The 121,896-nt window shown below is 36.9% G+C and overlaps 1 protein-coding gene across 1 annotated transcript; it reads right to left on the minus strand.

Annotated features, from left to right (window-relative positions):
- Nucleotides 1–69,927: 69,927 nt before the first annotated feature.
- On the minus strand, nucleotides 69,928–109,918 carry LOC121313803 (growth hormone-releasing hormone receptor-like). The gene is made up of 13 exons (XM_041246597.1): nucleotides 109,898–109,918; nucleotides 106,851–106,956; nucleotides 100,799–100,906; nucleotides 99,292–99,389; nucleotides 95,634–95,731; nucleotides 83,536–83,668; nucleotides 81,519–81,672; nucleotides 80,904–80,964; nucleotides 79,330–79,399; nucleotides 75,079–75,170; nucleotides 73,582–73,711; nucleotides 72,661–72,702; nucleotides 69,928–70,555 (listed from the first exon to the last, which is right to left on the minus strand). Exons 1-13 carry the CDS (start codon nucleotides 109,916–109,918, stop codon nucleotides 70,454–70,456), a joined length of 1,215 nt encoding a protein of 404 aa, XP_041102531.1. The 3' UTR covers nucleotides 69,928–70,453.
- Between the last annotated feature and the right edge of the window lie 11,978 nt (nucleotides 109,919–121,896).

Here is a 121,896-nt window from a genome sequence, read left to right on the forward strand (position 1 = left end):
AAATTCATAGAATGCAAATATTTACAAATGCTCACAGTAGATTTTTTTTTAATGATAACGTTGTTAAATGGTAGAATTTTGTATTCATTGTTATTCTTATATACAAAACAGATTTGCAAGCTACATGCATCTGATTGCCTTTTAGAATCAGCTACTGGAAAAATTGTGCATGTTACACGGGCATTGGCTGCTACAAAAAAAGTGAATACTTCACCCTACCAACATGCAAATCAATGTTTTTTATTAAAATGTTCATTATGTATCTGCTGTTATTGAAACTGTCTGTGCTTTCCTAAACCTCAACCCTCAGTTTTAATGGTAATTATTAAATTTTTTTTTTTTTTATTTATGGGAAGCCCAAGTCTGGATCCACAGAAAAATACAAGTGTTTAATATGGTTTTCTGTAGCTACTTTTACAATGTACCTTTGAGCGTTACTTAAACTTGATTGACTGTTTGTTACACTTCAGAATACATTTGAACATTACACAAGGTTACAGACAAATGCTGAAATGCCCTGCACTATTCTTTCTTGGTATTATAAAATTTTATTTATCTAATTTTTTTTTTTCAGACCAGCCTCCAAATACCAGTAAAATTAGATGTAGTTTAAGCCAGTTCTATTTCATGAGTATCAAAATACGACTTTAAAAACTTTTAATCTTACAGTTTTGACATATAAATGAAAATCTATTTTTTTTTTTTTTTTTTTTTTTTTTTTTTTTTAAGATGGAGTTTTACTTTAATTTTTTCTTTAAATCTACAGGTATAGTTGTTGCAGCCCTTGGACAATTTTTTTTTTTAAATTTATGATGTATCTTGCTCTGGGTTTGAAAGAAAGAGACGAACCATCACTTTAACATCCACCCATTTACAGTAATCTTGACAATTAACACCTGGACCAACTTTCTGTACATGCTGTTAGGTTCAGTCAGCATATGGATATCTCCAGAAGAAGTAAAAGCCAATTTAAGAAATGTATTCATAAAGTATCCAGACACTTAAATTATCATCAACTGCTCTGAAATAAGATGTCAAACACCTTCTTCTCTTATTCTCCAATGTGAGATGTACTTAAACTCCCACAGTACTATGAAAGGTATGCTGGGTATGGCTCCACATGGTGCAGTGACATTTGTGTCCTCTTTGTATGCTGGTTCTGCTAGTGACAAGGAGAGCTTTAAACAATCAGACATCATTCCACTACTAACAAAGTAAATGGCCATAATGGTAATTAAGTTTCTTGTGGGTGATTTGGTTCCTTGCACAATCTACACACCAGATTTTTTATATAAAAAGACCCAAATGCCAGGAGACCCAGTCAATTGCCTGATTTGAGGATTCTCATTGAGCGCCTGAACAGAAGGATGAAAGAACACAAATTGTTTGACACCATCATTCCTCTTTCCATAGCTGGAAGCATCAACCAGATATTCACTGTAGCATGCTTATTGTCAAACTACCAGTGTAAGCCCCTGGTCAAGGCTTGGATTAAATAAGTAAAAAGGACACTTTCAGTCTCATGTTGTAAATTAATAAATATAGAATGTTTTCTTAGTAATATATAAACATTGTTCAGTTAAAATAAAAAAAAGGTAAAACATGTAGTTTTGTTAAATTCTGCTAGGGTTTACATTTGGAAATTATATAACAAATATTCCATTTTTAACTTTCAATCTTTTGTCTGGTTTGAACTGGTTCATGCTGTGCGTACCTAGTAATAAATTCTCCATGTGCCACACCTTTATAAGTTCCATGCATCACATTACATATAAAAAAGGAATACAGACAATTTATATAGACATTGATAGATATGTTGGCATGTACACATGAAAGTAAAAGTAGTCAGTTTGAACTTTGATCTCAAACAACAAAGTCACACCACTCCAACCCTGTGATAAGTAACTGACCTTGTACCTGCCAATAGTAAGCATGGCTGTGTTTTAAAATTAAAACACCAGGCTGCATTTTTAAGTATTTGCAGTCACTATAGCTCTTAAGATTAGGGCATTTGATTTCAACAAGTCCGAAAGATGGCCTCTCTAGTGGATCATAAACCGCACCATCTGCCAAGGAGCATCAGGGTGAATGCACTATGAAGAATTAACATTTTGAGCGCAGGTGTGTTCCTTAACTACTCCCAACTCCATTTCCAAACCCCATCTCAATACAACTGTCTGCCGTGTTCCCCTGATGATTCTTTCTACAATATTTTCTGCTGAGATTTGACCTCTAACATGGCAGACTTCCCTAAAATGTGAAGAGGTAAGTCTAGGATTGCGAAGTGTATGCCAATTCAAATTTGAGCTCTGTTCCCTGGTGCTTTCTTCTATCTTGTGGGCCATATCGAATGTAATTTGAAGTGACTTTAAATTAACTGTTCATACTCAAAAGTGCAACCAAGTGGTTGCATAAGGCAGTACCTGGTGTACAAGAACAGCGGCTGTTTACTAAGACCACTGGATTAGAATCTCTTAATGTGACCTGTGATAAATGCATATAAAAATATATACTTATATACCCATACAAAACTAATTTCAGACAACCATGAACATTACTATTTACTCTGACTAAATTGTGAAATATAAGTAGTCTTAGTAGTGTTTTTAGAGATGTTAGTAGTCTTAGTGTTAGTATTAGTCGTGCTAGCAGTAGTGTTAGAGATTAAACAATTATAACGCAACGGTAAAAAGAAAAAAAAATAACTGGAATTCTGAACTGGAACTTTGAACTGGAACTCTGAACTTTACACCCTAATATTAAACTGTTTGGCTTCACATTCGTCTTCAAGGATTTAAAACAGTGAGCCTTATCCTGATTTCTGCTGTCACCTTGCCTTTGTTTGACAGTAACAGAAAAAGGAATTCAATGAGTTTAGAGAGTACTCTTAATAATAATAATAATAATAATAATAATAATAATAATAATAATAATATAAAATAATAATAAAGTTCAACAAATGCATAACTAAAGTCAGCTGGAATACCAATTTAAAAAAAAAAAAAATGTTTTTGATCGCCTGTGGGAGAGTGTTCAATGTCCTGCAGATTGCCAACTTGGATTGCCAACATTATGTCTTTGCAGGGGTGATGTCAGACCAGAAATAGACTCCAAACACTGATAAATGGCGGTGAGTTTTTGCAAATAATAATACCAAACAAAAACATCTAAACAAAGCACACAAAACAGGACAAGGCACTTGCGGCCAAAATAAAAAGGTAAACAAAATGGACAACACTAAACAAGACAGTGGACGAACAGACAAACAAGTACCGTGCTGGCACTTCCAGCACGCTGTAGCAATTGTTATTTCAACTCCAAAAACTCCTCTCTCTCACCCGTTCTCCACTCACGAACACACAACCCCGAGTGAGTGAAAACATGCAGCTTTTACGCAGCTGTACCAAGACTCGATTGCTAATCAATCATTCAATGCATGTGAATTAATACAAGTGCAATTCCCCGTGCTCACATATTATGTTACTTGCACATGAAATTAAAAATGATTTAAATTATTTCAACTCAGCTCAGGGTTTTGTACTTTTTGTGACTGTGGAAGGTACACAAACCTGTGCCCTTCTTGACTTAGGGTGTAGTCAGTCTTTAATTCAGGAGGGAGGAAGTATTTGGTGATATCTTCCCTTTATGCAACCCGGCTTGGTTTTGTCATAAATTCAGACCCTGTAATACAAAACAGGAATGCCAGGCTGCTAAGAATGAGGGGCAGTAGTGGAGGCAATCTGGTTCAGTTCAACTGAGGGCAGTTGGTGAAGGTCCTGGGATGGAAGCAGGGGAGCCAGTGGTCGCAGCTGGTCACTCAAGTCCATGCGGGACCCTAGCGATCCTGACCCCAGAGCCATGGGGGGTGATTTTTTTTGTTTGCTCCCGTGACTTCAGGCTCGAGCAAAGGAGCAACAGAGCGCTGGGATGGCTCTTAAACCAGACAGTTGTCATTAATGGTTGGGTGGTTAATTCCAGACTCACCACCACATACACCCATATTGAACTGGACAAAGATCTGCTATAGCAGGTCGATAAATTGCCCCAGACCCGGGAAGTGCGTCGCCAGTTACTTGTCCTACCGCCCTTTAGGGACAATTTGCCAGAGCTGGCTGCCACACTCTATTCCCCAGGCTGCACACCTGGGCAGAGATAAAACTAAGGCGAGGCTCAAGTCACCATTATATTGGCCTGGAATAGATGATGAGGTGCGCCATCTTTGTGCGGAATGCTCCGGATGTCAGATGACCAGCCCTAGAGTAGTGCCACGGGCTCCACTGGTGCCATTAACACTCGTGGAGACTCTGTTTGAGTGCATTGGGGTAGATATAGTGGGACCATTGAAGAAGAGTGTTTCGGGGTACACACACTTATTGGTCATCGTCGATTATGCTACATTTTATCCTGAGGCCATCCCACTCCACTCCATCTCTGCCAAATCTGTCATCGACAAGATTGTCAGGGTTTTCTCCTGGGTAGATAGTCCATGTGAAATTTTAACTGACCAAGGCACCAATTTTATGTTACGGCTGGTAAGCGAGATGTGCAAGGTTTTGGGAATTAAGACCATCAAGACCTTGGTTTATCACCCTGTGACGAGGGTGCAAAGGGTCGGAGCTGTGGTCGATCATCCCGATCGCTGGTGGCGTTGCGCAAAACGGGATGAGACCGGCGGAAAGGCAAAGGTCGAGCCGTCCAGGAACTCCAGAAAGTTCACCCGCCCCATCCGAACACGGAAGTCCGCAGCCGCCACGCCACGTACCCCAGTCAGGGTTACTATGTACGCCGATTGGGTACAACAGCGCCCAGGCCGAGGCCAAGGGCGGGGTCGGGCAGTATTTAAGGGACAGTACGACATGCGCTCGCTCTCTCAGTCCTGGGGTAACAGTAAAAGGAGATGCACTGTGTAATTTATTTTCTTGTGAAAGGTGTAGTGTTTACAGAGACCAGAGGCGGCGATCCAGTCTATTACCCGGAAGAACAACCGGAAGCATGGCACTAAAACCTGCCCAGGAACGGGAGCCCCCTAGAGGCCAGCACAGGAGTGCCAGTGGAAATATTGTTCTTTAGTTATAGTTATTGTTTAAGTGTGTGTGCGGGACTTTTGTTAATTTTTACCTTTTTATTTTCGTCTCCTCCTTTATCATTGTTGATACTGGTGAGGACTTATTTTGACTATTTTTTTTTGTTGTTCAATTTTGGTTGGTGGCCACCTTCGGACAGTCAAATAAAAACCCTGCTGCGGGGAAACCATACAAGCCTTTTTGCCTGTCCCACCACCACCACCACCTGACTCAGCCCACCAACCTCTCACACCCCCCCAGAGCTATACCTTGGTGGAGTGCTTTAATAAGACCCTTAAGAGCATATTGCATCAGTTTATCTCTAGTGATGTGGGTAATTGGGACAACCTGATTCCTCCACTTCTATTTGCCGTTAGAGAAGTACCCCAGGCTTCGACTGGGTTCTCCCCATTTGAGATTGTAGAGTAGGGGCATCATTTTAAAAAAAAAATTCTCGGAGCAGGGGGGCAAGTTGTGTCAACATTCAGCATTCTTTGTCCCAAATAGCATAATGAATGAGAAGAAACACAGTCAGTTTTTTGAGATAAAGTACGACACTTTGTCAACATCGTTCTTTTTTATAAAATAAAATATACTTATTTTTTTCAAAGGAAAACAGTTTTTCTCTTTGACTCATCATGATATCAATAAAATTATATTATTATAGAAATAAATAAATAATCCGGTCGATACAATCACTGGACAATGATGAACTAGCAATCAAAAAATAAATGAATGTACACTGACTTCCGACATCCAAAGAAATAGTAGATTCGAAAAGAGTGTTTTATTAATATGGGATGAAAATTTCGATCATCATATATGTGATTATATTATATCCTGAAGTGTCGGGCGGGTGACAGGGAGAGAATGAATCTGAGCTACAAATCTCCCTCCCGATCTGAGATGGCACTAGGCAAGACTAGAAGTATCCCCAACAGAAGATGCACAGGCTCAAAGGTTATTGTAGGAGCTGAAGTTAGACTGGAAGTCAGCCATCTTGCTGCCGGGCAAATCTGTCAAGAACCCAGATTTCTTTACTTTTCTTCACAGCTGTGTACTTTGCAGCAACTGGACTGGAGGTGACAACACGCTGATCACAGAGAGGAGTCTGGTAGTATTTAAAGAACAGTTTTGCTGAATACTTATCCTTGTTTTTGGTTTTTGTTACGTAACAAGCTGGAAGCTGTTTGTTTACTTCCTTGTTCACAGACGGCGGCGGAAGCATTTGGAGACGGAACTCAAAATAACCTGACAACCACTGCGCCCAACCCTACTGTACCACCCCGTCATGCACCACATATCCTCACTGCAACCAACCTTACCGCACCACCCGTCATGCATCACGTCTTCTCACTGCACCCAACCCTGTCGCACCACCCCGTCATGCACCACCTATTCTCACTGCAACCAACCCTACCGCACCATCCGTCATGCACCACGTCTTCTCCTTCCGGACCAGCCCATCATGCACCACGTCTTCTCCTACCGCACCAGCCCGTCATGCACCACGTTTTCTCCTACCACACCAGCCCGTCGTGCACCATGTCTTCTCACTGCACCTAACCCTACTGCACTACCCGTCATGCACCATGTCTTCTCACTGCACCCAACCCTACCACACCACCCATCATGCACAGCGTCTTCTCCTACCGCACCACCCCATCATACACCATGTCATCTCACTGCACCCAACCCTACAACACCACCCCATCATGCATCACGTCTTCTCCTACCGCACCACCCCATCATGGACCATGTTTTCTGGACATGCAACTTATTATTTGTTGGCATGGACTCTGATTTCCATATACATTGTTGTATAAATTATTTGGCTGAAATATTAGAAGGCCCTGTGGGTAAAGACGGCATTATGAGACTCTTACTATTTTGTTTAAACTGCACCTACACCACACCCTCTTCATCGTGACACTGGGTCCTAAAGTGGATACACCTAAGAAAAGTCTGGGGGTGGGGGCAAATAAAGATATGAGGAGGCCCCATATGAAATAACACCCCTGTTGTCGAGGGCATCACACAAAAATATTTTACTGGTTTGAGGTTTCAATGTAGATTTCATTGATTTTGTAAGGAACAATCTGAGTGTGCGTATATCCGACTATATACTGTGTTTTCAATTTGTACTTACAGTGTAAATACATGTACCGACAGAGTAAACTGTTTTGAGTGTGATGTCACTCTGTCCCCTTTTCCTGGTTGTGATAGATTTTCTTTTTACATTTTTTTTAAAACCAAGTTTCATTGGCCCTTGATTTATTTGTTTTGATGTTGTGTGGCAACAATTCTTAACACAAGATTTGCAATAGGATTAACTCAATTTACTTTTGTCCCAGTAAGATGATGATTCTATAATTTGTCCCTGAATTTTGATGCATTTTGACAAAAGGCACTAGACTAACCACTAGGCATTCCACGCTTTGAATGTCCATTTCCAAAATCTAGGAAAGTATAGTACAATAATGGTATAATGGCATCACAATTCTAGAAGAGCATTATGAGTTCTGAATGTCAACAAAAAATTAAGCATAAAGAACACTTTGGTGTACATTACATGTGATTTGTGGGATGAGACTACAGGTCAAATTACACACAATGTACACCCAATGTCATCTATTGCTTTTTAATTATGTGCACCAAGCAGTTAAACTCAAATCCAAGAGACACTGATTCTAAAAAAAAACAATACAATGTAGAGCCCATCCAACAAGTACAGAATATAGTACCTCACAAGTGCACTGTTTCAACATCTTAAATTACATTTTTTCTGTGGAATTAAATGCTGTCTGCAATCATTTATACAATCAGAAAAGACGTCAGAAAACCCTGCAACTCCATCTGGCAGATACGACACAGTACAAATTAAAATACAGAGCACATTTTGATGCACGTGAAGCAGAAAATTTACTTCCTGAAATGGAGAATAGATACAATCCTTGTACAACAGCAGGCAGGTGGTTAATTTTAATACAGTGTACCATTCAAGTCTTGAAAAGCCTCAAGTTCCAATTGTTTGTCCTGGAGTGGATTATATGAAGACTATGGGAGAGAAGGGAGTCTATGTTATTTAATTAGATCCCCAACCGTTAATCTTATCTTTTCTCATTTAAGGAGATGCATAAGTTCACTAATCAGATAAACAGCAAAGAGAGTTCTAATATATTATTTTTAAATCCTTTCATTATTTTCTGAAATAAATTTAAAAAAGGAATTGTCTCAGCCAATTTTTGTGTCATTATGCTGAATCATTATAAATAATGTTTTAAGACCTATGAAAAGTCCAGTAATAGCACAAATACAGAGTTAATTATTTTGCCTTTTTATATATTTATATATTCTTCCAAGATAACATGATTTGAATTAAAACTGAGAACTATTATTCCAGCTGATGACATCGTAATAGCTTATTGCACATCTCTTCTTTCCTTTGTCACTTTGTTTAATGCCAGATTATAATAATTAAAAAGAAAAAAAGTTAAACACCAGAAGAGGCTTAGTTAATATGAATCACTTCATTCAAAACAAGAGCAGTTTTTACTGCTTGTGAAATTATTTATGGGGGAGCAATTAAGACGAGAAGCAAGAAAGCCACAATGCGGAAATGTAGGAGCTGCCTGTTTCTTGTAATAATGTTCGTGACCAGCCTATCAACCATCCTTCAGTCAAGGCTTTGTTATCAACCCTAGGATGAATCATAGCCAAGCAGAGAAGAGTTTTATCCCTTCAGTATAAAAAAAAAATACAAAAAACATTTGCACATTTTTTTTTTTTTCAGGATAGCAGAGAAATCAATTAGTTGGCAATCTCAGAGGGGGCAGTCACAGATCTTTGCTTCAGATGTTTCTACATCTACCTGTTGAAAAGTTGTAATGATGCACTGAATAATTTATCCTGAATGGTGTTTTGGGAGTGAAGATGAGGAAGCTATAGGCAATGTCAGGCAATTTGCACTAATGATATCATTTCTATAGTAATCAGTACCAGTGGGATTGTCAGTCTAAAACAGATTAACCCACAGGGCAGCTGACACATCTTAAAGATGTAATACCCTGTGCACTTTATTTATTTATTTTTTATATTATTTTAATTTTTGTACACAGTATATAGCACTCAATTCATAAAGCTTTAACACATTAGTTATTTAAGGGGTCTATTTACTAAGAACAATTTTTATGAGATACAGAATTCATAAAACACTCTTCAAATCTCAACTGAGATTTTTAAGTTTGTACTCCTGTTTCAAATCATTTGGTAACCTTAAGATTTACAAACATCCTTTTAAAACAAGCAGTTTTTTAAGGTTTTTGAAGTTAAAGCATGATCATTTGCATGTCATTACTTGAAACAGTTGTTTTTCCAGTAGCATTCATCAAAGCTTTTTATGTTTGTATCAGGACTGAGGCCCTGCACATGTATATAGCCGGACGCTCCACCTGAGTTGCGCTGGCAGCCAGGTTTGTTTCAGGTGCCGTCCAATCCACGAATGCTGTTCCTTGACTGACTGGTGGGCGATTGCATCTTATTATAAAAGGGAGCTACTGATACACTTCCAGGCCGTGACCAAGGTCAGGATTGTCCATGTTCCCCTGGACAACAAACCTGTCACAACAGAATTAAAGAAACGAAAACCTTCGACCACCGTGTGAGGAACTGATGTCTGGGGTTTTAAACCAGTGATGATGCACTAATCCTCTCTTTACCACTTCATGTTGTATTTGAAGAAATTAAAAATCAAGTTGAGCTGCCTGTGGATTAAACCTCTAAATGATGGAGAGCGGTATGTAATGCACATCATGTGGTGATTGCATCAGAATGCAGTGCTTTGTGACATATCTATAAGCGTCATGTTATAGAGTGTATGTCTTCTGTACATTATGCCCATATGGCTCACACCCCAAATTGCTTCTTATAGTCTAAACCCACATACCTCTACTGTCCTTTACATCATGTACTGGCTTCTTCGCCATTTCATATGAGAACATAAGAAAATTGAGGTCATTTGGCCAAATAACGCTTGTCTGGTTCCTATAGCTGGTTGATCTCAAAACCTTGTAAGTCAGGATTTAAAGGATCCCAGTGATTTAGTGCCAACAATGTAGCTAACCCACACTCTCACCACTTTCTGTGTACACAATTGCTTCTTTTTGCTGAGAATGCCAACAACCGAGGGGCCATGTTAAGCTAGTGAAGTTAACCTGTTTCTCTACTACTCTGCATCAGCTGCAGAGTCACAACAATGTCTAACCTGAAAGACGGAGCACAAGGAAGTGAAGTGACTTGCTCAAGGTCACACAGTGAGTCTGTGAGTGAGCGAGGATTTGGACCTCCTAGTTTCAAGCCCTTTTCTTTAGCAACCAGAGCACAGAAGTATACTGTATAATTAAAGTATGGTACCAAACAATAACTAGAATAGCAAGATGATCAGTAGTGACTCTAAACAAATTCAATGGTATTTCCATGTGATAATCCTGTCCAGTGAACAGTAGGAATTCAATTTGGGAGAACTGAATTAGCCCTCAAAAGCCCTGGCTGTGCATTCTATGTTATTATTTTACACTCATCTTTTTATTATACCGAAAATGTCATCTTTTGAAGGTTGTCTTTTCTTTTAAGCAAGCCTCCCCTTTCATGTCTTGAAGCTGAAGCCATCATCTTCTGTGTTTGGTATGCCACTCATTCTTAGTCCCATGGGGAGCTTATTCTATCATCCCCTATCAATTTAAACAAGCAGCTCATCCTCATGCTTCTCACAAACCTTATCGCTTTTCTATCTCACAAATTAACTGCGTGCTACCCTGCTTGAATTCTTAACTACAAGCCACTAAGACCAAATACATCAGTGTCATTATTCATTATTAGTTAATGTAAGTATAAATAAGTATTGTTGAATATTGCTTACACAATATAGCTCTTTGTATCTTAAAACAAAAGAAAAAGGCAATATGTGAGCAGTTACCAGTAATTATGATTTTGAAAAGATGGTACCAAGTCATTTTGTATTTAATCTTATTACCTACACCTTAGCCCAGTCACAAACTTATTCATACTTTATAGTTATCCTGGGAATGACAGACAATTACAATTACTGTAATTCCTGTTAATTATTGCTCCTTAATAGAAAGCTGTTTTTTCCATGCGAAATTTCATTTCATAGATAACTCATCTAAAGGTTATAATAATTGCACAAGACATACTGTACACACACATAACATGTCACCATACATCTTACTCCCATGTTAATCATTCTATTAAAACAAACAAATGTGTTCTTGAACACAGGCATGCACAAAACACCCACACTATAGTATTGTTTTTGTTTTGTTTGGAAGAGATAAGAGAACTGTAATACTTGAAGCGATTGTAGCTAACAAAATAGTTACATAAATGATCCCTGCTATGCACGCCCATTTACTAAGGCCTCAAGCATGTAGTTTTAGAAACAAAAACACATTTTAGCAAAGATATATTTTCATGATATCTGGTTTGACACTAAGTGCAAGAAATCTCTGATTGCAAGACATGAGCACTGATTTTCTTGCACTTAGACAGTAAAATTGCCCCCTGAAGGACTTCTTTCCTGACATAACTACCCAGCTGCTTCGCCTAACGATTGACTTTTCCTGCTCATCTCTGTTGTATAGGTTTGTGAATGACCTATTTTAATGCCTTCATGTCATGTCATGACACATATAATAGAAACAATGACAACTTCTTTAAGTAAATCAAATCGAATTACAGTTTATTTAATAGCACTCATTCCATCATTGCATGATTACAGACAACATATATTTATTGCAAATATTAGTCAGAGTAAGTATATATGATAACATCATTCGACTTATAAGATCTACTGTACACTGGGACGGGTCTCTCAGGAGGTTATCTTCATGAGCTGTATTCCCTGAGTTATTCTCCCTTTTTGTACCCCTGTACAAACAACTTCACCGGCATTGCCTGATTGGCTGTCTAATCTATCCCAAACTGTGTTCTCTTTATTTGGGTAAGACAGCTGTTGCTATTCTCTCATTTTGATAAATGTTATCAGTTCTACTTTTATTATTCTTATCTTAACCATATAGTTTAGTGATTAAGCTATTGTGGTCTAACCCAAAGTGCATGAGCTTCATGACCCATATCTCAGCATAACCTGAAATACTTTATTTTTTAAACCTCGACTGTACAGCTATGCTCGTAATTCCTACAGCTAACACTTCAATGTACTCCTTTTTATGTCAACATTCTGTGACAAAGCCTTTTTAATCAGTCCTGGTTAAACTCCTTCAGAGATATATTTATTATGGAGTGGACCACAGTGAAGATCAATCAGTCTTGTCTTGCCATCATAACAACCTGAGTTCTGACTACATTGGGTGAAATGAAATTTAGTAACACAATCTATTTTGTGTTATTTTGAGCTTCACCAGTACTTTAAGTGTATGTGTTCATGAGTTTAGAATGCTTTATTCAGTGTTATTGATTAATGTGCTGTTTAAAGTTGATTTTATTGTCAAGTAATTATCTAAAAAAAAAAAAAAAAAAAAAAACTGTATCAAGTAACTGTACATACTATTTGGGTAATGTAAAAACTCTCATACAGTATATTTTCAGGAGATTTTTTAATTTATTTTTTTCCTGAAAATCACTGAAAATAGTTGCCTGTTTATTTCTTCTTCAGATTATTAGGTTTAATAATTGTGGCCAGTGATTATGATATGAAGTACATTTACAGGAATTGGCTGTACAGAGCAAATCAAATGTGATAATTTTATTTTAATACATTTTCAGTAATTGAAGGCTATATCCTGGAAACCACTTGTCTGGTATTCATAAAACATTATATTATAAATGCTAATGATGTTTATCTCCTTTATGAACCTTAAGTCGTGGAGAGATCAATTGCATCCACTAACAAAAAAAAATCTGTCTAGTCCTAGTTTCTTTTAAATAGTACACAGATGCAGGGGAAATGGGCTGCATTCAGTGACAGTAATATTGAGCTCTCTGCTGGTTTTTGGAACAAAAATGCATTTAGAAAAAACACAAGATTTGGGGATAGTTATTCAAAGAATTAGTAAATGTATACAACTTTTATGCAACACAGCTTGCATTATGAATATCTTGCATATATTGCAGGAAAATTGCTAATATCATAAGGCTACAGAAATTAATACATTCCAAATGAACCTGAACAGGAAATGAATCACAACTCAGATGACACCCAACTGATGCAGGTGTATTTGCATATGAGGTGAGACAATGGCTCAGGGCAACTTTACTGAAGAGGAGAGATTACAATAATTGCTGAAAAAGGGGCACTAAATCAACGAGAAGCATCTAATTATATCACACAATTAAACAAGTAAATTAAACTCATATGATTATACTGTACAGAGGTTAAGTAATCATCTGATAGTTTTCAAATATTTCAAACTGGTTTATTGGGTTTTTTTGCCCAGTTTTCACCCACTTCCCACTTAAGGTAAATGCTGTTTCATCTGTTCCATGGGATATAGATGATAGTAAAAATATATATTATAATTTTAAATTTGAGTTAACAAAGCTAAAAAATCTCCCAAATCTGCTGTGGAGGATCTGCCTCAGAGCCGATCACTTTAGTAGAGAAAGGATATCCTAAACAATTTGCATAGAGGTTGGGAGGGCACCGGGCACAGCCAAACCATCAGTGCCACCAATATCAGTTTTTCCTCTCTCAGTGTCTGAAAATTGAATTATAAACTTATATTACCTGGGACATCCGCATACTTTGTTGACACTGTTGGAGCTGTAACCATCTTAGATGGATGTGTCTAGACACAGGTATGTATTTTTTTATATATATTGAATAATGATTATAATACAGTTTTTATATATGTAGCAACAGTATTCATAATTGTTTTCAGTTCTCGTACTGCTCTGAACAACTAGAACTAAATTTAAACAAAGACATGCAAGCTCTAAGCTCCCACTTGATAGAAGTAAAACAAATATTAAAATAATATTTTAGCTTGTTTGTGAATTAATTAAGAGAAATCAGACACATGCAACACATTATTTCCCAACATTGTGATTTGTGGGAAAAAATATTTGTGAATTTTGTACTTGTAGGTGGACGATTATTCATGACTCCCCCTCCTGTTTTACATTTCCTTCGCAGGCACAACTTTTTTCTCTGGTCCTTGGTCCATATATATAAGATCAGTTGGAATTCCACATCTGGCTTTTTCTTGCAATGCTAAATGACCTAATTAGCAATGTGCCAGCAACCTTTTTTTTTTTTTTTTTTTTTTTTTAATTGTAGAAAAGGGGCTCAGGGAACATTATTATATTACCCAGTCTGAATTTAGACCCACATCCTGAGCTGTGATACATATTCCTATCAACCCATTTTAACAATTTAATCTTTTTCAGGAAACTCCCATGAGGATCTGCAGGAGAACAATACTACATGTTGTCCAAACCACATCCAGCAAGCACTAATTTATCACTGGACCATATAAAAAGCTTGATGGTCCAGTTGTTGGAGAAAGGGATGTGTTATCAAGGAGGTTCCCAGTTCAATCCCAGCTCAGCCACTGACTGCACTGTGTGTGACCCTGAGCAAGTAACTTAACCTCCTTGTGCTCCGTCCTTTGGATGGGACGTAAAACAAACGTGATCCTATTGGAAGTGACTCTGCAACAGTTGTTGATGCATAGCTCACCCCTTAGTCTCTGTAAGTCACTTTGGTTAAAAGTGTTTGCTAACTGACTAACAATAATCATGTTACAATCAGATATATATATATATATATATATATATATATATATATATATATATATATATATATATATATCTCAACCTCGAATCTCAAACGTTACGAAACAAATTTAAATTCTAGTTCTAGTGTTCTTCAGACGCTTGACTTCTGCTAGTTTAAAGCCAGCATGAGTAGCAATTATTATTGTTATCTCTAACTTATGTTCCTCCTCTGAACAAAACCCTTTTATATATCTGTGCCTGAGCTCGAAAGCTTGTTAATTACTCAATCGGCTCAGGCATCTGCAGATGAAGTGATTTGGCATAATTAACCCTTCCTTGACAAATTTAAACACATGTGCCCAAATACATACATTTAAACAATAATAACACCACACAAACACAAAATAAAACTAAATTACGCACAGAGAGGGTTACTAACACTAACGCCACCATAGCCACTTTTTAAACAGATTTTACAATTCAAATTTAAATATCTCTACGTATGTGAATATGTGTTAGTGTTACTAAATATTTGAATTAAATACCCATACAGTGTTTCAGCTGCAGAATTGTAAAATTGAATAAGTTATAATCATTTGCTTCTGCAACTGCCACACCCGCAGTTTATGCGGCATATTGAAACCAATACAATATAGCTGACAATTTAGTCAGGGCTTTGTAATAAAATCAAAGTCATTGTGAAAGAATGTATTATAATCCTGTTGAGTGCTTGAAACACTGATGAAAGTCATTCTGCACACAATATATCATTATTATTTACACTGCATTTCTCAGGCAGAATGACTATGCCACCCTGAGTGTGACAGGTTTTTTTTTTTTTTAAATGTGCGTACTCTAAGCTCTCTGCACAGATCAGTGACCATCAGGACTGAAACCCAGCGACTGTTGCATTTTACAATGCAATGAAGTACAGTGTGGATATACTGGATCAAATGGCATGGCTGTATTCTGTCAAAGGTGGTACTCACAGGTGGCCTGTGGACATTTTTTATATTGTTTTGGACCTGGCAGCCATCAACACTTTGGTTTTGTACAAGGAGTGCACCGGCAACACAATCACTCGGAGGGACTTAATTTTTCAGCTAGCCCTGAAGCTAAGTCAGAAACATTTTGACATGAAAGCCGGCTGGCAAAAGCCCCTCAACCTGCAACCAGTGCTGCACCCACTGGCACACAGAATAAAAGACAATGCCTGTTGCTAAATGCAATAAAAACAAAACTTTTGATGTCTGCACCTGCTGTGAAAAGGCAGTCTGTGGCAAATGCACTGGTACAGTTGAAAAGTGTGTTTTCTGCGTAGATTGTGCTTAGAAAGTTGTAACTTAACTCTATTATGTTGAAGGTTATTAAATTACTGAAGCTACTTGAAAATGTAAAAAATGCAATACACCAAAGCCCTTTTGCAAATCACTTATTTATTTAGTTTCATTCTTTTCACTTTTGTTATCTTTGTGTTTGTTCATCGGATAGCTGATTGCTTTATAGCCCAGACTTTGCTGTCCCTTAGCAATAAGATGCAATGAGTTGTATATATATATATATATATATATATATATATATATATATATATATATATATATATATACAGTACCAGTCAAAAGTTTGAGTACACCTGCTTGAAACCAGGTTTTTCATGATTATCTATGCTTTTAACTGTATAAACGCATCTATAAACACTTAATATTTCATTATATGATATGTGTACTTATATAAGCTGATAATCATAAGTAAGTAATACATCGCATTACATAAGTTAACAGCATAACAATAGCCAGATCTACAGCTTTGTTAGATGTTCTCTGAGTTAACTAGCATGTTACCTAATTAACCTTTTGTCACCAAGTATTGTTAACAGGTGAGGGTTCATGATTACTATAAATATAGGTAGCATAAGCACACATTTTTCATTCTTGAATGTAAGGGAGCAGAAAATGGCAAAATACGCTCAGTTAAGCAAAGAAAAAAGACAATCTGTAATTTCTTTAAGAAATGAAGGTCAGTCTTTAAGACAAATCACAAGAACTTTGCAAGTGTCTGTAAGTGCTGTGGCCAAGACCATCAAACGATTTGAAGAAACTGGCACTCATGAGGACCGAACAAGGTCAGGCAGGCCAAGGGTGACCTCAGAATCAGAGAACAAGTTCTTTTGAGTCACAAGTCTGTGAAACTGGCGATTAACTGCCCCTGAAATACAAGCTCAGCTAAATGCTACTAGAAGTACAGATGTTTCAACATCAACTGTTCAGAGGAGATTGCATGAAGCTGGCCTAACTGGAAGAATTGCTGCAAAGAAACCATTGTTAAGAGTGCAGAATAAGAGGAAGAGACTTGCCTGGGACAAAAAACATAGAAACTGGACGTGTGTGGAGTGGAAGTCAGTCTTATGGACCGATGAGTCAACATTTGAAATATTTGGGTCCAACCACTGAGTATTTGTAAGATGCAGAGAGGGTGAGCGCATGAGTTCTGCATATGTGGTTCCCACTGTCAAGCATGGAGGAGGCAGTGTCATAGTCTGGGGTTGCTTTGCTGGTGACAGAGTTGGTGATCTTTACCAAGTCCATGGCAAGCTCAACCAGCATGGCTATCATAGCAAACTTCAGAGGCATGCCATTCCATCAGGATTACGGCTAGTTGGGCAGTCCTTCATTCTTCAGCAAGATAATGACCCGAAACACACCTCAAAGTTGTGCAAGAACTGTCTGGCGAGGAAGGATAGTGAAGGACAACTCAGTCTAATGACCTGACCTGCCCAGTCTCCAGACCTCAATCCCATAGAACTTGTATGGGACAAACTGGACAGAAGAGTCAAAGCAAAGCTACCCACAAGTGCCCTACATCTCTGGAGAAGAGCTGGGAAGACATGTCGGGTGATTTCCTGTTGAAACTTGTTAACCGAATGCCTTGTGTTTGTGAGGCTATTATTAAGGGAAAGGGTGGCTATTTTGAGGAATCCAAGATTTAAAGACAATTTTCAATTTTCATGAACATTGCTTTGATACTCCTTATGTTTTGTTTTGTATATTGTAACATGTGTTTTCATTTCATTTTCAAGTATTTACAGAAATGTATACAACGTAAAACATTGGAAAAAAAAACAAATTTCCAGCAAGTGTACTCAAACTTTTGACTGATACTGTATGTGTGTGTGTATATATATATATATATATATACACACACACACACACATACACACACACACACACACACACACACACACACACACACACACACACACATACTGATGCACAAAAGAAATACAACACTCAGGCCTAATGGATTTAATCAAATATTTTGAATCTAGATATCAAAGAAAATCACAGTAATGTGAACAAAAATACAAAAATAAGAATGATAAGTTTTCCGTATGAAACGTGACAAAATGAAAACATTACAAAGTTAGCATTGATCCCCTTGAGCATTAACACGATCCTAGCACCATTGATGCAAAGACCTGATCAGCCTCTGGATAGACAGCTGTGAGATGTTCCACCACTCTTCCTGCGCAGCCAGCTGGCGAAGGTTGGCTGGTCAAGGTTGTCTCCTGTGGATGGCACTGGCGATTTGGGCCCACATATGTTTACTGGACTAAAAAAGCTTTTGAAATCACATGACTTGAGCTCATTATTTTGTAATCCCAAAGAGCAATACTACTCAAACAATCAACAAACCTATTTGCTCACTATTTAAAATGTAAATAACATTATGTATATGCACAATGAGTTATTGACATAAAACTTAAGAGTGTTGTGTTCTCATTGTGTATCAGTATATATTTATTTATCGTGCATCACCACTGAACTCCATCTGGGCATGAAGAGACTGAATTAGCCTCTAGAATATATATATCAAAATGATAGCCTGCTTCTTTCATTTTTGTCATCACTGTTGACTCCAAATTAATGCCAGAAGTGTGATAAAGAATACAAATCATTAAATACCTTCAAGTCAAATTGCTTTTTGTGAAATAATACTGCAGGAATCATATTTGATACAGGTTCTTACATTTTTAATCTCAGCAAATTGACAGCAAAACGTATGGTTAAACACCTGATTGGTTTGATTTAAGTAATAATAAATATGTTCTATCCCTGGTAGGCAATGAGGTCTTTGTTGGTAAATGTAATAAGATCAAGTTGAGTAACATTAACATTTGACAAAAATGTAATGGAATTTGCTGGGAATCTCACTAATAAAAAGGCACACCTTTACCATGTCATTTTGATTATCACACTTAGGGCCTCATTCACTAAACCTTCAGATAGACAAATTTTCTTAAAGTTACTTACACCAAAATATGGAAGCCTCAATATTGTACTGAAATAAAGCAATAACAGAATTCTGTATGATCAACCACTGATGTTTTGGTAAATATTGCCTATGATGAAACTGACATGGTTTAGCATTTAAAATTATTAAATAAAAAATAATTACCCAGTGTTATACTAAATTAAATAGAAATTACCTATAAAAAGTCTGCACAGGTTTTAACCATCCTGTGAGAGGAGAACTTAAATTGCTATGCTTCCTTGCTTATATCTTACAATGCTGATCAATCAGCTGTTAGGGACTACTGGATGTTTTCAGAGCTCTATCCACTGCAGAATGTCTTTCAGAATGTGGACCAAGGGACGCTTATTGATGAATTATTTGTACCTGAATCAAATTAAATATTCTTTACATCAGTTATTTCTTAGCAGACACCCTTATCCAGGACGACTTACAATTGTTACAAAATATCACAATACAACGTGTCACATTTCAGAATATCACATTACAGATAAGAACAGTATCTGTAGCATACTGTTTACTGTTTTGATTTTTGCAAGAGGTGTCCAATAAAGACAGCAGAGTCTGTTCTTTGATATAGGTGGGTAATACTGGAATATGGCAGTGTATTGCAAACCAATGAAAATGGACTGAAGTTCAATTATAAATTGCTCATTCAAGTTGCCCATTGCTATGAAATTATTTAAGCTCTTTGAGAATGTTATGGTATCAAGACCAGGCTCTTTTCTGATTCCTGGTGTGGACACACTACAGGGCTCATTCACTAAAGGCACTTATGCTTTAAGACACACCTTCTCCTAGGAAAAGGTGCACGCCATTGAACGCCTTATACATCAACCTAGATGAGGTGCACCTTAAAGCATAAGATGCAAGTTAACACACACACACCTGCTGAATATGCCTAATGCATTGTAACGTATTAAAATGATGTGGAAAGGTAGCATTCATGAGGGAAATGGTATGCACATGATATTCACTAAACCATGCTAACCATAAGGTGCACCTTAAATCGTGTGCTTAGTAGCACAAAACATTTTTAATTAGAAATAAGGCACGCGGTAAAACAATCCCTCAACGCATGCCTTATTTCTACAATTAAGGTGGTATTTACATTTAGATGAATGCCCCTTATTAAGGCATGCACTATGGAATTCATTAGCATACCATATTGTGTGCCTTATCTGATAAGGCGCGCCTTAAGGAAATTACACCATACAGACGAGCACATAGCCTCTGTCCTGCGCACAGAACAAGTGGAGGGACTGCCAGGGCTGATAGACAAAGACAGAGATCCATGAGAAAACACAGCAAAGTTCAGGTGCATAAACATTTGTATTAATGTAAGGTTGGCTGAATTAAATAAAATGCCTTGCAAAAGTATTCAGACGCTTCCTATGGTGTCCCATTCTGTAAAATTACAATGACGTATACACATTTATGAAAACTTAATATTTTATTCAAAACTTGAATGCTCAAACTGAAGACTTTTAAGGGTTAGATAAATAAATGTAAAATAAATGTCAGCAAAAACTAGAGAGAAAAAAATGAAATATGTTGATAGCATAAGTATTCAGACCCGTCAACTCAATATTTTGTGGTAGCTTTTGGGTAAGTCTTAACTTTGCACACCAGCTTGGTGCAATTTGTGCCCATTCTTCTTGGCAGATTTGCTCAAGCTCTTTCAAGTTACTTGGGCATCGCTTATGGACAGCAGTTTAAGTCTTTCCACAGATTCTCTATAGGATTCAAGTCAGGACTTTGACTGGGCCACTCAAGGACATTCACTTTCTTCTTCTTAAGCCAATCCAGTGTAGTTCTGGCCTTGTTCTTTGGATCATTGTCCTTTTGAAAGGTGAATTTTAGCCCCTGTTTTAAGTCTTTAGCAGACTGAAACAGGTTTTCCTCTAGTATTTGCCTATATTTTGCTCCATCCATTTTTCCTTCAATCCTAACAAGCTTTCCAATCCCTGCTGAGGAGAAGCATCCCCATAGCATGATGCTGCCACCACCATGCTTGACTGAATGGATGGTATTGACTTGGAGATGTGCTGGGTTGGGTTCTTGCCACCCTACCATTCAGGCTACTTTTGTGAAGTGTTCTGAATATTGTTGACCGATGGACATTTTCTCCCATCTCAGCCATTGAACTTTGTAGCTCTTTCAAACTTATTGTTGGCCTCTGTCTGTCACAAAAACGGCCGGAGTGGGTGATGTCAGACCAGAAATAGGAAATAAACAAAAAGAGAGGTGGAGTTTGGTGGAGCTGAGTGAATGGTTTCGCTCAGCATTTAATAAATGAACAAACAGCCAGAAAATAAACGGTTGTAAGACAAACAAAAACACACAGGACACAGCACATTCGCCAAAACAAAGAGATGAACAAAACAGACTAACATTAAACAGGGTGAGCTGATATTTTACTTTACGTTATTATTCTTAATAATATTACCTCCGTCTCCACACCCATTCTCCACTCACTGAACACACAACCCCGAGTGGGTGAAAGTATGTAGCTTTTATGCAGCTGTACCGATACTCGATTGCTAATCAATCATTCAATTGGAGTCACGGTACAACTGCACGTGAATTAATAAAGTGCAATTCTCCGTGCTCACATATTATTACATTTTACTTGCATGTGAAGTGCTGTGCTATCCTCATGCCTAAATACAAATATGCATTTTAAACACTCATGTTACACAGACCCGTTTATATCCCGTGTACCAATGACTATGCACCAACATTAACACACAACATATAACACAAAATACACACAGGGGCGGGCACTTTGCCACAGCCTCACAATGGCATCCCTCATCAGTTTCCTCCTTGCCTGGCTGCTCAGTTTGGATGGATGACCTGGTCTAGTCAATGTCTGGGTGGTACAATGCACCTTCCATTTCTTGATGGTTGAGTAGACTGTGCTCACAGGGATATTCAGAGACTTCGATATTTTTTTTTTGTATCCTTCTCCTGATCTGTGCTTTTCAATGACTTTATCCCTGACTTCCTTTGAAAGCTCGTTGGTCTTCATGGTTGAGTCTATGCTTGAAATACACTACCTGACCAAGGAAACTCACAGAGACAGGTGTATTTTTTCTGAAATCACGAGAACCACTAATATTGCACACAGACAAAGCCCATTCAACCAATTGTGTGGCTCGTTAAGGTTATTTTGTGCACCTGAATTAATTTAGGTTTGTCACAGCAAGGGGTTTGAATACTTATGCAATCATGACTTTTTCCATTTTTATTTCATATTAATTTTCTATTTACTTCTTTCTTTTTGCTTTGAATGTGTGGAGTAGGTTGTGTATATAACACATATTAATTCCTACTTCAAAGTGTCATGACTGCAAGCTTTAAAGCAAAAAAATGTGAAAACTGTGAGAAGGTCTGAATACTTTTGTAAGGCACTGTGCGCGTGCGTGCGTGCGTGCGTGCGTATGTGTGTGTGTATATATAAAGAGAAAGAGGTTAAATGTCAGTAAAAGATACTTTTAATGACTACTAAATCTTTTGTAGTCATCTTTGTATTACTTAATATAAATACATGTTAATTTGGATTCATATGCTGTTTTTTTCTGACTTTATGTGAACGAAAAGACACACATTTGCCCATTTTCCCGTTGGAAATAGTGATATTTTGAAATATCACTGTCCTGGTCACAAAAGCAAAGTTTGTGGGGAATAATAGCCATTTTCTATACTTTTGAGGCATAAGCAATTAGGAAATAACACTTACTACCCAGGAACAAAAATTGTGTTACATAGTGTAATTAGCGGCTTTGAAATGTTCTTGTACCCTTCTCCTGCTCTGTGCCTCTCTACGACTTTATCCCTGACTTGTTTTGAAATGTCATTGGTCTTCATGGTTGCTTTGTTGGATCACTATGTGAATTGCAGATTGAAAGTCTTTGTATACCTGAGGGAAATTAGCTCCAAGTTTGAGACCACTTTGAGTACACATAAGCTGAAACCATTTCATTAATTGTGTGACCTTTCAAACAAATCATTTGCACCTGAGCTGATTTAGGGCAGCAGTAACAAATGGGTTGAATACTTATGTAACTGAGATTAATCTGTTTTTCTCTGTAAATCTTACTTATTTAATGCATTTTTTACTTTATCAATGTGGAGTAGTTTGTATAGATTCTACCTGTAAAGTCTAATTTGAAAGCATCATGGTGTAAGCTCAGGTGCCCAAAAAATGTGAAACCTTTGCAGGGGGGTGAATACTTCTGCAAACCAATGTGTATGTGTGTGTGTGTGTGTGTAGAATATATATATATATATATATAATATATATATATATATATATATATATATATATATATATATATATATTTATATTAAATAACTTTCGGATATATTACCTGTAAATAGGTTTCTTCTAGTTCGGAGTGGACTTTTGGGCTAGGAAAATAACATGGACAAACAGCCCCCTTCTCTCAGAAGAAGGTCATTTATATCCATGCATCATAACACCACTCCTACTCGATAGTATAAAGGGAAATGACACAGAAGGGTCAAATGTCCTGTATTTTTATCTGTACACCAAAAAACCATGGTGGAATGTGGGTGGGAAGACAGGTGTGGAGTCCACTCCGAACTGGAAGAAAACCATTTACAGGTAAATTCTGTCTTAATTCTAAATTCTGTTTTTCATGGACTCCACACAACATTGGAACACCTTGTGTACCAAAGAATATAAAAAGAAAGGGAGATGAAAAGGCGAAATGTGAATGCTGTTTAAGACTTACTCTCTACAGTAACCACTGACAATTCGATTCAAACCGAAGATGATCCCCGGGAACAGAGAATGTTGCAACTATGCAGACAATACTTTTGGGTTGGTAAAATGCAAAAATTCTCCTGAGTGATCCTTAATGTATTCCTTGTAGGGAAGAGAATCTTAATAATCTTCTCTTACCATTAGGAACCATTGTGTCTTCCATTCAAACTTGACTTGTTCTCACGGAGCTAGTTAAGGTCCTTAGGCCTGGTCAGATGTGGAAAATATACAAAATAGGCACTGGTGTTCAGGCAGGATCTTTGTATAATTTAATGATTATGAAGTGTGGAAGCCTGAAGTGAGCCATGGAAGTGAGCCAATATTCTGTCCAAAGCATTAAAATGGCTCATGTAGTGCCTAGAATGATATACCTCTATGAAGAAATGAAAAAGGGAGGCTGCTATCTCATGCACATGATTTACTATCTCGTGTAAACGACTTACTGTCTCGTGCACACGACTTACTCTCTCGTAAGCATGATATATTATAGTTCAGTTATTTATGTGAAAACACACTATGTACCTTTAGGGGTTCTGTACACTCTGAATGCCACATATACATCACATTTATTTTCCAGCATATCAACACATGTTTTGTGTCCTTCATAAACAAATGAAAATCCAAAAAAAAAAGAAAAAAGCTCAAATGGTTATGACAGTTGGAAAAGTACACAATAAATAACTTGTCTCACTCTAAATGTGTTAATACTCCAACTATTCCAAGTAGCTTTTTTCCAATTCACATATAATTCTATGACAACATGAAAACAACCATGATTGTTCTGGTTTGAGAACCCACCTGACCTGCCCAGTGGTGACTACATGTTGTCTGAAGTGAACCCACCTACTGTACCAGTTAAGCAGTGTGTACTGGAAAGTCTTCTCAGAACATGGATCAGGTAAGGGCGCAGTGGCAGCCCTACCTCACAATTTCCTGTATTTCAGAATTATCAGCTCTTACCGTCAAGTAAAATTTAGTTTTTTTTTTATTTCAGTTATTTAGTAATCTGCAGAACAACAGCTTTAGAAATTTATAATAGTGTATACTTTAGGAAGATATTTGGTCTGATGCATGCCTTAAAGTTAAGTCATATCAGCTGGTCCTCAAAATGGTAAAATTCTCATAGTCTGCAAAGGGTTAAAGGACATGATTATGTTTTAAACTAAGATTGTTTTTAAATAGAGAGTGCGTATTCTTAATAAACAGTCTTTCCTAAGGAGACTGTTATCCTCTTATAATTGTATAATTATAAAACTTTTGTTTTTCTTCTTAAAAGGTCTATCGGGTTGCTTAAGTTCATTTCTCTCGAGCCCAGAGCACGAATATATAATCCAGCAGGAGCTGTAGCCCTCCTGTGGCTACCCTTATAAGGCACTAACATAACTCTGTACTCTTGCAAAATATACTCAGTAACCAGATTAAAGCACATTGTCAACTGAATCCACTGCTTGGTCATTGTCAATGTTGTTATTGATTATATAGTTTGTTTTTAATCAAAATGTGTTTTTGTATATCATCAATACTCAAGTTGTTTACTGGTGTTTAATTTATTTCCAGCTATGCTGCTGATATATTATTATGAATGAATCCCATGGTCTAGTTTTCAGTAACTAGATCATTTGAAATATAGCTTTTATATAACCATTGTACTGTGTTTTCACTGCTGGTAGCATCAATGGTGTTATCTTGTATTTAAAACTGCTAGAGCTCAGCAGACAAAAATACATGTAAACAATCATAACAATAATACACGGAGGACTACTTAATATCTGTGTTACATAAAGATATGCTCCAGCAAGTCTTGAGTTCTATCTTTTACCTTGGTCACATGTGATAAGAGTCCTGGTCATGTTGATGTGTTAACCTATAATAGACCAAATATTGTCCCCTTCTTATATGGTGTGACAGGGGTGTTCTGTTACAGTGTGGGTATCCGCTGAGAGAATGAGAGAGACAGAGGATTTGATTGAAAACGCTGCAAAAGCATCCAGGTTTTATTAAGGATGAGGCAGTTGTTGCAGTTCCCTAGTGTGGGAGGATATTTGTACATTAATATTCACAAAAAGGCCAAAACACTGTGAGAAAACAGCTAACAAAACAAAAGTGTGCTGCTCCCACTGAAAGGAGACTTCCTCTGCATAAACTACACACAGTTTTATTAAAAATCCCCTCAATTATTCCCTACCTATTTCCCTAAAGATCCCAGTTAAACACACATTGGTCCTTAACTCATATGGCTGCATATGGCAATTCACATCTATCTGGAATTGCCAAATTGTAATTTAAAATATGTATATAGGACATATACTGCATAAATCACAACATACAAATATAAGTAACATCTAGGATATTTTATTTCACAATAGCCATTTCAAAAACCTCACTTCAGAAATACTGCTTTGAGGGGTATTGTGAGAAGCAGAAAAACATGTATGAGTTTTTTTGGGGGGGTGTTGGTTCATGTATCCCATAAACACTTAAATTGAAAACAGTGCTTGTAAGCTCTTTTAAATATTTTTTTTTTTTTTGTACACAGAAAACCTGGTTAAAGTGGAACCTAGTCTTCTGGTTTCCATGGTAATTATAGTATGAGCTGACTGTCCAAGTGGTTATTATCTGCACATAAAAGCATGATACTGAACTCATTTATGAGAGGACATAATGAAAGCCCACTGTACCTTTGAAATAAATGTTGACAGGCACAAAAATACACTCCAGGATTTTTTTTTTTTTAAATGAAGATGTTGTTTTGATTACTCAGACAAGGCAAAATCTCATAAGTTAGCCTTGTTCCTCAGGTAAACAATCTGCTAAGCGGTTCAAGTTGATGCAGATTAAGAAGTTATTTATCTCAGAGTGATTCTGATGGCACTTTGTCAACCTAACTACTTGAGTTGTTTACAAAAAACATAAAAAGTAATATGTGGCCCACCTGACAGACGTTGCCTAAATAGGATTAGGTGCAACTCATAAATTCACCATGCAGAGTACCTCAAATACAACGTGTGTTAGAGTACCCATTGGTGCCACAATGTACAGTACAAAAGTGACCCGAATGCCTAAAGGATAAGTGGAACAGGGATTACATAAAACTCATCAGTCGTTGGATTTTTTTTCAGCAGCTGAATGTAAACACATTTTTGTAAATATTTACAGAATCTAAATCAAATTCTGAAAGCTGTGTCTCCACGGCCTTGATATATTTCAGAGTAGTGGTTGTAATAAAGCAAAAGCACAAAGTATTTACTCTGATGCTAAATTAACACCAGGAGTTGTTGTGGTGCGGGGGCGCGATGGGGAGGACGATGGCTTCATATGGAGGAATGTCATTGTTGGTGATTAGTCCCCATTCAGCTGGTTTCTGGGCATGTGGAATGCCTTCAAACAACTTGTATTAAGATTGTCCCTGGTGCCCTGTCACAGAGACGGCCGAAGTGGGCGGCGTCAGAACCAGGAAAAGGAATGAAATACACAAAACACAGGACGGATGAAATGAAATGATGAAGACGCCTGTTGGCGCCGGTTTATTACAAAATAAAAGGTTTAAACAAACACGAAAACACAGGACCCGGCACTCTACGCCAAAATAAATAGACAAACAAAAAAACAGACTAAACTTAACAAAACGGTGCACGGACAGACACTGACAAACACGGCGAGCAGATACTTTGTTGTTGTTGTTGTTGTTATTATTTTCAGCGATTATTATTATTACTACTATTACTACTACTACTTTACTTATTTCCTCCGTCTCCAATCCCGTTCTCCGCTCACCGAACACCCAACCCACAGTATGTGACAACGTGCATCTATATATACTATTGTGCTGGGATTCAATTACCAATTAATTATTCACTTGAATCCCAGCACGTGAATTAATAAAGTGCAATTCCCCGTGCTCACATATTACTACATTTTACTTGCACGTGAAGTGCTGTGCAATCCTCGTGCCTAAATACACATATACATTTTTAAACACTCGTGTTACACAGACCCGTTTATATCCCGTGTACCAATGTCTATACACCAACATTTAAACACACCACACGCAACACATAACAGATAATATACACAGGGGCGGGCACTTTGTTACATGCCCAAACCAGGAATTCTGTCTTCTGGTGTGTTATTCTACCACAAACAAGCTACAACAACTTTAAGTGAATAACTGAAGAAGTTAGTTTAAGAGCTTTCATTTCAGTTGATGCTTGCTAGCTATATATGCTATACAGCTTTTTCTTTTTTACCAAAAAAATGATGCAAACTTAGCACTGCATACTAAATATGTACTACAGTAGACTCCTGTTAACCCGTGTTGCAATATTTCAAGTTTCAATAATCTGTGTTGTTTAATACAGTACATTATCAAAATGTATTAGTGCAGAAATCATGGGATCTATGTGGAAACCGGTATTCACACGTTTTATTAATGCGCAAATCAGTGTGGAAGCGGATGGTTATAATTTAGTTTAATTCAGTTCAATTGAGTTCACTATAGTGCAAGCCAACAGACAATACTATATTGTAGTTACTGCAATTACCAGTGACAAACGAGCAGAAAGCAGATTTAAGATTTTCTTAGTCTGTCAGTCTGAATATGAAGAGCAGTTACGACAATTCAAGACTCAGAGTAAGATCAGTGATTTTTTTTCTTAAACCAGCACTTTCTGCCTCTGAACAACTCCGATTATGTGTATTATATATTTTGACCATTGCTGGAACATTATATTGTATTTGTATTATTGCATTTTTCAACTAATAATGCAGGGATTTCCCAAACAGTAAACTCACTAATAATCTGCATGGATTAACAGGGGTCTACTATAATAACTCTCCATTTCCCCCTATCATAATCCTATATTTATGAACCTTAACTAACCAGCGAGCTAAATAAATGAACCAGACGCATATTCCAGAACTACAGCAGATCAAAATGTCATGTTCGTATTGCAGATCTGGATGCAATAAAGGCCCTGGTATGTAAGAAACATAGCACGTGACAGGGTGAGGGGCAGGAAAGGGGAATACATTTCTTTAAATACAAATATAGTCCGACTACACTAGTCAAAGTCAAGTTGGAAGGACTGTGGAGGAAGTTGCACATACACAGACTATTATTATTATTATTATTATTATTATTATTATTATTATTATTATTATTATTATTTTATTTATTTATTTATTTATTTATTTATTTATTAGCAGACACCCTTATCCAGGGCAATTTACAGTTGTTACAAGTTATCACAGTACAAAGTATCCTATTACAGGTTATCACGTTATAAAATATCACATTACAGAATATCATAAAGATAACAGCAGATATGAAAGTACAATAAAATCAATTTAAGAGCAAAATAAGGCATACAGTAACTAATAAGTAAGAGTGAATTCGACTAAGTGCAGTTAAATCTTATAGTAACTATTTGCTTATAACTTGAGTACAGATACCTATAAGAGAAAAATCAAATACAAGATATAGTAAGTAGTAATAGATAGGAGCAGCAGTTGAATGAAGTAAGGTATGGAGCAGTTCAATGCAAGTACAAGCTGATGCAAGTAGTGGTACAAGTGGGTGCCAAATCCAGCATGGTTGAGAGTTGTAGTGTTTACAAATGCTGTCTGAACAGGTGTGTCTTGAGGAGACACCGGAAGGTGGTCAGGGACTGAACAGTCATGGTATCCATGGGTTGGTCATTCCACCACTGTGGGGCAAGGGTGGAGAAGGAGCAGGCTCTTGAGTTGGGGGAGCAGAGGAGGGTACAGCTAGTTTGCCGGAGGTGGAGGAGTGGAGAGGGCAAAAGGGGTGTAAAGATATAGGAGGGAGCATAATGGTCAAGACAGTTATAGATGAGTACAAGAGTATTAATCAGTGAAAGTTTCATGCCATATTGCACACTGTACACAAAATGGATCATTTTGTAGTGCCGGTAAAAAAAAAAAAAAATTTCGAACACTGATCGAGCGTCTCAGTTTAAGAAACAAAAAGCAAACCTCTGTCAGCCGTAGATCACGGCAAAGAAATGAATAATAAAACAACTGCTTATTCTCAGTATCTCACTTGCTCTGCACTATTTCAAAATGATTATGCCAGAGAATATATGTTTTTTGTGGGAGGATATATTTATATTAAACATTTTCCTTCATATAAAAGCTACCAATTTTTTTTTCCATTTTTTTCAAACTAGGCAGTGTTAATCACGGGTAGGTCAAATCGTATAACACAGGAACTGTAGTAAAATATATCTTTAAAAAGATAGGCTGCCGAGGCTGTCGTTAGTTTAGACTTGACTGTAAAAAACGTTCACTCCTAGTTATTGACAGCATTTCGCTATCGTTCACTCTTATAAATAGCAGGTTGACGCTTAGGACTGATTAAAAATTTATGCTAATGAGGTAATCGTTAACCTTTTTCTCATAGACAAAAAATGGCTATGGATGAAATCTGACCATGTACTCCTGTTTTCTCATTTTGACAGGCATTCAACCTTTATGAATAGACCCCTATTTCCTTGTTTTAGGACATACTGTAGAATGGTGAATAATTCTTACAAATACTGTTTATTTCACACATATATCATTTACAGTGTAAAATTTGATTTATTTACCAAATTACCAAATGCCCTTTTTAATTAATGTGGCAGAGGTTTTCTTAGTTGTTGAACAATGACTTCTACAATAGACAATAGAGTGGAACACTAGAAGAAAATGCTTAGCACTGATATATTTTTTGCACAGAGCATAAGAGAACCGAGTTCAAGCCAAACACAAGAAAATAAATAACTGTCCCGCTATGCAGTTTAGTTAAATAAATAGTGGGGCTATACAGTGGGTCCAGGCCGGGTCTGCCCAATGTTAAATATCCCACTGGTGACTTGGCCCTTTAGCTCTTTTTCTTCAGGCACTGTGAGAGACAGCCCTGCTTGCGGTACACCGTTGGAAAGAGAAGAGTCAGAGTTATAAAATAAAATCATATTTGTATATTTTTGGTAGAGGACCAGGTTAGGAGAGAACTGTGAATACGAGTGTTTTGCAGTGTTACAAACATTTTCACACAATCTTTACAAAATAAGATAAACAGCAACATCAAAGGCATAAGGACTCATTTTCCGAAAAATATATATTTGTTTCTCGTGTTTGTGGATCAAATGGACGAGACAAGAGCTGTTTGGGTGATGTTGCCATGGTCGCCACCATGCTGCCCATTCAAACCACAGTGAACAGCCTCAACTTGTTCCCTACATGTTGAAGTTTCATTGTACACTGTCAGATTTGAGCTGGCCTTGCTAATATATTTTTTAGAGCGCGGTACTTGTTTGTTGTTTCATCCAGTGTTTGTTTGTTAATGTCTGTTTGTTTTGTTTGTCTATTTGCCGTGCCGTGTTCTGTTTTGATCAACCTTTTTATTTGCAATAAACTGGCGCAAGCAAGCGCATTCACCATTACTGTGTGTTTCTTCCAGGTCTGATGTCACCGCTCAAGCCACCCTGCGACACTGATATATCATGTTTTTAATCTCTTTTAACCTAATTTGTTTTAAATGTTATTTTTCACCAAAACTGGGTGTTGATTGTTGACAAATTAAACTCGCCAACTTAGGTTATGATTGCAGCCTTTTCTCTTTACATGTGCACGAGGGTTATGCTTTCTTTGTAATTTATTGTGTAAGGAAATCCCAGTGTAATAAATTAGTTAGTCAAATTGTGTGTCACAGCATATTGAAGTCCATTGGAGGTGAGATTGAGGACTCGCTAGCTTTTGTTCCCTGTTTAGTTGGGGCTCCGATTTATTTTGATCTGAATACATTTTATTGACGAAGTCCATCACCAAATCTGGATTGTTTTATTCTGTTTTTGATTTGATTCTCTCAATTTCTCAATGAAGGTCTCTTCTTATCTGAAGTTGTTCTACACAATTCTGGCTACACCATGCACTGCGACTCAGTCGCTTGGCAGTTCTACATGTTCAAAATAACCTTACCAGTGAAATAGACATTCAAAATCTGCTAATATAAAAACCATGTGTCTAAGCATTACACCACCCCCCACCCCCCTTCTGCAACCAGCATATGCTTTTTTTGTGAGAACCTGTAACACTTTATTATTTATTTTATTTTATTTTGCATCATCTGTGGTCTGGATTTGAACAGCTGACCCTTGACACTACAGTTTTGCTAAAGGGGCATCTCCCCTAGCAGGATTTGTAGTCATGTCTTTTATGTACACATACAATGTGCCTATCCAGCCATCAGGGGTCATTCATTACAAGTCATCAATGTAATTTATTTCTAATCAAAATACCTCAAGTGCTCCACACATTTAAGATTTCCATATATACTTTACCATGTAACATCACAAGCTGGTATCTAGGCAAGCTACTGACCTCAATGTATTGTACATGTTGCTAGGGTCAGTTCTCCAGGTAGCACTCATGGTAGTTCATTCTGTAGCTAAGCATCTCCTGTTTTGCTGTGAACAATCTCAATTACTGTTACTAGCTGCAAAGCTTACAAGTCCAAATATTTGTATCCTTTCCTCCATTTACAATAAATTGATTTTTTTCTCAGTATTCTTAGAATTCAGTTTCCTTCATGAATCCTGTTGTAATATCATTGGTATTCCTGTTTATCACACAAGTTATATTTTATATTAAAATAGGATTTGTGGGTAAATGTGCTATGCAAAAATTGATGACGTGTCCTTGCTTCTAAAGATGAATCTGAAACAGAAATAGGTGGGATTCTTAGTTTGCTAAAATATCTGAAAAGGTAATTTCAACAACAACCAAGGTATTTTATATTTTGGATCTTCCTGACGGTGCTTTTGTCAGTGAATTTACCATATTTGACTGGTCAGTAATACTGATGGGAAATAAAAATAAAAAAACAGCACTTTTGTATTTACTGTATATAGTGCATGTGGCCCCAGAGCTGTTCACTTTAACTTTGGCTTTACAATTTGTAGCATAATTTGCTTTCATATTTAATACAAATACATTTAATTCTATTGATTGACTAACTGACACATTCTGAATTTAGACTTGGCAGTCATTTTTCCATCAAGATAATCAACTGCCTACTTATACTGTATTTTAATATCGTGAAACAACATGCTGCATACCAGCAGAACACTTATTAAATCTAGTCTGACCAGAGGCCCTATTTACAGTGGCTGCATCTTAATACTCATTCTGGCTTGTGTTGCTTGGGGTGGACATTTTATTTTACCACTTTACCCAATGCAGACTACTTGCTTACAGAGTATCTTGGTTTCCATTAATACATGCTGTAATCATCTAATATTGCTACATATGAAAATAATTTTAATGAGATAGCCGTCTAATTTTCCAGCAATTAAACACAACCTGACCTCTTGCTTACTTAGCTTATATCCCTAGATAGATAATCACTCCTCTTAAATAAACAAATGTTATCAATTTCCTGCCACTGCAGAATGACTGCTAGGATATATGTCTTTTTGAACCGGTACCTCAAAACATTTCTGCAATGATACACTAGTCTTGGAAGTTACTGGTTTGATACTGGAGCGAGATGAGATTAAGTTTAAAAAAAAATTAAAAGAAAAAAAGATATTTACAGAAATGTATTGTTATAGTTCTAGGAATTATTTTTGAAGAGTCACACAGCTTTTAACTGAATATAGCAAACCTTTTAGTTAGCTGCAATGTAAATTCATAGATAAAGGACGATATGATGTATTTCTATTAACTGGAATCAAGTCAAGTCCTAAACAGGATAATATTAAACTCTCCCTCACAGGGTAATCAGAAGGAATCTATACAAATTCCAAAACCTTTATTAAGGCAGCAGGCAGAGATTCCACCACATCATACCTGTGTGTCTCCTTACTGGCAGGCAGCAACACTAGTTTCTAAACAGTATGCCAGTTAACAAAGATATATCCGAATTGGGCTACTAATGACCTTCCATGCTTCCTAAAATAGTTGGGTCGCTACTTATCGATCTCACAAAGGCTGCTTTACAGTCCCAAATTAACTCAAAAGAAAACCTGTAAGCTTACAAGCCTATTTAAGAGACCCTGCTGAAGAGATCTGAGGTGCAGAATTAGGGATTAATCAGAGGAGCCTAATTAAACAAAAACACCAATTACTAAATAATTACAAACACAAGTGGTGACAACCTGCTAAATACATGCTAATTGTTCCCTCTAAAAAGAATAATTAAATTACTAAAACAAACAAAATACTGACCAAAAGCTATACCAATGACTTTCTCCATGCACCCTAATTTACATAATTAACCTCAGAGTGACAGTCCTTCTGCTAGCATTGGGATGCCTACCATTACCACTTGCTGACTTGTTACTTTATATTTAAAAAATAGATTTCTCAATTTACTCAAAGCATATTGTTTTGTAGCTGGAGTTGCTGTTTCTGCTTTAAGACTTGTTATAACCCCTACAGAGTGCTGATGACCGTTGCCATTGACTACAGCAATAGAGTGACCATTAAAGATTTTTTTCCTGCTGACTGCTTGCTTTGGACTGGTAATTTGGGGAAGATCAAATCCCACAGGTTATCAGATATTAATAAGATCATTGTATAATGCCATAAATGTCCAATATAAAATGTGTAAGAAGAAGAAATTATGCATTATGACTCTTTCACTAATGTCTTGAAACAAATCCCACACTTCTGGCATGTAAGATTTCTACCTTGATGGAGCAGTTACAAAAATGCATTTCACCTCAGCATATTATACAAACCTTGACTGTATTCTGTTGAAGTCCGCTTCTGACATCTGTTGTTACATACATAGAATGTATTAAATTCCAGGAGATAGACTGCTTGATAAATATATAGGAATGTTTGATATTTAGGATTGAAATCTGAAATAAACACCATACCACCATAGTATTAAAATACACTTGAAGTATTGATTGTAAACACAGTAATACTGTTGATATTTCCAATACTGTCACAAGCTTTAAACTGAGAAAACAGTGTGTAGGGACTGTCTTGCAATTTACATTTCTGTATTATAATAGAAGTGTAGGAGACCAGGATGAGATGTATCAAGGTTAGGTTGGAACAGTCACCATGTTTCTGAATAGGTAATCAGAGTGTAGATCAGGGGTGCCTTATGACAGTTCCTGCAGGGCCAATCACTGCAGTTTTTGAAGGTGTATTTGACTCATTTAAACAATTTAGAAGGTTGGAATAAAGAGCTGTTCTTTTTTTTTTTTTTAACTAGCTTTAATCTCTTTTGAAAAATGTATAAGAAAACTAGAGCGCCCAAGTTTAAGAATTACATTTGAAAATATGGGTTGCTAGACTTTGTTAGATTTTTAGAATCCACCTGATAATAAAAGGTAACATCAGTCTTAATTTATCATGTAGTGACAGGGTAGTGTTACCAATAGGGCTGTTTTTACTAGGAAGGGAGACTCAGAGACAAGAAATCTGCAGTGAAGCTACTCCCCACAATTAATTCACAATTATAACAGCAAAAAAAAGACAGTACACTAAACAAACAAAAGACACAAGGGTCAAAACAAAAGGTCTACAAAAACTCACATATAGCCACAGCCACAGCCACTGCCACTGCCACTGCCACTGCCACTGCCACTCTCTCCCTCTCCCTCTCCCTCGCCCTCCTCCAGCACCAGCATTAATTCTACCATTAACACCTGTGATCACCCTTTTTATATCCTGTGACTGGAGCCTAATTAATCACCCTTTATTCAATTTACTGGTCCAGCCACATTCCCACATGTATTTGCAGGGAGGAATTTAACCTCCTCCCTGCCAACCCAATTTCACCACACATGTTCTGAAAATAATTATGCACAACTGTATTAAGCATCTGTGTCACAGTTCACTCTTTCAGTATAGTTAACTCTGTAGAATTGATTTTTTCTTGTGGATGGATGGCATTTTACAGAATGCACTATAAAAGACTGGAAAAAAAAGCTTTTTAGATCTAAATGATGCCTTTTATTGCAACCGGACTATAGAGTTGAAGAGTAATAAAGCAACTATACTTTAAACTGCATTTAACAGACTGGATTCAACAATCTACCACTGAATTATTATCAGTGTTGTACAGTTTACAAAACAGCAGATGTAAACTTATTTTTAATGTCTCAAAATGATTTTATTTTTTGATGAAATATAAATGACTAAATAACTAAGTACTAAATAATGTACATGTATGTCTTGTTGTGGCAGGCTGGCAAGTGGATAGAGGCCCAGAGACAGACTGCAGTTCAAAAAAAATATACTTATTATAAATAAACACAAAATAAAAAGGCACAAGGGCAAAAATAACAATGTTTAAACACAAATAACCAAACAAAAAGCAAAACTTACAAAAATAAAGATTCAGGCTGGGCAATGCTTTCACTGGATTCAAACTTACAATACAAACAACAAAACATCAACCTGCTTCCTCAACTCCCTCCTCCTAATAAGGAAGCAGAGGCCTCCATTTATGTCAGGTGGCTGGGCGCTGATTGATCATTAATTAAACTAATCATCTAATCAACTAATCAACCCCAGCCACCTGAACATAATAAACCCAGGCAGGTAGGGGAAATTAACCCCATCCCTACCAATTTAAAAAGGGCAGAGCTTTGCTCTGTCACACACCTCCCCCCATGTACAACATACACCGGCTGCAATCGGCCAACTCCTCCCTTCCCCCAAGAGTCCAATTATGTCCCTTGGGTGGGCTGTTTTGGTAGGTGGTGGTGGGCGGGGTTGATGTCCGAGCCCCCAAGCCCCCTTCTTTGGTTGAGGGGGCCCCGGATCTCCAACGTAGTATGGTGACGGCGGCCCTGTTCCCTCTAGTGGCGGAGGCGACAACCCAGCTCCCTCTAGTGGTGGAGGCGGTGACAGCAGCGGAACCTCGGGAGGCGACGGCGGCAGCGTACCCTCGGCAACCCTAGAAAACAAAAAGGAGACACCAGCAGTCCCAAGCAATGCGGAGCAGCAGGCAACCCCCAGGCGATGCGGAGCAGCAGGCAACCCCAGGCGATCCAAATGCGTCATCCCTGAGCGGAGCAGGCGTGGCACCCCTGGACGATGCAAGGCAGGCATTCTTGGGCCATAGCTCCTCCCGCTCTGGCTCGCGGGACGGCGCCGGCTCCTCCCGCTCTGGCTCGCGGGACGCCGCCGGCTCCTCCCGCTCTGGCTCGCGGGACGCCGCCGGCTCCTCCCGCTCTGGCTCGCGGGACGGCCGGCTCCTCCCGCTCTGGCTCGCGGGACGGCGCCGGCTCCTCCAGCTCTGGCTCGCGGGACGGCAGGTCACCTCTCTCGACGCCATAGCGTGTTGATAACTATGGGGAGATCGTGGACGAGGTCTGCCTCAGGGTGCATCAACCAGTCTCAGATCTCCTGGGACAGTGGTGAAGGTGGTGGTTCTGGAGGTAGTGGGGTGGCCCCTGATGCCCGGGGTGAACACTACACCTCTTCCTGGGCCTGATTGTAGGGGCATCCTGCCCAGTTGTGGCCATCCTCCTCACACCGGCCACACCAGTTTGCTGGTGGCACGTCTGGGCAGGACTGCCGACGGTGGTCCTCCTTCCCACACCAGGAACACCAGGGGAAGAGGCTGGCCAGGTCCTCCAGCAGTGGCTGCAGCAGCTTACATTTCTTCAGCTGCTGCATCTCCTTCTGCCTTTGCTGCTGTCTGCTCTTCTTTCCCATTTTTAAAAAAAAAAAATTCACAAAAATTCCCCCCAAAAATTTTAAAAAAAAATACTGCTCTGAGCCTCTAGGTGGCACTATCCCACTGCTAACACCAAATGTGGCAGGCTGGCGAGTGGATAGATGCCCAGAGACAGATTGCAGTTTCAAAAATATATACTTTTATTATAAATAAACACAAAATAAAAAGGCACAAGGGCAAAAATAACAATGTTTAAACACAAATAACCAAACAAAAAGCAAAACTTGCAAAAATAAAGATTTCCAGGCTACACAATGCCTTCACTGGATTCAAACTTTCAAAAAATACAAACAACAAAACACCAACCTGCTTCCTCAACTCTCTCCTCTTACTGGAAGCAGAGGCCTCCTTTTATGTCAGGTGGCTGGGCACTGATTGATCGTTAATTAAACTAATCATCTAATCAACTAATCAACCTCAGCCACCTGAACATAATAAACCCAGGCACGTAGGGGAAATTAACCCCATCCCTGCCGATTTAAAAAGGGCAGAGCTTTGCTCTGCCACACTTGTGTTTCTTGTGTTTGATCACATTTGTGTCTTGGAGTTTTGGCTGTAATGTATACTGTGCTATCAGACTGCTTGTAGATATGATACATTCTACCAGCCCAAATCCATTTAAGTTCTCTTGTGGCACCATTAGCCTGCTAAAGGGTTCATTGTCTAATACACAGTTGCAAACCATGCAACAACTCCAACAGCCTACAAGCACTCTATGCCGTTTGCTGCATTGTTGATGAATTGCATAGGTTTTTCTTTATAAATTTGCCATTTCATGTTGGAGAATTCATTCCAGCTTTTTTTATTTATGTATTTCTTCTAAGCTGTAGATTGAGTTTAATTACAATACATAATTAAAGAGTGTTTAGTTCACTTGCTGTGCTTGTGCATGTAGGTTTTTGGCAATATGTTAGTCTTCTGTGTTTGTTCAAACTTAAACATAATATTATGTAATATTATAATATTACCATACATATTATATAATATTATCATACCTCATATAATTGCTCAATTATTATGAATTAATTTAAGAATACTTACGGATTCTAAGTGCCTAATGTGTTATTGCCACACTTGTTCACTTTTGCGTAAAAAGAGCAAACATCAGGTGTAAATATACAAAGTTTAGAGGGTTCAAATATTGGTATGAGTCTTAGAAAAACTGCAGTACTGGCTTATAAGAGCTTAAAGCAAAGTTTCCACCATACACGTCTATTCATTGTATATGTCTCAAATGTGCAGTTTTGAAAGAAACATATTATAGCAAACATATTTTTAAAAACATGATATATGTTGCAGCACAAGGTTAAAGGAAACTCTATTTGGAAGCCATGCCTTTTGACTGTCTTTTACTTCCTGGAGAGTGAAATTGTCCCCACCTCTTCACTGGCTTTTCCCTGTCAATAACCAATCAGCTATTTCCCCTGTTGACTAACATGCTTTCAGCGAGCTAATATGCTTTAACCCAGAAGTCACTGCTCAGGTGAAATGACCCAGAGAGTGCAAGTGCAAACAGATAACCTGAGAATAAGGCATATGAAATTGAGAGCTTCCTTGAAACTTGTACCACATGTCATGATTTCAAATGAAAATACGCGGTTGATTTCTTTTAAAATGGCACACTTAAGATAAATGAAGCCAATGGAAGTGCTAGGATTTATGTAATTATTCTGTTAGCTACAATTACTTTAAGAAAACAACAAGAAGGTTTTGATGGTTAGTTAAAAACAAATCAAAATACAACACAGTTTGCTTTTGTACAGTGTTCTTCATTTTGAGCATCCCAGGGCACTTTACAATAAAAACTATCAAATAAAATCAAATCTACTAGATGCAAGACCTCCCCATAAACACACAAAGAGCAATAGTGTATATTGTTGGGGTATGAATGTTCTCTAGTCTAAGTAAAGTAAATTATTAAGAGCGTCCAACACCCCTGGGGAACTGACCTTGTTAGAACCTTACAGTCAAGTGGATATATTATTTAGAGCTTGCAACTTTCACCTTCCCTTAAATAAATAACAAATAAAGGAAGCGTTAATACTTCCCTGGAGGTTTGATATGTTTAAACAGATAGCCCAGAAAGACTGTTTGCCTAATTGAACTGTGTCAATATTTTGTTATATATACTGGTTCCAAAACGAAAACAAAACTAATAACCTATATTTAAGGTAGTTTATTGTGTTTGAGACATTATTTTCTTAATATGTGAAGACTGTATATAATTTCACAGCTAAACAAACAGTTAACATTGTCTGTAAATCTTGAATGTGATTTTATGATTGCTTACATGACAACTCCCAATATTTTCCACACAGTAGGAGGGATTGCCAGAAACCTAAGTAGCACATTTTATGTTTAAATTATGCTTGTCCCCTGAATAATAACTGGATTTAATACAAATCAGCATGCTTGGTGAAGAGGCAGTACATATAATTAAGCTATTTTGAACTGAGTTTAATCAGCAGGAACCATACTGGTTTTAGTTGTGATGGACATTCCTTTTTATATGCCTACAATCTAGCCTAAGTGAATTCAACACTTTATTCTGCCTGATTTGTTCCATTACTGTCTTTTGAAAACAATTCTCCATACATGACATATATATATATATAGATTTGTTCCATATACTATTATGAAAATATTCTATATATGGCATATGTACCCATATATAGATATATATATATATATATATATATATATATATATATATATATATACACACACAGAGAGAGAGAGAGAGAGAGAGAGAGAGAGAGAGAGAGAGAGAGAGAGAGAGAGAGAGAGAAGTATTTTTTGCTTCCAAATGTCAACATACTTTTCTTTATTTTTTTTTAATTGTTACCCTCCTGCAATCACTGCTGACAGGAAACTGTGGAGAAAAGATTCAGTAGCCATGGCAACCTGGCAGTTGATTTATCACGTCAAGACGAAGGTCAGATGTTCTGCTTCTGTAAATGAAAAAAAAAAAAGTACTGAAGTCTTGAAATGGTGTAATCATTAAGTCGATAGGATGTTAGGCCATAATTTATAAGACCCAAAACAACTCACCATATGAGAAGTCAGCTAAATTTTTTAAAAATAAAATAAACATTAACCTATATGGAGAGTCAAATTACTTTGACTACCTTTACAGGACCAAACTTTACGGGACATTTAGACTACTGATACAGCTATCCCAGTTGTTTCAGTGCCAAAACCCAACAGCTGCACCTAAACAAGGTCGACTGCGTGGCAAGGGCAAGGTTCTTGGCATGGCACAGTGATGGAGCGCCAGAGAAAGGAAGCCATGCAAATCATTAACAGAATAATATATTCCATGGTTGTAATAATAAACATGTTATAAAATTCGGAATGTTTGGAATGTTTCTGTGACACAAAACATAATAAAAATGTTAAACAACAATACGCGTCTGTTCGGTATTTATGCTTTAGGTTATATGTTAATGCTGTATGTTTCTTTTATATATAAATATTTATCAAAAGTACCTTATTGCTTGGAATAATTAATTTCAATGAACATACTTACTAAGTACTGTTCTTGCATGTGCCCTGTGGTTTCATTGATAGCGTTCATGCTGCTCTTCATGTATGTCCCCTGGTAGCATTTTCTCTCCGTTATCCAGTACCCGCTCCAGACCACACTGAGTGGCAATATTGTGAAGCATGCAACACACCACTGTCACCTTGCATACCTTACCAGGGTCATAATGTAGCTCACTAGTAGATTTATGAAGATGTCTATCTTTCAGAATCCCGAAACACCTCTCGATGGCATTTCAAGTTGAAATGTGAGCAGCATTGTGTTTTATGTCTGGTTGTATTTGCAGGTTTAGTATTGGGGTCATAAACCATCTTTTAAGTGGGTATGCGCTGACACCTGCAACAATTAACAAATACATATAAAGATATTGTAAAAAAAACAAAAATAAAATACTTTCAAAACAAATATGTTACTCAAAAGACAAATCATGATAAATGCAACTTACATAAAAGCCAGCCTCCACTTAGAACCCCCGGTTCAGATTTTCTAAACAAGGCACTGTTCTCTAGGATGAATGAGTCATGGCATGAGCCAGGGTACTTTGCAACTACATCTGTGATAATGCATTGAGCATCACATATAACTTGCACATTTAATGAATGGTAGTGTTTTCTGTTTTTGGAATGCTATTTCATTCTGAGAATCAGGGGATATTGCAACATGTGTGCAATCTATTACTCCTAACACATTTGGGAAGCCAGACAACTGATAAAAGGCGTGTTTGATTCTGTTGTGTTCCACATCCCCAATTGGAAATCATATATACTCTGTTGCCCTACGGAAAAGTGCATCTGTGACGTCACTCAGTATCTTTGACATAGATAACTGGCAGATGCCTGATCTGTCCCCAACTGTTGTCTGCATGGCACCCGTTGCATAAAAAGGAAGAATGAATAATGTATTTTAATTTGCCCAAACATCAATATTTTTCAACAAAATTTTCAGGAAGTATTGTAAGGTCATAGAGTAACATGTTTTTATACATGTATCTCTAAGCAGAATACATAATAAAAACACTAAATAAATAAATAAACAATTAAATATTATGTTGAAAAAAAAGCAAACATTTTGTATGGTTTCTGAATTACTTTATAATGTTCCCCAGAGTGTTCTAAAAAAAGAACACCATTTCCAAGATGCTACTGTAAAATAGAGATTTGTAGTGAATTTTTACAAGAGTTAGCTACAGCCAACAAAACTCCTGGTCCTGGGGGAACATCCCACTGAAAAATGCTTGGTCCTGAAAGGGGAACTGTGGTCAAGTCCTGACAAATCTGGATACATGGATTCATGTCACAAATGGGCCCACACAATATAAATAAAAGTCACCTTATAAAGAGGTAATGTTAAACTTGGCCCCTTTTTTATTCAAGTTGCTACTAAATCCTTCTGCATTACAAATTGTGTTTAATTTAGCCACTTGTACGTTACAGGGATAATCTGTCCCCTTGTAGAGGACTCTTTATGTTAACCATCATTTTTTGTAAATGTTAAATGGTTTTGGACATATAGCTTTTACAGAACTGCTCTGCGGACCGTCATTTGACCAACGTTTACCTCCTTGTCGTTCCAACATCCTATGCCCTGTTCTGATTGGTCAGCCCAAATACACATCTCAGTGATAGACATATTGTAAAATAATCCAAAAAAGAAACAAATACTGGAACTTCATTTAGCAAAGGTCCCATTCCAAATAACTACGGCATTACATAAAATGCAATTTTACTTCCATGAGGCTAGCATATCCACACACACTGGAAAACATGGACATCTTTTTCCCTTTTTAAAATTAGCTATAAACACACTGCCCGTACACATACATGTAAACAATATTTTTTCCAAAACCCAGCTAAATGGTAGTGTTTTCACTTGTAAGATATTTTCTTCAGATTAATTTAAATGTACTATAAATTAGAATCAGTGTCTAAATGCACAGTTTACTTGTAGGCTGCTACCATTAACACATGTATATGTTATTTAGACCTGTTTGTATCTTCTTTAGACCTGGTCTGATGGGAGCTACTGACCTAGAATTTCTTTCTTTCTGTTTTCTTTTTCTTTCCTAAGATTTTGAACTAGCTCTTTCATACTGTTTCTTCCTAATTGAGTTTCTTCATCTTTGAAGTGTTTTCTTTACATAAATGCCATTTATTTATTTTCAGTCTAAAATACTCAATAGAAAAGGGAACCAAGATCCTGGTCTAATATCACAGGCTTGAAAGCCTATGTGGAGATGAAAAGCTTTATTGAATTTTTAAAAGGGTATAAGGACCCTTTAATGGTACTTGTACATGTTTTGTCATGTTCCTATTCAAAAGTCCCACAGGAGGCACTCCAAATGTCCCTTTCAAACTCGTTTCCTGTTTTGTCTCTGTATTTTGTACACCAGTAAACAAGACCTCCATCTTGTCAGTTATATATAATGTAATACTGTGTACTTGCAGCACAACAGAACTGAAGAAGCTCAAAGTTTGCTCATTTACTTCCTTCCATTTTAAATGAAGGATGTTTCTAAAACACTGTCACAAGGATTCAGTAACCACAAATAAAGTGTTTTGAAGACTATGCTATACTAAAAAGAACATATATTCCATGTTTTAAATGGTATCTCTTTGGGCTGTTTTCAGTACTGTAAGGATAAAGCATGAGTAATTCAGTTTAGGAAGGTAAAACAATGCTGTAATCATGCTTTCCATAATTCCGCTGGTTTTATGTTTTTATTTTACTCTTAAATTAAATTTATTTTCATTGCATGGCCCTTAACTGGAATATTTACCTTAAACAAGTCGGCATTTTCAATAAAACCTAATAAGGAGTAGTTAAAAATCCAGTTCTATGTTAGCAATTTTTTTAATGATTTACTGTATATTAAAGTTTTCTGGATTTTATAGGTTAAGTGGACAACATATGTGGTTGTAACCATAAACAATTAACATGTATGCTTGTCCATACTGTGGCAAAGTGCCCGCCCCTGTGTGTATTTTGTGTTGTGTTTTAATGTTGGTGTATAGTCACTGGTACACGGGATATAAACGGGTCTGTGTAACACAAGTCTTTAAAATGTATATTTGTATTTAGGCACGAGGATTGCACAGCACTTCACGTGCAAGTAAAAAGTAATAATATGTGAGCACGAGGAATTGCACTTTATTAATTCACGTGCAGTTGTACCGCGACTCCAATTGAATGATTGATTAACAGTCGAGTCTCAGTACAGCTGCATAAAAGCTGCATGTTTTCACATACTCGGGGTTGTGTTTTCAGTGAGTGGAGAACGGGATTGGAGACGGAGGTAATAATAATAATAATAATAATAATAATAATAATAATAATAATAATAATAAATAATAATAATAATAATAATAATAATAATAATAATAATAATCATCGTCGTAGTTAAATATCTGCTCACCGTGTTTTGTTTAGTCCGTTTTGTTTGTCTGTTTATTTTGGTGAATGTGCCGTGTTTGTTATAACCGATTATTTTCTGTCTGTCTGTGCATTCATTAAATACTGAGCGAGACCATTCGCTCAGCTCCACCAAACTCCATCTCTCTCTTTATTTCCTGGTTCTGGTCCAGAGTTGACAGATTTCTACAGTGTTTATAGTCCAAAGTCACTTCAAACCTAGCCCATGTTTTTTTTTCTTACAGAAACCAAGCTTATAGCTATTAACATGTAGCCCTATGGATAAAAAATCTAGTTTTCGTAAGAAAAGATATCTAGTATAGATGTGATAAAAATGGCAGACCCCAGCACAGCTCATCCATACGTAATTAAAAAAATTAAAAAGTCATACGAAACTCTGAAGGCACAATTAGCATTCATCCCAGCAACTGGATTACAGTGTGATTCCTTTAATGCTGCTACTGTTTCCCAAAGAAGAAAACAGTTCAATCTTTTAAAGTTATACCACCAACCTAACTAGATTATCGCATTAATTACATCAATTAAACATCCACATCAATTAAATGCACTTTAACAAATTGCAAAAAATAGACCCAACAGCTTGCCTTTTTTTTTAAATAAACAGAAAAAAGTTAACACTGAATTGAAAATATGCCCCATGCATTGAAATATAACACACAAAAACATTTTTAACTTCTTACCTTCAATCTCCTCGTGCAAGGGCCAGCTGTTATTACCATACAGGTGTATCTCAAGTCCATTTTAAAAATGTACAAAGAAAAAAGTATGTACAAAATAAAATATATTTGTTTTTTTTTTCTTATATTTGTTTTAGTTTCAAAAAAGCTCCTCTGAGTCGACACCATCTTCTGCGTTATTTGCTTCATAGATGTCGCCTGTAAACAGTGACAGCATTTCTTTGGATGGCTGAAATTGGTTGCAGCACATCTTATTACGCTGCATATATGCTCTGACCCTAAGAATGTTTTCCAACAATTTCTCTTGCATTCGGTTTCGTAGTTTCCTCTTGATTAGGGCTATTTGTGAAAAAAAGCTTGTTCTGCTCATGCATTGCTAAATAGTAGGGCTAAAAGAGATAAGGCAAAAAGTCCAAGTTCAGTGAAATCTTTGTCACCAGCTGAATCGGTGTGTTTCGCCACTTCAATCAAGAACTCTTCAATTTGGCTGTCTTCTTCAGTGTGCACCCTGTGTACATTGTTTAAAGCTTGCCATTGCTGTTTGAGATTGCCAAGATCTCCATTCTATAGTGGCAAAAATGATAAATTTGCCAGCTGTGGCTTTTTGGAACGGAGTACAACAGTTACACTGAGAACGATTAGTGGCTCAAGTTGCTGAATATTGGGAGGCAATCTTTGTTTTGTCTCTTTCAGAAACTCGAACATGTAATCTCTGCATCTGCGTCTGACATCCTCTGCTTTCTGAGGTTGGATCTTTGATTCTGACACTACTAAATGGAAATTAATCCCGAAGTCCACTGCTGAAAATGGCAAGCTGTTTCTGTCGGATGTTATGTCAAAATCCATTGCAGATGACCATGTTGGAAAATCATGAGGTCGTTGGATCGAACTGCGGTAAAATGTCATTAAATCAGCAAGAAGTTTTGCTGGATTGGCGCTGTCAAGCTGAAACAGCTTGTTTATTCTGTTGACCTCACTGACAACGGGCTGAAGAAAAAACAGATACATTCTGTTTAAGCGGTCTGAATACATCTGGTGCAGTAGTTCAGCTTTGTAGTTCCTTTCAGTGTCCTTTGTAAGCTAAATGCAACTTCAGCTCTTATTACTGAGAAATGACTCGATCAACACACAGTCTAATTGTGAGCCATCTTGTGTCAGAAAGCTGCAAAATCTTCATCGGGGCTTCTCCAACATTAATGGTGGCATAGCGATTGCGGTAGTTATTTTGACGCTGAGTGCTGTGGGAAAACCACGAGCATGTCTATGATACAGTGTACTCAATGTTTCGAGGAAGTACGTCCATTGTTTTAGATGCACAGAGCTGCAGTGAATGACAAACATGCTTCATGTACACAATTTTTGGATTCACCTGCCTTAACTTTGTTAGTACCGAATTATTTTTCCCACACATTGTAATGCAACTGCCTGTTGCCAGACCAATGCATCTTTCCACTTCCAATTGGTTTTCCTTTAAGAATTTGAATAAGGCTTTTGCAATGCTATGAGAATCACTGGCTGGCAAGCTAACAATCCCGGCAAACTAAGTCACGATACATTCAAGTTTTTTACTGAAGTACCTTAACACTACACAGAGTTGCTTGTTTGCACTGATGTCTGTGCTTTCGTCTACAATTAGAGAGTATAGCTCTTTGCCGATATCTTCAAGCATCTCCTGATGAACAACGGGCCCGATGACAGATTTTATAAGTGCGGAGCATTTTGTTCTATGAAGACTAATATCCTTCTGTGCAACTTCCCTGACTCTGCATCCCAAATGATCTACTGTGAGGATGCTGGAATGGCAATATGGGCTCCCAGCTTCAACTCACATATTTTAAAGGAATTAAAATCCCATGTCAAATAAGCTTCTTGCATTTGAAAATGGAGCCGCATTTCTAGTGTGTTTCTCTGTCTTACAGTGAGCTAACAGATCGCTGTGATGTGCTCGGACTTCACATTTACAGTACCTACACGCTGCTTTTGAGTCATCGCCAGGTACACTGCTAATCCACTCTTTTAACCCTTTTTCTTTCTCCCAGTCTTTGCAGGATTTTGTTTCCGTATTTAGCCCACTTACCCAGTTGCATCTCTGGTTCTTTACTTTTCTTAAACTTCTTTACTTTTCCTGCTTTTTAGCGGTTTGGATATTTCTACCGTTTCTTAATATGGCTGCTTTTTCACTGTCAATTAACACAATCATTCGTCTCTCCTGTCCACTCACATGGTCATGCGCAGTGGTGGTTGTGGTCATGTGCAACATGTTTTTTTATAGGGAAACACAGTTTTACCTTGTTTGTGTGCATGCAGCGGTAGGCTGCAAAAGTTTATTAATTTAAATAATGTTATTTTATATATATATATATATATATATATATATATATATATATATATATATATATATATATATATATATATATATATAACTTTATTATACTAGCCCAAAAAACCACGAGACCTCTTGAAAGTAGTCCAATTCCGTGGGAAAACCGCAGACCTGGCAACACTGCTCTGGTCTGACGCCACCCACTCCGGCCGTCTTTCCACGTGTCTCAAAACCGTTGTTGTCTCCTGCGGTAAACATATTGCTGAAATATTTTTTTCAACATAATATAGATTGTTTTGATATTTTTATTCACATATCTGGGGAATTAATTACCCTTCTGTGAACAGGCTGGCTGTAGGGATGACATCAGGCCAGAAAATGAAACCAAAACACACAACTGCTGGCGAAACTTAGATGCTGCAGCGCTCAGTGTTTTATTAAACACACAGAAAAATAAAACACTTATACAAAACAGCACATGGCACTTTGGGCCAAAATAAATAGATGAACAAAAAGACAAAACAGTGGACGAACAGACAAACAAGTACTGTGCTGGTGCTTCCAGCATGTTGTAGCAATTTCTTTTTCTTACTTTTTATTTTCTCCTTCTCTCTCGCCACACCCGTTCTCCACTCATCGAACACACAACCCTGAGTGAGTAAAATGTGCCTCTATATATACTGTTGTGCCAGGATTCAATTACTAATTTAATTATTCACTTGAAACCTAGCACATGAACTAATTTGTGCAATCCTGTGCACAGATGCAAATACCCCTTTTAATCTGCATGTGAAGTGATTTTGCCATCCTCATGTCTAAATACAATTATATATGATGGCGGAGGCAGAGGGAGCTCCTTCTGCTCTCCCTCTGGCAGTGGAGGCAGAGGCAGTTCCTGCTGCTCTCCCCCTGGCGGTGGAGGCTGTGGAGACAGAGGTGGCTCCCCCCTTCTGGGCGCCGGACGCTCGTGCTCCCCCCTTCTGGGCGCTGGATGCTCATTCTCCCCCATTTCGGGCACTGGACGCTCGTACGCCCCCCTTCAAGACGCTGGTTGCTCGTGCTCCCCCCCTTCTGGGTTCTGAATGCACGGGTTCTCCCCTTCCGGGCGCTGGATGCACAGGCTCATCCCTTCTGGGTGCTAGATGCACGGACTCCCTCTTCTGGGCGCTGGAGTCAGCGGGGCTTCTCCCTCTTGCACTGGAGACCCTGCTACCTTGGTTGCTATTCTCTTTGTCGCTGCCTCAGTAGCAGAGGACCAACTCCATACCTTCTTCCAGGGTGTTTGAGGTGTGTTCCCTCTCATAGGCCAGCTATCGCTCCCTGTCCATCAGCCCCAGGACCCGGGTGGCTACGGGCATAGACTCGGCCTCCAGCCCCGCATTGTCATGGATGCAGTCCCACAGCCTGATTGTATCTTCTGCCATTGCACAAAACAAAAAAATGTTCTTCAAAATATTCTCCCGCAGGGAGAATATTTTGGAGGCACTGTTATCCCCCTCTGACACCACTTGTGAACAGGCATGGCTGTAGGGTTTACGTCAGCCCAGGAAATGAAACTAAAACACACAGCAACTGCGGGCGAAACTGAGATGCCGCGGCCCTCAGTATTTTATTACACACAGAAAAATAAAATACAAAACAGCACACAGCACTTTAGGCCAAAATCAATAGACAAAACAGTGGACAAACAAGTACTGTGCTGTTGTTTCCAGTATGTTGTAGCAATTGTTACTTTCTTTTTATTTTTATTTTCTCCTTCTCTCTGCACACCTGTTCTACACTCTGCGAATACACAACCCTGGGTAAGTAAAGCGTGCATCTATATTGTAGTAGAGTGACCGATGGCCAAGTCAACCCACAGTAGGAAATACGTAAAACACAGGAGTTGCAGTGAAATGCCATAACATACATTTTTGGTTGATAAAGCAAAAATAAACAAACACACAAACCTACTCTAACAATGATTGCTAACCAACCACCAGTCCCTAACTAGGACAATCCAGCTAAGCTGTTTCACTGTACAGAAAAGAATTGGTAACTTTACCAACAGAACAACTATTCCACACAGTAACAGTTCTTCTTGAGTACTTACAGAAATCTTTCAAAGACCATATCTCACCCTACAACCTTCTCTCTGGTAGTCTCCCTTCTGAACGTTAGTTTACCTACTGTAAACTTGGTTCCCTGAAAGAGAAGATGGCCACCAAAACATCTTTATGGGATATACTCCTGCCTATTGGTAGGTGTCACCGAGCTCTACCGAGGGTACTTAACCATCACGCAGGGAAGATTCACTGTCTTTTCACGACGAAACCGTGATGTCGGCCGATGCGACCTCGCAGTTGGTGGCCATATTTCTGGGAACCATATGGTAGGTAAACTAACGTTCCCTTTCAATTCAAAGATGGCCACCAAAACATCTTTATGGGAAACGTGTAACAGAGCCGTCACGAGGGAGAAAAGAACGGCAGTATATGAGGGACACTAAGTCCTACCTGACCAAGTTCGGCAGTGCGAGCATGCAACCTCGAAGATCCTAGTACCCACAAAAGGCAATGAGTGATCTATCATATTCAGGTGATAGAACCTGAAAAAAGTATGCATGCAAGGTATCCCAGCTAGCCACATCACAAATCTCAGCCATGGAGGCACATTGAAAGAGGGCCCATGACATAGCCACAACTATCGTGGAATGTACGGTTACCCGCCCAGGTGGGGGGAAGCCAGCACCGTCATACGCAGTCGAAACTGTGTCCGCTATCCAATGCAACAGTCGCTGCTTCGAAAGGGGCTGTCCCAGGGTCGGTGTTCCATGGCAGACGAAGAGCTGGTCAGATTGACGCAGCACTCTCGTCCTATCCACATAACATCTCAATCCCCGTACCGGGCAGAGAAGGTTCAACTTCTTATCCTCCTCCTCCATATCAAACTGTGGAGTAGCCCTCCTAGGAACACCTCGAAGAAACCGGGTAGTCAGAAAATGTGCGAAAATATTTCCACTTATAGGTGTACAGTGAGCCCTAGCATTCTACAGTGTACCCACGACCACATCGGATAGCCCTAAGGCTGACCCGTGGTCCCTTGCAGGGGCCATTCTCCTGCCCGGCTCCAGGTGCTAAAGTGTGCCTCTCGCCTAGCTGAGGAGATCTCGGCAAAGCGGGATCTCCCAGGGCGGGCCGTTCAATAGCTGGCACAGGGATGAATACCAGAATCTCCTGGGCCACCTGGGGTCCACTAGGAGAACTGACGCCTTCTCTGACTGGATCTTTTTGAGAAAGGCCGGGAGTAACGGTAGAGATGGGAACGCGTAAAGGAGTGCTTTGGGCCATATAGGGCGTCGACGCCGAGTGGATCGTCGCAGCGGTGGAGGGAGTACACAGGGGCAAGAGTCGTCTTCACCGAGGCGAAGAGATCGACCTGCGCCTTCCCGAACCATTCCCAAATACGCTCCACCACCTGAGGATGAAGCTGAGAGGATGTCCTCTGTCCGATTCTCCACGCCTGGAACATGCATCGCCCGAAGGGACAATGATAGATACTGTGCACACCGCGTGCACCGAGCACCGCATGTCATGCCACACCGGTATAATGTGCACCATGTGCACCGAGCACCATGTGCACCGCTTGCACCGAGTGTACCGTGTAGCACCGGTATAACGGCACCGCTTGTAACTTTGATCAGACCAGGTAAGCAGTCAGGGAGGATATGTGACATTTTATAATGTGAAAAAATTCTGCTCGATTAAATTGTGAAAAAATGTATATTCGATCAATTGATTAGTTGATTAATTGGCCCGATTAATCTGTTAATATATATATATATATATATATATATATATATATATATATATATATATATATATATATATATATATATAATGTATGTGTGTGTGCATATCTCAAAGTAGTGCAAAATTCAGCAATTGGCAGAATTTGGCACAGCAGCGGTGCGAATGGTAGGCCAGGGGAGGGGTCTGAGGCTGATAAGTGGGTAGACGTGGAAGATTATAGTCTTGTGCTGCTCACTGAGTCCAGGAACCTACAGTTTTTATCCATGCATTGACCTCAAACATTTGTTATGCTTTTTACTTTTGACATAAACAACCAGGAACAGAAAAAGCCCAAAATATGTGCTAAAAGCGACAAAGGAAAACTGTAAGGGACAAGCCCAATTCCACTAGTTTTAAGCTGAACTGACAACCCTGGTCAATGTACTATAATTAGTCTGATATGGTAGTAACACAGCAGCCTGCATGAAAATACAATATTCTGTTACCGGCATTGCAATTCTCTGGGGGAAAAAAGGGATGAAATGAGCATCCCAAGAAAGATTCTGGGGACACTGAGACCAGTGTTCCAAAAGTGGGTCTGTCCTGTCCAAAACGGGACATGTGGTCACCTTAAATATTAGGCCTTCCTTACTCTCCCTCCATCATGTTATTTTACCCTTATTGTTTGTAAACAAAAAAGACATCTGCAAAGGTGTATAGTGAATTGACAAAATGTATTCTCAAAAACAATCAAATGGAGAAAAAGACAGAAACCTGAAATAAAAAAAAAAAAAAACAAAGGTTTAACATATATATATATATATATATATATATATATATATAATATATATATATATATATATAAAAAAAAATATTTAATACAGTTTCTTGTTTTGGTTTTGTATGTTTTCAACATTGGATTACCACAGGGATCAGTATTAGGTACTCTGCTATTCCTAATCTACATTAATGATTTAGATTCTGGTATAGTAAGCAAACTTGTTAAATTCGCAGATGACACAAAAATAGGAGGAATGGCAAACACTGGTGCAGCAGCAAAGGTCATTCAAAATGATCTAGACAAGATTCAGAACTGGGCAGACACATGGTAAATGACATTTAATAGAGAAAAATGTAAGGTACTGCACGCAGGAAATAAAAATGTGCATTATAAATATAATATGGGAGATAATGAAATTGAAGAAGGAATCTATGAAAAAGACCTAGGAGTTTTTGCTGACTCAGAAATGTCTTCATCTAGACAACATGGGGAGGCTATAAAAAAGGCCAACAAGATGCTCAGATACATTGTGAAAAGTGTTGAATTTAAATCAAGGGAAGTAATGTTAAAATTGTACAATGCATTAGTAAGACCTCATCTTGAATATTATGTTCAGTTCTGGTCACCTCGCTATAAAAAAGATATTGCTGCTCTAGAAAGAGTGCAAAGAAGAGCAACCAGAATTATTCCAGGTTTAAAAGGCATGTCATATGCAGACAGGCTAAAATAATTTAATCTGTTCAGTCTTGAACAAAGAAGACTACGTGGCAACCTAATTCAAGCATTCAAAATTCTAAAAGGTATTGACAATGTCGACCCAAGGGACTTTTTCGACCTGAAAAAAGAAACAAGGACCAGGGGTCATAAATGGAGATTAGACAAAGGGGCATTCAGAACAGAAAATAGGAGGTACTTTTTTTACACAGAGAATCGTGAGGGTCTCCCCCAACTCCCCAGTAATGTTGTAGAAGCTGACACCCTGGGATCCTTCAAGAAGCTGTTGATGAGATTCTGGGATCAATAAGCTACTAACAACCAAACGAGCAAGATGGGCCGAATGGCCTTCTCTTGTTTGTAAACTTATTTATGTTCTTATGTTCTTATGATTACTTTTAGGTTTTCATGAAATCTTTATTTTTATTCAGCACTCCAAAATGCTGTGAAGACAAAAAATAATGAAGAATAGATATTTTCAGCATAATTTGTATGTGTTTTCTTTGCTTCTCATGTCCATGACTTTTCATTTCTTCCCTTTCTTCCTTTTTGTATTCTCACTTGACGGAGCCGTGAAGTGAAAGTAGATTATAAATCATGACACATTATTGATTATTCTACAGACACAAATGGTGTTCTTACTCACTGGCATGTTATGGATTTTGTTTAACCTCCTCAGCGAAGAGTTGTCTGCATTCCAGTTTTCTGCTGCGCCTTTTCTGAAAATAAATGTATCATATATGTGAAACTACAAAGCCCTGTTGTTTTCACCAATCACAGTAAATAATGACTTACTGTTTTTTTTTTTTTTTTTCTTGATGGAGTTCTCCCAGTTGTTAATGCCAGGGGACTAACAGTTGTTTTAAATACCCACTTTTTTTTTAGATCTCACAAGGAGAAAAGTCCCCAGGATATCCTTTACAATGTACCTTTAGACCCTCACCCAGGTCTGGAATCATAGCAGCCAGCAGTACTCCTGCACACTCATCACCAACACACCTTTCTCATGTTAAAACAGTCAAACAGAAATTTCAACTTATTTCTACCTAAAACATTATCTTGGATGTAAGTAGACATGTGGTAAATTAAGATTATTAATGTACACAATAATAAAATTAATTTTTTCTTTTGCTTTTTGGATTTCTTTTGGATGCCCCTCCTGTGCCAATTTTTTATAGCAGGTGTCTCCTACACAACAGGTCAACCATGATGAGGGAGACCGAATAGTTGTGAGCACAATGGTCTGAGAAAAAAGGGGAACAATATTATCTATTAGAAATGTCTTTGAAAAATTATCTGTCCTATGTACCCAAGAGGTTTGGAACGACAGCCTCACATTTTCCGTCAAACATCTGTAGCTATTTTTGAGGGATGAGATGCTCTGCATGAGAACACATACATGTACTGTACTATTAACTAGTACAGTAGTCAGATTAACAATGTATTTACCCTTCACCATGTTTATTACATTGTGTAATAAATCCTGAGCACAACCAGCGTTTCATTTGACCCACGTACTGCCTCGTTTGTGTTCACTTCCTGGTATGATGTCACTGCTATGGTCATCCTGTCACATGACGTTATACAGAAAATGAAAGCCGTAGTGGTGTGTGGGCCTGTTGCTACTGTAATCAGTTTTGTGACGGTAAGATTATTGTTCAATGTGGAAGGGGTGTGGGTAATTCACTGACTAGGAGACAGACAGGTGTACTTGAAAACACCACACAGGTGCCCAGTTTTATTTTAGATCGGTTCTTGTTTTTCTCCGGCAGAGGGCACTGTTGACCGTGGGCTGCCTATCAACGATGATAGACAGCACCAGGGAAATACCACAGCTGGTACACAAACAGCAAATGCACTCACAGGTGCTCAAAGAAATAATAATGAAAACAGAAGGCGAAAAGAACAAGGGAAAAAAAAAACAGTAACAAAACTACAAATAAAAGGTGCTGCACTCGGCAGCGTTATCCCGGTCGCCGCTACCCGCACGACCCGGATCACCGTCCTACTCTATCGGCTATCTAGCCTGCTCTTTCACAATACGCCGGGGTCTGCCCAAAGATTCCCCGCTCTCTCTCTCTGTGAATCTTTATTTCTCTCCCGGCTGATTCCCGATCCCGAATCAAAGCTTCCGCACTCTTAGCGCGTCTAAGTGGGCAGACCTGAGGAAACAACAGAGCGTTATTTTATAGGACCAACAATCACCCAAGACCCGCCTCTCAGCCATTCAGAGAGGGGGAAAGTCCACACACCCACTTTCCCACCTCCCCGTGTCACTGCCATGACTCACAGGCGGTTGTTGGGCGACTGCCGCCCTCTTCCTGCAGCCCGTGAACACGTCAGCAGAGTCAGCACAGATCTCTCCCTGTTACATTCAGTAAGATTTAAATGCTCCGTTAAAGTTGAGAAGTCAATAGTGATAAAGTTATGTCAAAACAAGTTTCTTTGGACAGTTTGTTCAACAAAAAGACAGATAAATACAGGACCGGACAGCAGCAGTGAAAAATGCAAACATGAGTGTGGCACAAGTGGGAGTAAAGTTTATGAACTCAATGAAGAAGATAGGCATGAGGAAAGAGATGCAACAAAAACAAAGAAAAAAAGATCTAGCTTCAATTGAAACTACAATGCTATTAAGTTTGGATTTATTTAATCTGGCGATGCAGAGGCACCTAAGCATCAGTTTTTTATATGTGGAGAGGTACTTAGTAATGATGCAATGAAGCCATCCAAACTAATTCAGCACCTAAAAACAAAACATGCTGAATTGAAATCCAAACCAGCAGAGTTCTTTTAAAGAAAGCGTGATGAATTAAAGTATCAGCAACAACTAATGCAACATGCAAATGTAAGTGGAGCTACATTGAAAGCATCTTACTTGGCCTCACTTTGTATTGCAAAGACCAAAAAGCCATTTTCAATAGGGGAAGAGTTGATAATGCCGTCTGTTAATATATCTGTCGGGAAGTGCTGGGCGAAGCTGCAGCCAAAAGGGTGAGTTGTGTACCTCTTTCATACAATACAGTGGCTAGAAGAATTGAAGACATATCTCGACATGAAAGATCAACTCACAGATGGGCTGAAGAAGCCTATCTTTTTTTTTATTTTTTACTACAACTCAACGAATCCACAGACATTACCAGTTTAGCAATTTTGTTGGCATATGTACGTTTTGAACATGTTGCAGGTGTAGTGATGATGCCGTGCTCAGGATAAACAGACACGGTAAAACAGTTCTTTATTTGGCTGGGTTGTGTGCCGACAACACATAAATAATCAGCACAGACTCTACACATCAATGTGTACCGCTCTGTGCAAAACAATGGGTTCAGTTTGGAAATAATATGACATGGTATGTAATACACACATGCAAATACAACACGGTCACAAGTCCACAATGAATGCACTTAGTGTAGATGATGAAGTACAGGTAATGTGCACAGTAGGGATGTGAAGTCCTGGTTTGGAAAGTGACCCCTTAGCAACAGCTCCTGGATAGTTTAGCCGTCTAACAATGACAAATACAACAGTTACTAGACAGGACAAAACAAACAAAACACAGTTAGTACACAGGTCTTTCCTCGTAGGTCTTTGCGTAACCATAGCACAAGGAACAGATTGCTCGGCCACAGCCCGATATGCCTTCAGTCCTGCTCCTTTTGACAGTGAGTGCAATCACCTCTCCTTCAATCCATGACTGACAGTGAGACGCTGACTTCTAGTATTGTGGCTTCTCCCCCTTTTTGGATGGCCGACTTCCGACTGACCCTGGAATGAAGTGTCAAACCATCTAGTCCGGGACACACTGTTCCTGTTATATCGCACCCTCACAAGTCGGGAGAGAGATTGTTGACTCTGATTCATTTGCTCTCTGTCACACCACCATAAAAGCAAAGCACTGGAATAAACGTGATGTGTGAGCATCTCTACAAGTAGAACTCTCAAACATGGAAACCAGACTGGATTTGCTTGCGGCTCAGAAGCAAGCAAGATATCACATTAGAAGCATCATCACATCACCACCCCAAGCATACAGTCATATTAGTAAGTTTTATTTTTATTGTCTCTGTAGACTTACAGCTGTTTTGTTTTTTTACACATAGGAACAGGTACTAAGTTACATCAGAATTATTTTGCTAACGAGCAAGATGGGCCAAATGGCCTCCTCTCGTTTGTAAACTTATGTTCTATGTTCTTAAAGGTTACAGAACTCCCTGTTGGTTAAGTAGGTAGGTAAGCTATCATACAGACAATGTCAACGACTGCATCAAAGTAATTGAAACAGGTAGGCAGCACCTTTAATGTTATTTTAAACATGTTAGATCTTTAATTTACAGATATGTTTAACCTTTTAATCTGTTTCGCTTTTCTAAAGCTAGATATTTTGTCTGAATGTTCCTCGATCATCTACCAAGTGCTAGTGCCCTGGAGTAGAGGTTCCTGATTGGTGAATGTGTTTTTGAGGTTTTTATTTTTAATTTAATAAAGGTTGCTTTGCTATAAAGATGATTTGTTTGTTGTAAACACTTCAAGGTAGGTCTAGTGCATACCTGAATTTTGGACACCAAGGCTTACATTTTGATTTCTCCCATGTATACCAACTTTTATTGGCTTTCCTTTAGTTCAGCTTACACCCCAATATGTATCTGTCCATGTAGTAAAGCATATTTCTTTAGCAAGCATGAAGAGCATGCACTTTATTTGAATGATTTACTTTTTTATTTTAAATATCACAGGGATGTGTTGCTTACCAAAATGGTACTTTTAACAAAAGAAATCCAGCTTTCAGCAAGAAATGTATCCTTCTTGCCTGTTAATTTGCCTACCCATTGATATTTGTGGCATCAGGGAATCAGACCTGTGTAATTTACAGATCTGTCAAAGTCTGAAAGTGCAGAATGAAATGTTATGCGTTGTACAATGAGACCATTAACCTTCATAAATTGTCTGCACTTTTCACAAAAAAACTGTCCCTTTTTCTGTACTTGTGTTTAGCAAAACAGCAATACAAACACTAACTGTAAAAAGCCATTCTCTTGCAATGAATGTGCATGTCTGTTAAAATAAGCCCCACTATGACACCCTAAAAATTGTGACAACTTAAAAAGTCAAATAAACCAAGCCAAAATGACCCAGTTTTACTGTGATCTGTGGTCAGTATGCTATTTTTTATAGCAGAGAACTATTATTTCTTCTTTATTGGTTCTCATCCACATTTTAAACAGCTCACTTCTTAAATGTACTTGTCTGAGGAAGCAAAAAATATTCAATTGCACTCTGGGGTTTCAGGTACAGTACTTAATTCAATACAGGAAAAATTGTTGCTCAGGGAAAATTGTGACACCTTAAGTCATTGTAAGTGTACCACTCAACAGAACAAGCTGATATGATTGACTGTATGTTTCAAAAACAGTGCCTTCCAAAAGTATTGGGACAGTGAAGTCTAAACTGGGATTTTCACTGTGAATTCTAATAATAATCAGTTCTCTTGAAAAAAAAAAAAACATGACTGATAAGTACAACTCCTAAGTGTTTTATTTTTTAATAAATTCAATTCAATTCTACCCTCTTGGGTCAATTAAACAAACTGTTGAACCTCTTTATTTTGAAGGAGCAAAAGTATTGGGACAATTGGCTGACAGGTGTCTCTTGTTGGTCAGGTGTTTGTTGTTGGGTAATCAAAATAAAAGAGCTGTGAACATCCTATCAACATGTCTCGCTTTGACATCAGTGTTTGGAGTCCGTAGTCAAAAATCAATATGAAAACCAAATAACTTTCTGTAAAGAAAAGCAGCCAATTTTGAAGCTGAAAGAAAAGAAAAATTCAATCAAAACTATAGCACAGAAATTGGGCATACCAAAATCAACAATTTGGAATATACTGAAGAAGAAAGAAACCACAGGTATAATTACCAATCAGCCAAGACCGGGTCAGCCAAGAACAACATCTGCAGTTGATGAAAATTATCAGACCTGTCAAGAAAAACCCTAAAATAACTGTCAGTGAAATCACCAACAACTTCCAGAGTGCAGGAGAGAAGGTATCAAAATCCACAGTTCACAGAAGACTGAGAGCAGAAGTACAAAGGCTACACTGCAAGATGTAAACCTCTCATCAGCACCAAGAACAGAAAAGCCAGATTAGGATTTGCTTGGAAGTACAAAGATGAGCCAGGAGAGTTTTATGGACAAAGTGATGGAAAGGATAAAGTGTGGATAAAGAATTGAACTCCAGATGCTCCAAATGTCATGGCCTGGGCATGCATGGCCGCCTCTGGAACTAGCTCACTCGTCTTTATTTATGATGCAACTAATGATGAGAGCAGCAGAAGAATGAATTCTGAAGTTTACAGAAACATTTTGTCTGCTTATGTAGAAGAAAATGCTTCCATACTTATTGGGCGGCGCTTCACCATGCAGCATGACAATGACCCAAAACATACGGCAAATGCAACCAAGGAGTTCATCAGGACAAAAAAAATGGAAAATCTTAGACCGGCCAAGCCACTCTCCAGATTTGAATTCAATTGAGCATGCATTTTACATACTGAAGACAAAATTAAAGTCTGAACACCCCAAGAATAGACAAGAACTCAAAATGGCTGCAGCAAAGGCTTGGCAAAGCATCTCAAATGATTACACAAAGAGTTTGGTGAGCTCAGTGGGTCGCAGACTTCATGTAGTTATTGCCTCAAAGGGATGTGCACCCAAATACTGACTTTTACACCCCAAAAGTTATTTAAAGTGAACATGGCCCAATACTTATTGTCATTTGAAATAAGTGGGTTGAACACAAAGTATGTTTTTGTTCTAATATGATCAAATGTATGCATGAAATTACCCAAAAATAAAACATATATTATTGTATTTATTATTCATATTAATCTCATGATCACAAATACAAAGTCTTGACTGTAAAGCAAAAATAACAGGTTAGACCTCGCTGTCCAAGTACTATGGAAGGGCACTATACCTCAGCACTGAGAAAACTGCAGTTATGAAACATAAATGTTTTTTACTTTTTGAAGTTTCAGGCATCTGAGATTATTTATAAAACAAATTCTTGCTTATGATTTGATTTCCATTACATGAGACTAAATCTCTGAGAAACTGAATTGTAGTGTGCCACAAATCCTCGACAACCCACCTCCACTGGGTAAACCCAGATTCTCCATCCTCACTGTTCCGCTTCAGCAGCTAGTTGAGCATAACAAAGTTTCTTCCTCTCATACGCCTCATCCACAGCATCCTCCCATGGCACTGTTAACTTTACCACATGAACAAGGTGTGCTGATCCAGACCACAAGACAATGTGTGGTCAAAGGTTAGTGATGGCAATCACAGGTGGAAAAATAAGCTGTTGACCAACATCTGCCAGCATTTTCTAATCTCTAGCAGCTTTCAGTTGTCCTGGGCGAGGCTTGGTGGTTGCTCTTTTCTTGGTGGTTGTTCTCCTGGATGGATCTTTTGTGTGTAATGCTTTGATGGAACTGGTGGCAACTTATTCGTCAGGTTATGCTTGTCCTCCAATCCTAAGGCCAAACATCGCAGCACCTGGTCATGGCTCCAAGTAAACCATCTTTGGCTATGACCCACCTTACATCCTGTCAAAATGTGCCTTAATGTTGCAGGTAATGAACACAAATAACATGAGGGATCCTCACCCACCCAAAGGTTTAGGTTCTGTGGTGACGGCAGAACATCATATGTTGATCTGATGAAGAAACTGATCCTGCTCTGTTCCATTGTCCGTAGGTCTTGCCAGCCGATCTTGCATTGTTCCACACTCTCCCATCTCATTCATCATCTCTCCTTGGCCTGGGAAATGACCTTTACACACCTCATCCTTGCAATGTAGGAGGCGCTGAACTGAGACCAAGTCCCCCCTCTTCCATGCAGAACTTGACCCATAATATCACTGATTGGAAGGGCAGTCTTATACCATCTTCCACAGCTTTCTTTGCCGCCCACTTTCTTTCAGTTTTCAACACAGGTTCTGCCTCCCTTACGCATTTGTCAAGTGAATCTACTAATGTAATTTCCATTCAGACCTTGGCGCACTTAAACTCCTTGGTTAGAGCATATACTGGTAGCTGCAATATTCCTTTACCATAAAGTTTAGGTTTTTATTTTCAATATAATAAAGGTTGCTTTGATACAAAGATGATTTGTTTGTTGTAAACACTTCAAGGTAGGTCTAGTGCATACCTGAATTTTGGCCACCAGGGCTTACATTCTGATTTCTCCCATGTATACCACCTTTTATTGGCCAGTAATGTCTACTGGACACACACTGACTAGACTGCACTGATTGGTTCATCTTTTATTCAGTTCAGCTTGCACCCCAGTGTGTATCTGTCCATGTAGTAAAGCATATTTCTTTAGCAAACATGAAGAACATGCACTTTATTTGAATGATTTACTTTTTTGTTTTCCTCTTTAGACTTAGTAGTAGAATGGAGTAAAAACTAGACACGAGTTTCCCTTTTTCCTTTCACAGTAGATACATTATCACTGGTGCGTTTTGATGTGTGTGTGTGTGTGTGTGTGTGTATATATATATATATATATATATATAGATATATATATATATATATATATATATATATATATATATATATATATATATTGTGTTGGCTACTCAAGTTTTAAATTCAAAACAGAAAATATGAAAATACGTTTACCTCCCAACACTATTATGGTTTTTGTTCCATATTTTTTTAATTTTCTTAACTAGTCGGTCCATTGTGTCAATATCATTCTTTTGTTAAAAAGAAACCTGGGGCCAGCTGAGCAGTGTAAGTTTGTATCGTTGTGACAGGACGGCATGAGTGGTGACGTCAGGCCAGAGTGCAGGAAGGAAAACAAAGAAAAGTACCGTGCCGTGTGCCGTTTACTTTTAGACAAAAATAAATAAAATATTTTAACAAAAAGACACTTGCTCTCAGAGCAAAAACAATAATGTTTTTTAAATAAAACAAATCTCGAACACAAAATAACCCTTAAGGTCCGGCTGAGTAGCCTTCACGGATCCTTTAAATTATTTTCTATATGTTTACCCTCCTGTCCCGCTCTCGTTCACTCCTCCGAACATCCACACAGAGTGCAGAGAGCTGCATGTTTTTATACAGGTGACCATCTCCCAATTAGCAACAAATTAATCACTTAATTTGGAAGATAGCCACGTTCTGCAGAAGGTTTCTAATGCGGATGGGGCTACCCATCCACGCTGCTAAACAATAAACAAACACACGGCTTCGCTGTCATATGCATATACAAAAACACGGCTCTCGCCAACATATTTAAATACATAAATAAATCATAATAGACACAATTACAGAACAATAAATTGCACAGGGGCGGAGGGGAAACCCCATTCTAAAAATAAACATATTGTTTCTTTTTCTGTCTGTGCTGTTAGCAAAGCTGCATATTTCTTTGTTCTGAAAAGGGAATTTGAGCAGTAACATCAGATAGTAATTTTTGCTATATATATATATATATATATATATATATATATATATATATATATATATATATATGCGTATATATATGATTGCAATGGTCCACGTGATATAGATATATAAGCTTTAAAACATCCTTATACTGTTCAAAGTAAGTTGCCATAAACATTTTGCTATACACTGACATCTAGAGGCAAAACTTTTAAATGCATTTATTTATTGTTTTATACATTCATTTGTATCCATGCTTTGTTGAACACCAGTCCTTTGTTGAAAATATTATTAGCAATACAAACATATTATGTAATTTTATAGAGATTAAATAAAAAAAATAATTGGTGCATGAATTTAACCTAAAAACAGTTTTTCTCTAAATAGACTTTACTGCGAATAAAATAACTGGGATGATGCAGTGGTGTAACATTGGTTTCAAAAGTGTGTGGGGTGGGTTGGGGGACAGTTTCCATAGCTGGGGCATGCATGAAGATAATTTTATCTGAAATAATAAAATATGTTACAAACAAGTATAGCAAAACATTACATCCCTTGTATGTCTAATTAAAAGTTCCAAAGACATCCCTGCAGCAATCATTCAAAATAATTATTTGTTGGCATAATGCTGTCATGAGTGATGAGTGTGGCAATTAGCTATATTATTCAGTCGCTTCTGAGCCATGGAATTATGAAGCCATGACTTCAGTCTTCGAAGAGCGCTGAAGCTCCGCTCAGTTCGGAGCCTGAATCCAGGATCAGTGCCCCACTGGCCCCTGCTCAACGCTGCGAGTGCTAGAGCGAGTGGGGAATAATGCAGATTTATGAGAATTGCCCTTGAAATATATTTCTAGAAATGTTGAGGTTTCCCCACAATTTAAATACTTAAGATAAGTTGTGCTATTAAAATGATGCTAGCAAAATAATTTAGAATCATTTATATAGCATGATTAATTTGGTATAATAATTGTGTAAAAAGTTCATAGAGGTCTGTGGCAGGAAATGGCGTTGCAGTGACTCAGAGCAGATGAAAGCACACACACGTCAGGTAGCTGCAGTTCCAACAAAACACGACTTTTTTATTTTAAAAACAAAAATAAATAAAATGTTTAAACAAAAATAAACACTTGCTCACAGAGCACAAAAAATAAATAATTAAACAAACATAGTACATCTTACTCTATCTTTGTCCATCCGTTTACCATTTTTCCCCAACATTACTGTAATCTCAGGCTGTATACAAATTTGTCAGCTGGGGTCTTTAAACTAAGCACCACGTATGGTCACTTCTCATTGGTCAGTTTCCCTTATTAAGGTATGGGCAGCTCCAGGATCGGATCAGCATTATGGATCAGTGGAGCCTGATCTAGATCTTTGCAGTAAAACACCATCTCATGATCAGGCTCCAGTGATCCATTTTTCTTCCCATTGACTTCTATACTGACTAGTGAGTATACCTATAAATTATCATGAAATTAACATTTTAGTACTCCTGCAATGTGAGGGGGGCATTTCCCCATCACTTAAAAAGAGGGGGGGCATGTCCCCTGTGCCCCCTGTGTAAATTACGCCAATGGATGATGACTTTCAGTGGTAGTGTATTACCATACATTTCCCAGTTGGCTGGATTCCCAGATGTACATGTTTCAATTGATTGTACTGACACTGTATTACATTCACATCCCATTTGTGAAATTGCTCTTTAAAACAGGAAACTTAATTTCATTGAGTTTCAGAGCTGGGGCTGGTTGCATAGAAGTGGCTAGATTAGGGAAACTAAAGAGCCATACCTTGCAAAATTATAGTGTGCCTGTTCTTCTAAAAATGACTACTCTTATTCAAGTTAGCCAATACATGCTGATGATGACTGTAAATTAAAAACAAGTGAAAATTATAAACACACCAGCCTGTAAGTTTAATGTTTTTGCTTTGTCAGGCTGGCTCACAATAACCAAAAGATTGTTCAATCTCTCATCCCCAGTAGCTGTACACAGGTATATTTTAACCCTGATCATGTGCAAAAAGAATCTTTCATTTGAAGCTGTCCTTACGGGTAGGGTTAGCACTGAATTGAAAGCTTTGGTTACAATGGAAAGTACCTGGCTGGTGTTTAGGAATTAGCGGACTTCAAGTGGTGCTTGTGGATTGAGCATCTCTAGAAAACGTTTTGCAAAACCCAGTTGCAACCCCGAAAACTTGCAGCATCCAGGAACTTATTCAATTTCATGTCAAAAGCTTCTAAGGCATTAATTAGGCTGTCATTGTCTTTAAACCTGCCTTACAGTTCTGCACGGAATCTGTCTATAATGAAATAAAACATTTAATCTTGTAAAATTCAAACAGTTCCCGACCATCACAATCAGACCTGCCAGACCTGGGTCCAGTTGTTGTTTGCATATAAAATGCCAACAGCTGTTTTCTTACAGACACAGGCCATTTCAGTTTCTCAGTTTTGATGCCATTGTCCTCACACGTATTCTTAACCATCACCTCCCATTTCTCGTCGCAATGCAAGGAACTTATCTTTTCATACACAGCCTTCAAAAATCAAGAGAAGAAGAGTAGATTAAACGATTTGACTGAAGTTGCTTTGCTCATCATTTCAAGAGCCAACTAAAATGTTAAGTTAAAGCCAGCAGGCTTCAAAGTGATCACTAGCATTGCTCGTGTACCCATGGCACCAAGATCACTACAAACATGATTTGTGGAAGCCCTCCCCTTCTAAGAGTGAAAGGGGACCTCTGGGTGATATAAATATAAAGTGCACAAAAAACCCTCGCTTTTGGACCCAGGACTCCGGGAATAAAAGACCTACACTTGTGTGTGGCAGGTAGGCCAGCTCTGGCACCACTGACGAACCGTTTTGTAACTACTATATAGTTACGTTTCCACTGAATTTAGAATGTACATAGGTAGGAATGATTTAAATACAATAAAACTATTATTGTTTAATTTGTTAAGACTAGTTAAGGGAAAGCAGCCACCTGGTTGGTTAGTGGCAGCAGTCAGGAGCAGGTTTAATCATTTATGAATGTATGTTTCTTTACTTTATGCATTTAAAAACATTGTTTCTTTAAAATGGCTTTTGGACCCAGGACTCCAGGAATAACGGACCTACACTTGTTTATTGCAGGGAAACAAAAAAAGTATTTGTCTGTAACACTGGCATGTGTGAGTGCTTGGGTGTGTGAATTGATGGTCTGGGCAATTACAATATATTTAGTTTGTTGTAAGTATTATCAACGGTGCAAGGTTCCCTTTAGTTTGAATTAAATAATGTATACCTTTACATTATTTTAGTTGGTATACCTGATCTACATGCTGAAGCTGTGCTTTTGTTAATGCAGAACGAGTCTACCCATCGCCATGCCTCTCTATTGCTGCTGGCTGTAGCCGTGCCTCTGCCTAAACACAGGTACAGAGAAAGGGGTTACACATGCTTCGGACTTAAGAACACAGATTGTGTAAGACTTCTGCTAGTCTAGCACAGTTTTTTGAACAGAGGAAAACCAATAGTACCAGCGGGTTTCAGCTAGGCACTTGGTTTGTCACCCTGCTCTCGCTGAGCTTTGATGACCAACTCATGATGAGGTGAACTGCGACTGACAAACACACCAAGCTTGACAGCAGAGATAAAAGTGAACTGCCTCCCACTGACCCATAGCAAACGACGCCCTTGGTTTAAATCAGATAAAAAAGCTGTCACATTATTAATGTCACTATTTTTATGCATAACCTCCTGGATGATTTAAATTAATTTATTAGTTAAATTAGTCTTTTTTTTTTCATTTTAAATTGTGTTCATGTATTTTTGTGTGTACTGTAGTTATAACAAGTAGGTGGGGCTAAGTGTTGAGGACAGAAGTTCCCTATTCTTTTAGTCACAGTGAAATCTACTGCTGTAGGCTGAAGGCAGCTATACAAATATTAAAATAAATAATATATATAATTTCCTCAGATGCACAGGAAGGTAGGTATTGTAAATCCTTATACAATACTGTAGGGAGCTCATACACATGAAATGGTTGTGCTTTGCTTTGTGCCCTATTCAAAACTGAATACATATATTTGCAGTTATCGCTTTTCACGTTACTGGTTTAGGACTATTTTACTGTGCTAGTTGGGTAGTGCCAGTGCTGGCATGACAGATGGTCAAACACTGTATTCAGGGTCCTCCATAGAGAAATGGTTTTGAAACAGTTGCTTTTTTAATGCTTGTTATTATTATCATGATCATTAGTATTACTAAACATTTTTAAAACATACATAATAACAAAAACAATCAATTATTTGATAACACTGAATAAAACACCTAAAAACAGTTATCATTATGACAGTTTATTTTGTTATTTGGTATATACAGTGCCAAGAAAAAGTTTGTGAACCCCAATGATAATTATGGAAATTTCATAGTTTTACCATGATAACCTTCTTTAATCAAAACCAGTCTCTTCTTAAATATCCAATAGGGTTTATATTAACCAATTCCATGGCTTTTGAAACAAAATGATGTATGAATTAGACAAACAATGAGTAATTAAAATTCAGGGTATGTGAAAAAGTAAGTGAACCCCTGGTTTTATCAGCTTAATGAAGGGAATAATTATAATCAGGTGTTTAAATAATTAGGTAGATCTTCAGGGGTGAGTTTGGGAGGCCCCATCCTATATAAAGAAACTTTGTGAATTTGATCTTCACCATACAGGTGTGGAAACATGTCATGCCACGGTTAAAAGAAATCTCTGAGGACCTCAGAAAAACAGTTATTGATGCTCATTAGTGTAGAAAGGGTTACAAAACCATTTCTAAGGATTTGGGGCTGCACCAATCCAGTCAGACAGATAGTCTACAAATGGAGAAAGTTTGGTCGAAATCTCTCCAAGATCAAACCAGAAAATCATCAAGTCACAAAGAACCTCAGAGTAACATCCAAGGATCTGCAGGCCAGGCTAATGTGAGTGTTCATGACTCAACTATTAGAAAAAGACTGAACAAGAATGGTGTTCATGGAAGGATAGCCAGGAGGAAACCACTGCTTTCTAAAAAGAACATGCTGCCTGTCTGAAGTTTGCCAAAGAGCACATAGATGATCCACAAGACTTCCGGAACAATGTTCTCTGGACAGATGAGTGAAAGGTAGAACTTTCTGGCCTCAATCAGAAATGTTATGTTTGGTAAAAACCAAACACTGCATTCGAACAGAAGAACCTCATCCCAACCGTCAAACACGGTGGTGGAAGTGTGATGGTTTGGGGCTTCTTTGCTGCCTTAGGACCTGGACGGCTTGCCATCATTGACATAACCATGAATTCTGCATTGTATCAGAAGATTCTAGAGGAGAATATCAGCTGATTTGAAGCTGAACTGAAAGTGGGTTATGCATCATGACAATGATCCTAAACATACAAGCAGATCTACAAAAGAATGGCTGCAGAAGAAGAAATGCCGCTAATTTGAATGGCCTAGTCAAAGTCCGGACATAAACCCTATCAGGACCTGTGGCAGGACCTGAAGCGAGCTGTCATGCAAGGAAGCCCTCAAATGTCACTGAGTTGAAGCAGTTCCGTAAGAAGAAATGGGCCAAAATTCCTCAAAACCGAAGTGAGAGACTGACCAACAGTTACAGGAAACACTTAGTTGAAGTCATTGCTGCTCAAGGGGGTGCCACCAGTTACTGAATCTAAAGCTTCACATACTTTTTCACACATGGATATTGAATGTTGAATCATTTGTGGATAAATAAATGTTGAAAAAGTATCATGTTTTTGTGTCATTTGTTTAATCAGGTTATCTTTATCTATTATTAGGACTTAGATTAAGATCTAATAACATTTTAGGTTTGAAATATGTGAAAATCCTAAGGGGTTCACAAACTTTTTCTCGGCACTGTAAAACAAAACAAAAAAACTAAATATATGACTAGCAGCGCCAGAATTTCAATGTAAAACATCTGTATGTCTAAATCCTGCCACTTTTAACTATATATTAATCCTACAGGTGATTATTTACCAACTTAATAACAAAAATAAATACTATGGACTGATCGTTATAATTCTCTTGGAGTGTTTCACTGGATAGCAGTGTCCAAAACTATTCTGCAGGTGAGAGATTATACACATTTTTTCTTATTTTCTTTTTTTTTTAAGCAAACATGTTACAAAATACAGAATTACAAAATACACTTGTTTAAATTTACAAGTGTGAGTCACAAAAATAGCAATCAAGATCACCAAGTGCACTAAGAAGCTGATCCATAAAAAAAAAATTAAAAAAAGCATTTACTGTATGTACAAAAACAACAAGATCAGTATTGAAAAATACAAAGACTGAAGAGGTGTTCCAATGCCAGATTTTAAAGAGTATTAAGCAGATAATTATGTAGCAAGGATTCACCATGCCAGCTCAATATCAGGCTAAAACAGTTAAAGTGAAAAAATGCAATGGGGGGGGAAAAAGCAACATAAGAGAAATCACTACGACCAGATGATTTCCAATGGTTTTAAGAAAGCATACTGTTTCCATGATTTATCTTCACTTGAAAGCATGCCTGTACAATTGGCCCCAATCCATGAAGCTGTCCAAGGCTGGTCATTTCAACCAGGTTCTAGAATATCATACATATCAAACTTTATTTATTCTATCAAAAATGTTTTTAAGTTGCATACAAACCGTTTTCTGGTTTTATCTTCACCGCTAACCCCCCCTGCCCCCCCATATTTGGACTCAACCCTGTATGTTTTCTAAAATGTGACATAGTGCAACTAAATCAAATAAAATGATTTTTATTTGTGTCATGCCATATCTTCCATGTTATAATTTTAATATAGCAAGCCTTGGGCGCTGCCCTGATTTCATTAGTGTTGGCCAACCAATGGAAAGCAGGATCCATAAAAAGGGTTAGTCAGGAGAAAACTACCTTCCACGTGATATTTATTCAATAATAATAATAATAATAATAATAATAATAATAATAAATAATAATAATAATAATAATAAAGTATTGTTTTCATTCTAGTAAACTATTTTTTGAGAGGAAATTTTGACATACACAACACCACAACAGAGATTGTGGGCTCAGGACTGGGTAACAGTACACAAAATAAGATAAATGCTATTACCCCTAGACCAGGGGTAGACAACCCTGGTCCTGGGGTGCCAGACACATCTGGTTTTTGTTTACCCAAGCCCTAATTGATTCAATGATTGGCTTAATTGGTCAGAATTACAATGTGTTCCAGGCATTTAGCAATTGATGATTGAGAGATAGCTAATAAACCTGCAGGATCACGGCACTCCAGGACCAGGATTGCCTACCCCTGCCCTAGACTACTGTATAATCCTGCAAACTATATTTAATTATCTGTACCTAATGACAACATTACCAGAAAACCACTAGGGGGAGCATGTGAATCATAATGTTAATGCTACTAGTAAAAAAAAAAAAAAAAAAAAAAAAAAATAGTTTTCATATCTCACTTTCTTGATGATTTGATTTATTTTGATATTGTACATAAATCTCTCAGCATCAATATTAATGTATTTCTATGTAAATATTGTTGATGTATTTATTATTTTAAGCAACAAAAAATCTGTGAAGGCCATGTGTGTTTGGTACCATAAACATTAACGCTGCATTGAACTATTTATAGAAAGAGGATAACTTTATTTTCATCATATTGACAAACACATAATTTGTGGGCGACGCCTGGTTGTAGCTGTGATGTAAGAATAGGCATGCCAACATATGACACCAAAATGAGCTTATAGGAAAGTCTTATTACATCTGCTTGCACCTCTCTAGAACCCCACAATCAGCTGACTTTGTTTTTCCACACACTGAAGTTATATGAAGTGCAGACATTCTACTGCTATGGATATGTACACGTTTAAAAGGTTTGAAGTCCATCTTTGAAGGCTCAGTATATCTATGCCTGTATTATTACTTCACACTGCACCCAAGTAAACCAGTCTATACAATAACCTAACAATCAAGATACACTGGTGCACATCACGATTAGTTAAGCAAGCAAAGAAGCGATTATAGGCATCATGCAATGTGTTTGAAGAAAAAAAATACTTGTCCTTTCTATATAGATAGAATTTTTTTTTTTTTTAAATTTGCATTCAAAAAGGGGTATCCATTTCACTTTCTCTGGCCACAACTGGTACCTCCCCATAGCAGTTTCTATACCACAGCATCCACTTTCGTCGGATCTCAGTCTGTACCTGAAGAAATAAAGAGGTGTTCTGTTTTTGGGTTAGGCACTAATCCAGTATTAGTACATACAGCCACTAAATACATTTGCCATATTTTTAAAAATATAGAGAAAGTACAGTGAACATGCTATATGTACATACATACATACAGTACACAAATATTGTAAATACAGTGCAGATAATTAAAAGAGCTGTTTGTGTACCAAAGTAACAATAACGTACCTCCCAAGAGTGCATCTTTTGATGTGTTTATCCTGTAAAAATACTGTTAGTCTCTAATGATTGATCTATTATTTAGATCCGCTAGATCAATTGACCTTCATCCACTTTGGAAGCATACAATACGATTGTATATATAACAGATTAGTCTGCAGAACATTAAGTTATTAGACTAATTGAATGCAAGTTGTCACTGTATATAAAGCAGCCCAGTTTTGTCAAATCAAAAAATATCAAATCAATACGACAGTTATACAATCTGTTGCATATTGTTACTTAAGTCTAGAGTGCCAAATATCTAGATTGCCAACTGGTGTCACCGTTGAAAACGTAAATGTAGACAGTATTTTGCTACGCTAAAGAAGTAAATACATTAATTAGCAATACAATGTTCTTTGATATCCAAAAACAAAGAATGCAACAAAGTTAAAATATCAAATTAATATGATGGCTGTACTTAATCATAATCTTCAATGAGACAAAATTGTGCTGGTGACACTATTTTGCAGGAAGACTGTCCCCTAATCATGCCAAATACTGCCAGGTGACACTATTTGGCAGCAAGACTATTTTGGCATAACACCTGTTCCTTTATAGTTTAAGAAAGGGATAAACGACGATAAGCGTTCAATTGGTAAAAATAATTCACTGTTTCGAGTGCCTAAAACATTTCTTCCTTCTTGTTTGATAATGAAGTTCAATTGATTGTTAATTTGGTAATTGGATTTGTTTTTTGCTCTTTTGTTAAGCTTAGTTCAAACCATTACAAAGTTTGTCTTGCATTGTGGGAATGTTGTTGTGGGTTCCTCTGAGTGAGTTTGAAATCCACTTACACAGACAAAATGATCTGATTCAGTGAAGCTAGCAGCAAGGACCACGTTTTAGATGTAGACCATGAAAATGGCATTTGCAAAAAACAAAAGGAACATGAACAGGAAAGGAGATTAAAGTTATTGATTGTTTCACCAAAGCTAAACCAGATGAAGACCTAAATGTCATTGCTAGCGATCAGCTTTCGAGAAGTACTGCTTTAAGCTTGTTGAACAATGATTAAACAAAAGAAATGCAAAAAAACTTTACATCAAATGTCCATGAAATATATGTTGTTCTTGAACCTCTCCAGAAGATATGTAAAATAATTTAATAACTTTAAAACTCCAAATCCAAAACACATTTTAACCACCACAGAAAATTAAGTCAGCAGACACCGCTATCTCGGCACCAAGTACTATAGCTGTATCTATTACAGTTTTTTTTACATTATAATTACATTATAATTTGCATTGTAAACAGGGGAAATTTGTAACTTTTTGTCCACCCTTTTATATTTTTAAAATATTACTCCTACTGAAAGTGTTGATGTTCCAAAAGACATCACTCTACTCCTTACCATTTCCAACATTTTAATGGTTGAAAATCAGGGTTTAATATAGACCCAAAGTTGAAACCATGACTACAGCGGCACGACATAAAGTTGTAATTGTTAACATGCCCACTATGGGCAGTGTTTATTTACTATGGTAGAAAATAGGTTAAGGTCCTTATTCACCCAAAATAACCTCCTTAAACATCTGGGTAGATAGTATTACAGTAGTCTTACTAAATGCCATCCTTTTTTTTGCACATATCAATATTTTCCATTTTTCTATCAATTTGCAATTTCTCTGACTTGGCTGATATACTCTGGAAAGCAATATTCACAGAACTAGAAGGAGAGGATTTTTTATTAGACTTTTTGAGAGAGGGTTAGAAGTTTATTCTCACTTGCCAAAGTAGTGTTTAACCTAGGAGAGTGTTTATAAACATTCTTCAAAAACATTCCTTCAACCAGTAAAGTGTTGTGAATAGAGGACCCACAACTTGTACAATAATTATACATATTCAATAGAACTTACTTCTTGGTTGAGAAAGCAGTAGAGGACAGCAACTATGAGACCCTAGAAAACAGAAACAATGAAAACTCTACTTACATATAATCTGAATCCTTTTTTGTTTTGTCACAAAAAAACTTGGACTTTAGACTTGTATTTATTGTTCAACACTAGATGATGATATTGTCACAATTTCCATAACTTTTAGCAAGCCAAAACAATATGTTCTCTTCCCATAATGCACTATGAAGTCACAGACTTCATGCTTTTATGAAGGGCATAATATGCCATATAGTAAGGACAACTTGATAAATTCTCACGAGTGCCTGCACCTTTAAGACAAGTCCACAAATTAATCATATCAAGCCAAAAAACAACCAGGAACCCCCTTTCTGGTCATGTCACTTTTTATTATGCAATTAAGTGCTTGAAAATGAGCATTCTGGGAAGATAATTATCCTGCTAGCTTGCTAAAAATCACTGTTTACATAGCTTATTTAGATTAATTAGGCACTGCAACTTTGTACATATAAAAGTATCATCCTGTCTCCAAATATATCAATTCAAAAACATTAAAATAATGTTTTGTTCGTCTGGATATGCGTTTGTGTTTGTAAAATATATGAATTATTTGTTTATGTTCAGATATTGAATATCTGAAAGCCATTATCTGTATTAGTTAGTGAACCCCTGGACATTGTGTTTTCACCATCACTGGGCAGGATTATTCACAACTGATATTAAAATAAACTAACTCCATCGATATAAAATACAATCAAATATCACTGTTCAGCTTTGCTGCACAAATATAAATTTGCAATGTGTGACACATGCAAGTACATACTGTAGTACATTGTAGTCCAAATTAATTTTAGAATATAAATAAATAAAAAGCCGCTTTATTGTCAGTTCACTTATTTAAAATTAGAGAACTTCTATACTTACCTGAAATGACCCCATGCAGAGTTCGATGTACAGCCTCACCTCTATATTTACATAATCTGGGAGAAAGTTAAACACTATGTAGTGGGTGCCGAACAATGGAATGAGAAGCAGAGTTGACTTCATCAAACGTCTGTTGGACAAAACAAAAAACAGGTCAACTGTTTAAATGCTAGTATTTGTACTTCACAAAAAATAATTAATTATTTAAAGAATGTTTTTTTTAAGTCTGTTTTTGTTAATAAAAAAAAAGTTTGATACTTCATTTTATTCATATTCCTACTAGTTCCTACTGCATTAAAGAAGGGGGGGGGATGGTAACATTTGCCTCAATTGTGACTTGGTTAACTTGTTACTTTCACATTACATCTTTACAAGGCAGACCCTTTTTTGTCTGCATCTTGTCCAAAATGTTTTTGAAGAGATATTACGCCTTAGAAAAATAAAATAAAAAATGAATGATAAATATAATCTAAACTTGAGCTGAAAAAAAAAAGGAATAGCTATGGAAATATCCTAGATTTCCAATAATGTTTAGACCTGTAAGGATAGTCATGTTATGGTTCCTGCATCCTTTATTCTAACTTGGCCAAATCACTCTTTTGATAACATAATACTGACTGTAATTTAATTTACAAAGATAAAATGCATTTGAAACTATTGCCTCTTTTACAGAACTGTAACTCAATTCAATACAGTTTGACAAAGATGCAAACTCAACTTCATAGATTGTTATAAATTGATCAAATATGGCCACTGGTTTAATGCAGTCTGTCTATTGTCAGATATAAATCCTGGTTCAGAGAAAAACATGTATGTGTTATAATGGTAACCATCCAAGGGCATGACTGTTTGAGGTCAACACATCTACATTGTAAAAAGCATGTCAAAGGGCTTAAACCAAGCTGTGTTTAATTTGTAAACTTGACACCGTGTATACTTAAACAGTTAGTAGTGGGGTTCTGAAAAATATAGCGTAATACCTCCCCACGTGTTACTACAACTGTTTAAATAATGTAACTGTAATTTTTCTTTTCATTGTTAACATCTTGACAACTGTTTACACATATAACTTTAAAGTTTGTTTCAAAACTCTATTCAAAATGTCCGCTTTAGTGCTCTGATACTGTAAGGATTATTGTGCACATTGTCAAACAGGAAACAGCAATAACGATCTATCAGGTGGTATGGAACAGAAAAGCCAGAGCACTTATGTTTTTTTTTTTTTTTTTTTTTTTTTTTAATGGCACTTCCTGTAGTGATTTAGACAATAGATCTCAAACCACAGTGCGTGGCAGCAGACATTTTGAAATGAGCTTTGAAAACAGACTTTTGTTAGAAGTGTAAAATGTGAGGATGTTAACAATGAAAAGAAAAAAAAAATACAGGTACTTTATTTAAACAGTTGTAGCAACGTGTGGTGATGTGTAACACTGTACTTTTTGGAACCCTGCTACTTACTCTTTAATACACAATGAACAAAGCATGACATTTCCTTACCTGTATTGAGATGAGTTGTTGAACTGAATTAATTGGGGATCCAGCTTCTGAATTAAAATTCGTATGATGTTTATAAAAAGTATAAAATTCACCTGTCAAAAGGCAATATGTTTAAGGAATTTAAAGTGAAATACTATTGAAGAATAATACATCATTATTTTGAACTGAATACAGAGTTGTGAAATGTACAGGACTGGTAGTGCAAAGTGGACTGAAATGTTGTTACAGCTTCCATGTACAGGCTACAATGTGGAATGAATGAACTGTGGCTTCAAACATACAGCCTTATACCAAAGTTCAGCACTATTCATCAGCTCGATAAGCCACTGCATGTGTGGAATATCATGTGCTTATATGTAGTCTAAAGTTGTTTCACATTCACTTGGGAATTGTAATTCATGTTTAATGACAGTTTTGAAGTAAACAGCCTCTAGCCCTTACTTACTTAATTGTTGTTCGTGTACAATATATATATATATATATATATCATATATATATATATATATATTATATATATATATATATATATATATACAGTGCCTTGCAAAAGTATTCAGACCCCTGACCAATTCTCTCATATTACTGAATTACAAATGGTACATTGAAATTTCGTTCTGTTCGATATTTTGTTTTAAAACACTTAAACTCAAAATCAATTATTGTAAGGTGACACTGGTTTTATGTTGGGAAAAAACTCTTGCTTGAATAAGTATTCAACCCCCACACATTAATATCTGGTAGAGCCACCTTTCGCTGCAATAACAGCTTTAAGTATTTTGGGGTAAGTATGTATCAGTTTTGCACACAGTGTCGGAGTGATTTTGGCCCATTCTTCTTGGCAGATTTGTTCCAGGTTGTTCAGGTTGGTTGGACGACGTTTCAAATAGTGCCACGGATTCTCAATGGGATTGAGATCAGGACTTTGACTGGGCCACTGTAGGACATTCACCTTTTTGTTCTTGAGCCACTCCAATGTTGATTTGGCCTTGTGCTTGGGATCATTGTCCTGCTGAAAGGTGAATTTCCTCCAAAGCTTCAGTTTTTTAGAGGACTGAAGCACATTCTCTTGCAGTATTTTCCTGTATTTTGCTCCATCCATTCTTCCTTCAGTTGTAACAAGATGCCAAGCCCCTGCTGATAGAAGCATCCCCACAGCATGATGCTGCCACTACCATACTTCACTATAGGGATGGTGTGTCTTGAGGCATGGGCAGTTTTAGGTTTGAGCGCTTTGAGTTTTGGCCAAAAAGCTCTATCTTGGTCTCATCTGACCAAAAAACCTTTTCCCACATTGCAGCTGGGTCACTATCATACTTTCTGACTCCAGACACGCTTTCAGATGGTACTTTTTGAGTAACAGCTTCTTTCTTGCCACCCGTCCATACAGGCCAGTGTTATGCAGCGCTCTTGATATGGTTGACTGGTGCACCATTACTCCACTCACAGCCACTGAACTCTGTAGCTCCTTCAAAGTGATTGTTGACCTCTCTGTAGCTTCTCTCACAAGTCTCCTTCTTGTTTGAGCGCTGAGTTTTGAGGGACGGCCTTTTCTTGGCAGTGCATGGGTGGTGTGATGCAGCTTCCACTTCCTAATTATTGATCCAACTGTGCTCACTGGGATATCCAAACACTTGGATATTATTTTGTATCCTTCCCCTAATCTATGCATTTGTTTTACTTTCTCTCTAAATTCTGTAGAATACTCTTTGGTCTTCATTTTCCTTCAGATTCACAGCCTTAAAAATTATCCTTCAACAGTAGGGTTTTTATCCAGAAAATGTGACAGCAACTTTAATGGTTCACAGGTGGAGGCCAATGGTAAGGTAATTGTGTCCTCGTTAGGGCAATTTCTTTCATCGGTGAAAACTGGGAGCTTCCACAGCACAGGGGTTGAATACTTATGCAAGCAAGATATTTCAGTTTTTTATTTTTCTTTAAAATATTTCCCAACATAAAACCAATGTCACCTTACAATAACTGATATTGAGTTTCAGTGTTTAAAAATAAAATATCAACCAGAACGAAATTTCAATGTACCATTTGTAATTCGGTAATATGAGAGAATTGGTCATGGGTCTGAATACTTTTGCAAACCACTGTATATATATATATATATATATATATATATATATATATATATATATATATATATATATATATATATATAATTGTACAGGACTGTATACAATTCCAATTGAATAAAAAACAAAACAACTAAACCCCCTACAAGAAGATATCTTTGGCCAGCTTACGGATAGCACTTAGAGTGACTGGCAAAGCTCTAAGTTCCTCTGAGTTTAAGATTTCACCATCCAAGCGGACGATGAGGTAAACAGACATCCTTTGTTTTATCCCCTGCTGTGTTGGCACTGAACACTGCTGGGGAAAAAAAAGACTGGACTGCTGTGCTGTAAGTAATTCAGCTTGGGTTGTCTGTCAGGACAGTACCATTAAATAAAATGTGCTTACTAAGGTGTGTCTACATTAGTTTGTATTACACAGAGGATTGAATCTGCAGTCTCTTCGGAGGCGTCACATGTACATAGCCAGAGCTGCGTGTTTCTTTATTTATTTTTTGAACAGGGGTAGAAAAAAAAAACTTTACGTTTCTTTATTGAGAGCTGTGTTTATTCGAGGGTGGCATCCATTAAAAAGCTGATATATGAGTGAGGTGTTAATTTGAGGGTGGCGTTAATTCGAAGTAATACTGTAATTTAAGAAGCTATTGGGCATCAACTGAGAGAGACAGGAAGTCTTGGAGTTACATCCTTTCTGGAGCACCGACATCAACTCATAAACAAAAGGCAGAAACAACCCCACTACTCACCAAACAGTGCCACCTACTGCAAAATCTGTCCAACGGTGTAACCAGCCATTTAATTAAAAAATTTATATTCCCTGGTACAGTCAACTTCATGAGACAAATACTGAAAATATTCTGATAATTTATTTGAATTTATTTAATTTAATTATTAAAAATGTGTTTATCTATTAAATTCATTGGAACTATTACATGTATTGAAACTGTTTTTTATTAGTGCAGTAATATATTTCGGGAAAAATAAACCTGTATTCATTTTTTAATAAAATGCGTCTATATCTTTATTTCCAAAAACTAGTAACCCATTTTATAAGTGCAATAAGACACTCCAGGGTGTTGGTTGTGCTAGAATATGCACACTTCCAGGGGCTAAAGGCTTTGCCCGTGGGCGTGCAGTTATTCTAGTACAACCAACACCCTGTCGTGTCCTATTGCTTACATATCAACACCCCCATGTGACCTGTTTTGACCAATCAGACAAAGTATTTAAAAATACCCATTTTATAATACAAAACAAAGCACTTTAATAAAGTATTTCACAATTCACGTAACAGCATTCCAGAAACAGTAATTTTCAAAGTAATCTGATATTTTTATTTATTTTTTGGAAGCGTGCATGTTTACCTTAAGGCAGAAACAACAAAAACAAAGTGCACACACAAACACAAACTGGCTTTAGCGGTCGGAAAAAAAAAAAAAAAAAAAAAAAACAAAAAAAAAAGGCAGTTACGTGAAGTTACAGTATGTAACATGTGAAACAGAATTCACCAATGCACCATTTTTATTTTATCTGCAACTGAATCCATTCAATCCTGCTAAGAGCTGAATTCACTGTTTTAGGCCCATAATAAACGTGCATTGATTAGTTTCCATCAGTACTGTTCAGTTGGTAGCTGCACATGCAAATGACACATGCCCTAATAGATCTTACAGGATTGGATAGGACAGCTTTTACTTTAATTCTAAAATTCTGGCCACATAAATTATGATCTAAAACTGAGTTTTAGTACACATACAGTTAAAGTTGCGACCACAGCTTCTCCTATAAACATGCAATGATAAGGAAAACACACTTATTATGGGACATTGTGTTTAATAGTTACGTTGACAAAACTGTGAGTGGTTTCTTTTTAACAACCCTCTATACAAAGCAGTGATTTCACTGAATCTGAGTTAAATTAAATATAATACGCTAAATACTTAAATCATAGCCTAAATAAGTTTTAAAAAGTGCATGCTTTTTTGGTAGACTTCTACAATTCCATGTTGTTACAGGGCATTTATCAGTCCAGTGACAACAGCTCCTTGGTGTTATTCAATCCACTTAAAGGGGTTTCAGAGGCAATCATTGTTTATGGGTTACAGTTTGTGAAAAACTGTTTGAAATATCTGATTAAGCAATTAAAGGAAACTATATGTGTCACACTTACCCCAATAGATACAACAATAGGCCCCTTTATTATCCACCAGAATGAAGAAATCTCATTTACATCCCAGCATCTGGAAACAATATGAAACAATATTCAGGTCTGAAGGATTAAGAAAGGGGCCATGTTAAAGCTCACTAGGAGTACAGTCATAATATTTGCAATTGCATTCATGACTGCCTTAAGCGAACAACCCCTCCTATTAGATGGAAATTTAGAATGGTTTGTCTGCCTCTTCCTGTGAAGAGACATTATTGTCTTTTGTAGGGAAATTGATCAATTCCTTTGATATCATATAACAAAGTCCTGTTTTTCACATCATTGCATTTTCTGTAAAGGGTGTTGGTTTTCACTAGCTTTGTCTTTTGAGTGGGAATTACATTTCCTAGATTTTAGGTAACAGGATGCAAGTCCATTTTCAAAGAACTGTGTGTATTGTAGCATGTAGCATTTCGCAAGAGGCAGAAAACAAAGAGACGCTAGTTTCTTTTTCAAATCCTTTCTCTTTATTTATTTCTCTGGATGCTTTCTCAGCACCCAGACCAGAGACCACAGCTCTGTCGGCAACACAGGATTCACACACAGGAACACAGCAACCATAGCGACCAGCACATTAACTATTCCCAGAACTGCACTGCAGCACCTTCCTATAGGCTTAGCAAATACCACTTATGAAAATAGGGTACCAAGCTTCAGACACAACCCATTGGCCCTCAGCCGCACACCAGGTCCAATGGGCACAGGCAGACAAAAAACAACCAATGAGGAGGCACACATAACAACCAATGAGAACAGACCAGGGCAGACAAACAAACAGCAGGTCACATAGTACACACAGAAAAGGTAAACAAGCAATGGCAGAATACAGCGGGGAGGGAATAACACACACAGCGTGCAAACACAAACAGACAGCAGGGAGTATGGTACATAAATACATATGCACGGATCACTACATTGCCCCCACCTTAGTCTCTTTTTGACCCCAAAAAGGCTGCAGGGAGCAATGCAGCACATGGCCGTATTCGACCACATCCCCCCTTGAAACACAACCCCACTGTGGCCAGTGTTCAATGTGTGAGTAGTTGTACAAAAAAAGAAAACCCTCAAAAAATCGCTATACACCCTACAAATATGTTCAAGTAACTTTCTTTATGGTTTGTTGTGATTAAGAGATACATATTTAATTGTTAATTGTTACTTCATTTTGGTATATTTCATCTCTAGCCTTTGATACCAAAATACACATTTCAGTATATTTCAGGACCACTGGACACTAATATGTGATTTATAGGGTCCTATTTAAAAAGCTGTAACTCATGAAATATTTAAAGAATGCTTTTTTTAAATAAAAAAAGCTTCACATTCATGAAATATGTTGTTAAATAACCCAGCAACACATAATAAATAACAAACTATTTTAATGTAACTGTATTAAATCGTATAAATGAGTTAAAGCTTTGTGTATATGGGCCCATAATGAGAAATAAAACAAATGTCCGGTACAGCTTTTAAAAATACTTGAAGTACTGTGAAGAATATTGACAAACAATTTAAAACATTGGTGGTATTGTACTTACTCAGTGTCTTCAAAATACATCCTGGAAATAATCCAAGCAATTATACAAATTGTTGGAACTCCTACAAAAAAAGTAAGAGTATTTAAACTCATTTTAAAAAAGGTTACAAATAATAACATTTCTTGGTTTGTAACTAGCTTTATTTTTTTTAAATACCTAGGAGTAAAATGCTTTGAAAATATTTGAATATACTGGTCCTCTACTTGTATCACTAAACCCCCAACACATTCCCCCCTTCATTCAAAGTAAGAAAGTACAGACTGCAGTGCGAATGTCATTGTATTGTTTGTTTGTTTAGCAGTATGATCACATTTGAAATACACTGTGTCTGATCTCCATAGAGACAGGGAGTCACCATCAATAGTGGATGTGTATACATATGCTTCATCCACAAGCTTCCCCCATTTATACTAGTGCAATTGCTATTTATGTTTTTAAACCTACTGTATAATGACACAAAACAGTAATATACTATATAAAATAATTCTTAAATAACTTGCAAATGCTTTAAAATGAACAGTTAAAATGTAAATGTACCCAAAAAGCGATAATAAAGTAGTGAAACAGAACTTCCTATATCAAAGTACCGCAAAGCTCTAGCATAGGACCACTTACCCCAGCCCAATAGAACAAACCAACGGAAGTATTTTCTTCCACGATGAAAGAATGAGAACAAAAGTGAGTTGAGGTAGAGGGCTTCAACCAACAGCCAGAAGAAATTAGTCATTACACAGTAATGACATAAAACTACTGCTGCCTTGCACCCACCCTGTATAGATACATACAATGTATTAATTGTAACTATTTTAACAAATGTTTTACTTTCCATTTTGATTTAAAGTTTACTATGGTATGCCATAGTAAAGGCTTTAAAAACATGATTTGAAGTGTCCTGAAAAACTAGAATAGTAGTTTGTAAACAAATAAAGAAGTATGGTAAAGCACGATATGCACACAAAGAAGTGTAAGTATGGAGAAAAGATTGTAAACAGCAAAAATGTACAATGACAAAAATTGTGATACATGCCTGGTTATAATAAAGAGAATGCAACTTATTTTCTGAGGTTAACTAACATGACAAACTAGACTGTATCTGGACGAAATGGTCTGCGAGACAATGTATAAGGGCCATTTGTATTCTAGTCAGGGTGGGAAACAGTGCCATCTTGGCACAATTAGCATCGTTCCATGGGTCAAAATGAGTCAAATTCAAGGAACAAATTGCAGAATTACACTTCCTTATCTACTGTAATCTTGTTGCAAATTGTGTGTTAAGAAATACATATCATACTACATCAAAACAAATAAAGTAAGGGCCAATAAATCTCCATTTAGATGAATCAATAAACCCTTTGCTTATGGTCCTTAACATCATAGCATTGAACCTGCTGCTGAAAAATATTTTATTACAAACAACTTCTATTATAGTAATTATAGTAGTTATAGCCTTTCTTAAATATACTGATTTGAAGTTAAGAATCATCCATCTTTTACCCTGCATATTTTTTACATTTCAGTGTAGCGATTCTGATAGTCACAATGTTCAGTAACCAACAAGCTCATATTGACTTAGGTAGCTGAAAAAAATAAACTTTATTTAATTAGTAGCAGCACTAACATGCACAATAAGGAGTCTCTTTTCTGCTATGTGTGTCTCTTTTCTGCTAAAAAATAGTTACATCTAACTAGTTACATCTGCTAAAACCCTGGTTAGCCACAATTAGGTATGAAAAATTGAAACGTGACTAATATCATTCTAAAATCTTACAATGTCGTCATAAACGCCCTTTTTAATGCAATGCACTTTTAATTATTAGTACATTCTTATGATGCATGATCTATGAAATATTAACAAAGCCCCTCCTTGATTACCATAAAATGACACTGACTATAGTACGATGACAGTATGATGACATCACTAATTTTCAAAAATAAAATTTCATTCTGGGTGCCAAAAGTCGTAAACATAGCCAATGTAACTCACTTTACTCAAAGGTTAAATTGTGGCTTCACTTTCTGTTGCTAATTTTTTTTTAATTTTTTTTTTTATACAGAGTTTAATTGGCCCTTGCATTGTGACAATCATAGAGTGCTACCTATTTTATTGTAAATGTAGCTATTGTTACATTGTTTTTATTGTTGGATAATTTACGTTTATTAATAACATTTTGCTTCTGGTAATGTGAAGCCCAAGTATATCAGGTACTTTTTGTGGAAAAGAGTCATTAGACTTATTATAAGCAGATGAGCAATAGTGGCCACAGAATTAAAATAACAATAAATGCAATCCAGATCTAATATCGACAAGTATGCTGAAATAAAAAACTTGAAAATGTTGTGTTTTTTTTTTTTAATAGTGACATTTTAAGGGCATTTTCATTTGGGGGACACTAATTGTTAATGTGAATTTAGAGAGATGTACCCAAAGATTTAAGAAAGGAACGGAAAAAAGGAATCAAATTAAATGGTACAATTTAATTTGTAGAAGCTAAGTGCACGAGGATGAGAGGTAGTGGGTGGTGCTATAGAAAGGATGTTGATGGGTCACAAAAGTCAACATTAACACAGTCACAATCATACATGAGATGTTTACTGTTCATGGAGATAGAATACCATAAAATCAATAATTTACTGTAGAAAAGGTGCAATGCTCAGTTTCATCACTTGCAAACAGGGAGGCATCCTTAATAAAAACTGCCACAGCCCTCAGGATGAATGATGCGAAGAGCTGGATGTGGACATAGTTTCTAGCACAGTGAAGACTCCTGTCAAAAATAAAATTAAAAAAAAAAAAAAAATAATACAATAACTGGTGAGTTCTACAATAAACACAATTTTTGATGACAGTGCAAACCTCTAAAACTAGTCAAGATTTCATTTAAATGAAAGTAGATGTTGAACTTGCTGATTTGAACTCGGCTCTCGCCAAGATAAGCACCATCTAAGACGTAGCTTTGCAGTAAACTAATGTGATCCATCTGCATCTCCATCCATTTGTGTTGTTTTCCATTTGATGATGTAGATATTCTTCTGTCTGGTGTTGATTGCTGAAATGTAATGCTGGCTCCAGGGATCAGCTCATTTTGCCTCCCCAGCGCATCAGCACACACAACGGCTGCGATGCTGGCTCCGGGGATCAACCCAGTGCAGTCTCCCCAGTGCATCAGCATGACAACCATCTGGATTGAGCTAAGTAGGGTACATCTCTGGGGTCTTCAAGTGGGCACCTTCCATCCTCTGTGTTTCGTTGACTAGCCCACGACACCTCAAGAGGGCTCAACAGTGATTCTGGCGTCCCAGCATCACCCCCCCCACCCAATCCTCTACTCAGCTCAGCCCAGCTTACTTACCTGTACATCAGCGTTGCTTTCTTTCTATTGTGCTTGAGATCCCCAGCCAGAAACTTTCCGTCTCAACCACGATAAATTCAGATAAGTTCTTCATTGTGCGACGCAACTCTTGGCCACTGAACCCGACATCTCTGAGAAACCAGGTTGTGGAATGTGCCACAAATCCTCGACAACCCACCTCCATTGGGAAAACTCGAACCCTCCATCCTCACTGTTCCTCTTCAGCAGCTAGTTGAGCATACCAAAGTTACTTCCTCTCATATGCCTCAACCACAGCATCTTCCCATGGCACTACCAGATGAACAAGGCGTGCTGATCCAGACCACAAGACACTGTCTGGTCAAAGGTTAGTGGTGGCAATCTCAGTTGGCAAAATAAGCCGTTGACCAACTTCTGCCAGCATCTTCCAGTCTCCAGCAGCTTCCAGTTGTCCTGGGCGAGGCTTGGGAACACATTTTCTTGGTGGTTGCTCTACTTGATGGAGAAATATTGTCGTTTGTGTGTAATGTGTTTGCCCCTGATTTTGACAAGACATTCATCACAAACCGGCCACTGCTCTATAGTGCTTTTTTTGGTAACGTAATTTGTCCCATCCTTTCCCGTTTGCTTTAGTGTCAGTGGTCAGCATACCTTTTGAAGTGTGGCCTGCGACTCAAAATAACCAGGCAAGGAGAGGTTTATTTGAAATGTTTCTCATATCAGTCTCATATCTTGTAAAGCGCTTTGTGATGGTGGTCCACTATGAAAGGCGCTATATAAAAATAAAGATTGTTATTATATATATATATATATATATATATATATATATATATATATATATATATATATATATATATATATATACAGTGCCTTGCAAAAGTATTCAGACCCCTGACCAATTTTCTCATATTACTGAATTACAAATGGTACATTGAAATTTCGTTCTGTTCGATATTTTATTTTAAAACACTTAAACTCAAAATCAATTATTGTAAGGTGACATTGGTTTTATGTTGGGAAATATTTTTAAGAAAAATAAAAAAATAAAATATCTTGCTTGCATAAGTATTCAACCCCCACACATTAATATTTGGTACAGCCACCTTTCGCTGCAGCTTTAAGTCTTTTAGGGTAAGTATGTACCAGCTTTGCACACAGTGTCGGAGTAATTTTGGCCCATTTTTCTTGGCAGATTTACTCCAGGTTGTTCAGGTTGGTTGGACGACGCTTGTGGACTGCAATTTTCAAATAGTGCCACAGATTCTCAATGGGATTGAGATCAGGACTTTGACTGGGCCACTGTAGGACATTCACCTTTTTGTTCTTGAGCCACTCCAATGTTACTTTGGCCTTGTGCTTGGGATCATTGTCCTGCTGAAAGGTGAATTTCCTCCTAAGCTTCAGTTTTTTAGCGGACCGAAGCAGATTCTCTTGCAGTATTTTCTTGTATTTTGCTCCATCCATTCTTCCTTCAATTGTAACAAGATGTCCAGTCCCTGCTGATGAGAAGCATCCCCACAGCATGATGCTGCTACCACCATACTTCACTGTAGGGATGGTGTGTCTTGAGGCATGGGCAGTGTTAGGTTTGTGCCACACATAGCGCTTTGAGTTTTGGCCAAAAAGCTCTATCTTGGTCTCATCTGACCACAAAACGTTTTCCCACATCGCAGCTGGATCACTCTCATGCTTTCTGGCAAACTCCAGACGTGCTTTCAGTGGTACTTTTTGAGTAACGGCTTCTTTCTTGCCACCCTCCCATACTGGCCAGTATTATGCAGAGCTCTTGATATGGTTGACTGGTGCACCATTACTCCACTCCCAGCCACTGAACTCTGTAGCTCCTTCAAAGTGATTGTTGGCCTCTCTGTGGCTTCTCTCACAAGTCTCTTCTTGTTTGAGCGCTGAGTTTTGAGGGACGGCCTTTTCTTGGCAGTGCCTGGGTGGTGTGATGCAGCTTCCACTTCTCTGATTAATGATCCAAACTGTGCTCACTGGGATATCCAAACACTTGGAAATTATTTTGTACCCTTTCCCTAATCTATGCATTTGTATTACTTTATCTCTAACTTCTGTAGAATGCTCTTTGGTCTTCATTTTCCTTCAGATTCACAGCCTTACCAATGATCCTTCAACAGTGGGGTTTTTATCCAGAAAATGTGACAGCAACTTTAATGGTTCACAGGTGGAGGCCAATGGTGAGGTAATTGTGTCCTCGTTAGGGCAATTTCTTTCATCGGTGCAAACTGGGAGCTTCCACAGCACAGGGGTTGAATACTTATGCAAGCAAGATATTTCAGTTTTTTATTTTTCTTAAAAATATTTCCCAACATAAAACCAATGTCACCTTACAATAATTGATTCTGAGTTTCAGTGTTTAAAAATAAAATATCAAACAAAACGAAATTTCAATGTACCATTTGTAATTCGGTAATATGAGAGAATTGGTCAGGGGTCTGAATACTTTTGCAAGGCACTGTGTATATATATATATATATATATATATATATATATATATATATATATATATATATATACATATATATATATATATATATATATATATATATTTTTTTTTTTTTGTAAATAAATAAATAATAATAACAAATAATATATTTGTGGGAACTGTGATGTGGAATGTGAACATGCCTTAAGTTTAGGACTGAAAAATATTGATATATATATGAAAAAAATACATACAAAGTTATATCATACTTGATAATTACTGAAAGTAATTTATTCCAGATTGTTTTTACATTTGAATATGCATGTAATCATTTGTTTCAGAATTTGCTTATGTTTCAAACACCATACAAGAAGAAAATATTCTCTTAAAAAAGACATGGGGTTGTTTTCTGATCACAGCACAAATGTGAGTGCAAGCGTGGCACATAAATGGAGCGAAAACATAAAAAAAAAAAAAAAATCTGTCCTGAAATGGTATTCTGAAGACACGTCTTGCGCCATTATAGAGTACCTGCCCCATCGCTATGGGTCAACATAAATTTCAGGGTGTGGTGGGTAACATATTCGCCAAAGCAATTCTGATGACAGCGCAATGGAGTCCCAACTAGAGCACTGTGTTAAGAGCCGCTGAAAGCAGGTTTATTTAGCGGTACAATCAGGAACTTTGACAACTGAACACACTATAAAAAGCAAAGTAGTCCTAAGTAGCAACTGCGTGCATTTGGACTGACACAGGAAGAGGAAATCAAAGAAAGAAAAAGAAAAGATAGAAAAAGATTAGAACCGAATAAATGACAAAACTTAAGAAATTAACTATTTTTTCTTAAATTAATAATAAACAAATATATGAGGCACTTTGCATTGCACAACGTCGCAAGCTTATGATTTAAATAATTTTGCAAAGGACCAAGGGCCTCTGACTTTCTTCAGCCCTCCTCCACTACTTCCTCATTTGCATCCTTTCTCTAACCAGGCATTCAGTTTCCAGCTGCCGTCTAGACTTTCCTTGCTCCTTTCCTTTCATTGCTTTCTGTTTTCTACTCCAAACCTCACACACCCATATGCGTAGATGGCATCCCCAAACTTTCTACTGTTGGTACAGTAGTCTGGAAGCAAGCAAATTGTTCTCTAAGACAGAGTTTACCACTGGACACAATACGCCGAGGCCAAACACGATGTGAATCAATAAATACAAATGTATTTAGTACTTATGCCACAGAAATGAACAGAATAAGAGAAAAGCAACAGGCAGGCATATGTTTATAAACTATAATAATAAATTAAGTGACAAACTTACATTAATAAACTAACAGACAAACAAAATTGCATATGGTAACAATACAGCAGCAGCTCAACAGTAATTATGAATACGAAAATTAATTTGAACACAAGTTATTAACACAGCACTGCCCTAAACGTTAAATGCAGCAGCAACTGTAGATTACTCATGCAATGCAAGTCAGTTTTGGAAAGATTGAATAAACCATTTGAATTTGAGTTTGATGATGAAGAGTTATCAGGTTACAAAACAGTACTTTATCAGTTTTGAATCAGTTACCAACGAATTGCTATTGGTGCCAAAAAAGAGTTATTTTAAGCAAAGTTCCTGTTCCTTTAAGCTGGGCATTTACAATGGGAAAATTCTGTTTCACTCCAAGCTTCCCTAAGCAGAAGTGTTCTCTTAGGAGGTGTTCCAAAACGCAGAAACTACTGTATCCCCAAACTTTCCTTTCTACTGTTCCACTTCACTTCTCCAACAATAAGCAGAGATCTGTATGCACTGTGTGCAAAGCCATTTTCTCAGAGGCTCTTGGCCACTTAACCCTTGGTTTGAACTCATTAAGATTCCTTTCTCTCCTAGGTTGAAATATCTAACCAGGCTCACCAGGATCATTGGTTTCATCTGTGCTCCTATTGAAACTACACTCTTCGATAACAGGGGTTGTTGACCAGCTTCGTAAGAAGTACGGATCAATGCGAGGCCTCTGCCTCATCTTCCTCAAGCATCTCTCTCTCCCTTGATTATTCTTCAGACCTCTGACCATTGTCACCTTGATCCAGCCGCAGGTACAAATCTGGAGTGCCACACCTTGTGCCAAGGCTCTCACTGCAGATCTTGAGGGGTTGTCTGTTGTAAAGTAGGATATATTCTCGTGTCCAATTCCTTTCCTAATTCATAATCTGTTATCCAAACTTGAGTCATCTTTTGCCCCCACTTTCACTGACTCACAGGATATGTTTCTTCTTACTGTATTAAAAACCTCAAGTGGTGTTTCCAGCATCTCATTCAATCGAAAACCACAGAGCTGGATACTGCTAGCTAGGGTGGCTAACCCTACCAGCCCCAATGGGGTCTATTTCCTCTCAACGTATTTCCTCATGGTCTTTCTTTCATCACCAGCTGCACTATTTACAGAAGCCACTGGATTTATTCCAGATCTTCCTGATTTTCTGTTATTTACTTAATTCTAATATTTCAGTGCTTCTGTGCTTTTCCTCTGCCAGGTAACATGATGATTACTGAAGTGCAATGCTGGCTCCAGGTGTAAGTCTTTTTGTCACCTCCCTGGCACATCAGCACACGTAACAGTGGCAATGCTGCCTCCAGGGATTAACCAAAGCGAAGCCTCCCTAGCGCCTCAGAATGGCAAGTGTCTGGAATGGGCTAGATGGGGCACTTTGCAAGAGTCATCAGGTGTGCACCTTCCATGTTTGGTGTTTAATGACTACCCTACAGCACCTCAGGAAGGCTCGACAGTGATGCTTGCATCCTAGTACCACTCTGCTCCACCCCCCACCCCACCCAGCCTAGCCCAGTTTACTTCCTTAGCCATCCATTCCTTTTAATTGATGTTAACTTAAATGGAAGTTATTGGAGGAATCTGAATACAAACCCAAATCATGACAAAAGCAAAGAAATGGGTTGAAAGAAAGACAAAAAATTGATTCTAATGCAATAAAAAAGCTTATCAAATTAAGGTCAACTGGGATGGTCTACTGTTGCACAACACTGGCAGAATCAACATGCTTGTCCCTTTTTCTGTCTCTTTCCATCATCCTATTGGTAATCTTAAATTCATTACATTGACATGTGGCTTCTGGGTATAGTTAAATGACACACCAGGTTTACTGAATTCCCTGGATCTCATTTCAGTATTCTTCGTAGTCCAGGCTATTCACAATATTTTAGATTATATAAAAGTCAAGAGAAACTTTGAAATAACCTTCTATCACTCAGGCTAATAATAACATTTCAGAACATGCAACAGTTATGGAGACATTAAGGGTCCTCAATTACGAAAGGTCGCTAAACTTTATGATGCGTGATAATTGCAATTAGTGTGCTCGTTAATGGTTTCCGTATTTACTATTGTAATTTCATTCATTATCGCGATACTTGGCATATTATGGCGCGCATTAAATTTAGTGCCTCACACTATGGTAATCATATATCAAGATATTTGCACTGTCACCCTGATCCATGGAGCCTGCTCTGCAGGGTGACAATGCCGACAAGGAAGAGATCAGTTTCACCAATCAATATTTCTCAAGTAAGCAGAACAAAAAGAAAAATATGCCATTGCATGACTTGACATGACTTTTATTGTACATGCATTAAAGTAGAGAGGATTAAGGCTTTTTTTTTTTTTTTTTTTTTTTTGATTGATATGTTGATATTATTTTTAGAAATAAAATTGGGTCAAAGAGAAGAATAATATTGTTACCGAGGTTTTGTGATTACCTCCATAAGAATATTTTTCTTCTTCTAGGTCTTTGTAAGCTTTACAAAAGGTTTTGTTAAAAATATGGATTTTTTGATTCAGCTGGTAATTCAAAAATGGTACGTGCTCCCTTTTTATATGCAGCTTCAATGTACAATATGGTTCCATTAGTTCTTCCCTGAATTCAAACCTCTTGTGGATAATTAGAATGCAGTACTTGAGAATGAAAGGGTTGTGTATGCTGTTACTTTGTACTTGTGGGATCAGTAATTATTTGTCACAGAACTTGTTGCAAGGATTTTCACATGATTTTGTAATAAATCAACTTATTTGGTTATTTATAGAACATATTGTTCCTCTCCAGCACAACACTTTCCTCATGTTTCAAATGTACTATTTGCATGTATTTATTCTTTGAAATCGTCTTTTTTGCAATGTTTTCATTTTAGAATTATAATTGGTGTTTTTTTTTTTTTTTTTTTTTTTTTTTTTATAGTCAGTAAGTAATGTGCTAATGAGAATTGAGTACATAACTTGGAGGGTGCTTCCTCTCTTTTGAAGTAGTTACATGGGTTGTATTTTGTCAACAGCATTTAGAAATGTATAATACTTTAATTAAATAGTCTCTCACCTTAACCTTTTTACTACGGATAAAATAATTTTTCTCTGTCCTCATAACTCTACATATATGTACTCTTACAATTATATAACATACTGTAATGTATTCATTTCACTTTGCAGCTGGCTATATAGCCTAATAACTATGGGCCTTAGTTTCAGCCCTTGAATGAGGACTGATAACACAAGCCAGACTGAATGCACACATCAAGTTAAGTAAAGTTCTGAATAGACAGAGATGCTAAGGTCAGAAAATCCAAATGAGTGAGATTTGAAAAAGAAAAAGGAGTGAGATTTGTGAATACACCATTAAAACGGATTGTCACTTATTTTTCTTTTAGGAGTAAGGATTCTAAAAGAGACATACTGTGGAAAATAGGTACTGAAAACGACAGCGTAAAATAGTTTATTTTATTTCTATTAAATAATCAAATGCTAGTTTCATTATTCCTGAAAAGATGGGAAATTGTTAGGTAAGGCCGCCACTGTGACTTACCTGACCCACGTTCTGACAAGGCTTTCCAGCACACACTGCTTAACTGGTACAGTAGGTAGGGTCACTTCAGACAGCATGTGTAGTCATAGTTGGAATATTAACACATCTGGAGTGACACAAGTGAGATCATGCAACACTCGAGGCAGGGGTTGTACCGACAGACTGGAGAATTGCGAACATAATACCGATCCATAAAAAGGGAGACAAAACCAAAACCAGATAACTACAGATCAATACGCCTGACTTCTATTATAAGACCCAAAATGGAAAATTACCTATATATGGTAACAGTATTCTGGGAGACAATCAGCATGGTTTTAGGAAACGGAGATTGTGTCTAACTAACCTGTTTTTTTTGAGGATGCAATGTCAACAATGGATAATTGCAAAGCATATGACACGATTTATTTAGATTTCTAGAAAGCTTTTGACAAAGTCCAACATAAAAGATTAATTTTCCATCTGAAAGCAGTAGGGATTCAAGGAAAATGCATGCATATGGATTAGGGAGTGGTTAACATGTAGTACTAATTAGAGGAGAAACCTCAACATTGAGTGAGGTAACCAGTAGAGTACCACATGGATCAGTATTAGGTCCTCTGTTCTTCCTAATCTACATCAATGACTTAGATTCTGGTATAATAAGTTAAACTTGCAGGCAACACACGTTGCAGAATCAAAGGTCATTCAAAATGATCTAGACAGCAATCAGAACTGGGCAGACACATGTGTGTAAGGTGAAAGGTACTGCAGACAGACAATAAAAATCTGCATTATACATATCATATGGGATACACTGAAATTGAAGAAGGAATCTATCAAGAAGACCTAGGAGAAAATAGGAGCCACTTTTTTACACATAGAACTGTGGGAATCTGGAACCAACTGGAGATGGTGAGAAAATTAAAACTGAGCATATTGTGAAGGTTGTAGTAGGAAGCGTAGTGAAGATAAAATAAGTATATTGAGGGAAATAGCTATACTTACTGTGTGGGGCACTTACCATGTTTAAACCATGCCACAAGCATCTTTGTTTTTCTTTTTTTTTCAGATATAGTTTTCTGTTCTTTGTTTTGGTTAAAGAGAAAAAATAATGCCTTTGTTGTTGTAAACTCCAAAAGTGGGTAAGAAAGAAAACAAAGAAAATCTCCTAGTTGAACTGGAACACGGCTAGTAGTGTCCAATCAGTATTCAATAAAATTGTGCCAAACCGGTGTCACGTGAAATGAGGTAGTGTTTGTCTTTTTCAGCCTTTCTGCGCACGCGCAAATTTTATAATTTAAAGGCAAGGTTATCCCATCTCCGTTTTCTGTCTGTAAACTTTAATTTAAAAAATTGTTTTACTTATAAAAATGTTGTCCGGATCTTTATTAAAGCTAACTTATGTGTGGTTAAATGGAAAACACATTGTTATAATATTAATAACACTTTTTGTTGTATCATGTTGTATTTTATTTAATAATAGCGGTTAACTTTAAGCTAATACAAAGACGTGGTCGTGCGATGTGCGACTTATTTTTATGGGCATTATATTTGTGTTAAACCGTTATGATCACACTTTTTAAATAATATGACAACATCTATTATTTAACATTCCCAGTTTAAACCATCATTGGAGTTGTCATTTTAAGTTTGTAATCGCCGGATATTTACTTTATTGGTTTTCTTTGTACAAATATTACCGAAAATGAAAGATAGGATAGTCTGTATATTGGTTACGACATATCAGAAACAATTAAGCATTAAGATTCATTTTTATGTGCAATTTGATTACACTATGTAACACAATTTTTGTTCCTGGGTAGTAAGTGTTATTTCCTAATTGTTTATGCCTCAAAAGTATAGAAAATGGCTATTATTCCCCACAAACTTTGCTTTTGCGACAAGGACAGTGATATTTCACAATATCACTGTTTCCAATGGGAAAACGGGCAAATGCGTGTCTTTTCGTTCACATAAAGTCAGAAAAAAACAACATATGAATCCAAATTAACATGTATTTATACTAAAGTAATACAAAAATGACTACAGAAGATTTAGAAGTGAGTAGTTTTTCGAGATTTACGATTATACTGTAAATACAGTATAATCGTAAATCTCGAAAAACTACTCACTTCTAAATCTTTTGTAGTCATTTTTGTATTACTTTAGAACTAAACAAACAAACAAAACCACATCACAAACATCGATCTGTAAGTACTGCACTCTAATTTATCATTCATAATACAGGTTGTATATACACGTCCATATATATGAAGTCTGCGTGTGTTCTTCATATAATCGTATGAAAGTATGTATAGGACGACAATCGTTTTGTGGGTTTCTCAAATGATCTATCTATATATCTCTTAAAACATATTCCCACACGTAGACTTGATTAAAATGTCAAAAACAGTATTGTCTGTGTCAATAAAAGTGTTTGTACCCACTTCAACCATAACATTTATTAACAAAAAATTCAAAACAACCGAGCATTTTACCGTGAAAATAATAACTTAGTTAAACTTGAGCCTACATAGAATAAACGCTTATATTTGCTTACGCCACAGTATGATATGACACATTTTTTAAAGGAAATAAACATTTGGCAAGTAGTGATTTTAACTCTGCATAAACATAAATTACACTGACAAAATAATGTTTTTAAAATATTTATTTTTGTTAAAAGCCACACTGCACATCCAAACAAAGTGAGCGCTTTATTTTAAATAAAATGTATTTATAAAAACTTAAATGTACATTTACATTTCGATAAATATGACAGATGTTACTTTTTTAAACTGAAAAATAATGTCTGCAATACACTCCGATAAATATGATGTCAAACGTCACATTTTTAATCAAATAAAATAGGGTCTGCAATACCGGTTTTCGTTTCTTAAAAAAATACACATGGCATCTGTAAAATCTTGGATAAATCTCCACAGAACCTTAACTTTAAGTTCTAAAATCTGCGCATGCGCAGAAAGGCTCAGAAAGGCAAACGCTAACTTATTTCACGGCTAACTTATTTCTTGTGACAACGGCATTTCAGCCCAAAACCCCTGGTCTTCTGTGTCTTCTTGCTCTTCAGTCCATCTGCTCCTGTTACAGACTGATTGAGCTGATAAACAACTGTAAAAAAACGGCCCTAAAACTGACAACCAATGAGGACTCGTAGTGTGCTGAGGCTCGAGAGGCTCGCTTTGCCATTTTCTGTGTCTTTCTTGCTGGCATTTCTCAATCTCATGCCATTGCTGTGCTCTCTACGTCATTGCTATTTCTGAAACACTAAAACTTTTTTTTTTTTTTTAAACACTTGCTTATTGTTTGCATTATGCAATTATCCCAATTAAAATGCAATGCACAATGAACTTTGGGACCACATAGCTTTATGCAATTAAGCAAATTATGCATTTAGCCGATATGCTTTTAACCATATCATACAATCATAGAAAACGATACACTAAAAAAAGGGACCAGCTGCATGCTATGCAATTAAGCGATTTATACAATTATCTAGTACTCAAATAAGTGGAGTCGACTGTGTGTGTGTGTGTCCAAAATCCAAACCATAGTCCAAATACCTTTTCCAATAATTTGTTGTCCAGTTTCATAGTACTAATAATAATACATTTGCTCATCTTTCTTCCAGCTCTCCAAACACAACTCCTATCATCACCCTGTACAATCAGAGGCAGTTGATATATATTCATTATAGCCTGGCTAAGGTCCAAAGAGGTTTCCACCAGCCAGCCGTCTAACTGGTCAAACTGAACTTAACCAAGTGCACCAATTGAAATGTCTTCACTGGAATTCATACCAAAAATAAATAAATAAATAAATACATTGAGACAAAAATAGAAGCAACATTGCTACATGGCTCAGAAAATAAAGATGATATGATGTTAAATATTTACAGTGGGTGATCCAACAGACATTTGACATTGCAAGTCAAGGAACATTCCTAATTCCATCTGATGGTAATAATCAAGAATCACACCGGTGATTGACTATAGCCAAGGATGTGAATAAAAATAGCACCAATAGCACTTTTAGATGTTTATTGAAAATGGAGAATGTTTTCTTAAAAACCATGTCTATATTTGAACAAACTTACCTAAACATGAGTAAAATAATCATGGCAGTGGTAAGAGAAAAGATAGATGCTCCATATCCAACTGTGTAAATCACTTTCACTGTTGCAAAGTAGGACTCCTGGAATACAAGGTGTAAAGCTGTTAGGGTTATTTTAGATCCCTCTGATACATTTTTGCTTGGATTTTATTAACAAGGATGATATCAGACATTTGGGCAATGACTGTGTAGCACTCTAGCTGTTGATCTAGACTGCAGTTTATGATTATATGACTGAAGTTTGTAAAAATGTTGCCTTTAAAGCAGAAAATTATGTTTTGCCCTTTTTGGCTTGTAATAAATTAGCTTTTGGTTTATAGTTCTGCCAAATAGTTCCTCTAGAACAGTGGTTCTCAATCTGTGGTCTGTTGGCTCCTTTCAAGTGGTCCGTAGAAAAGTTTACAGACTCCATTGCAAACCTAAAATTTGAAACCTTAAAAACTCAGCTACAGATGCAGGAAGACAAGGCATACATGGAGAATATCTCGGTGGGTTAATTACATTATTGTTTAATAATTAATTTAAACAATTCATTAATTTGAATAATTACAATAGTTCAAATTAATGTGCGTTAATCAACTTGAATGAATAGTATATGACCATTATCATGTTAGATCACTGACTAAATAAAGACAATCTATTAGTTATTTGTTAAATAATCTGAATATTCATTCATGTTAATTAAGACCTCATCGTAATCACTTTATTTAATGATGTGTATAAGATTGAGGAATTACAGTGAACACACAAAACACCCTCAACCATAACAAGGTAGGGTAAAATATCATAGCAGTTTATTAGATAATGATACTAATGTTACAGAAAGGAAAAACTTAGAAAGTCATCATAAGGTAACAGTTCACATACACACCAATGCAGCACAAGTGAGTACTTATCCCTTGAATGTGTATGCTTCTATATATGTTGTTTCTCAATAATGCATTTAAACTATAGTATAAGTGGAATCCTATTGCTTTCCTAACATTCAATAGAGGTTCAGCATTTCATTCTAATCTCAGTACAGTCACTCCTTTGTCTCAATCTCAGTCCAGGCTGCGCGGCTATTCTAACAGGTGATGACGTCACTCTGCTGGCAGTTCCCTCAGCTCAACTACACAGACCCTGTTTCTACCACTTACAGGTAATATAACTTTAGTTAAACCCAAGCATTTATCATTTAAATGCAAAACAAAACTTTTTTTTTTTTTATTTGTATTCATCATAATCTGTGGAGCTGTGGTGATTGTCTGTCTGTCTGTTCTGTCTGCCACACTTACATGTGTACATATGTCCAGATAACTGCTTGTCTAATTGTTGTGATAAAACTTGCTAGGGACCTTATTCAGCAGAAGTTATTATGTGTATCATTATCTAGAAGTATATAGAAGATACTGTCTGTCCATCCCGTTGTCTGTATGCCACACATTTTTACTCCTATCAAGAGAATCACTTGTCTAATCTTGATGACATTTGGTAAGTAAATTAAGTATTAGAATATAGAAGTAAATGCAGGCTGTATTTACTGTAAATACCCAATGTATTCTGGTAAGCATAGTCCTGCTTCTCTTAAAGAAAAGAATGGTACCTGAGACAGGTAAAATGTACCATAATGCATTGGGTTGCGAGTTAAAAAGCCTGAACTATCCCAAACTGTCCCACTGAACACCGAGCCATATTGTCACCTTATTAATATATCATATAATTTCATTTTTTATATTGTACTGTGGAAATAGACAATCATAACAATTAAAAAAAAAAAAAAATATCTACCACTCAGATAGCATTTTGTGCTAATGTATATCTGTGGCAAAAGTGCCCGTCCCTGTGTGTATTTTGTGTTGTGTGTTAATGTTGGTGTATAGTCAGTGGTACACAGGATATAAACGGGTCTGGGTAACACGGGTGTTTAAAATGTATATTTAATATGTGAGCACGGGGAATTGCACTTTATTAATTCACGTGCAGTTGTACTGCGACTCCAATTGAATGACTGATTAGCAATCGAGTCTCGGTACAGCTGCATAAAAGCAGCATGTTTTCACTCTGGGTTGTGTGTTCGGTGAGTGGAGACGGAGGTAATAATAATAAAATAATAACGTAAAGTAAACTATCAGCTCACCGTGTTTGTTTAGTGTTAGTCTGTTTATTTTGGCTACCAGTGCCGTGTCCTGTGTTTTTGTTTGTCAGCTTCCCCAAAACTCCACCTCTCTGTTTATTTCCTGGTTCCTTTTTCTGGTCTGATGTCCCCCACTCCAGCTGTCTTTGTGACAATATCATTCTACCCTAGGGATTTTTTTGTATTACAAAATTTATCAGGCACCTGTGTCAATTATCCAACTCCCTATACATGTCTGCCAGAATTGGAAGCTGGTAATACAAGCATATTCCAATAATTTGCAATGATGGTTTAAATTGAAGATGGATAGCTTTAAAAGTGGCTCATTGGGGGAGTTTCCATGTGTGTTCTAATGTTTCTTGAAATATTGTGCTCGAGCCGAATGTAAAATGGCCCTATACATTTCAGGTTTCCTTGGCTCAGCTTATTTTACTCTTTTCACCTGACATCATTCAAATGAAGGGGAAAGGAGGAGGTTGATATGCAAATTAGCCATGTAGCATTCTCCTGCTGTTTTCGCAGATAGCTTGGGAAAATGTGGTTTCCATGCACAGGGAACAGGTACTGGAGAGAATCTCACCTAAAAAAACATAGCTGTCAGGTGACATCTTGTTTGAGTGAAACTTTAAAGCACAGTGTTAAGCTCATGTAATAAAGCTGTGATTTGTAAATACAAATGTATTGTGGTTTGTTGTTTTTTTTTTCTGCTACTGTACAGTGCTTTGCGATACTTTTGTATAAAAAGCACTATATAAATGCAATAAATAAACGCCTTGTGCCTGGTGATTTAATAATATATTTTACTGCTCTGCCCAGATTGTTTTTCAAATGTGCATTGGTGAGGTGGCATATCCTTAGTAGTAAATAATATTCCAACTAATTTATCACATGACTTATTAATTAAAGAAAAAAGAAAATAACTGAAACTGTCCAACCCAGCTACAGCAGATCACCATGGCTGAAAACCGGCGGAGACATAGGATTATAAAGATCTGTGCCGGACACGTTCCATGTGTGCTCCAAGGCTGTCTGGAATGGTAGCAGTGGACATTTCATGTGAAATGTTGGTTTCCCTGTAAAAATGGGCGTGGCTTTCCCATGTTTTACTTTGTCATGGTAACAGGTAAATGATTTACCCTATCCCTCTCTGTGGTCGTTAATTCCGGCTACAAATCTGATCCTGTCGAGCTGTTTTCCCAAACGTGTATGCTCTGTGTGGCTTTAAAATCAACTTAGAAGTCATCTACACTACATTAACATAAAGTACCTAGTATAACGACAATCAAACCAGGTAATTTAAGTAGTCTCCAAACGAACAAATTAAAACCTAAAAAATGACAGAAGCACAAGTGGAGCTAAACAATATATGAATAAACACAATAGTATACTATTTATATGTACCTTACTTGGTCATTAAATAACTTGATGAAAAAAAAAAAAAAACTGGGAAAACATATCAAGTTAATAGATTTGAATTATGTTTTCTTTATATCTGAATATATAAAAGATGTAAAAATGTACTCACTCTCTCTACAGGTATCTCATCTTCAATAGTACAGGCAAGATAATATGGAGGGAATGGGTTGGACCAGCCGTTAATGGTACAATTTCTGCTTACTGTACCTACAAGAAAAGTCAACTGTCATTATTGTGCAGGTACAGTTATTTACAACAGGACACATTTCATAAACACGTTTGTAAATGGTAAGATTATTAAGAGTATTGTTTTTATTTCATGTGTACATGTCATATATTAGATTTATATTGAATTCGGCTCCTCTAGTTTAGTATTCTCATGTTTTCTTTGTCCATTGTCAGTTTGTTTTAAAAATATGTTCATCACATTAGAGTCCATTTTTCTGGGCAGTGCATGTCTAGTCAAAGAAGTTGTAACAGAAACAGTGTTCAATGAAGAAAAGAAAAATATTATAGACACATTTTCTATTAGGATTTTTTTTTTTTTCTAAAAGGTTTTGATCCAACCATAGGATTTCTAAAAGGGGTTCTAAACAACATTTTACAATATATTTTCTTACCTCTTATTACTATGTCACATTCAATACATTGAAGATTTTTTGGTTCTTTGTATTTTACACAATAAAGTATATATATATATAATATATATATATATATATATATATATATATATATATATATATATATATATATATATATATATATATAAATCTTATCTTATGTATTAGCATCAATTAAAAAATATGTTCATAATTACATTATATAAATTAGATGTTTCTCGTTGATTTAGTGCCCCATCCAAACAAGTGTCTGGGAGTAAATATGAAAATGATAATTATTTTTAATATAGAGACTATAGTGATGGAGTAATTGTGTGGTACAGTTTTTAAGACATGAGTTTACTTTCTGGGCAGTTTTGTGCAGGTTCAGGATTGTTCACTATAGTGGGAGTCATCATGTGGTATAGTTTTTAATACCTTTCCATTGTTTAGTGCCAAATCTTATATTTCTTAACCTTGGATTTTTTAAAAAAATTTCCCTTTCCAAACAATCTGTCTTCAATTTCCAAGACATTGTCAGCTATTATTATCTCCTTTTCAGTAAAGTTGCCCTATCTATGCTACTGAACACTTTGAGACATTTTCTCACCTCGTCCGCAAATACACTGCATCAGCTGGGTGTAAGCTGAGTTGCGATTAATTTCCTGTTTAGATTCAATTAAATGTATTAATTTCTGCAACCTTGCGACATTAGCATTTTCCCTGCAACTCATTTGAATTTCACAGACTTGCGAATATATGCAAGATATCCGCAATGCAAGCAGAGTTTAATCAAAGTTGCATACACTAACATAATCTCTGACTATTTTGCTCATTATTCCTTCATGCGACTTTAGGAAGTTGAGCGGGTTGAGATTGAATCTACAAGGACTGTGCGATAAATACCATTCTCCAACAGCTTGAAATAAAATACCATTACAAAATCTATTTTCATTTTTAATAACGTGTGCATTTATATATTGGGCATGTGATCAACAGCAAAGATAATAAGATTACCTGGGTTTTTCATTAAGTAGGAGAAAACTGGAGGGCAGGTGACATTGACTGTCTCACCAACAGTAGCAAGAGGCCAGCACACCACTGCATCCCAAGTTTGCTCGCAGCCTTCAGAAAACAAAGAGAAATAAAACATGTTTGGAGTCTTCAATCATTTTTCTTATTGCTAAACCTCCATACTACCCACTCTTGGAAGGTATTTCACATCAATCACAACCTAAAGCAGGTATCAAACAATGCATTGTTCTACATTTAAACAGCCTGTATCACATCCATATAAAATATAACGATATTTGTAAGATGTATTGGATCTTGCTGTGCTGTTTCCTATCTTCCCAGATCACTTGAAATAACTTTCAGTAATTTGGCAGAACTATTAATTGCTTCAGGCAACTCTGATCACTCAAACGTTCCACTAAGCTAACTTGTACAGACCGCTGATGCACAGGTTTCTTGACTGTAGACTGCATTGTGTCACATGCAGCAGTGTATGCTAGTCATGTGTTTCCCCATGACACCAATGGCAATAGGAATTCTTGCTGTTAATAAGTGTCATCTGGGATGCGACTCAAGAATGAACTCTATGGCCTATCAGTTTTAGATATGCTTTATATTTTTGTATTTTTAGACACCTTTAAAATATAATTTTAAAATGTTCAGAAAATGCCTACTGCAACAGTAACTGTATACATTGAATACCGAGACCTCTTTGGTTGTATCAACCACAGTGTTCGGTTGTCATCTCGTGCCCTGTTCCTAACTAAAAGCCTGTTCATTCCGAACTCTACTGAGTGAAAATGTGGGAGAATGGGCACTTTTATTAATTCATTCTTTATGTTAAGGTTATGTTATTCTAATAAAACAAAAGACTTATAAACACACATTTGAATTATTAAAATATCAACCAACTCTGAAGAAAATGTATTATTATTTATTATTATTATTATTATTATTATTATTATTATTATTATTATTATTATTAATAATATTGACACTTTTAATGGAATATGTCTAGACTAGACATGGTGTTTTATATATTGTTTTGCGTAAAATGTATCCTTTTATTCTTGACCGTGGTCAAGACCATGTGTATTGAAAACAAACACCTTGGTAAATAATTAGCAAATGCTTATAACAAACATAATTCAAATACATTCTATTGTCGCTATTCATTTGAAATGTTGTTGTTCTCATCCAGTGATAAGGCGGCCGTATCAGAGATGCCAACTGCTATGATTTGGCCGTAGCAGCTAATATTTTGGAGGTTCTGCTATTGCGCTACGTCGAAGGGGTATAATACTATGATTTTTAAATAAATAAATAAATAAATAAATAAATGGTGGATACTGCCTGAATGTTTATGAAATATAATTTCAGTGCCATGTGTGTGTTCCTGTTTATTTATTTTTTAATTAATTAATTGTTCTTAAATAATGCTGTATTTCACTGACAGTTTTCGTGACATTTTAACTGACATACTAGAAGCTCTGAGTCGGGTTGCTTAGTAACCAGTTTAGGGGTCCTTCAGAAACAACTGTGCAAATGTCACCCTGCTATCATTACAATCACACGTTTAGTTGTGTTGAACTTTACCAACACAACTTGAAATTCCACCTTAATTTATTATTAAAAAAAAAAAATATATATATATATATATTTTTTTTTTTTTAAGTAAGCTTTTTTCACAGTTTAGCTAATGATATTGAACTAGCTCGGTTGCTTTACTTTGCAATGCAGCTGTTCGCACTTTAAATAAATTGACAGCACTGAAAAAATTGAAACATACATGCAGTGCAACTCTGCTGCTCTATTATGTCAACTGTAAATGATATGTGATCATTTGTAGATGAGCCCTTGCATATCTATAAGTACCAGTGTGGTAATTGGGAGATAGTCCCTAGAGTAGTAGGGACATGGCCGTTTCTGTGTGCGTTACACAAAATAAATAAAGAAGAGTTATAATTCAGTTCAGTGATTATTTATTGAACCCAACAACAAATAGCAACACGACATGGTGTCAGAAGAGGAGAAATGAAAAGTGTGTGTATGTGTGCATGGATTGCCTCGCCCTGTGTGATGCACCTGCCTGCGTTAACCTATTTTGCTACAATGGTGTCAGAAGTGGACACAGGTACCCCAGCACACACTAGTTGGACTGTAGCCTAGTGAGCAAGTCCGGGGCGGACTTGAGGCTGGCAGGGGAGAGTGTAGCGTGCACGGGGGTAGGCAGCAGCAGGGCTGGTAGGTGACGTAACCACACACAGAGACATGAGCCCGATATCTCTATGCTCCTTGCAAAGGACCTGGCTCTTTTGTACAGCAGTATCGGCGCTATAATTTAGTGCGAAAGGCCACACCATTTCACCCTTCCTCCTTGATTTTGAACAAATTTACTGTGACTGCTCTGTGATTTTTAGTACAAATTTCCATGACAAAATCCCAGCCTTACTTATCAGTTGTTAAAATAGGAATCACAAATCAAACAAAAAAAATGTCAGTTTCTTCCATTTAAAAGATTGAGAGGAATTTACCACAGAATGGTCATTCATTAAAAGAAGTCGAGTGTCTCAATCTTTGCTGTGAATACTGCCGGACAGACTTCTCTGTGAAACATGGTGGGTCTGTAACAATCACATAGGTACGAAACAAATACCAGCAATAAGCAAAATCTGACACTCCTCATTACTGGTTGGCCAGGGTGTCATCGGCTCACCGCGTACCAGCGACCCCTGTAGACTGGCCGGGTGCCTGCGGGCTTGCCTGAAAGCTGCCCGGAGCTGCATCGTCCTCCAATGCTGCAGCTCTGGGTTGGCTGCATGACAGGCCTGCAGAGTAAAAAGAAGCAGTCGGCTGACGGCACACACTTCAGATCACAGACTGTGTTTGTCTTCGATGCTCCTGAGTCACTTCGCTCGGCACATGCAACTATTTTCTCCTTTATAAGTTGGCATCCCTGCAGTATTAGGATGACAGGTTTTTTCTTATGTGGTAAGAAGGTAAATCTTCTATCCTTGTTATTTCACTTTAATGGCTGGAATTTTATTTCTGGTTTTGAAATCGAAAATATTTGAAAGCATTCATTCAGGTAACCCTGCAGGAGGTGGTTCTCTCCAAAATGGTAAAACAAGCGGGGAATGGCAAAACACACCAGGTAAGGTAAAATTGATAACTAATATATATAATATATATAATATATATATATATATATATATATATATATATATATATATATATATATATATATATATATATATATAAAACATGAAGCTAATTGACAAGTATGTGTTATTGTTGTATAGCATGTCATGTTTACATATACATACCACTGTTAATGGTATCAGGAAGTTGTGGTTCAGTAGTCTTATTGTTCCAGTAACTCTTGATGCTCTGTTTTGTTTCATACATATTTACAGTATATATAAAAATGACTGCTCCTTATTGTAGATACAGCACCCAAATTACTATTTATTTATTCTTTCAATAATTGTTGATAAAAAAAATGTGTCACGTAGGGGCACCGAAGATATGCAGCCACCGTAGAATATAATTATGTATTTAGTTATTGTATTCATAGATATATTTCAGTGCTGTCAACAAGGTTCCTCATAAATACTTGTCATTAAATTATTCTTGCTTTTTAAAACTGCTTAACAATGTTATACTGCAACATTAACCTTTCAATTTCTGACGTGCCATCACAAGACGCTTTCCAAATAAAGAAATGATGATACTGTATTCCTTATTAATCACCTCGCTATAGCAATATAAAGCACCTGACTCTCTCCAAACACAGACAATTGTATTTATTACATAGATTTACCTTCCAAAAATTAGGTTGACAGATAGGTAAATTGATAGGTTTGGTTGAGGGGACTAAGATGGCACTGAGAAATCCTAAGGATTAAGAATCCAGACCCTTATTCACCAGGGAGTGGATTCAGCAGCTCACTTGTATTTTTTTTTTTTTTAATTTTAATGAAAACCTGAACTTATTGGTCATGTGTTTCAGTTAGCTGTCCTGGCATTTCTTTGATCCATTCTCTAGTTAATGCATGCAGTGTATTCACAGTTGACTATTGAGACTCTGAGAGCCAAGAAAGTACAGGAAGCTTGATAACGTTTGAAATCAAGCTGTGCAGCACAACTGCTATGCATATTCATTAAACATTAAATTTAAATATCGTATTTCATATTTTTTCATGAGATTTGATTAGATCTGAATGAATGCAAGATAGATTTAGTAAAAAAAAACAAAAAAACAAAAAAAAACCACTAATTCACACAAAGCACCATCTTTGTATTCTTTTATCAATATCTTGTATGCACCCAAGCACCATCTTAATCATTAGCAAATAAACAACCTGTAGCTGTGGATTTGTTCAAATGTTTCAGAAAAAATACTTGGTTACAAGGCTATATGCCTCAGATGATGTCATCTGAACTATTCTCAACACATACGGCTCAACAGAACTTCAGAACCAGTATTCTCTCTACAAGAGCTTGATATGGTGTTATCATGACTGACTGTCTACCCTAATCAGATGCATACAGTTGAAGAAAGACAACACACCAGAAAACGCATTACATGACAATATAACTTGATATATTTAGGTATAGTGAAAGCACATCTAATTCCAACAATTATTCATGCATGAGAAAAAAACATATTTTGCATAGAAATGTGGATTGGGGTCAGTGACGAGGTACGCCCGCCCCTATGTTTATTTGTATAACTTTTGTAGTATTATTATTATTATTGTTGTTATTAATTAGTAATTGTAATATATTTAATATATATATATATATATATATATATATATATATATATATATATATATATATATATATATATATATATATATATATATATATATATACCAGCAGCTTTTTGCTGATAGGGTTGGTTGTTTGGAGAAGGACGACAAAGAGAAAGGGGAACGTATCTAAAACACCCCGCAGTAATGTTGCTGTGTGTATTGACTGGTCTGGTCTGACGTCACCCACCAAGCCATCTTGCCACAGGGTCATTGAAAAGGCAAATGCATATACTGAAACTGTACACTGAATAACCCTGATGGTGAAAGGGACACTCAAGTATTGTGTTTGAGTACATTGATCAGTGTTTTACAAGATGAATGTTGTAGTTATGTACTTAATGGAGTACACATTACCCTACCACCCATTATTTCCTCCATTATCAACTCTTGATCTTGTAAGTACTTGTCACAAAGATGGCCGGAGTGGGGGACGTCTTACCAGAAACAGGAACCAGGAAATAAACAGAGAGGTGGAGTTTGGTGGAGCTGAGCGAATGGTCTCGCTTAGCATTTAATAAATGAACAGACAGTCAGAAAATAAACGGTTGTAAGACAAACAAAAACACAGGACACAGCACTCATAGCCAAAATAAACAGACAAACAAAACAGACTAACACTAAACAACACGGTGAGCTGATATTTTACTTTACGTTAATATTTTGTTATTATAACCTCTGTCTCCACACCCGTTCTCCACTCACCGAACACACAACAACACCGAGTGAGTGAAACATGCTGCTTTTATGCAGCTGCACTGAGACTTGATTGTTAATCAATCATTCAATTGGAGTCGCGGTACAACTGCACGTGAATTAATAAAGTGCAATTCCTCGTGCTCACATATTATTACTTTTTACTTGCCGTGAAGTGCTGTGCAATCCTCGTGCCTAAATACAAATATACATTTTAAACACTCGTGTTACACAGACCCGTTTATATCCCGTGTACCAATGACTATACACCAACATTAACATACAACATATAACACAAAATACACACGGGGTGGGCACTTTGCCACAGTTCTCAAAAAAAAAAAAAAAAGTTTAAAGTTAAATTAAAGGTAATTTACAATTTAGTTTTCCCTATACTGTTCGTCACTTTCTCCTTTATTTGTTATTCATTTATGAACTTTTGAAAAGTACCACAACTTATGTTTTTCTTCCCAGTTTCTAGTTTGTTATAAAAAAGACAATATTTAGTAGTAATAACAGTACACTGCATTTTTGCTAAGTACCTTCAGTTGTGTGATTTCCATTTTCTGCAATTTCTTTTAGACATCTCTGTTGATCTTTTTTCAGTTGAAAAATAAATTCACATTCCGGATGTAGCCTTCCCAAGACCTAGAAAGATTTAAAGAAATTAAAATTAAAAAAAAATACAGAATTACAAATGTATTTTTTCAGATCATTGGCTGGCTCATTAGGGTGTGTGTCATTTTAAGGTGGTATACAAACACATTAATTCAAATGCTGCAGTACACACATTAGGATATCCATGTTACTTTTATAAGATGGCTTCAAAGTTGCTCTCATACAGCGGGCTTGAAGTTTCACGTAAAAAATAAATAAAATAAATAACACACACATACATTCCCCTTTGCGGTGAGCTGCTTCCCCGATTAACTAGTCACAAGTGCTTGTTCTGTTATTGTTCTCTGTTCAGCATTAGTACCAAAAATCATTGCCTTGGTTTTTTAAATTTAGAGTAAGTATATTACAATCAAACAATTTCCTTAACACTCAAAGTCACATTTTTGTGTACTTTCTCAAAGTTTTTAGCAAGACATGGGAATATCATTGACAATACTAAAGACAAAGAGCAAAGACCCAATGTTATTATTTACAGCATTTAAGGCTTCTACCTGATCACAAAATACAGCCTCTTTTAATTTATTGCTGTCCATTGAAGTTGCTATCACGATTCAGTATAATCAGCCAGTCAGCGTTCAGCTCTAGCAGGCTTCTTAAAAAACCTCAAATCAATCCGCACAAGTACAGGCTAGTTCACAAGGTTCACCTCCACTGATTACGAGGCACCAGTGAGAGACCAGTTGCCTCCAGGTCGTATTCCAAGCAGTTTTTTCTTTACATGAAAAAGTCTCATGCAAAATGCTCTTCCGAAAGTCAGCTGACGTCTGAAGTGAGATGGTTGGCTTGCCAGTTTTAATTTCTCCTCGCGACTGCCTGGCTTGTTGTCAGCCTAGCTGTGTGAACTCAGCTGTGGGATCTAACATGCATCTTTCCAGACTGTGTGTGTATCTGTACACATTCAAGAATGAACTCTATTATAAATGAAGTGCCCTGTGTTTCAGGGTTTTCCTTCATGTTTTCATGTTGTCATTTTTTTTTTTTTTCACCCTTTGCAGCACTATCTGTAATAGGTCTGCTATGATGTCACACTACATAAAGGTTTACTAACCCTCATAAGCTTCTGTATATAAATGATCAATGTATTCCATGAGCAATGTATTCGCAATGTTATTGTCACAGGGCCCCTTTTAGCCGGTAGGTAATCCAGATCCCCCGGATGAAATAAAGAAAACAATCGGAAACCAAACTTTCTTATTTAAGTTATTATTATTATTATTATTATTATTATTATTATTATTATTATTATTATTATTATTATTATTAATTTCATTAGCAGACACCCTTATCCAGGGTGACCTACAGGTATACAAAAAAATACATATCGATAATTACAGTACAATTAAGAGCAAGATAACAAGTGTTCAGTTTATTTATGGCGAGAAAAATATATATATAATAATAAAGAGAGAAACAAAAATAACTAAATTTCAAAATAAAATAAAGTATAAATTGTAGGGATGGGAATGAAGCAAACAATGTTACGAAGCAAAGGTTCATGTGGTTCATTGAACCACTAGGTCATGTGACCCATGTTTAGCAGTAGCTGATTTTTTTTTTTTTTTAAATCAAGATACTGCTTTTTGTTTTATATTTCATAAACATTTATGTACTTTTTCAAATTAACAACAAACAAAAAAGCATTAAGTATGTACAAACAGCACTTCATGAACATATTGGTAAAAATAAAGATCCTCTGATCTTTTATCAGTGTATAAAGGATGGAGTACACAAACGGCAGGGATTCGAACCCACTATTTTCCACCTATCTACTTTATAGCTAGAGTTATACTACATACTCCATTTGTAAGCATCACACCGTCTTACACACTATGGTTGCTGCAGTCTCATCAAATTGTCTTATTTCAAGCAACAAGAGCTTGTTTTCGTTTGGACAACACACATATATTTCTAGTATGATTATTGAAGAAGGTTTTATTGGTTAATCGCATGTGTGGTTGATATCTAAAATAAATATTCCAGCCAATTTCAAAGAAAGCAGCGACCGAACTCTGTCTTTAGAAAAAGCACTGAAATGTCCCTTTACACTGAAACAATTGTTTAAATTATAGATGCCCAAATAACCGAGAAAATTTTAAATGAATCTGTTTGATATTGTATGTCAAAAGTGTATGAAATGTCAGTGCAATTATCCGCTTTTCTAAATGCATTCTCTCTGGAGATAGGGGGCTGTCTTTACTCTCAATGTACAAGTTGTGCAGGTCTACTAAGAGATGGCACTGAAGAGCATGAAACGTTTCATGTGCTTCGGCTCAGTGAATCTTTTTGTAAACCAAATGATTCAGAGGGTTCAGTGTTTCAGGAAGCTTCACTTTTCCCATCACTAATACATTGTACTATACTTCCTTCTAGCCCTTGCTTTGGGATATCACAGAAAAGTTGTAGGCCTGCGGCGAAGCCCGTGTGATGGTGCCCATCACAGTTATATTTAAACAAGTTCTATTTTTACCCTGAACAAATAGTTACAGTATACTACTGTTCATAAAAAATGTTATAACATTTGTTAAAATCAGCAAGCTAATAAGATTTAAAGAGCCCGAAGTTTGATAACTGATAATTCAGATAACTAGATGAACCTTTCACAATTTCAATTTTTTTTTTTCTACACTATACAAATCAACAATTTTGTTACTATATATGGTATGTTCTGGTAATATTTACAATTTAGAGCTAATGTATACATAGGAAAACCAAACATAATTAAGTAAAAGTAGGCTGTATACACTATTTTGAGGTCTGAAATCTATATAAAGGATCAAACGAAATGCAGACCGCAGGACACCAGTGTCCTCATTTGAGGACCCTGCATTTTCATTTGAAAATGATAACAGACCTCTTATGTAATACAGCACTCTAAATGTGTGTAATGATTGTGCACAGGAATAAAAATTACCACATGGTGGACTGCATTCATCTCATAGAGAGCAAGTGTAATATGGTGCTCAGTTGAGAATCATGCCTAGCATATTCAATCCACTATCATCAAAGGGAGGACTAGACAAAATAGCAAGTGAATATAAAAAATGAGGTTTGAATATTACAAAATAAATAAACATAAACTATGTCAAAACAAAACATTTAATTTGGTGTAATGCAGATGACTTTTGAAGTGACATTGCATCTTCAAAAGCCATCAAAGGGTATTAGCCCCTTTCTAGAAATGGCTACACAAATAATAGCTGCTATTACAGGATTGTTTTCTATCTCCCTTCTTGTCTTTTGAAAGGGGTGTCAATTGTATTCTTGTCCATTGCCACAGGGGTGTCTGTAGAATTTCTGCCTGCTGACACAATGGTGTCAGGTGCATCTTCCTTAAAATAAAGCTCTTTGAGTAATATGGTAGATTAGATTATGAAAATTTGACAGTAACTGTAAAAAAAAAAAAAAAAAAAAAAAAGGTTAAACCCCAAGAAGTCACAATTGTAAATAATTTAAAAACTGCAGTGTAGATCTATATGGTTTAGATCTATTGCATAGACAATATAACGATATTTTATAGTCCTACAGAAAGCAAGCGGATACTTGAAGATGCTATATATTATTGTTTTGGACACTGTTGTAACTTTCTATTTGAATCAAGCATGTTGAATTACTATTATTATTATTATTATTATTATTATTATTATTATTATTATATTATTATTATTATTATTATTATTATTACTTACATTATGACCAGCTTGCACCTATTTAAACAGAAATTTAAACTATTTAAACTTATTTTTGAAGTTGTATTACTGGAGGGCATATTATACAGGCGTACTTGTAGCATCGTAAAGGTGCACAAGTGTGTGGTTTTGATAAAGTATCGGTAACAAAATCCTATTACAACGGTCTCACATTGGTGAAGACTGCGTGTTGTACATTAGTCTGCACAGTGTAATAAATACACAATGTAATAATAGTCATATCAGTAGGCCGTTAGTCATACAAAACCCCCCCCCCCCCCCCAAAAAAAAAAAAAAATAAAATAAAATAAACGTGACTTTTGACTTTGGCTTAATTTGCATATTTAAAATTAGGAAGTTACTGTATAACATTTTGATTCATTCGCCGGTTGCAATTTAAAAAAAAAAAAAAAAAAATCCATGTATGTCAAATACAAAAAAAAAAAAAATGTAATATAGAAAAAGGAAATACTTACAGTTGCCCTGAGAGATAAAATATGAAAGATCCAGAAGGCAGTAAGTATATTCATGTTCCATATGGTTGTAAAAACTTCTGCAGCTTTCTCATGAAGAGAAGAAACACCAAGCAGCTGCTTTAATTATTATTATTATTATTATTATTATTATTATTATTATTATTATTATTATTATTATTATTATTTATAGCTGTAGAAACAGCTGTAACTTAAACCAGCAGTCTTAATCCTTGACTTTGACTCAAATTCTGAAACAAACGCTATCAGGAACTTGTTTCGCTTATCACCAGTGACACTGCGATAGTGAAGAAGACGAATGGATGTGTAACTTTTACCACAGTACAAGTAACGGCAAGTAGCTATTAGCGTTGTGGTGGATTTGTGGTTTGGGGTCTGCATGAAAATGTTTTGTGTTGAGCAGATTTAGGGGAGTGTCAGGTTGGGTGGAAATGATGATAAGCAGCACTTGCTAGGTCATGGCTAATGCAGCGATCACTCTAAATTTAAATTTATGAACAGAACAAACACACTTCCCTGGTTTGGACAGTACGTTTGTCCTTGTCAGAGATGTTCGTATTGTGTTTTTTAACTGGCTATGGTTGTTCAAAAGTAGTGTATCTTGGTTCAAGACGATAAAGTCCTGTCGCTGAAAATGCCTAAAATCGAGTCATTACGGTCTAAGCTCTTAACGAGTCCAGTTGTTGCAAGCCTGCCATTTGAATTTGTACACCAGCAAGGTATGCAATACGAATAGAGTAAATACGTGTTCCAAATACCAACTCCTAGACACCAGCAGGAAAAATGACCATTAAAGAATATTAATTGTCTAACCCCTAGTCAGAGTTTGGACCTTGTTGGTTTTCAACTTGGTTCAAGAGACAGACTCATGGATAAAGAGAAATGATATGTAGATATATAGAATGGAATGTCAGCTTTATTAGCCTCTTTTGGATTAAACATCTTGAAAATCTGAAGGGGAAAGAATATCTAGGTAATGTTGTGCATTACCTTTTACCTGTATCACCACTTAACTATGATGTGTATATGGGTATGTGTGTATACAGTATACAAAGGTTTATAGCTTTCACTTGAGTTTCAACTGAGACATATTTTGTGGAGTTGATGGGTGTTTGATGAAGGAGAAAAATATTTTAGATGTGTTGATAAACTTGGATAAAATGCAAGGAACAAAACATTTAAAAATGCTGCTAAAAGATGGACATAATGTCACATGAGACAGATTCATGTTGTTTACCGTATTTTCTCAAAATAGAGCCTGATCGCTTATTTTCTCAGTCTTCTCTTTACCTGGGTGGTTATTTGAATAACAGCAACTAGATTAGGTACCAATTTACTTGAATGGTTTACAGTGTTTGAATCCTGATCTCAACATTGTATTAATTCCTAAAGTTAAATGCTTTGTCCAGCGGCTCAAACAAGCATCACATGCAGGTTTCACATCTGATCTCAATACCATCAAATGCTGTGAATATTTAATTATAAACAGGCTACAACAGACTGTAAGTAGATATATAATATAGATTTAAAATACGGTAAATGACTTACCTGAACAGGAGTACACTGGCAGAATGTGCTTAGGGAGTCACTTGTCTGCTGTTCTGTCAATTTTTTCCAAAAACAATGCAACTTGTCTGTACATTTCAGTGACAAAAAAAAAAAAAAAAAAAAAAAAAACATGAAGTAGAGCCCATGTAAATACAATATAAATACAATAAACATACTGATTTAAATTAACTAATGCAGACCACAGGTGAAGCAATCAACACTAAAGCTTAATTCTGTAAGCTTCAATAGTTTTTTTTTCATTCAATGTGAATTGGCCCATGGTGTTTATTACTCGCACAGTACTCATGTTGACCTAATTGAATTGGTATGTTAATTGTTCTGCATTTGAATGACCGAAAAACCAAATTCAATTAACATTATGTTCTAAAAATACCCAAATCCAAAAATATAACTCACCTGCTAAACACCACCACCTGTTGTTTTCAACCATGAAACAGGTAAGCTGAAACATATAGAAGCCAAGGTTGCTTGCGGGTTCGATTTCCCACAGCAACATACATATTACAAATAAACACTAAATAAAATATACGTAAATAATTATTTTCATTGTGTGTAAGAAAAATAAATGTTTTTTGATTTGTAATAATATTTTAAGATATTGAAAAATGAATGGGGGTGCTTTGGAGAGTGTGGGGGTGCTTTGGAGAGTGCTTTTTGAGCGTTTGTGGTATGTAAATGAGAAACAGGGGTCCCAGTATTGGTACCTTACTGTTTATTTTTTAGTTTTGTTTTGTTTTTGTGCGGTTCCAGACCTTTCTTTTATTTCAGTAAAAGTTGGTCTGATTCGTGAACATTTTAACGGTTCTCTCCCAAAGGCAAAACATTCCTGTGCTATATATCTCCCCTCCCATTTGTATCTGATGCTACATAAGAGAAGATGCAAACTGCTAAGTCACTCAATTCACAGCTTCTAGAATGCACATTTGCCATAGCAATAGATTTAATCTACCCCCATGTGAGGAAACTAAAGTTGTATCAAACATTACTTTTTAAACAGGTACAAAGGTCAACTTTTTGTCATTGAGCAATTTGTAAACATTATAATAAATAGTTAAAATATTTTGAAAAATGGAAAACAACAATATTTTCACCCACCACAATCAATGCCATAATAAGGTAACATCAATCCTAAAGTTTGTGATACACGTCTTCATGTTAAATTGAAGGATAGCCTAATGGGTTGCCCATCTGTTGTGTCTTCTGGCAGCTGTGTAGCTGTTTGTGTTTATTAGCAGCCACTGTAAGGACACTGTTTTGCAAGCTGAAACTGTAATCCGAAATGAAGTGCTTGATTGAAGTTCATTATATTGATTACTTGTGGCTACAACATTTCATTAATCCAGTACTGGTGAATGTCTCATTTATGAAAAAGCTATTTCTGTTGATTGGTTTACTGACTAAATGAAATGAACTATTTTAGTCTTTCACATAACCTTCAGTCTTTCACACATGCTTTTACGTTCATGTTGAGGAAATTGAGTATGACAACAGTTCTTGCCTCTGTGATTGTAGTTAAAATAATTCTACAGTTCTTACCTGTTTTGGACTTCCATTCGTTATATAGTTTTTTTTTTTTTAAAAAAAAGAAGCACATGTCATAACAAGCTTGAGTTTTCATTTTAAAACATGATATGTAGTACTACATTAGGTTAAAGAAAGTTCTGTTTCCATGTTTTAGGAAGTATAGACTTCTTAGGTCATTTCACCTCAGCAAAGTCTTCTGGATGAAAACATGTTACTGGGTGAAAGCATGCCAGCCAGTAGAGCAAGCAGCAGTTTGGTTAATGACATCAAATAAGCAAATTAAGGTGAAAAGGAAAATAAGCTGTTGGTGGTAAAATGACCAAAAAAAGTGCAACAGTCATGGCATGCCAACAGAGATTTATTTAAAAGTGTAGAATCAGATATCTTGTTTTAAAATAAAAATGCATGTAAATATAACTGTAAATTATAGTTAAAATATAACTGTGCATGCAACTGCTAAACAGGTAAGATTGATTACATTATTCAGAAGATAGAGAATACGTGTGGCTCCCTAAATTGTCTTGATTTATAATTTTCATTCAATAATAACAACAGATTGTAAGGCAAGATATACAGAAACAAAAACGATTCTCACTGTCGTCAGCACCACACATGGTCTCCTGTACTAATCCTAAGTCTTTCCGTATTTCTGAGAGAATGTTGTAAACAATGGACAGATGGTCAAATAGGCAGCGTTTGTTGCTTTCCTTTCTATGTAGGAAAGTGCCCTTTCTCATTGAATTTGTCATAACACAATGAATAATTTTTAAAAAATGTATGCTACTTTTGAATTGTGTTTTATGTTATTCTGAGTGTGATGATATATTTAGCAAGGCATAAATGTATCATCACACTCAGCAAGTACGTCACTTTGGAATCGATATTGCAAAACACTTAATTTATTGCTTACTCGCAAGAAATATGTGAAGGTCATATGGGGAATCCCCCATGACAGCTCCCAGTTATATTACAATGAAGTTCCACCCTCGCTACAGCCCTGCCAGGAGGCATCCGTGGACCAGACGACACCTAGCCATATTTTGCCCGCAAGTCTGGCTATCCCTTCAGACATTCCAACTGTGGTCTGAAAGGAACCAGAGGTAAAGTAGTGCAGAGAACACAGCATTTTCACATGTGCAGGGATAGCGGTCCCTAGATTGATGCTGGGGTCTAGCTCATACCTCAATTCAGCTTTTAGGTCTAGGATGATCTGCGGAGTGAGACAATAATGCTTTAGCACCTCATCCTCCGGCATCCCAAACAAAGTGACCTGGGGATTGAATATGCGCGGTCTTCTTCGTCTTTTCCGAACGTATTCCTGCCTTTCCTCAACAAGAGCCAAGTGGCGTGCAGGAAGTGTACCACAGAAACCACCCTGAAGCCAATGATAGGTCTCTGCACTTGAGTGCTTTTATATAGATTTTAATTACTTGCTTCTACAGTGGTTTGCACTTTGTAAAGTCTGAACATAATTTCGATATTTTATTTAAAAGTGTGCAATATAAGAAACCACAAAATGCTATCTCAAAAGTCTACCGGAAACTACAATAGTAGTATGGTATTTCATGTTAGATTTCGAAATTTTTCAATTTTTGGAAAACTACAAAGCGATAATATATGTAATTTCAATATGTCAACGTAACATTATTAATAATAAAAGTCATTATGTAAAACTTTTGGCCATAGCTGAAATGCCACCCATGTAATCTATATCTATAAATGTTTTTCTGTCATCTATATACAGGTGTTTGAAATGAGCGATCTGAGCTTAGCAAAGAAAACATACAATACATTGCTGACAGCAAGACCCCTACTACTAAAGTGTTAGAAAATATATCCTTGCACAGCCAGTTATTTAGTAGACATAGTAGTGAGCTACAGAAATAATTAAAAAAAAGGGAGGAATGATGCTTATGAATTATGGGCGGGATCAAAAACACTTCAAGGTGATTGGACATCTCCATAGACAGTAGTTTCATTCATGATGTTTCCTAACAAGCATGTGTTGTCGGCACTTGGCTGTGATTGGTTAATCCACAGATGGTACCACATGGCAGCCAGAAAAAAAATCACTCTGTTTTTGATTTGAGCGATACCGCTCAGCATCACCACCAGATTAGCGGTATCATCCCATGCCGATCTGTCCAACACCATATGCTAGCGATATAGGAGGCAAAATGCATCGCGCCTGTCTGTCCCAGGCGTAAGAAGAGGTGTACAGTTTTTGGAGGGTCAGCAATTGCCTGTGCAAGGCAGAATCCTTACATCACATTATAATGTTTGTGCCGCATAGTATCCAGATCCTGCCCAGTTGAATGCTCTTTTCTTCATTTGAATGCATTTAAATATAATTTTAATGGATTAATGTTGGCAAAATGCAAATTTGATAGCTGGTGGAGAATGTCATGTGAATACCATTCTTTACATACACCACATTTTTTGTGGCCTCTAAAATCAGACTTTATAGCTGCTAAACACTATTTATGGCCACATGGGGGGTTTGCACCTGCAAATCACTACGAGTGTCCTTACATCTCTCCCTAAATCTTTTTTTTTTAACTAACTTTTTTTTTTAATTTTTATTTGCAACATTCTTAGATGACCATTATTTCTTTAACATTTCTGCCTTCAAACATCAATAAACTAGTGTCAACGAGACAGCTATGACCTGGAACCAGCAAATTGCTTGGAAAAAGGATTAAAAATAATAATAATAAGGCGGCGAGATGTCATATTTGTAACCAAGTGTCTTCACACACTACCTTATGAATTACACCGTGTAACAATTTTTTTTTTTTTTTTTTTTGTTCCTGGGTAGTAAGTGTTATTTCCTAATTGCTTATGCCTCAAAAGTATAGAAAATGGCTATTATTCCCCACAAACTTTGCTTTTGTGACCAGGACAGTGATATTTTGAAATTTACCTATTTTCCAGAACATTCCAGATAGATTCAGTGCTGAGTAAACTTGAAGTAACTTCTAGAACTTTCCAGTAATATAAATAGTAGTATAAATACAGGGGCCTTAAGCCAACCAGTTCAGTTTAGTTCTAGCTGCCTAAGTGGATACATATCTGCATTTTTCTGAGATGGCATCAAGAGGCTGCAAGCATCCGGCAGACGCATTTTGCTATGTCTGCGGCCAATTTATCAAGACAAGAGCGAAAAAGTACTCTGTGGAAGCATCTGCTAAGATGTGTGAGGCCTACAAGGCATATTTCAGCATGCCTGTCAGGGATCAAGACAAACCCTGGGCACCTCATTTTACCTGCGAGCACTACAAAAAAACTCTGGAAGGTGAGATGGACAATTGTTTCTCGGAATTTTATGTTATAAAATATGTTAAAATTTTTAAAATTGTAAAAGTTTTTAATTTTAAAATGTTTTACAATTTTCAATGTTATTGAAAAAATATATATGAAAAATGTTGAGAGAATCTCTTACACATTAGTCATGGGTGAAATAAATATATTTTTGTAGGATGGTACAGAGAGGAAAAGAGAGCCATGAAGTTCGCTATCCCAAGAATTTGGCGGGAACCCACTGACCACTCAAGCAACTGCTACTTCTGCATGGTGGACCCTTCCAAACGTCGGACTGGCAAGAATGCACCTGCTATCACGTATACAGACCTTCCGTCATCCATCGCCACAGTGCCACACTGCCATGAGCTTCCCGTACCCACATCTCAGGAGAGAGAGCAGCCGTCTTTAGAAGACTGCAGCAAGTCAGAGAGCGAGGAAGATGTTGTAGATCCAGATGACAATTTCAGAGGTGAAGCTGAGGAGAGAAACCCATACTACCCCAACCAAAAAGACCTCAACAACTTTATTAGAGATGTTGGTCTCACCAAGTCCAATGCCGAGCTTTTGATGTCTAGGCTCAAGCAGTGGGACTTGTTGGATGAAAGTGTGCAAGTCGCAGATCAGAGGAAGCGTCACCAACCTTTTTCCAGCTTCTTCACCCGTCAAGATGGGCTCTGCTTCTGCCACAATGTGACCAGTCTGTTCGAGGCAATCGGAATTGCCTGTAACCAGAATGAGTGGCGCCTCTTCACTGACAGCTCATCCAGGAGCCTCAAAGCCGTGCTGCTCCATAATGGTAACAAGTACCCGTCTCTTCCCCTGGCTCACTCGGTGCACCTCAAAGAGGATTACAACAGCATCAAGACCTTGCTGGACGCCTTGAAGTATGATGAGTACGGCTGGGAGGTCATAGGAGACTTCAAAATGGTGGCATTCCTGATGGGTCTCCAAGGCGGATTTACCATGTTTCCCTGCTATCTTTGCCTTTGGGACAGCAGGGACACCAAGGCGCACTACCACATGCAGGACTGGCCACAGCGGATCGAGTTCTCTGTGGGGAGGAACAACGTCAAGTGGGAGCCACTGGTGGACCCCTGGAAGGTGCTGATGCCACCACTGCACATCAAATTGGGCCTTATGAAACAATTTGTCAGAGCTCTAGATAAGGAGTCGGCAGCCTTCAAGTACCTTCAAGACTTCTTCCCTAAGCTGTCTGAGGCAAAGGTCAAAGCCGGTGTCTTCGTCAGACCACAGATAAAGAAGATCCTGGAGTGCAATGAATTCCTCAAGAAGCTCACTAGTAAGGAGAAAGCGGCTTAGAACAGCTTTGTTGCAGTGGTTCAGGGCTTCCTGGGCAATCACAAGGCCGAAAACTTTGTGGAGCTGATTGAGACTCTGGTAAAGAACTACGGCACAATAGGCTGTAGGATGTCCCTCAAAGTCCATATCCTTGATGCTCATCTTGATAAATTCAAGGAGAACATGGGAGCGTACTCGGAGGAGCAAGGCGAGCACTTCCACCAGGATATACTGGACTTTGAACGCCGCTACCAAGGACAGTATAACGAGAACATGATGGGAGACTACATTTGGGGGCTGGTTTGTGAAAGTGATTTACAGTATAATCATAAATCTCCAAAAACTACTCACTTCTAAATCTTTTGTGGTCATTTTTGTATTACTTTAGTATAAATACATGTTAATTTGGATTCATATGTTGTTTTTTTCTGACTTTATGTGAATGAAAAGACACAAATTCGCCCGTTTTCTCATTGGAAATAGGTAAATTTCAAAATATCACTGTCCTGGTCACAAAAGCAAAGTTTGTGGGGAATAATAGCCATTTTCTATACTTTTGAGGCATAAGCAATTAGGAAATAACACTTACTACCCAGGAACAAAAATTGTGTTACATAGCGTTATTATTACAATAAATATTGAATATATTTCTCTTGTTACTTCATGTTGACCTGTGTAGTTTGTTATTATTTCCTTGATTATCTTAGGAGAAATTAACTCTTAGCCTGGGGACATTATTCATCATCATAATGTACCATCTGATTTGTTTATTAAGTTGGGTAGAAACATACATGCTGTAAACACAGTGAACATTAATAAAAAAAAAAAAAAAAAAGTTCTGATTTTTTGTATTGTAGTACATTAGTTTTATGAGATGCAAATATCATTATATGTTCTAACTGGGTAAAGCTGTAACTTTGGTCAATTGATAACATAGGATTGTAAAATGCATTGCACAAATGTGTTACTTTTGCTTTTGCTGCCATCTGCTGTTAAAGTTTGACTGTGACACAATTACAGTTGGCAGTTGCTTTTCTTCAAGCACTAACAGTATACTGTTCCAATTTAAAAACATATTCCATACAGTAATAGTCCATATTTATTATTTCTTCTATCAAGTACAATTCAGCAGGTTGTGCAGGTAACCATTTCATACTGTATTTGGAGCCAATTCAAATCTGTATGTTTCATTTTAAGAAGGGACACGTTTTATCAGCTGTGTTCTTCTTCATACACTTGTCATAAGCATAAGTTGTCTTCCTAAGATTTTGAGAGTGATTAGTGTTTCTGATGTGACTACCCTTATGAAAGTTTTAAAAAGTAATTTTGTAGTTGTACGTGATTTTCCTATGTACCTTGTTAAATCATGATATGTATAATGATTTAAAATACATGTCTAATTTGCAGTATCATTTTTAAATGAGCTTTTTATAGTGCAAAGTATTTTGGTGTGGATTACTTTGTGTATCAAGAGCTGTGTGATTCAATTATGTATAATGTCCAGGATTGCCTCTTCTAATTTGGACCAATTAGACTTTCTAAATATGCTTTTTGGTTCGATTGTGTTAGATGAATTACTGATGCCTTCTGATCCCCACATACTGTGGTCTCAAAATAGTTTTCCTTGCATGTTTGCCATACTTTTCAGGAAATGCGTTGCTATGCACTTCTGATTTAGAAAGAAAAAAAATTACTCAATTCATAGTCACTTAGGGGAGGGGATATTTAAATGTCAGTGTCTGCTTACTATGTAGGAAAAGAACGAATGGATATCGTGAGGAGAGCTTCATGCATTGCCGTGAAGATAAAAACATTAAACAACAGAAATTAATTAACGTGTTGTCGCGCACATTCTGAGTTACACTGTGCATAGCTACTTGTTTGTCTCGTTACCTTTCCAGCACACACACACACACACACACAAATATATAACATATCATTTCTACTAAGTACAAGTTTTACTACTCAGAATTCATGTGTGTGTGTGTGTGTGTTTGTGGTACATCTAAAAGTTAAATTTCATTAACACTAGAACCGTTTTTTACAATACTTTTTAATTTTATTTTGAATATAACAATATTCTTTTTTTTTTATATATATATATATATATATATATATATATATATATATATATATATATATATATATATATATATATAAGCCTGTTGTTATCTCTACTAGACCTGGCAGCCATCAGTTCCTTCGTTTTATACAAGGAATTCACCGGGGAAAATAGAAGAGATTTAATCTTGCAATCTTAAAGCTGCAGGCTGTGAGAAAGCGATTGACCCTGCCGTTAAAGTCGCGCTGCCAAAAGGACGTCCTTTTGCTGTTTCAGGTTGTAATCACATGACAACGTCACACAGGCATGACTGCAGAGTCGACTTTCACGTGCATGTAAACTAAACCATAGTTACACCTGATTCACACTGCCTACATAGTGCACAATCATTACCTCTTTGGCAATCACATTATTTCAATATGTGTTGATCATACACTGCTAATGTGACTAGGGTATCATTATGTTTTTTTTTTTTTCTATTATTATTTTCTCAAATACAAAAATGCAAAAAGAAAAAAGGAATAAAACAAGATTAAGATTCTGGGTAATTTAGGTTAACATTTTGTGTGTCTTGATTTTGACATATTGTGGCAAAGTGGTGAGTACGTGCAGGTGAGTGCAGTGCAGAGTGGATTAATCATACAGACAATGATTTACAGGTGCAAGGGTGTTTATTAAATGATTTGTAATGTCCAGAGCCTTATAGCAAAACCTGTAAACAGTAATAATGATGGAAGTGGTACAGCAGTGTGTATCACTTCTGTTTGTAAATCCAACAGGTTTGACCCGAAACCAAAAGTCCAGTCTTTTCGCAACCACACAAAACACAGACACAGTTCCTACAGTGCGTGAATTAAGTGCTTGTGGTGCAAAGACAGTCCCTCAGTGAAAAGTGAGTGGTGATATCCTGATTTGATGCTAGCCTGCGGCTGCAGCGCCAAATCTTGTTAGTAATCTTGAAACAGACAATACA

Source organism: Polyodon spathula, chromosome 4, assembly GCF_017654505.1.
Source record: "Polyodon spathula isolate WHYD16114869_AA chromosome 4, ASM1765450v1, whole genome shotgun sequence".
Taxonomy (NCBI): domain Eukaryota; kingdom Metazoa; phylum Chordata; class Actinopteri; order Acipenseriformes; family Polyodontidae; genus Polyodon; species Polyodon spathula.

What these genes read in the sequence shown, in the direction of transcription:
- LOC121313803 (XM_041246597.1), bottom strand. Translation starts at nt 109,918, where the DNA reads ATGAATGCAGTCCACCATGTG. An exon ending in TGGAAATCACACAACTGAAG is followed by an intron (nt 100,907 to 106,850) that starts GTACTTAGCAAA and finishes TGTTTTCTGAAG; the next exon opens with GCTGCGAGCAAACTTGGGAT. An exon ending in ATGAGATACCTGTAGAGAGA is followed by an intron (nt 95,732 to 99,291) that starts GTGAGTACATTT and finishes CTTGTATTCCAG; the next exon opens with GAGTCCTACTTTGCAACAGT.